The 144179-nt window shown below is 45.3% G+C and overlaps 2 protein-coding genes across 3 annotated transcripts in view; both read left to right on the top strand.

The window, feature by feature from the left end:
- Window positions 1–39852, top strand: part of LOC123990298 (serine/threonine-protein kinase 17A-like) — a 50955-nt gene extending 11103 nt beyond the window's left edge. The window contains exons 2-7 of the mRNA XM_046290891.1: window positions 8444–8656; window positions 26910–27054; window positions 33949–34075; window positions 34194–34242; window positions 36698–36877; window positions 38617–39852. Coding sequence (XP_046146847.1) covers window positions 8444–8656; window positions 26910–27054; window positions 33949–34075; window positions 34194–34242; window positions 36698–36877; window positions 38617–38950 — 1048 coding nt within the window. The 3' untranslated portion in view covers window positions 38951–39852. The remainder of the gene's footprint in view (window positions 1–8443; window positions 8657–26909; window positions 27055–33948; window positions 34076–34193; window positions 34243–36697; window positions 36878–38616) is intronic.
- Window positions 39853–57540: 17688 nt separating this feature from the next.
- LOC123990297 (vesicular, overexpressed in cancer, prosurvival protein 1-like) lies at window positions 57541–122985 on the top strand. Of its 2 annotated transcripts, none has more exons than XM_046290890.1 (5): window positions 57541–57591; window positions 75597–75655; window positions 114377–114454; window positions 119358–119491; window positions 121537–122985. In XM_046290890.1, exons 1-5 carry the CDS (start codon window positions 57568–57570, stop codon window positions 121722–121724), a joined length of 483 nt encoding a protein of 160 aa, XP_046146846.1. In that variant the 5' UTR covers window positions 57541–57567; the 3' UTR covers window positions 121725–122985. The 2 variants fall into 2 exon arrangements, with proteins under 2 accessions (XP_046146846.1, XP_046146845.1); XM_046290889.1 differs by lacking the exon at window positions 57541–57591 and adding an exon at window positions 60201–60616.
- Window positions 122986–144179: the final 21194 nt, after the last annotated feature.

The raw sequence follows: 144179 nt of genomic DNA, 5'->3' as shown, positions 1-144179 counted from the left end.
CAGTCTAACATAGCAACAACTTTAATGCCATGATTATACAGGTGGTAAGAGTCCTAAGAGTACTGGCCTCACTTTTCTTAAGCATCGGTCAGTCAGAGCCATATTTACAGACACCTGATGACCTCTTATCACTCTACCCATACCCACTGTGTGTAACTCTTAAATATGGGACCAATCATCGATGTAGAGGACATTTCTAAGGGGACGATCCTGCCGAGTCTAATTCAATAAAGCTCTGTCAACGACTTTGTCTCTGGCTGCAGAAAAGGCTGTGGTCTTGTTTTAAAAAGTTTCTCCATGTACACAAGCCTTAAATCGAAGGCTGATGTGTGCCTGCTGAACTTGGAACATTTTGGTATAGTGTGCACTACTTGCATTGAGGGTACAGTCTTGAGTTTTCTCCTCAGTAGCATGCAGATAGTGGCCCAGCTATACGCAATATAAATAGGCTAGTTGTCTCTCCCCTGGAGTGAGCCTTAGAGCATTCCAGGTCTAGACCCCGTGTCCAGCACCCCGTGTCCAGCACCCCGTGTCCAGTACTGTAAACATAGCACAGATTAACACCAAACAGCATTGGATCGGAATCATCTGAAACGTTTTGGTATCAATGCCTCATAACCACCCAGTGGGTGAGAGTCCGGACGGGACGAGGATACAGTGGTGGGCTGGCCGTTGGATAGGCTAGGGCCACTGCCACCACGCAAACCTCATCTAGGGCAGGGTTTATTTCTTTACATAAGACAATTGTAAAGGTGATACCTGCCTCTATACTAGGACCCTGCCTCTATAATAGGACTGGGAATTACCAGGGACCTCACCATATCATATCATCACCATACCATATTATCACCATACTGAGAGACCTCAACATACCATATTATCACCATACCATATCATCACCATACTGAGAGACCTCACCATACCATATCATCACCATACCATATTATCACCATACTGAGAGACCTCAACATACCATATTATCACCATACTGAGGGACCTCACCATACCATATCATCCCCATACTGAGAGACCATACCATATTATCACCATACCATATTATCACCATACTGAGAGACCTCAACATACCATATTATCACCATACCATATTATCACCATACTGAGGGACCTCACCATACCATATTATCACCATACCATATTATCACAATACTGAGGGACCTCACCATACCATGTTATCCCCATACTGAGAGACCTCACCATACCATATTATCCCCATACTGAGACACCTCACCATATTATCACCATACCATATTATCACCATACAATATTAACACCATACCATATTATCCCCATACTGAGAGACCTCAACATACCATATTAACACCATACCATATTAGCACCATACTAAGAGACCTCACCATACCATAACTTCACAATACTGAGAGACCTCACCATACCATATTACCACCATACCATATTATCACCATACCATATCATCACCATACCATATTATCACCATACTAAGAGACCTCACCATACCATAACTTCACAATACTGAGAGACCTCACCATACCATATTACCACCATACCATATTATCACCATACTGAGAGACCTCACCATACCATATTATCACCATACCATATTATCACCATACTGAGAGACCTCACCATACCATATTATCACCATACTGAGGGACCTCATCATATTACCACCAAACCATATTACCACCATACTGAGGAGCCTCACCATACCATATTATCACCATACTGAGGGACCTCATCATATTACCACCAAACCATATTATCACCATACTGAGGAGCCTCACCATACCATATAATCACCATACTGAGAGACCTCACCATACCATATTATAACCATACTGAGAGACCTCACCATACCATATTATAACCATACTGAGAGACCTCACCATACCATATTATAACCATACCATATTACCACCAAACCATATTATCACCACACTGAGGAGCCTCACCATACCATATTATCACCACACTGAGAAGCCTCACCATACCATATTATCATTATACTGAGAGACCTCACCATAGGATAAGTAATCCTTCTCACCCCCCCCCCCCTTTAATATTTAGATGCACTATTGTAAAGTGACTGTTCCACTGGATGTCATAAGGTGAATGCAACAATTTGTAAGTCGCTCTGGATAAGAGCGTCTGCTAAATGACTTAAATGTAAATGTAAATGTAAACCATATTATCACTATACTGAGAAGCCTCACCATACCATATTATCACCACACTGAGAAGCCTCACCATACCATATTATCACTATACTGAGAGACCTCACCATACCATATTATCACCATACCATATTACCACCAAACCATATTAGCACCACACTGAGGAGCCTCACCATACCATATTATCACTATACTGAGAGACCTCACCATACCATATTATCACCATACCATATTGAGGGATCTCACCATACCATATTATTACCATCCTGAGGGACTATATTTAGGTGCGGATAAGTATTGCGATTCGATGCTGAGGTTTTATTGTGATTTGCTGTTCCAAGCATAATGCTCACAATATGTCTGCTACAGAGAGACAAGAGAGAGAGCCATGATAACTCGTTTTGATCATTCATAGACAAGTGCTGAAAACCAATTGCAATATTGTCAAAACGATGCGATACAATATGTCACTGTATTATTCAGGTTTTAAGAAGCCTTGCGGCAGCAGGGACTTGGTTAGTGTATCAGTCGTGGAGGTACGAAGGATTGGCTCATCAGAAAGCCTGTAAGACTCAGCCATGCCTTCAGGTGAAAGCCTGTAAGACTCAGCCATGCCATCAGGTGAAAGCCTGTAAGACTCAGCCATGCTATCAGGTGAAAGCCTGTAATACTCAGCCATGCCATCAGGTGAAAGCCTGTTAGACTCAGCCATGCCATCAGGTGAAAGCCTGTAAGACTCAGCCATGCCTTCAGGTGAAAGCCTGTAAGACTCAGCCATGCCTTCAGGTGAAAGCCTGTAAGACTCAGCCATGCCATCAGGTGAAAGCCTGTAAGACTCAGCCATGCAGCCATCAGGTGAAAGCCTGTTAGACTCAGCCATGCAGTCGTCAGGTGAAACTCTCTTCAGCTAGGTTCTCTATAGCACCAAAACTATTTATTCTGAACTTGAATGATTAGATGCTGCCCGCCAAGATGTTGTAAATGCAAAAGATTACATCTGCTCTCCACATTCCTTTTTGGCTTTCATTGGATGCTGTGACTGAGGAGGAGTGTTTAGTGTCCAAGTCACTGACCTTGTCACCTTGCTCACTGACCTTGTCACTGAGTCACAGCTGTCAGACTGACTTCAGACAATAACAAACGCCTTTTGTTAGCCACATCCTCAAGAGTATGATTTACGCAACCATCTGAAAACCAGCCTTTTACTGGCTTCTTTCCATAGAAACCCAACCTAGAGAATTCCACCCTCAAATATTTCGCCTAACTAAAGGCATTTAGTCCTCTGTGGACAAGCCGAAGAGGTTAGTTTTTTAAAAATCCTCCAGTCTTTATATTTTTCAAAGGGAAGTGTTTTCAAAAGTAAAGGTGGACCCAGCTGTATGTAGTACATCTGAGCTGGACAGAGCCTCAGCCCAGTCCTGGCTAAATTCCCAATCTGGCCTTCATACCATCATGGCCACTTAATCATCCCTAGTTTACAATTGGCTCATTCACCCCCCCACCCTCCTCTCCCCTGTAACTATTCCCCAGGTCATTGCTGTAAATGAGAACGTGTTCTCAGTCAACTTACCTGGTAAAATAAATACAAAATAAAGTCTAGGGCTGTGACGGTAATGAATCTAGGGCCGTGACTGTAATGAATCTAGGGCTGTGACGGTAATGAATCTAGGGCCGTGACTGTAATAATGAATCTAGGGCCGTGACTGTAATGAATCTAGGGCTGTGACGGTAATGAATCTAGGGCCGTGACTGTAATAATGAATCTAGGGCCGTGACTGTAATGAATCTAGGGCCGTGACTGTAATAATGAATCTAGGGCCGTGACTGTAATGAATCTAGGGCTGTGACGGTAATGAATCTAGGGCCGTGACTGTAATAATGAATCTAGGGCCGTGACTGTAATGAATCTAGGGCCGTGACTGTAATGAATCTAGGGCCGTGACGGTAATGAATCTAGGGCCGTGACGGTAATGAATCTAGGGCCGTGACGGTAATGAATCTAGGGCCGTGACTGTAATGAATCTAGGGCCGTGACGGTAATAATGAATCTAGGGCCGTGACGGTAATAATTTAATCTAGGGCCGTGACGGTAATGAATCTAGGGCTGTGACTGTAATAATGAGTCTAGGGCCGTGACTGTAATAATGAGTCTAGGGCCGTGACGGTAATGAATCTAGGGCTGTGACGGTAATGAATCTAGGGCCGTGACGGTAATGAATCTAGGGCTGTGACGGTAATAATGAATCTAGGGCCGTGACGGTAATGAATCTAGGGCTGTGACGGTAATAATGAATCTAGGGCCGTGACGGTAATAATTTAATCTAGGGCCGTGACTGTACTAATGAATCTAGGGCCGTGATGGTAATGAATCTAGGGCTGTGACTGTAATAATGAATCTAGGGCCGTGACGGTAATAATTAATCTAGGGCCGTGACTGTAATGATGAATCTAGGGCCGTGACTGCAATTAATCTAGGGCCGTGACTGTAATAATGAATCTAGGGCCGTGACTGTAATGATGAATCTAGGGCCGTGACTGCAATTAATCTAGGGCCGTGACTGTAATAATGAATCTAGGGCTGTGACGGTAATAATGAATCTAGGGCCGTGACTGTAATAATGAATCTAGGGCCGTGACGGTAATGAATCTAGGGCCGGGACGGTATTGTACATGTATTGTACACAGTATTGTACATGATGCAGGCTGGTGACACTGCTCTCAGGAGAGGAAAGGGAGGATGCCCCTATCCATCCATCCATCCATATCAACATACAGTAAAGACAGCCTGAGACATAAGACTGCTGTTCAATGAGAGCAGTAAACTCAACCTTCAAGACCATTGTGTTTCACTGTGTTTGTGGTTGAATCCCATTTAAATTCCAGTCAATTCTGGAAGTGGAGTGAAATTCCAATTTCTCTTCAATGCTTTTCAATGAGGAAAATTAGAAATTGGAATTGGACTTTGGTTTACTTTCTAAATTGACCCCAATCCTGCTGTTTTCTTTCCTTGACAGACTCAGGTGTTGACTGAGGACAGTCTTATACCATTTAACTTCATCTGCGTGTGCAATGAGGATACAAAAGGGAGCATGTGATATGTGGTTGAGGTTCCCGAGTTTCAAGCTCTAAGGCTTGTATGAGGGGAGCGAAGGTCAGGGAAGGATTTTTAGGTGGGTGTTTACTCAAAGTCCGCCCGTGGCAACTTGGCCCACTTCCAGAGGTCAGCCACGCTCCGACTTTTCTCGACGGCCACTCTGTTTTGACGTGATCTGTAAAAATCCTTGTGTGTGTTTGTGGGCACTCATGGCTATCGCTCACAAAACACTGTGTTAATCAGCCTCCTGAAGTCACCCCAGCCTCGCAAAGTCACCCCAGCCTCGCAAAGTCACCCCAGCCTCGCAAAGTCACCCCAGCCTCCCAAAGTCGCCTCCCAAAGTCACCCCAGCCTCCCAAAGTCACCCCCTCCCAGCCTCCCAAAAGTCACCCCAGTCAAAGTCACCCCAGCCTCGCAAAGTCACCCCAGTCACCCCAGCCTCGCAAAGTCACCCCAGCCTCGCAACCCCAGTCACCCCCAGCCTCGCAAAGTCACCCCAGCCTCGCAAAGTCACCCCAGCCTCGCAAAGTCACCCCAGCCTCCCAAAGTCACCCCAGCCTCGCACCCCAGCCTCGCAAGTCACCCCAGCCTCCCAAAGTCACGCAAAGTCACCCCAGCCTCGCAAAGTCACCCCAGCCTCCCAAAGTCACCCCAGCCTCCCAAAGTCACCCCAGCCTCCCAAAGTCACCCCAGCCTCCCAAAGTCACCCCAGCCTCCCAAAGTCACCCCAGCCTCCCAAAGTCACCCCAGCCTCCCAAAGTCACCCCAGCCTCCCAAAGTCACCCCCTCCCAGCCTCGCAAAGTCACCCCAGCCTCGCAACCCCAGCCTCGCAGTCACCCCAGCCTCGCAGTCACCCCAGCCTCGCAAAGTCTCACCCCAGCCTCCCAAAGTCACCCCAGCCTCGCAAAGTCACCCCAGCCTCGCAAAGTCACCCCAGCCTCACACCCAGCCTCGCAAAGTCACCCCAGCCTCGCAAAGTCACCCCAGCCTCGCAAAGTCACCCCAGCCTCGCAAAGTCACCCCAGCCTCCCAAAGTCACCCCAGCCTCGCAAAGTCACCCCAGCCTCGCAAAGTCACCCCAGCCTCGCAAAGTCACCCCAGCCTCGCAAAGTCACCCCAGCCTCGCAAAGTCACCCCAGCCTCCCAAAGTCCTCATTCGTTAGACCTGTTTACCAGAGATCTGGCTCTGGACTTTTCCATTGCAAACCTCTGTTCCAATAACCTTTCCTGGTCCTGGTTATTCCCCTTAGTTAAGTCAATACCATTGTACTTCAATTGTATATAAATGTGAGGTTTGTTGCGTTGCCCTGGAAACAATACAACACAACATTTGTATCACTGTCTACAGTCTACACTGTTTCTACCTAGCAGCAATGCTTCATTTAAGTGTCTCTGCTACACATTTAGAATCTAAAGTTGTATTGTCATATCCTCTTACAGAACGTAACGAAGCCATTGCTCCAGTGTTTTAGTGCGTTGACTGTAAACAAATCAAATCCATTTTAGGTGTAGACCTTACAGTGAAATGCTTACAAGCCCTTAACCATTAATGCTGGAGAAAAAAGTGTTAAGTAAAACACATACAGTGCCTTGCGAAAGTATTCGGCCCCCTTGAACTTTGCGACCTTTTGCCACATTTCAGGCTTCAAACATAAAGATATAAAACTGTATTTTTTTGTGAAGAATCAACAACAAGTGGGACACAATCATGAAGTGGAACGACATTTATTGGATATTTCAAACTTTTTTAACAAATCAAAAACTGAAAAATTGGGCGTGTATAATAAAATAAAATAAATAAAAGTAACAAATAATTCAACAGTAGCAGTAAAATAACAAGGGAGGCTTTATACAGGGTCAAGAGTCCAATGTGGAGGGGCACCGGTAAGTCCAGGTAATTGAGGTAAGATGTACACATAGTTAAGAGTTAGACTGACTATGCATCAATCGTAAACAGAGAGTAGCAGCAGTGTAGAAGGGGGGGTCTGGGTAGCCCTTTGATTAGCTGTTCAGGAGTCTTATGGCTTGGGGTTAGAAGCTGTTAAGAAGCTTCTTGGACCTTGACTGGCCACTGGTACCACTTGCCGTGTGGTAGCAGAGAGAACAGTCTATGACTGGGGTGGCTGGAGTCTGACAGTTGACAGCAGCCAAGAGGGGGGGCTGATGCGGGCGTGTCATCTTGATGCGGGCGTGTCATCTTGATGTGGGCATGTCATCTTGATGTGGGTGTGTCATCTTGATGCGGGCGTGTCATCTTGATGCGGGCGTGTCATCTTGATGTGGGCATGTCATCTTGATGTGGGCGTGTCATCTTCATGCATTCCTTTCTCTCAGAGAGGACCCTCTATTCCCTATGGGTCCTGGTCAAAAGTAGTGCACTACATAGGGAATGGGGCACCATTTGGGACACACCACACTCGCTGTGTGTTCTTCACACCAGACCAGGCCCCTGCACCTGCATCATCCCAGTCCACATTCAAAGTGGGTCAGAGCCACAAAGCAGACGGTTGTAACGGTGAGAAAGGGGCCAGCTCGGGTTCTGGGGACGGGGGATGACTTCATCCTGTAGAAATGCCAAGGAGACAAAGGGATGTTCAGCTCCCAACGATAACAAGTGTGCCGGTTTCAGAATCACTGGAACACCCCTCTCTCTCATCCACGCCATCAGACACACACACACACACACACACACAGCTCAAGTCTCTTCTCTCACTGAGATGAAAGGGTTTCACGGGGGGAGAAAAAAAGGTTTGTGTAAATACGCTGTTTGTACGTTGGTTCCTTTGATTTGTAACGACATTCATCTCTAATGAGATGCACTGGGATTACTTCATTTAGTTTCACAAGACTTGAAATTCAAACATTCATTGCGGCTTTGTGTCGTTCTTGTGAGTTGGTAGAAAGACTGTATCGGCCTACTGGGTCAGCGAAACTAGGTCGTATAGTCAACTTGGCATTCACAAATGAAAGACTGCCTTCTGTTACCATAGTCACAGTTACCATGGTTACAGTTATCACAGTTAAAAAGGCTTTATAATAACTTTGATTATGAATAAATAAACCTACTCTACTGTAAATAGCATGAGGCTTTTCCAGTCTACCTTATTCTCTGAAACCAGAATTACAATCTCTCAGTGAAGCATTACTGTTAACGCAACATCCTCTTCTCCTCAGGGGGAAGTTTGCCGTGGTGAGGAAGTGTGTGGAGAAGTGCACTGGGCAGGAGTACGCCGCCAAGTTCATGAGGAAGAGGAGGAAGGGCCAGGACTGCAGGCTGGAGATCATCCACGAGGTGGGCGTTCTAGAGCTCGCCACGGCCAGCCAACGGGTGGTCAACCTGCACCAGGTCTACGAGATGGCCTCCGAGATGGTGCTCGTCCTCCAGTTGTGAGTATAGCACTATGCCAATATGTCGTGGAAACAATGCCACGTCCTCAGCGTTACGGTGCAGAGATGATGCAGACACGTAAAGAGGTCTGCCCCTCTTTCAGTTGTTTTAATCCTCTTCAGACATGGACAGCATCTGGTTATGTACGTACGGTACATTCACACAGCCTTGAGTATCTCAGTAGTCTCAATATGACTCCATCTCCTTCATCTACACTGATCTGAAGAAGCTGGATAGGTGATGGGATCTCATACCCAGTGTAATTCAGGTCATGGAAAAGGAAGCTCAACTCCTACGTATCACTTTTGACCCACAGGCTCGCGGGCACAGCAGACTGATCTCCTAGCACAGCAGACTGATCTCCTAGCACAGCAGACTGATCTCCTAGCACAGCAGACTGATCTCCTAGCACAGCAGACTGATCTCCTAGCACAGCAGACTGATCTCCTAGCACAGCAGACTGATCTCCTAGCACAGCAGACTGATCTCCTAGCACAGCAGACTGATCTCCTAGCACAGCAGACTGATCTCCTAGCACAGCAGACTGATCTCCCAGCACAGCAGACTGATCTCCTAGCACAGCAGACTGATCTCCTAGCACAGCAGACTGATCTCCCAGCACAGCAGACTGATCTCCCAGCACAGCAGACTGATCTCCTAGCACAGCAGACAGATCTCCCAGCACAGCAGACTGATCTCCTAGCTTCCTGCCTCCTCACCGGGCTGGTGAATAATAAAAAGCTCATGACCCAGATGGTTCATTGAAAGGCAGCAGGTCCACGGCAAGTCATTAAATATTGAGACTGCAGTGAAACCCTGTCCTCCATGACTATCCCTCTGTCCTGTACACAGAGACACAGAGAGAGAGAGGACTGAGAGAAGGAGAATGACAGTATAGGAGAGGGGGGTTACTGTACATAGTCAAATAAAAAATTAACGATTGTGTCAGTGACTTTTGTGAGGTAGAGACATAGAGCTAGAATGAAACCAGGGAGGGAGGGAGGGAGGGAGGGAGGGAGAGGCCTCCCTGGATAGAGGGAGGGAGGGAGGGAGGGACAGAGAGGCCTCCCTGGATAGAGGGAGGGAGGGAGGGACAAAGCCTCCCTGGATAGAGAGGGAGGGACAGAGAGGCCTCCCTAGATAGAGGGAGGGACAGAGAGGCCTCCCTAGATAGAGGGAGGGAGGGACAGAGAGGCCTCCCTGGATAGAGGGAGGGACGGAGGCATCCCTGGATAGAGGGAGGGAGGGAGAGAGAGTGAGACCTCCCTGGATAGAGAGAGGGAGGGAGAGGGAGACCTCCCTGGATAGAGAGAGGGAGGGACAGAGAGACCTCCCTGGATAGAGCGAGTGAGGGATGGAGAGCGGGAGAGACAGAGCGAGTAAAAATCGTTGGCCATAGAGAGCAGTAATCCAGTCCCAAAGACCAGGGCAATACTCCCCATGCCTCAGTGAGCACTGGCTATTTCAACAACGTGCCATCCCCCCTCCTCTCTTCCTCTCTGCTCATCTCTGCTCCACTGGATGGGGCACACAGACACAGACACACAGACACGGACACACACAGGCATTGTGTTGGGGACTGGGTTTCTCCTGTGTCACATGCTGACATTGAACTTTGGGTTTGTTAGGGTGAGAGATTTGTCAGGGATCCATCACACTGATTGGCTGATTGGTTTCCCAGACAGGATCCATACTGGTCACCAGGCTCTTTGGGTTCAAACTCACTGCAGAATAAAAACTCTTAGCCTGCTGTACCGAACCAATAATAACATCTGAGTCATCAAGTCAAACTACTTGGCTTTTTTCTATTACGATATTGGAATATATGAACACACTTTAATTAAGAGCATATCATTCTAAACAGTCCTTTCAATGTATCAAAAAGATACCAGTGTTGTTGACCAATGAGACCGGACCTGGTTCTCATGTGACCCCTGTGTGTGTGTGAAAGACTTCCCTGTGGTGTGGAGAGATAGAGGGAGAGGTCACAGCATCTAGCCCGACAGAACTTCCCTCTCTTCTCCCTGCCTGCCTGCCCGTGGAAACTACCCCTCCACTGCTGTTTCTCAGGACGCGTGTGCCTACATGTGCATGCACTTTTCCCTTCTTCCCTCCTTCCCTACATGGCACCTTGAGTCTATTCTCTCCTCCCACAGGGCAATTTGACTGACTGCAGCTCTCTCTCTCTCCTCCCTCTCTCTTTCTCTCTCCTCTCTCCTCTCTCTCTCATTGGATGGTGTATCAATACACAGTTGATTACCAAGAAGACAATGAATGTTCCTGAGTGGCCGAGATACAGTTTTGACAAAAATGTGCTTAAAAATCTATGGCAAGACCTGAAACTGATTGTCTAGCAATGATCAACAACCAATTTGACAGTTTTTTTTTAAAGAAATTTGAAAATAATAATTGGCAAATGTTGCACAATCTAGGTGTGGAAAACTCTTAGAAAATTACCCCAAAAGACTCACAGCTGTAATAGCTGCCCAAAGGTGATTCTAACATGTTTTGACTCAAGGTTGAATACTTGAATAGTTAAGATATATTAGTGTTTTATTTTTCAAAAATTCTAACATTTATAAAAATAAAAAAATCTTCCACTTTGACATAAAAAAATGTGAGAGAAGAGTGATTTATTCTCAGGATGGAACATTTTGTAAAAATACGAGGAAAATATTCAACCCTCGTGGTGTGTGTCTGTTTCAGAACAGCAGAAACACATGTTATTCCACTTGACCATTACTGCAGAGCAGACTCCATCTCCACACCATCTCCCTCTCTGCCCTAAAGGATGCAGAGCAGACTCTATCTCCACACCATCTCCCGCCCTCTCACTCTCTGCCCTAAAGGATACCCTAACTCTGCCCTAAAGGATGCAGAGCAGACTCCATCTCCACACCATCTCACTCTCTGCCCTAAAGGATGCAGAGCAGACTCCATCTCCACACCATCTCCCTCTCTGCCCTAAAGGATACCCTAGCTCTGCCCTAAAGGATGCAGAGCAGACTCCATCTCCCTCTCTGCCCTAAAGGATACCCTAACTCTGCACTAAAGGATGCAGAGCAGACTCAATCTCCACACCATCTCCCTCTCTGCCCTAAAGGATGCAGAGCAGACTCCATCTCCACACCATCTCACTCTCTGCCCTAAAGGATGCAGAGCAGACTCCATCTCCACACCATCTCACTCTCTGCCCTAAAGGATACCCTAACTCTGCCCTAAAGGATGCAGAGCAGACTCCATCTCCACACCATCTCACTCTCTGCCCTAAAGGATGCAGAGCAGACTCCATCTCCACACCATCTCACTCTCTGCCCTAAAGGATGCAGAGCAGACTCCATCTCCACACCATCTCCCTCTCTGCCCTAAAGGATACCCTAGCTCTGCCCTAAAGGATGCAGAGCAGACTCCATCTCACTCTCTGCCCTAAAGGATGCAGAGCAGACTCCATCTCCACACCATCTCCCTCTCTGCCCTAAAGGATGCAGAGCAGACTCCATCTCCACACCATCTCCCGCCCTCTCACTCTCTGCCTTTCTTAGGTTAAACTACTTCATTGGGCCATCGTGTTTGAGCTGTGTTTGAAATTTCAGACCCCCCCAGCAGAATCTCGTGCCTCTAGAGCAAGTGGCACTTGTTGCCCTCACGTTTCAATGCCCCCACCTACACGCGCAAACACACACACACCTACTAGGCTTTAAAACAGCCCAATTTGACATCCATCATAAGGACATTTCAGTGTGAGGGTGGGTGACTGTTCTGTGGTCAACCAGTCAAATGGTCCTATATCCAGTCACAGAGGGGAGGGAGGGCCTGTCTGATGGAAAACACCAGGCCATACAAATACCATGGGAATGCCCTAACTCTGCCCTAAAGAATGCTCTAACTCAGCCCTAACTCTGCCCTAAAGGATGCCCTAACTCTGCCCTAAAGGATGCCCTAACTCTGCCCTAAAGGATGCCCTAACTCTGCCCTAAAGGATGCCCTAACTCTGCCCTAAAGGATGCCTTAACTCTGCCCTAACTCTGCCCTAAAGGATGCACTAACTCTGCCCTAACTCTGCCCTAACTCAGCCCTAACTCTGCCCTAAAGAATGCTCTAACTCAGCCCTAACTCTGCCCTAAAGAATGCCTTAACTCTGCCCTAACTCTGCCCTAAAGGATGCCCTAACTCTGCCCTAGAGAATGCCATAAAGGATGCCCTAACTCTGCCCTAAAGGATGCCCTAACTCTGCCCTAAAGGATGCCCTAACTCTGCCCTAAAGGATGCCCTAACTCTGCCCCAAAGGATGCCCTAACTCTGCCCTAAAGGATGCCCCCTAAAGGATGCCCTAACTCTGCCCTAAAGGATGCCCTAACAAATCCCTAAAGGATGCCCTAACTCTGCCCCAAAGGATTCCCTAACTCTGCCCTAAAGGATGCCCTAACTCTGCCCTAAAGAATGCCCTAACAAATCAATTGATGTATTGGCATGGGAAACATATGTTAGCATTGCCAAAGCAAAACTAAAGAATGCCCTAACTCTGCCCTAAAGGATGCCCTAACTCTGCCCTAAAGGATGCCCTAACTCTGCCCTAAAGGATGCCCTAACTCTGCCCTAAAGGATGCCCTAACTCTGCCCTAAAGGATGCCCTAACTCTGACCTAAAGGATGCCCTAACTCTGCCCTAAAGGATGCCCTAACTCTGCCCGAAAGGATGCCCTAACTCTGCCCTAAAGGATGCCCCAACTCTGCCCTAAAGAATGCCATAAAGGATGCCCTAACTCTGCCCTAAAGAATGCCCAAACTCTGCCCTAAAGGATGCCCTACAGAATGCCCTAACTCTGCCCTAGAGAATGCCCTAAAGGATGCCGTAACTCTGCCATAGAGAATGCCATAAAGGATGCCCTAAAGAATGCCCTAACTCTGCCCTAAAGGATGCCCTAACTCTGCCCTAACTCTGCCCTAAAGGATGCCCTAACTCTGCCCTAAAGGATGCCCTAACTCTGCCCTAACTCTGCCCTAAAGGATGCCCTAACTCTGCCCTAGAGAATGCCATAAAGGATGACCTAACTCTGCCCTAAAGGATGCCCTAACTCTGCCCTAAAGGATGCCCTAACTCTGCCCTAAAGAATGTCCTAACTCTGCCCTAACTCTGCCCTAAAGGATGCCCTAACTCTGCCCTAGAGAATGCCCTAAAGGATGCCCTAACTCTGCCATAGAGAATGCCATAAAAGATGTCCTAAAGAATGCCCTAACTCTGCCCTAAAGGATGCCCTAACTCTGCCCTAAAGAATGCCCTAAAGGATGCCCTAACTCTGCCCTAAAGGATGCCCTAACTCTGCCCTAACTCTGCCCTAAAGAATGCCATAAAGAATGTCCTAACTCTGCCCTAGAGAATGCCATAAAGTATGCCCTAACTCTGCCCTAAAGAATGCCCTAAAGAATGCCCTAACTGCCCTAGAGAATGCCCTGAAGTATGCCCTAACTCTGCCCTAACGAATGCCATAAAGGATGCCCTAACTCTGCCCTAAAGAATGCCCTAACTCTGCCCTAACTCTGCCCTAAAGGATGCCCTAAAGGATGCCCTAACTCTGCCCTACAGGATGCCCTAACTCTGCCATAGAGAATGCCCTAAAGGATGCCCTAACTCTGCCATAGAGAATGCCATAAAGGGTGCCCTAAAGAATGCCCTAACTCTGCCCTAAAGAATGCCCTAAAGGATGCCCTAACTCTGCCCTAAAGGATGCCCTACCTCTGCCCTAACTCTGCCCTAAATGATGCCCTAACTCCGCCCTAAAGGATGCCCTAACTCTGCCATAAAGAATGCCCTAACTCTGCCCTAAAGGATGCCCTAACTCTGCCCTAAAGGATGACCTAACTCTGCCCTAAAGGATGACCTAACTCTGCCCTAAAGGATGACCTAACTCTGCCCTAAAGGATGCCCTAACTCTGCCCTAGAGAATGCCATAAAGGATGCCCTAACTCTGCCCTAAAGTATGCCCTAAATGATGCCCTAACTCTGCCCTAAAGAATGCCCTAACTCTGCCCTAAAGGATGCCCTAAAGGATGCCCTAAAGAATGCCCTAAAGAATGCCCTAAAGAATGCCCTAACTCTGCCCTAGAGAATGCCCTAAAGTATCCCCTAACTCTGCCCTAAAGAATGCCATAAAGGATGCCCTAACTCTGCCCTAAAGGATGCCCTAAAGGATGCCCTAACTCTGCCCTACAGGATGCCCTAACTCTGCCCTAGAGAATGCCATAAAGGATGCCCTAACTCTGCCCTAAAGAATGCCCTAACTCTGCCCTAACTCTGCCCTAAAGGATGCCCTAAAGGATGCCCTAACTCTGCCCTACAGGATGCCCTAACTCTGCCCTAGAGAATGCCCTAAAGGATGCCCTAACTCTGCCATAGAGAATGCCATAAAGGATGCCCTAAAGAATGCCCTAACTCTGCCCTAAAGGATGCCCTAACTCTGCCCTAAAGGATGCCCTAACTCTGCCCTAAAGGATGCCCTAACTCTGCCCTAAAGGATGCCCTAACTCTGCCCTAGAGAACGCCATAAAGCATGCCCTAACTCTGCCCTAAAGTATGCCCTAACTCTGCCCTAAAGAATGACCTAAAGGATGCCCTAACAAATCAATTCAATGTGATGTTTTGGCATGGGAAACATATGTTAGCATTGCCAAAGCAAAACTAAAGAATGCCCTAACTCTGCCCTAGAGAACGCCATAAAGGATGCCCTAACTCTGCCCTAAAGGATGCCCTAACTCTGCCCTAAAGGATGCCCTAACTCTGCCCTAAAGGATGCCCTAACTGCCCTAACTCTGCCCTAACTCTGCCCTAAAGGATGCCCTAACTCTGCCCTAAAGGATGCCCTAACTCTGCCCTAAAGGATGTCCTAACAAATTCCCTGCTAATTCCCTGCTAGACCTCTGCTAACAGTCACTCCAGTCCATATGGAGCCCCTCTGTGACTTGACCGCTCACCTGAACAAGACTAGAACATTCCATGTGTGGGGGATGCTACTCCCTCAATGGGCCGCTACTGGAATGACCCCTCTTTAGGACATTAGATTACTCTAGTTAACATTTGTTAATGTTTCTCAATGTTCTTTGACCTTTTATTTAACTAGGCAAGTCCGTTAAGAACAAATTCTTATTTTCACTGACGGCCTAGGAGACTCATACTTCAGCCTTACAGTGTTGTCACCATACCAGAATTTTGACTTCGATCCTGATACCAGGTTCAATATTACGATAGTCGATACTCGATACCAAAATTATACCATGGTAAAAATTAAAGGTGTATTAGCTAAAGTCCCAGAATGCCACTTGATCCAGACAAATGAACTCATCTACTGCTCTGTTCAGTAGTTGGCCGTCTTTTGAGTTCAATATGATTTATTTTTAAGTTGATAAGACAGTCATGCAAATGTAATGAATCAATTATACAATCATACAATTCATTTGACTTTGGTAAAAAAAACAATCTAACTACATAACATAAGGGTAATCATTTATTTGAATGGTAATTATCTATTGATAAACTGGGTGAATCAAGATTATAGCCTAAGCTTATCCACTATACAGCAGAATGCATATTCAATAGCAGTGTGTGCATGCATTGAGTTATTGAGGATGTTTTGCTGCTGATTTCATGGAGCTACAGATGACACCGTTATTTTATTGTACTGATCAAAAACATTTGGATAGAAGTAGAAATCTCTTCTTTTATAAAAGTGTGCCTTATCTCCTTAAACCCAGTAATTAGGTTGTTCATGACAAGGCACACGCCCAGCCCCACAGTCAGTTGAGTTTGTTGAGGAAGAGACGGGACTACCGTAAGTCTTTTTGGACATGATGGAGAGACAATTAAGTGAATGAATCAAGTTTGTGGTGACAATAAGCTTTGATTTGTTTTATGGTTTGCATTGTTATGCACTTGAGTGAGGACCCAAAAGCGGTATTCAAAAACAGAGTCCTTTAATGTAAACACGGGGAAGACATAGATCCTCTTCAGATGTAGATAATGGCAAAATAGACAACCCGCAGAGAGGGCGACAAATGAAACAAAAAGTCCTTCTGATAATTACAAAAGAGCCCCCTTCTTAGCAGCAGAGGAGAATAGCTGGGTTAGCGGCGACAGGCTGCAGGTCTCTCTGGGTAGGCGCGGGTCGTAGAGGAACAGTGGTACCTGATCTCACGTAGCATCAGATGAACTGGACACAGTACAAACGATAAGACAGTTAGCTGAGTACAGGAAGCACTTGCCAGGCAGATTCCGACAGGACAAGGATGAAGCAAACGAGACGATAGTTTGTTTCTGGCATGAGAAACTCAAACGAGAATCTGACAAAGAAAGAAGCAGGAACAGAGAGAGAAATAGAGACCTAATCAGAGGGAAAAAGGGAACAGGTGGGAAAAGGGTGAACGAGGTAGTTAGAGGAGATGAGGAACAGCTGGAGGAGGAGAGAAAGAGAAGGTAACCTAATACGACCAGCAGAGGGAGACAGAGTGAAGAGAAAGAACAGGAACAAGACATAATATGATAAGACATGACATGCATATTATCACAAAGAAAGAGTAGTGAATTGATGATATCTTTAGCTGAAATGTTAGCCTGCAAAGCTGGAAGCTACCAGTATCTTCTTCCATTGTAAAGTGTTGTAACCTGTATGGACATTCTTTTGCGAACAGTAATGAAAAGTTTCAACATTTCTACATACCGTGTTGCATTATTGAAGTGTTTTAACTCCTGTGCATCAGAGATCTAACATGATACAGTCCAGACTCCCAGATCATCATGAGTAGAGAGGTAACATGATACAGTCCAGACTCCCAGTTCATCATTAATAGAGAGGTAACATGATACAGTCCAGACTCCCCAGTTCATCATGAGTAGAGGTCTAACATGATACAGTCCAGACTCCCAGTTCATTATGAGTAGAGAGGTAACATGATACAGTCCAGACTCCCAGTTCATCATGAGTAGAGATCTAACATGATACAGTCCAGACTCCCAGTTCATTATGAGTAGAGAGGTAACATGATACATTCCAGACTCCCAGTTCATCAGAGTAGAGGTAACATGATACAGTCCAGACTCCCAGTTCAACATGATACAGTCCAGACTCCCAGTTCATCATGAGTAGAGATCTAACATGATACAGTCCAGACTCCAGACAGTTCATTATGAGTAGAGAGGTAACATGATACAGTCCAGACTCCCAGTTCATCAGGAGTAGGGAGGTAACATGATACAGTCCAGACTCCCAGTGCAGGCTATGTGGAACAGTCAAGTGTCAACGAAAGGTGCGCTCAAGCTGTATGGGGCTGTGGTTATAGAATTGATCCTCTCATTTGCTTATACGACGTGAGACACATTATGTGGTATCAAAGTTGCAGGTATACCGTGCAACAATATAGCTTCATCTATTTCAGTTTGTGAAGAGTGGGATTGGTCAGTTGCATAGCTATAATGGAGCACAGCATTTGCAGGATTCCATTTTGTTTGTTGTTTGTATTAGAATGTAATCTTTTAGAATAGAATATCCCTTAATTGCTGCTGCACTCCCCCAGTCTTAGTTCCATTGTTAACCTGCTGTTCATTCCTCAGTTTACTCTACCCATCCCCTGCCACAAGACAGACCATCTCTCTACTGTACCACAAGGAAGACACCCAGGAAATCAATAATATTGTCAAAGGAGGAGAGAGAGAGAGAGAGAGACGGCGGGAGAGGGAGGGAGGGAGACAGAGAGATACAGAAGAGGGAGAGAGATGGAGGGAGGGAGGGAGGGAGACAGAGAGACTGAGCAAGAAACATGGGGGGAAACAGTTGAGACGGAGAGAGTTGAGACAGAGGAAGATGAGAGATGAGATTTTGTTTTGTTTTCTTGTTGTTGTTTTTTTACAGCTGATTGGTATTTTGGGGCACTAGAGCAAACCCGGAGACATGAGGAGAGGGACCTGGAGTGGCATGGGCTACAGATGAGGGACCTGGAGTGGCATGGGCTACAGATGAGGGACCGGGAGTGGCATGGGCTACAGATGAGGGACCGGGAGTGGCATGGGCTACAGATGAGGGACCGGGAGATGGGCTACAGATGAGGGACCGGGAGGCAGGGCTACAGATGAGGGACCGGGAGATGGCATGGGCTACAGATGAGGGACCGGGAGATACAGATGAGGGACCGGGAGATGGGCTACAGATGAGGGACCGGGAGTGGCATGGGCTACAGATGAGGGACCGGGAGAGGGCTAGATGAGGGAGGGAGTGGCATGGGCTAACAGATGAGGGACGGGAGTGGCAGACAGATGAGGGACCGGGAGATGGGCTACAGATGAGGGACCGGGAGTGGCATGGGCTAGATGAGGGAGTTTGTTTTGTTTTCTTGTTGAGGGAGTGTTTTTTTACAGCTGATTGGTATTTTGGGGCACTAGAGAAACCCGGAGACATGGGCTAGGAGAGGGACCTGGAGTGGCATGGGCTACAGATGAGGGACCGGGAGTGGCATGGGCTACAGATGAGGGACCGGGAGTGGCATGGGCTACAGATGAGGGACCGGGAGTGGCATGGGCTACAGATGAGGGACCGGGAGTGGCATGGGCTACAGATGAGGGACCGGGAGTGGCATGGGCTACAGATGAGGGACGGCCTGAAAGTATAGAGTGCTAATCATGCAATTACAGTATGAGGCGGAAGTGGGGAGGGAAGTCGAATGGGGGGGATTAGCGAGCCAGGGGAAGTGGGGAGGGAAGTCAAATGGGGGGGATTAGCGAGCCAGGGGAAGTGGGGAGGGAAGTCGAATGGGGGGGATTAGCGAGCCAGGGTCCAAAGTGCGCTTTTCCAAGCAGGATGGCGAGGGTAGGGGCTGGATGAGGGAGTGTGGCCTCATTGGGCTCTCCTCTCTGGGCCCCAGCTGGGAGTTCATTATCTCCGTAGTGCTCTACGGTGGCACGCGAGGTTCCGGGCCGTGGCTTCCAGCCCAGAGAAAGAGAGGGAGGATATGAACCATGAGGGAGGGTTAATCTCATCTCCGGGCTGGAGCAAGGGGGATAGCCCCTCCCCAGTGAAGCTACACTGAGCTCTTTCTCTCCATCCTCCATTGATAAAGTGGCTTGTTTTTGTGTTGCTAGTTCGAGTGGCGAAACAAAACAGGTTACCAGAAATAGACCAGACAGATCCTGTGTTCAGTTTGGCTGAAATGGGTTGGTGATAAATGTTGGATCGATCTTTCCCGACAGTGCATCATTGATTTAATTAATCCATGGCACAGGGAAACATCCTCTCAGGGTTCTTGGCAAGGGGCCAATACAAATATACAGTAGAGCACGAGAGCACATAGCCTTTGACATAAAGATTTCCAGGCCTTGTCTAACAAGTGGGGTTCCTTTAAGCAGGCAACATAATGAACATGAACGCTTGTAGAAACACAACTCATACCACTGACTGGGAGAAATGTTTCCATCCAGGAGGAAGAGAAGGATGGAGGGATGACTTGTTCTCGAGATTTCTCTCTCACTCAGCCTCTCAGAGGAGCTTAAAGCTGTGACTTACCCACAGGTCACCTACTGACTGTCACCTACTGACTGTCACCTAGTCACCTACTGATTGTCACCAGGTCACTTATTGATTGTCACCTGTCACCTATTGACTACCACCTGGTCACCTACTGACTGCACCTAGTCACCTACTGACTGTCCACCTAGTCACCTACTGACACCTGCCACCTACTGACTGTCACCTAGTCACCTACTGACTGTCACCTGGTCACCCACTGACTGCCACCTAGTCACCTACTGACTGTCACCTACTGACTGCCACCTAGTCACCTACTGACTGCCACCTAGTCACCTACTGACTGCCACCTAGTCACCTACTGACTGTCACCTAGTGACTGTCACCCACTGACTGCCACCTAGTCACCTACTGACTGCCACCAGGTCACCTACTGACTGTCACCTGGTGACCTACTGACTGTCACCTACTGACTGTCACCTAGTCACCTACTGACTGTCACCAGGTCACCTACTGACTGTCACCCAGTCACCTACTGACTGTCACCAGGTCACCTACTGACTGTCACCAGGTCACCTACACCTACTGACTGTCACCTAGTCACCTACTGACTGTCACCTGGTCACCTACTGACTGTCACCTAGTCACCTACTGACATTGACTGCAACTGGTCACCTACTGACTGTCACCTAGTCACCTACTGACTGTCACCTGGTCACCTACTGACTGTCACCTGGTCACCTGACTGCCACCTAGTCACCTACTGACTGTCACCTACTGACTGCCACCTAGTCACCTACTGACTGTCACCCACTGACTGTCACCCACTGACTGTCACCTAGTCACCTACTGACTGTCACCTAGTCACCTACTGACCTACTGACTGTCACCTACTGACTGCCACCTGTCACCTACTGACTGTCACCAGGTCACCCACTGACTGTCACCCAGTCACCTACTGACTGTCACCAGGTCACCTACTGACTGTCACCACCTACTGACTGTTACCCAGTCACCTACTGACTGTCACCTGGTGACCTACTGACTCACCTACTGACTGTCACCCAGTCACCTACTGACTGTCACCCAGTCACCTACTGACTGTCACCAGGTCACCTACTGACTGTCACCTACTGACTGTCACCAGGTCACTTACTGACTGTCACCAGGTCACCTACTGACTGTCACCTAGTCACCTACTGACTGTCACCAGGTCACCTACTGGCTGTCACCAGGTCACCTACTGGCTGTCACCAGGTCACCTACTGGCTGCCACCTGGTCACCTACTGACTGTCACCCAGTCACCTACTGACTGTCACCAGGTCACCTACTGACTGTCACCTACTGACTGTCACCAGGTCACCTACTGACTGTCACCAGGTCACCTACTGACTGTCACCTACTGACTGTCACCAGGTCACCTACTGACTGTCACCTAGTCACCTACTGATTGTCACCTAGTCTGTCACCTACTGACTGTCTCCTACTGACTACCACCTTGTCACCTACTGACTGCCACCTAGTCACCTACTGACTGCCACCTAGTCACCTACTAACTGTCACTGAGTCACCTACTGACTGTCACCTACTGACTGTCACCTAGTCACCTGACTGACCAGTCACCCAGTGACTGTCACCTACTGACTGTCACCTAGTCACCTACTGACTGTCACCTGGTCACCTACTGACTGTCACCTGGTCACCTACTGACTGTCACCTGGTCACCTACTGACTGCCACCTACTGATTGTCACCCACTGACTGTCACCTGTCACCTAGTCACCTGACTGTCACCAGGTCACCTACTGACTGTCACCTAGTCACCTACTGACTGTCACCCAGTGAGTCACCTACCGACTGACCTGTCACCTACTGTCACCAGGTCACCTACTGACTGTCACCTAGTCACCTACTGACTGTCACCCACTGACTGTCACCCACACCTGACTGTCACCTGGGTCACCTACTGACTGTCACCTAGTCACCTACTGACTGTCACCTGGTCACCTACTGACTGTCACCTGGTCACCTACTGACTGTCACCAGGTCACCTACTGACTGTCACCTGGTCACCTACTGACTGTCACCTGGTCACCTACTGACTGTCACCTAGTCACCTACTGACTGTCACCTACTGACTGTCACCTAGTCACCTACTGACTGCCACCTAGTCACCTACTGACTGTCACCCACTGACTGTCACCCACTGACTGCCACCTAGTCACCTACTGACTGCCACCTAGTCACCTACTGACCTACTGACTGTCACCTACTGACTGCCACCTCGTCACCTACTGACTGTCACCAGGTCACCCACTGACTGTCACCCAGTCACCACCTACTCACCCAGTCACCTACTGACTGTCACCTCAGACTGTCACCTGACTGTTGCCTCACCTACTGACTGTCACCTGGTGACCTACTGAGTCACCTACTGACTGCCACCTAGTCACCTACTGACTGTCACCTAGTCACCTACTGACTGTCACCCAGTCACCTACTGACTGTCACCAGTCACCTACTGACTGTCACCTCACCTGACTGTCACCTACTGACTGTCACCTAGTCACCTACTGACTGTCACTGTCACCTACTGACTGTCACCTACTGACTGTCACCAGGTCACCTACTGACTGTCACCAGGTCACCTACTGACTGTCACCAGGTCACCTACTGACTGTCACCTACTGACTAGTCACCTACTGACTGCCACCTAGTCACCTACTGACTGACCTAGTCACCTACTGACTGCCACCTAGTCACCTACCTAGTCACCTACTGACTGTCACCCAGTGACTGTCACCCACTGACTGCCACCTAGTCACCTACTGACTGCCACCCAGTGACTCACCTACTGACTGTCACCTAGTCACCTAGTGACTGTCACCCGGTCACCTACTGACTGTCACCCAGTCACCTACTGACTGTCACCAGGTCACCTACTGACTGTCACCAGGTCACCTACTGACTGTCACCCGGTCACCTACTGACTGCCACCTACTGACTGTCACCTAGTCACCTACTGATTGTCACCCAGTGACTGTCACCTACCGACTGCCACCTAGTCACCTAGAGACTGTCACCAGGTCACTTACTGACTGTCACCAGGTCACCTACTGACTGTCACCTAGTCACCTACTGACTGTCACCAGGTCACCTACTGGCTGTCACCAGGTCACCTACTGACTGTCGCCAGGTCACCCACTGACTGTCGCCCGGTCATAAAAGATAGGACAGATAAAAGTGGATCTCTGATACACTGTTAGACAAGGCAGAGCATCCTGTTCTCTGGACCCAGTTATTGAGTCCAACCTGCTGCACTGAGAGCTATTTCTAAATCGTAGAATTTCCAAGAACATTTTTTTTGCTCATGTGATGTTTGTGTGTGTGACATCTTGGCATGAACAGTTCATGAGTGTGGCGCGTGTACGTGCCCTCAGATTAGATGGGCGTTGGACACTCGGCCCTACAGTACCACACCACAGTGGTATACCGACTGACCAGACGTGCTCTCATCATCCAAAACAGCAAGGACCTAGTAATGAATCTGCCAGATTTCTATTCCCTCTTGACCCTGGTGGACTCGGTGGTTAGAGGCCCAACTGGAAGCACTAGGCTATAATTACTGGCCCTGATAACAGAGGAACCGTTTTAAGCCCTTAGTGTCTGTGGATAATACAGAGAGACAGCGAAATCTGAGAAACTGTATAAGGTGGGACACCAGGAAGCGTTTTGGTTCTGTGTCGTATTGTCTAATGACTTTTTTTCTGCCAGTTGAACTTGTCTGCTGTCCCACCTTATACTGGTCTTCAGTTTAATCAGCTCTGTTGTTTTGGTACCAAGCGGGTAACATTCAGATTTGTTTATTTTTTTAAGCTTTAAAGTAGCTGGGGCAGTTTCTTTGCCCAAATGGTGGGTCAGGATTTTCAGGTCTCTCCAGAGATGTTCAATCAGGTTCAAGTCCCGGCTCTGGCTGGGCCACTCAAGGACATTCAGAGACTTGTCCCGAAGCCACCGCTGCGTTGCCTTGGCTGTGTGCTTAGGGTCATTGTCCTGTTGGAAGGTGAACCTTCGCCCCAGTATGATGTCCTGAGCGCTCTGGAGCAGGTTTTTATCACGGATCTCTCTGTACTTTGCTCCATTCAACTTTGCCTCGATCCTGACTAGTCTCCCAGTTCCTTCTGCTGAAAAACATCCACCCAACTTGATGCTGCCACCATGCTTCACCGTAGGGATGGTGCCAGGTTTCCTCCAGACTTGATTCTTGGCATTCAGGCCAAAGAGTTCAATCTTGGTTTCATCAGACCAGAGAATCTTGTTTCTCATGGTCTGAGAGTCTTTAGGTGCATTTTGTCAAACTCCAAGCAGGCTGTCATGTGCCTTTTACTGAGGAGTGGCTTCCGTCTGGTCACTCTACCATAAAGGCCTGATTGGTGGAGAGCTGCAGAGATGGTTGTCCTTCTGGACGGTTCTCCCATCTCCACAGAATAACTCTGGAGCTCTGTCAGAGTGACCATTGAGTTCTTGGTCACCTCCCCTGACCAAAGGCCTTCTCCCCCAATTGCTTAGTTTTGCCAGGCAGACAGTTGTAGGACGAGTCTTGGTGGTTCCTAACTTCTCCCATTTAAGAAGGATGAAGAAGGAAACTGTGTTCTTGGGGACCTTAAATGCTGCAGACATTTTTTTTGGACCCTTACCCAGATATGTGCCTGGACACAATCCTGTCTCAGAGCTCTACGGACAATTCCTTCGACCTTCAGGAAACAGCAGAGGGAACACCCCCCTATCCACATCGATGGAACAGTAGTGGAGAGGGTAGCTAGTTTTAAGTTCCTCGGCATACACATCACAGACAAACTGAATTGGTCCACTCACACTGACAGCGTCGTGAAGAAGGCGCAGCAGCGCCTATTCAACCTCAGGAGGCTGAAGAAATTCGGCTTGTCACCAAAAGCACTCACAAACTTCTACAGATGCACAATCGAGAGCATCCTGGCGGGCTGTATCACCGCCTGGTACGGCAACTGCTCCGCCCTCAACCGTAAGGCTCTCCAGAGGGTAGTGAGGACTGCACAACGCATCACCGGGGGCAAACTACCTGCCCTCCAGGACACCTACACCACCCGTTGTTACAGGAAGGCCATAAAGATCATCAAGGACATCAACCACCCGAACCACTGCCTGTTCACCCCGCTATCATCCAGAAGGCGAGGTCAGTACAGGTGCATCAAAGCTGGGACCGAGAGACTGAAAAACAGCTTCTATCTCAAGGCCATCAGACTGTTAAACAGCCACCACTAACACTGAGTGGCTGCTGCCAACACACTGTCATTGACACTGACCCAACTCCAGCCATTTTAATATGGGAATTGATGGGAAATGATGTAAATATATCACTAGCCACTTTAAACAATGCTACCTTATATAATGTTACTTACCCTACATTATTCATCTCATATGCATATGTATATACTGTACTCTACATCATCGACTGCATCCTTATGTAACACATGTATCACTAGCCACTTTAACTATGCCACTTTGTTTACTTTGTCTACACACTCATCTCATATGTATATACTGTACTCGATACCATCTACTGTATGCTGCTCTGTACCATCACTCATTCATATATCCTTATGTACATGTTCCTTATCCCCTTACACTTTGTATAAGACAGTAGTTTTGGAATTGTTAGTTAGATTACTTGTTGGTTATCACTGCATTGTCGGAACTAGAAGCACAAGCATTTCGCTACACTCGCATTAACATCTGCTAACCATGTGTATGTGACAAATAAAATTTGATTTGATTTGATTTGACCTCATGGCTTGGTTTTTGCTCTGACATGCACTGTCAACTGTGGGACCTTATATAGAGAGCTGTGTCCCGTTCCAAATCATGTCCAATCAATTGAATTTACCACAGGTTTACTCCAAGTTGTAGAAACATCTCAAGGATGATCAATGGAAACAAGATGCACCTGAATTTAATTTAGAGTTTCATAGCAAAGGGTCTTAATACTTATGTAAAAAAGGTATTTTTGTTTCTATTTTTAATATTATTATTTTTTTCTAAAAACATGTTTTTGCCTTGTCATTATGGGGTATTGTGTGGAGACTGATGAGGAAAACATTTATTTAATCCATTTTAGAATAAAGTTGTAAAGTAACAAAAAGTGAAGGCGTCTGAATACTTTCTGAATGCACAATATATCATACATCATGGTATACCTAAAGCTACAGTCCAGACCTAGTTTAACAGTAATGCTTCCATCCCTCTCCTTGCCCCATCCTGGGCTCCAACCAGGGAACCTCTGAACACATCAACAACGGCCTCCCACCTAGCACCGTTACCTATCGCTCCAGAGCAAGGGAAACTAGGTCTCAGAGCGAGTGACGTCACCGATTGAAACGCTACTAGCGCACACCGGTTACGCTAGCTGTAAGGCAGCATTAACCCACCAGTCAGGAGAAACAAAGTCATCAATCAGGTTATCCAAGACTCCCACACAACACAGCAAACCACTGGTCAAGGTCCAGACACTATAGACCGAGACAGAGTAGTGAAATGCAAAATGAAAGGTTTGACTGTTTGTACATGTAAGATGTGTGTTTTGTCCTTAAGGTCTATGTGACTTCAATACAGAGATGTGTTTTGTACTTGAGGTCTTCCAATGCACACCAGCAGATAGCAAGCCTGACAAATCAGACAAGATGAGATCTTTCACCGGTCTGTATGTGTGTCCACAGTGCAGCCGGAGGGGAGATCTTTAACCAGTGTGTAGCGGAGAGGGACGAGGCCTTCAAAGAGGAGGACGTTAAGAGGCTGTTGAGACAGATCCTAGAGGGAGTCTCCTTCCTCCACAGGAACAACGTGGTCCACCTGGACATCAAGGTCAGTCCCCGACCCCTGTTAGACGCTTTACCTTATTTTATTAGGATCCCCATTAGCTGTTACAAAGGCAGCAGCTGCTCTTCCTGGGGTCCAACCATTCATCAACGTTCACCACGTCGCGATTAAAACAGTCAGAGGAAGGCTGAATGGGAGGGGGGGGGTCGATTTCTTTGTCAAAAGAAATCTGTGTAGCAGAAAAAAAGCAATTTATCTGAACATATATACTGTACTTTCTATCTAGTTTTAGATGTTCAAGAGGTCCATGTAGTTAGTCCCCACTAGACCTCCTCTCTAATGCTGCTGTCCAGTTAGTCCCCACTAGACCTCCTCTCTAATGCTGCTGTCCAGTTAGTCCCCACTAGACCTCCTCTCTAATGCTGCTGTCCAGTTAGTCCCCACTAGACCTCCTCTCTAATGCTGCTGTACAGTTAGTCCCCACTAGACCTCCTCTCTAATGCTGCTGTCCAGTTAGTCCCCACTAGACCTCCTCTCTAATGCTGCTGTCCAGTTAGTCCCCACTAGACCTACTCTCTAATGCTGCTGTACAGTTAGTCCCCACTAGACCTCCTCTCTAATGCTGGTGTGCAGTTAGTCCCCACTAGACCTCCTCTCTAATGCTGCTGCCCAGTTAGTCCCCACTAGACCTCCTCTCTAATGCTGCTGTACAGTTAGTCCCCACTAGACCTCCTCTCTAATTTGTAAGTCGCTCTGGATAAGAGCGTCTGCTAAATGACTTAAATGTAAATGTAAATGTAATGCTGCTGTCCAGTTAGTCCCCACTAGACCTACTCTCTAATGCTGCTGTACAGTTAGTCCCCACTAGACATCCTCTCTAATGCTGCTGTGCAGTTAGTCCCCACTAGACCTCCTCTCTAATGCTGCTGTCCAGTTAGTCCCCCACTAGACCTCCTCTCTAATGCTGCTGTCCAGTTAGTCCCCACTAGACCTCCTCTCTAATGCTGCTGTACAGTTAGTCACCACTAGACCTCCTCTCTAATGCTGCTGTACAGTTAGTCCCCACTAGACCTCCTCTCTAATGCTGCTGTACAGTTAGTCCCCACTAGACCTCCTCTCTAATGCTGCTGTTCAGTTAGTCCCCACTAGACCTCCTCTCTATAGTCCCCACTAGACCTCCTCTCTAATGCTGCTGTTCAGTTAGTCCCCACTAGACCTCCTCTCTAATGCTGCTGTTCAGTTATTCCCCACTAGACCTCCTCTCTAATGATGCTGTTCAGTTAGTCCCCACTAGACCTCCTCTCTATAGTCCCCACTAGACCTCCTCTCTAATGCTGCTGTTCAGTTAGTCCCCACTAGACCTCCTCTCTAATGCTGCTGTACAGTTAGTCCCCACTAGACCTCCTCTCTAATGCTGCTGTCCAGTTAGTCCCCACTAGACCTCCTCTCTAATGCTGCTGTTCAGTTAGTCCCCACTTGATCTCCTCTCTATAGTCCCCACTAGACCTCCTCTCTAATGCTGCTGTTCAGTTAGTCCCCACTTGACCTCCTCTCTAATGCTGCTGTCCAGTTAGTCCCCACTAGACCTCCTTTCTAATGCTGCTGTCCAGTTAGTCCCCACTAGACCTCCTCTCTAATGCTGCTGTCCAGTTAGTCCCCACTAGACCTCCTCTAATGCTGCTGTTCAGTTAGTCCTCACTTGACCTCCTCTCTATAGTCCCCACTAGACCTCCTCTCTAATGCTGCTGTTCAAATCAAATCAAATCAAATCAAATTTTATTTGTCACATACACATGGTTAGCAGATGTTAATGCGAGTGTAGCCCCAATGCTTGTGCTTCTAGTTCCGACAATGCAGTGATAACCAACAAGTAATCTAACTAACAATTCCAAAACTACTGTCTTATACACAGTGTAAGGGGATAAGGAACATGTACATAAGGATATATGAATGAGTGATGGTACAGAGCAGCATACAGTAGATGGTATCGAGTACAGTATATACATATGAGATGAGTATGTAGACAAAGTAAACAAAGTGGCATAGTTAAAGTGGCTAGTGATACATGTGTTACATAAGGATGCAGTCGATGTTGTAGAGTACAGTATATACATATGTATATGAGATGAATAATGTAGGGTAAGTAACATTATATAAGGTAGCATTGTTTAAAGTGGCTATTGATATATTTACATCATTTCCCATCAATTCCCATTATTAAAATGGCTGGAGTTGGGTCAGTGTCAATGACAGTGTGTTGGCAGCAGCCACTCAATGTTAGTGGTGGCTATTTAACAGTCTGATGGCCTTGAGATAGAAGCTGTTTTTCAGTCTCTCGGTCCCAGCTTTGATGCACCTGTACTGACCTCGCCTTCTGGATGATAGCTGAACAGGCAGTGGTTCGGTGGTTGATGTCCTTGATGATCTTTATGGCCTTCCTGTAACAACGGGTGGTGTAGGTGTCCTGGAGGGCAGGTAGTTTGCCCCTCTGATGCGTTGTGCAGTCCTCACTACCCTCTGGAGAGCCTTACGGTTGAGGGCGGAGCAGTTGCCGTACCAGGCGGTGATACAGCCCCACAGGATGCTCTCTAATGTGCATCTGTAGAAGTTTGTGAGTGCTTTTGGTGACAAGCCGAATTTCTTCAGCCTCCTGAGGTTGAATAGGCGCTGCTGCCTCTTCACTAATGCTGTCAGTGTGAGTGGACCAATTCAGTTTGTCTGTGATGTGTATGCCGAGGAACTTAAAACTAGCTACCCTCTCCACTACTGTTCCATCGATGTGGATAGGGGGTGTTCCCCACTGCTGTTTCCTGAAGTCCACAATCATCTCCTTAGTTTTGTTGACGTTGAGTGTGAGGTTATTTTCCTGACACCACACTCCAAGGGCCCTCACCTCCTCCCTGTAGGCCGTCTCGTCGTTGTTGGTAATCAAGCCTACCACTGTTGTGTCGTCCGCAAACTTGATGATTGAGTTGGAGGCGTGCGTGGCCACGCTCGTGGGTGAACAGGGAGTACAGGAGAGGGCTCAGAACGCACTTGTGGGGCCCCCTGTTGAGGATCAGCGGGGAGGAGATGTTGTTGCCCCCTCACCACCTGGGGCGGCCCGTCAGGAAGTCCAGTACCCAGTTGCACAGGGCGGGGTCGAGACCCAGGGTCTCGAATGCTTGGAGGGTTACTATGGTGTTGAATGCCGAGCTGTAGTCGATGAACAGCATTCTCACATAGGTATTCCTCTTGTCCAGGTGGGTTAGGGCAGTGTGCAGTGTGGTTGAGATTGCATCGTCTGTGGACCTATTTGGGCGGTAAGCAAATTGGAGTGGGTCTAGGGTGTCAGGTAGGGTGGAGGTGATATGGTCCTTGACTAGTCTCTCAAAGCACTTCATGATGACGGAAGTGAGTGCTACGGGGCGGTAGTCGTTTAGCTCAGTTACCTTAGCTTTCTTGGGAACAGGAACAATGGTGGCCCTCTTGAAGCATGTGGGAACAGCAGACTGGTATAGGGATTGATTGAATATGTCCGTAAACACACCGGCCAGCTGGTCTGCGCATGCTCGGAGGGCGCGGCTGGGGATGCCGTCTGGGCCTGCAGCCTTGCGAGGGTTAACACGTTTAAATGTCTTAATCACCTCGGCTGCAGTGAAGGAGAGACTGCATGTTTCCGTTGCAGGCCGTGTCAGTGGCACTGTATTGTCCTCAAAGCGGGCAAAAAAGTTATTTAGTCTGCCTGGGAGCAAGACATCCTGGTCCGTGACTGGGCTGGATTTCATCTTGTAGTCCGTGATTGACTGTAGACCCTGCCACATGCCTCTTGTGTCTGAGCCATTGAATTGAGATTCCACTTTGTCTCTGTACTGACGCTTAGCTTGTTTGATAGCCTTACGGAGGGAATAGCTGCACTGTTTGTATTCAGTCATGTTGCCAGACACCTTGCCCTGATTAAAAGCAGTGGTTCGCGTTTCAGTTTCCGCGAATGCTGCCATCAATCCACGGTTTCTGGTTAGGGAATGTTTTTATCGTTGCTATGGGAACGACATCTTCGACGCACGTTCTAATGAACTGCACACCGAATCAGCGTATTCCCAATATTCCCATCTGACTAATGCTGCATGTCCCAGTCCACGTGATGGAAGCAGTCTTGGAGTGTAGAGTCAGCTTGGTCTGACCAGCGTTGGACAGACCTCAGCGTGGGAACCTCTTGTTTTAATTTCTGCCTGTAGGCAGGGATCAGCAAAATGGAGTCGTGGTCAGCTTTTCCGAATGGGGCGGGGCAGGGCCTTATATGCGTCCGGAAGTTAGAGTAACAGTGATCCAAGGTTTTACCACCCCTGGTTGCTCAATCGATATGCTGATAAAATTTAGGGAGTCTTGTTTTCAGATTGGCTTTGTTAAAATCCCCAGCTACAATGAATGCAGCCTCCGGATAAATGTTTTCCAGTTTGCAAAGAGTTAAATAAAGTTCGTTCAGAGCCATCGATGTGTCTGCTTGGGGGGGGATATATACGGCTGTGATTATAATCGAAGAGAATTCTCTTGGAAGATAATGCGGTCTACATTTGATTGTGAGGAATTCTAAATCAGGTGAACAGAAGGATTTGAGTTCCTGTATGTTTCCTTCAGTTCCTGTATGTTCAGTTAGTCCCCACTAGACCTCCTCTCTATAGTCCCCACTAGACCTCCTCTCTAATGCTGCTGTTCAGTTAGTCCCCACTTGACCTCGTCTCTAATGCTGCTGTCCAGTTAGTCCCCACTAGACCTCCTCTCTATAGTCCCCACTAGACCTCCTCTCTATAGTCCCCACTAGACCTCCTCTCTATAGTCCCCACTAGACCTCCTCTCTAATGCTGCTGTCCAGTTAGTCCCCACTAGACCTCCTCTCTATAGTCCCCACTAGACCTCCTCTCTATAGTCCCCACTAGACCTCCTCTCTATAGTCCCCACTAGACCTCCTCTCTATAGTCCACACTAGACCTCCTCTCTATAGTCCCCACTAGACCTCCTCTCTATAGTCCCCACTAGACCTCCTCTCTATAGTCCCCACTAGACCTCCTCTCTATAGTCCCCACTAGACCTCCTCTCTAATGCTGCTGTCCAGTTAGTCCCCACTAGACCTCCTCTCTAATGCTGCTGTACAGTTAGTCCCCACTAGACCTCCTCTCTAATGCTGCTGTACAGTTAGTCCCCACTAGACCTCCTCTCTAATGCTGCTGTCCAGTTAGTCCCCACTAGACCTACTCTCTAATGCTGCTGTACAGTTAGTCCCCACTAGACCTCCTCTCTAATGCTGCTGTGCAGTTAGTCCCCACTAGACCTCCTCTCTAATGCTGCTGTCCAGTTAGTCCCCCACTAGACCTCCTCTCTAATGCTGCTGTCCAGTTAGTCCCCACTAGTCTCTATAGTCCCCACTAGACCTCCTCTCTAATGCTGCTGTCCAGTTAGTCCCCCCACTAGACCTCCTCTCTAATGCTGCTGTTCAGTTATTCCCCACTAGACCTCCTCTCTAATGCTGCTGTACAGTTAGTCCCCACTAGACCTCATCTCTAATGCTGCTGTACAGTTAGTCCCCACTAGACCTCATCTCTAATGCTGCTGTACAGTTAGTCCCCACTAGACCTACTCTCTAATGCTGCTGTACAGTTAGTCCCCACTAGACCTCCTCTCTAATGCTGCTGTCCAGTTAGTCCCCACTAGACCTCCTCTCTAATGCTGCTGTCCAGTTAGTCCCCACTAGACCTCCTCTCTAATGCTGCTGTCAGTTAGTCCCCACTAGACCTCCTCTCTAATGCTGCTGTCCAGTTAGTCCCCACTAGACCTCCTCTCTAATGCTGCTGTACAGTTAGTCCCCACTAGACCTCCTCTCTAATGCTGCTGTTCAGTTAGTCCCCACTAGACCTCCTCTCTATAGTCCCCACTAGACCTCCTCTCTAATGCTGCTGTTCAGTTATTCCCCACTAGACCTCCTCTCTAATGCTGCTGTTCAGTTAGTCCCCACTAGACCTCCTCTCTATAGTCCCCACTAGACCTCCTCTCTAATGCTGCTGTTCAGTTAGTCCCCACTAGACCTCCTCTCTAAGTGCTGTACCCCCACTAGACCTCCTCTCTAATGCTGCTGTTCAGTTATTCCCCACTAGACCTCCTCTCTAATGCTGCTGTTCAGTTAGTCCCCACTTGACCTCCTCTCTATAGTCCCCACTAGACCTCCTCTCTAATGCTGCTGTTCAGTTAGTCCCCACTTGACCTCCTCTCTAATGCTGCTGTCCAGTTAGTCCCCACTAGACCTCCTTTGTAATGCTGCTGTTCAGTTAGTCCCCACTTGACCTCCTCTCTATAGTCCCCACTAGACCTCCTCTCTAATGCTGCTGTTCAGTTAGTCCCCACTAGACCTCCTCTCTATAGTCCCCACTAGACCTCCTCTCTAATGCTGCTGTTCAGTTAGTCCCCACTTGACCTCGTCTCTAATGCTGCTGTCCAGTTAGTCCCCACTAGACCTCCTCTCTATAGTCCCCACTAGACCTCCTCTCTGCTGTTCAGTTAGTCCCAACTAGACCTCCTCTCTATAGTCCCCACTAGACCTCTCTAATGCTGCTGTTCAGTTAGTCCCCATTCTCTAATGCTGCTCCAGTTAGTCCCCACTAGACCTCCTCTCTATAGTCCCCACTAGACCTCCTCTCTATAGTCCCCACTAGACCTCCTCTCTATGCTGCTGTCCAGTTAGTCCCCACTAGACCTCCTCTCTATAGTCCCCACTAGACCTCCTCTCTATAGTCCCCACTAGACCTCCTCTCTATAGTCCCTACTAGACCTCCTCTCTATAGTCCCCACTAGACCTCCTCTCTATAGTCCCCACTAGACCTCCTCTCTATAGTCCCCACTAGACCTCCTGTCTATAGTCCCCACTAGACCTCCTCTCTAATGCTGCTGTCACGTTGCTCTTCTCTCCAGCCCCAGAACATTCTGTTGACCTGCGATGCTCCTCTGGGGGACATCAAGATTGTGGACTTTGGTCTGTCCAGGATGGTGAGCAGCAGTCAGGAGCTCAGAGAGATCATGGGGACCCCGGAGTATGTGGGTGAGTAGAGCAGCGAACACACAACCCCTGACCTGACCGGCAGCCATGTTGTTATTACCATCATGGTCACTCCAAGTCTTCAGAGGGGATAGTTAAAAAGTCATTTTTTCTTTTGCAGCTCCAGAAATCCTTAATTACGAACCAATTAGCACAGCAACAGACATGTGGTAAGTGACCTTTCACAGTATCTTAGTGCAGTTGTTCTTAAACCTCTCCTCGGGACCCCCAGACATTCCATGTGCTTTATATATTCCAGAGCTAGCACACCTGATTCAACGGGTCAAATTGACTAGATCAAACAGGCGAGGTAGTTCAAAGCTACATCAAAATTGTGAAACATTGAAGAGAGGTTTGAGAACCATTGTCTTTGTTCAACAGTATGTGGTATGGCTTGTGATTGATTGTTTTATCCAATAGCTTCTTTGAGACAGAGAGAGATACAATGTAAAACTTCACGTGTAAGAAAACAGATCCATTCCCTAGATGGGCTTTTAAAATCATGAGTTTATCTTAGAGAGAAAATCTTCAGCTCATTTCTAGTGGCTGTATATGCACTATATATACAAAACTGTGTGGACAACGCTACAAATGCGTGGATTTGGCTATTATAGTATAAAATCAAGCACACATCCATGCAATCTCCATTGACAAACATTGACCGTAGAATGGCCGGTACTGAAGAGATCAGTGACTCTCAACGTGGCACCGTTATAGGATGCCACCTTTCCAACAGTTTGTCAAATTTCTGCCCCGCTAGAGCTGCCCCAGTCAACTGTAAGTGATGTTATAGTGAAGTGGAAATGTCTAGGAGCAACAACGGCTCAGCCATGAAGTGGTAGGCCACACAAGCTCACAGAACGGGACCACCGAGTGTTGAAGTGCGTAGTAGAGGTCGACCGATTAATCGGAATAGCATGGTTGGTTGAGAGCCGATAAGACGGCAGCCCTCCCCTCCGGCGCCATCGTAATCAAGTTCTGTCTCTCTCTCTGGAGTAGAGGTCGACCGATTAATTAGGGCCGATTTCAAGTTTTCATAACAATCGATAATCGGCATTTTTGGACACCGTTCATGGCCGATTACATTGCACTCCACGAGGAGACTGCGTGGCAGGCTGACTACCTGTTATGCGAGTGCAGCAAGGAGCCAAGCTAATATGCTAGCCAGCATTAAACGTACCTTATAAAAAACTATTTTCACATAATCACTAGTTAACTACACATGGTTGATGATATTACTAGGTTAACTAGCTTGCCCTGCGTTGCATATAATCGATGTGGTGTCTGTTAATTTATCATCAAATCACAGACTACTTCACCTAACGGGGGATGATTTAACAAAAGCACATTCGCGAAAAAAAGCACCACTCTCCAAACGGTTATTTAACAAGCGCATTCGCACTGTCCTTGGAGGTTAGGATTTTATTTTTTACATTTTCCATAATTATGACATTACATTGAAGGTTGTGCAATGTAACAGGAATATTTAGACTTATGGATGCCACCCGTTAGATAAAATACGGAACGGTTCGGTTTTTCACTAAAAGAATAAACGTTTTGTTTTCAAAATGATAGTTCCCGGATTTTACCATGTTATTAATGACCTAAAATTTCTGAATAATTAAGTCTATGATTTGATATTTGATTTGACTGAGCAAAAGGCTGTGCATTTGCACATTTGCCAGCAGCTCTTTCTGATAGGCTTGAAGCTGTTTATGACTTCAAGCCTATCAACTCCCGAGATTAGGCAGGTGTAACCGATGTGAAATGGCTAGCTAGTTAGCGGGGTGCGTGTTAATAGCGTTTCAGTCAGTGACGTAACTCGCTCTGAGACCTTGATATAGTTGTCTAGGTTCCGTGGCTTTTGTGGAGCGATGGATGAAGCCTTCCCAGAAGAGTGGAGGCTGTTATAGCAACAATGTTCCAACATCTAGTGGAAAGCCTTCCCAGAAGAGTGGAGGCTGTTATAGCAACAATGTTCCAACATCTAGTGGAAAGCCTTCCCAGAAGAGTGGAGGCTGTTATAGCAACAATGTTCCAACATCTAGTGGAAAGCCTTCCCAGAAGAGTGGAGGCTGTTATAGCAACAATGTTCCAACATCTAGTGGAAAGCCTTCCCAGAAGAGTGGAGGCTGTTATAGCAACAATGTTCCAACATCTAGTGGAAAGCCTTCCTAGAAGAGTGGAGGCTGTTATAGCAACAATGTTCCAACATCTAGTGGAAAGCCTTCCTAGAAGAGTGGAGGCTGTTATAGCAGCAATGTTCCAACATCTAGTGGAAAGCCTTCCTAGAAGAGTGGAGGCTGTTATAGCAGCAATGTTCCAACATCTAGTGGAAAGCCTTCCTAGAAGAGTGGAGGCTGTTATAGCAGCAATGTTCCAACCTCTAGTGGAAAGCCTTCCCAGAAGAGTGGAGTCTGTTATAGCAGCAATGTTCCAACATCTAGTGGAAAGCCTTCCCAGAAGAGTGGAGGCTGTTATAGCAGCAAAGGGGAGGACCAACTCCATATTAATGCCCATGATTCTGGAATGAGATGTTGTACGACCATTGGAGTGTCCATATACTTTTGGTCATATAGTGTATATATATCTGTCTAACTGTTTGCCACTGTATGTATCTACCAGGAGTATTGGGGTGCTGACCTACGTGATGCTGACAGGTACCTCTCCCTTCCTGGGGGAGGACAAGCAGGAGACCTTCCTCAACATCTCCCAGATCAACGTCAGTTACCAGGAGGACGAGCTGGAGCATGTAGACCAGGCCGCCATCGCCTTCATCAAGCTCCTGCTCGTCAAAGAACCCCAGTGAGTAATGTGGTCATTGGGGGGGGGGGGGGGGGGGTTCTAAGCTGACATATGGAATTGCTTTAAGAAGGTCATACAATGGTTCATTTAGCTATTTGATTTAGAATTCAGAATTGTAGGTATAAAAAAATCTATATTTAACAAGTATTTGATAAAATATTGAATTTGGCATTTACTACTGTAACCCAAAGAAACACATTAAATAGCACATTCATGAATGCAAAACAAAGAACAGTCTTGAAGGATTTCCCACATATGCTTTGTTGGCTGCTATTCCTTCACTCTGCGGTCCAACTCATCCCAAACCATCTCAATTGAGCTATGGTCGGGTGATTGTGGAGGCCAGGTCATTTGATGCAGCACTCCATCACTCTTCTTCTTGGTCAAATAGCCCTTACACAGCCTGGAGGTGTGTTCGGTCATTGTCCTGTTGAAAAACAAATTATAGTCCCACTAAGCTCAAATCAGATGGGATGGTGTATCGCTGTTGTAGCTATGCCGGTTAAGTGTGCCTTGAATTCTAAATAATTCACTGACAGTGTCACCAGCAAAGCACCATCACACCTCCTCCTCCATGCTTCAACATCACACCTCCTCCTCCATGCTTCGCGGTGAGAACAACACATGCGGAGAGCATCCGTTCATCTAATATGCGTCTCACCAAGACATGGCGGTTCGAACCAAAAATCTCAAATCTGGACTCATCAGACCAAAGGACAGATTTCCACCTGTCTTCTTCTTGTTGGTGTCCTTTAGTAGTGGTTTCTTTGCAGCAATTCATCCATGAAGGCCTGATTCACGCAGCCTCCTCTGAACAGATGATGTTGAGATGTCGGAAATTGAACTCCATGAACCATTTATTTGGGCTGCAATCTGAGGTGCAGTTAATTGCCGATATCTGAGACTGGTCATTCGAATGAACTTATTCTCTGCAGCAGAGGTAACTCTGGGTCGTCCTTTCCTGTGGCGGTCCTCGTGAGAGCCAGTTTCATCATAGCGCTTGATGGTTTTTGTGACTGCACATGAAGAAATGTTCAAGTCCTTGAAATGTTCCGGATTGACTGACCTTCATGTCTTAAAGTAATGATGGACTGACCTTCATGTCTTAAAGTAATGATGGACTGACCTTCATGTCTTAAAGTAATGATGGACTGACCTTCATGTCTTAAAGTAATGACGGACTGTAATTTCTCTTTGCGAGTGGTTCTTGACATAATATGGACTAGGTATTTTACCAAATAGGGCTATATTCTGTATACCATTCCTCCCTTGTAACAACACAGCTGATTGGCCCAAACACATTAAGGAACGAAATTCCACAAATTAACTTTTAACAAGGCACTGTTCATTGAAATGCATTCCAGGGGACTACCTCATGAGGGTGGTTGAGAGAATGCCAAGAGTGTGCAAAGCTGTAATCAAGGCGAAGGGTGGCTACTTTGAATAATCTCAAATATAAAATATATTTGATTTGTTTAACACTTTTTTGGTTATTACATTATTCCATATTTGTTATTTCATAGTTTTGATGTCTTCACTATTATTCTACAATGTACACCTCCAGACCACAAACATCTATTCTATATACAGTAGGATAAGCCCCTTGGGGAATCAAATCCACATAATTTGTATTGAAAGTGCCATACTCGGTCAAACCAACCAAGCCAGTGGAGAAGGTGAATATGGGGGTAAAGGTTTCCAATGATTCCATGGCCTCACACAGTCCTTTCTCCCAACAGGAACCGTGCCACGGCAGAAGAGTGCCTGCAGCACCAGTGGCTCCAGCCAAAAGAGAAAAGGGAAGCCAAGGCGACAGTAGAGGTGAAAGAGACTATAAGCCCCACCAAGTGCACCTCTGAGCCAGCCAGCCCCGAGAACCCCATCAGGGGGGAGGAGGAGGAAGGCACCGAAACTGAGGAGTTGATCGTGATGGCAGCCTACACACTGGGCCAGTGCCGCCAGTCAACAGACAAGGAGGTCATGACCCCCGACCAGAAGGCCATCTCCAAACGCTTCAAGTTCGAGGAGCCCTTCAGCGCCCTCCAAGAGGTTCCTGGAGAATTCATCTACTGAAGGACTCGCACACACACATCTCATCCTCTACACTAGGTGGTCCTGGAGAGCTAGTGGTGGTGTTGGGTCTCCCTTCTGCCCTTCACTGACACACCAGATAATTCAGATCGTCACGGCCCTGATTAGTTGCTTAGTAGAATCAGGTGCATTAGTGATGGGTTGGAGCCAAAGCCTGCACCAACCAGTAGCTCGCAAAGAACCTGGGTGGAAAAACTCCTGCTCTTACATCTAGGGAAAAGCAGTTAAAAACATTGCACTTACAAACCACAAGAAACATCTCACACTTTTCTAACCCACCTCACGGTCTGAATTCGTAAACCAAACTGTTTTTTTTTGTCCCTTTTTCATATACATCCTGGCGTTTCTCTAGACTAAGCCTTGTTGTGACGTAACTCCAGAATGAGCCTTGTTGTGACGTTATTCCAGACTGAGCCTTGTTGTGACGTTATTCCAGACTAAGCCTTGTTGTGACATTACTCCAGACTAAGGCTTGTTGTGGCGTTACTCCAGACTGAGCCTTCTGTGACGTTATTCCAGACTAAGCCTTGTTGTGAAGTTATTCCAGACTAATCCTTGTTGTGACGTTACTCCAGACTAAGCCTTGTTGTGAAGTTATTCCAGACTAATCCTTGTTCTGATGTTACTCCAGACTGTGCCTTGTTGTGACGTTATTCCAGACTGAGCCTTGTTGTAATGTTACTCCAGACTAAGCCTTGTTGTGATGCTTTACTTTCTTTTTCTTTGGTGCCTTGCTGGGAGAATTAGAGATGGAATTGCATCTTTTTTGTCCATGTTTTGTCTGCCTTGTATTTTCTTTATGTTTAAGGTTATAGATATCGTCTGTATGGGGAAAGGGGGTTAATTTTATATATATATATATATAAATATATATATATAAATACATATAAAACGTTATGTTGATTTAAGAATATGTATATATGTATATTAATATGTATATATATATATTAATATGTATATATATATATTAATATATATATATTTATATTAATATGTATATATATATATTAATATTAATATTAATTTATATATATATATTAATATTAATATTAATATATATTAATATTAATATTAATATATATTAATATTAATATATATATATATAAATATATATATATAAATACATATAAAACGTTATGTTGATTTAAGAGTACGTCTCAAAATAATTCTGTTGAAAAAGCCATTGCACACGTTTGCCCCAGAACTGAAAACATCCCATGCATCTCAAATATGCATCTCAAATAATTGACACTTGTATATGCAGAGAGCGCTTGGTTTTCTTTCCTAAATCCCAAATAATAGGCATAGTCTCCATCAAACAAGAAGCTTCTTATTATGGGATGTTCTACTGTAAATAAAGATATATCTCTTAAACCTTTTTCTGAGTACCATTTGTTGTTTTTTATACTGAACTATGGCCTAGAATGAAGATGTATTTATTTCAGAGGAGATGATGCATGAACACACTGGCAGCTGTGCTCGCTGGGTGCTCCGCTCCCCTGGGTGTCTGCTCCCCTGGGTGTCTGCTCCCCTGGGTGTCTGCTCCCCTGGGTGTCTGCTCCCCTGGGTGTCTGCTCCCCTGGGTGCCCCGCTCCCCGCCCCGCTCCCCTGGGTGCCCCGCTCCCCTGGGTGCCCCGCCCCGCTCCCCTGGGTGTCTGCTCCCCTGGGTGTCTGCTCCCCTGAGTTCCCCGCTCCCCTGGGTGTCTGCTCCCCTGGGTCTCCGCTCCCCTGGGTGTCTGCTCCCCTGGGTGTCCCCCCTGGGTGCCCCGCCCCCTGGGTGTCTGCTCCCCTGGGTGCCCCGCTCCCCTGGGTGCCCCGCTCCCCTGGGGTCTCCGCCCCCTGGGTGTCTGCCCCTGGGTCTCCGCTCCCCTGGGTCTGCTCCCTGGGTGTCTGCTCCCCTGGGTCTCCGCTCCCCTGGGTCTCCGCTCCCCTGGGTCTCCGCTCCCCTGGGTCTCCGCTCCCCTGTGTGTCTGCTCCCCTGTGTGTCTGCTCCCCTGGGTGTCTGCTCCCCTGTGTGTCTGCTCCCCTGGGTGTCTGCTCCCCTGGGTCTCCGCTCCCCTGTGTGTCTGCTCCCCTGGGTGTCTGCTCCCCTGGGTCTCCGCTCCCCTGGGTCTCCGCTCCCCTGGGTCTCCCTGGGTCTCCGTCTGCTGCCCCTGGGTGTCTGCTCCCCTGGGTCTCCCTCCCCTGGGTGTCCCCTGCTCCCTGGGTGTCTGCTCCCCTGGGTCTCCGCTCCCCTGTGTGTCTGCTCCCCTGGGTGTCTGCTCCCCTGGGTCTCCGCTCCCCTGGGTCTCCGCTCCCCTGGGTTCCGCTCCCCTGGGTCTCCCCTGGGTGTCTGCTCCCCTGGGTCTCCGCTCCCCTGGGTGTCTGCTCCCCTGGGTCTCCGCTCCCCTGGGTCTCCGTCCCCTGGGTCTCCCCTGGGTCCCGCTCCCTGGGTCTCCGCTCCCCTGTGTGTCTGCTCCCCTGGGTGTCTGCTCCCCTGGGTGTCTGCTCCCCTGGGTGTCTGCTCCCCTGGGTGTCTGCTCCCCTGGGTGTCTGCTCCTCTGGGTGTCTGCTCCCTCTGGGTGTCTGCTCCTCTGGGTGTCTGCTCCCCTGGGTGTCTGCTCCCCTGGGTGTCTGCTCCCCTGGGTGTCTGCTCCCCTGGGTGACTGCTCCCCTGGGTGAGGTGAAGCAAAGCATCAGTGATGCCCCATTAGCCATTCATATACAGCTGTTAGTTAAGACGACTACTCTAGCCTTGCAGGTCCTCTCCTCCTCTGTCTCCTTGTCCATCTCTCACCTTCCACTTCTGATGTTAAGGCTTCTTTTGATAACACCCAATTATCTTTAGGAAGAAGTTATTGAGTCAGCAATTTAGATTTAAAACATTTTCCAATAGTCCATTGAGTAAGTCATATCTTTGGTGCACCTAAAATAACACACATAATTGTGACTTCCTTTACAATATATGGGTCTGGGTAGAGAATTATAAATTATATTTGTCGGGAACACAATAAGGATGTGGTCTACACATTGTTTTCTCCCAAATGACCACTAGATGGCAATGTTGGCTCTATTCTGGGACCTACACTTGAGTCATTAACGTTCCTTAAAAGTGCATTCCTCCCGTCCTTGACGTAATCACTGATTAGACGTGATCTAACAGGTGAGTGCAAGGCCTCCATCACATGGCTTTCACCTGGCAGGGTAATTTCTTATCAGTGATTACTTCAAGGAAGGTTGTAAATAAATAATGCTTGTTTGACACAATTATAAACCTTGATTCATACAGACCTGTTTCTATATTCACCTCCAACTTGATGTTACCAGTTTGGGAGAGGTGAGGACAGCTATGGAACAGGGCTTTGTGGTAAGTGCAATGGAAGAATATATCAATATTTTATGAGTCATCTTATTTTGTCTGGCAGTAGTGTGGTATGTCATCTTAAAAGATACATTTATTATATGTACAGTGGGGCAAAAAAAGTATTTAGTCAGCCACCAATTGTGCAAGTTCTCCCACTTAAAAAGATGAGGCCTGTAATTTTCATCATAGGTACACTTCAACTATGACAGACAATGAGAAAAAAATACAGAAAATCACTGTAGGATTTTTAATGAATGTATTTGCAAATTATGGTAGAAAATAAGTATTTGATCAATAACAAAAATTTATCTCAATACTTTGTTATATACCCTGTTTTTCTGCAAAAGGACCAGGACGACTGATCCGTGTAAAGGAAAGAATGAATGGGGCCATGTATCGTGAGATTTTGAGTGAAAACCTCCTTCCATCAGCAATGGCATTGAAGATGAAACATGGCTGTGTCTTTCAGCATGACAATGATCCCAAACACACCGCCCGGGCAACGAAGGAGTGGCTTCGTAAGAAGCATTTCAAGGTCCTGGAGTGGCCTAGCCAGTCTCCAGATCTCAACCCCATAGAAAATCTTTGGAAGGAGTTGAAAGTCCGTGTTGCCCAGCAACAGCCCCAAAACATCACTGCTCTAGAGGAGATCTGCATGGAGGAATGGGCCAGCAGATCAGCAGCAGTGTGTGAAAACCTTGTGAAGACTTACAGAAAACGTTTGACCTCTGTCATTGCCAACAAAGGGTATATAACAAAGTATTGAGATAAACTTTTGTTATTGACCAAATACTTATTTTCCACCATCATTTGCAAATAAATTCATTAAAAATCCTACAATGTGATTTTCTGAAATTTTTTCCCTCATTTTGTCTGTCATAGTTGAAGTGTACCTATGATGAAAATTACAGGTCTCTCTCATCTTTTTAAGTGGAAGAACTTGCACAATTGGTGGTTGACTAAATACTTTTTGCCCCACTGTATATATGATTGACATATCCAAAGGGACCCATTGAGACAACCTTAACATCAGATAAATATTGCAATTGATTTCCTGCTGTGGCTTTTAATTTACAATCTGAAATATCTGATATCTTATCTAAATTCACCCATTTGTTGAGCATTTTAGGAAATTAATTGTTTACAAATAGGTAACGTGCGTTGAATCATGTTGTTTTTGTTTTAAACATGAGCTGGCGCACACCCAGAATGATGGTTTGTGTGGAGGTGCTGACTAACAGCGAATAAACTATCACAAATAAAGTCACACACACTCCATGTATAAACTCCCAGCAATTTATTGGGTATTTACCAACGCTTTGGGCATCCCTGTGACAGCTTCCTCCGACCCTGTGACAGCTTCCTCCGACCCTGTGGAAGTCACAGTGATGCCCAAAGCGTTGGTAAATACCCATTCAATTGCTGGGAGTTTATACATGGAGTGTGTGTGACTATAGTTTTAATATTTCAGTCGGGCGGTGCTGACTTAATTTAACCCACTCATTTTTTAACAATGCCTGGTGGCGGTAATTTGTATCAAGGATACTTCTCAACTGTGAAGACAAGGAAAGATGCCATTAGCCTGCAGTGTAGGTTTACTGTGTATTGTTGCGAAATGCTTACCATCTTTTAATGTTCAATTCAAGGATCTGTTAAGTCTTTGTTGGAATTCAGTCTGGATTTTTTGTTTCCCCTCATCACTACAGAGGAGTCTTTGTTATTGATGAAATGAATAAGCATCTCCCCCGGTCCCATTAAAACTAACAGAGAGAGAACTGGAGAGAGGAAATGCATACAGATACACCTCTCAGAACGCTGTCATAAATGAAGCATGGCACCAATTACAGGGTGAACATGGAACTCCAGAATAATGAATTGTTGTGACAGACTGTTTGACAAGGGGACATTTGTCATCTGTTCCCCCCCCCTCCCCGACAGCTATAGTTTATATTAGAATACCCGCACACTCATATTAACTCCCCCGACAGCTATAGTCTACATTAAAAGACACCCACCTTCATATTTACTGTGTCTCTGGCAAACCATTCCAGTTTATTTTGAGTAACCGATGCATGTTGATAGGATGAATTGCAGGGCCGTCAAGTCTTTCATATTCAGGGAAAGGGGTTGGGCGCTACATTCTGTCACTGATGTGGAAACCTATGGAAGAAAGCCTATTTGTAGCAGAGGTAGTTCACTGAGCTTGAACCTTTAGCTCAGTGGGCTAACACTGTCTTGTGTTGCAGACAGCCTCGGGTTCGAGTCCAGTCGGTCATAGTTCCACAGCTCTTTCACACTAGCGTGGATGAAGGGAAGGAAACAAGGAGAGGAATCCTAGTCAGGCTACTGACGTTTCTCTGTTGCTGAATGACAGTGATAATCGTGTCCTGTAGAGGGCAGCATGGCCTATTTTAATTTAATTTGACCTTTATTTAACCAGGCAAGTCAGTTAAGAACACATTCTTATTTTCAATGACGGCCTGGGAACAGTGGGTTAACTGCCTTGTTCAGGGGGCAGAACAACAGATTTGTACCTTGTCAGCTCAGGGGTTTGAACTTGCAACCTTCCGGTTACTAGTCGAACGCTCTAACCACTAGGCTGCCGCCCCTATCACAATGTTCAGACTGTCCTTTGTTTGCGATGTCTGTGGATGTTTGGCAGAGGCCAATAGCACAGACTTACAGAAGGATATTGGCAGTGAAATACAGTAACTTTCATTGGAAACTGATGGGAAAGGGATTCATCACAAGGGTAAAGTCTGATGTGATTGCTGTGGAAAGAACTGACGAAGACACAGATTCTACTAAATTGAATCCCATCTGTCCTTGTCCTTGGGCCTGAGAATGACTAGAAAATCCTATAGTTATTACTATAGAAAATCCTAGAGGACTACTATAGCAAGAAACTCTATAGGATTACTTCTAGGTTAAAATAATCCATTTTCATCCACCATGTCACACCTTGGTCATTGTATTTTGTGTTTTCGTTATATATTTAGTCAGGCCAGGGTGTGACATGGGTTTATTGTGTTGTCGTATTGGGTTTTTTGTAGGCATTGGGATTGTGGTTGATTAGGGGTGTGTCTAGTTTAGGCTTGGATGCCTGAGGCGGTTCTCAATCAGAGTCAGGTGATTCTTGTTGTCTCTGATAGGGAACCGTATTTAGGTAACCGGGGTTTCACTGTGTATTTCATGGGTGATTGTTCCTGTCTCTGTGTAGTTTCACCAGACAGGCTGTATTAGGTTTTCACGTTCCGTTTGTTGTTTTTGTATTTATTAAGTTATTTCATGTATCGTCATTTGTTTTCATTAAAGGTATGAGTAACCACCACGCTGCATTTCGGTCCGACTCTCTTTCGACGAAGGAACGCCGTTACACACCACTTCTTTTGGTGTTGATGCGTCATAACTTGACTATCATCAATTAGTGCCTGGTATGTGTTCCCCTGCTTTTCATTTGAATCAGAATCTGACATTTGTCTATGTGTCTGTGCCAGCTCTTTGTAGATTGTAGTAGAGTGGATTGCAGTACTTTACAGTACAGTGGTAACAACTTAAAGGGGAGCCAATGAAAGATCTCTCTCGTTATGGTTTACAAATGCAGCATAATTCTCCCATCACCAATACAACACCGTGGCAGAGCCCTCTTAGTTAATTTTAATTAATTCCCTATCAATAACACAATTAAATGTGTCCCTGGCTGGTCCCTATGGCTGGTCCCTATGGCTGGTCCCTCTGGCTGGTCCCTATGGCTGGTCCCTCTAGCTGGTCCCTGTAGCTGGTCCCTATGGCTGGTCCCTCTGGCTGGTCCCTCTAGCTGGTCCCTCTGGCTGGTCCCTCTAGCTGGTCCCTCTGGCTGGTCCCTCTAGCTGGTCCCTCTGGCTGGTCCCTCTAGCTGGTCCCTATGGCTGGTCCCTGTAGCTGGTCCCTCTAGCTGGTCCCTATGGCTGGTCCCTCTAGCTGGTCCCTCTAGCTGGTCCCTCTAGCTGGTCCCTCTAGCTGGTCCCTCTAGCTGGTCCCTCTGGCTGGTCCCTGTAGCTGGTCCCTATGGCTGGTCCCTCTAGCTGGTCCCTCTGGCTGGTCCCTGTAGCTGGTCCCTCTGGCTGGTCCCTATGGCTGGTCCCTGTAGCTGGTCCCTATGGCTGGTCCCTCTAGCTGGTCCCTCTAGCTGGTCCCTCTAGCTGGTCCCTCTAGCTGGTCCCTCTAGCTGGTCCCTCTAGCTGGTCCCTCTAGCTGGTCCCTCTGGCTGGTCCCTGTAGCTGGTCCCTGTAGCTGGTCCCTGTAGCTGGTCCCTGTAGCTGGTCCCTCTAGCTGGTCCCTGTAGCTGGTCCCTGTGGCTGGTCCCTCTGGCTGGTCCCTCTGGCTGGTCCCTCTGGCTGGTCCCTCTGGCTGGTCCCTCTGGCTGGTCCCTCTAGCTGGTCCTTCCAGCTGGTCCCTATGGCTGGTCCCTATGGCTGGTCCCTGTAGCTGGTCCCTGTAGCTGGTCCCTGGTCCCTGTAGCTGGTCCCTGTAGCTGGTCCCTGTAGCTGGTCCCTGTAGCTGGTCCCTGTAGCTGGTCCCTGTAGCTGGGCTCCAATTCCACTTTCATCGCCTCTTGATTGCAACAACAAATTACATGCCTGTATGCTTTCCTCTCACTTTCTCACTTCTTACCCATTGCCATGACAACTAGAGTTATTAATCTGAATCTTATTTCACTGGCTAGTCTACTCGCTTCCTCCCCTAAGGAGTGAATTTTTGCCTCGTGCTCAAGTGCTAAATTCTGTTTAGTGTTGCGGTGGCTAACTCCACAGTCTGGAGAGTAACTGGTGTTGTACAATGGCGTGACTGCGGGAGGTCCCTGGTTGTACCCCACAGAGTTGACTACACAACTCAGCCTGTCGCTTTTGATAAAATCAGTGGGGGCCTCGACACTTGCTCAATAGGAGGCTTATTGTAGCCTTTGAAGCTGACTGTCGGCAGTCAATACTGTAGCAAAGAGAACCAGAAGGCCACTGTGGCACAGGCTATCCCATACCCTCACCACGGCTGGTGTACTCACAATTTGCAACTCGGGTCACTAGCTGAGGCCAATGTGCACTGTACCGTACCACAGTCCAGAAGACACACTAGAGATGTAATATGATAAAGGAACATCGCCTACGGTAGGATTTGGTGCGACACAGAGAATGTAGCGAACTGTACAAAGAGATGAGTGAGGCAAAGGACGTCTCCCCCAATTCTAGTGTGGAACTCGAGGTTCCTCACTGCTCCCTTTCTGAATGGATATCACTTGGAGGAAATGTAGACTGTAATTGAATTAGTAGATTGTCGCTGCTGACTCCTTGGTGAGCTTGACCTATTGTTGCAAGCTCAGTTCAAAGGTCACCTGGAGCTGTCCCATGGTTTCCTGATACTCACACCCACAACCTCCCCACAACAAATATGACCACACTGCTAAAAGTCTCTTACCTCTACTAAGGAAGAGATAGAACCACTCCTAGCTGGGCTAATCAACTGACCGGGCAAGGCCTTTACCCATGATGCATTTCTGGAAGGATGGATGTTGGACTCCTTTAGAAATGTCTTTCTTACTCGTGAGGAGCATAGGAGCATTAACAAGGATCTAACTGCTCCAGTGAACTGAATTTTTGGGCCGTCATTTGTACATCATTCCAGGAGAAGAAATGTATCTTTCTGCATGTAGGCAATGTTTACTTGGTACATTTGGCCAATGTAGTGGAACAGCACGTGACGATCAACTGTACAGGGATAGTGTCTCCAGGTGGATCCAGGGCTAGGAGTGAGGAGATGGGTTTCTGCTTGGATTTCTATTCTAACTAATAGGTTTAGGGTCAATGTACACAAGCAAGGCCCACCTCCAAGCAATGTCCTGGATCCCTGGTGTTAATCAGCGCTGAGTTTGGTGGTCGTTGTGTCCTGTTAAGCTTAGCCTCTATTAGTGTCTGACACTAACTTACTTGTCATACCTGCGTTAATCTCTTGTGAAATACATGACCTATTTGTTTATGGATTCTGAGATTATACCCGTGCAAAAGCCCTGAAACCTTTTACATAAAAACCATGCATGTGCCGATGTCAGTAGGAGATCTGTGAAGGTTTGAGCTATGACATCACGTTAGAACACTTCCTTTTGTGAGGTTTTCTAGGGCGAGTTGGAGGTCTCGATGCCTATAATTGGTTGTATGACCGCAGGAGGACATCGTAGGAAGGCTGCTATCGCTCATCTACACCCCAATTGCCATCCCTGCAGGTAGTCCCCTGTTGCCTGGCAATATTGGAGAGAACAGCACACGCCTGCTGTGGATGGATACACTGATACTAATCTAATGTGATGGGGCCACGTACATGGAATTGTGCGTCAAACAGGATGATGAGAGGGTAACACGGTGAGTGGATATCTAATCACTCCGCTACGCATTCCTCCCAGCGAAAGCACATCTTCTATATGCCCTGTATATTCCATTCTGATCCGATGCCACGCTCGTCAGCGCTATCGTAATGATGGCAGTAGCCTTGGTGTGGTTGTTTCATGTTGAGAGCAGGACAGTGACACTGTAACCCCATTATGTATCTCCATGGATCTGTAGGATTGTTTTGGCTACTTTTCTGCTTGCTAATGTCCTCATACTTTCTGACCCTGCACCTCCACTGACCGTTCCTGGTCGACAACACAACTCCATCAACAAATCTGATTTGGCCACGTTGTACAGAGCAGGTTTTGCTTTGTGTATCTCGTGGGATTTATTGAGAGCGTACGTCCAACCGTGTTTTTTTTATTGATTCTGATGGATCATCCTTATTAGTGCGGTTCAAACGCTTCTGTACAACAAGCCTTTAAGGAAACGCTTTCATCAAAGGGAAACATGTACAGCAGATGTCTCGCTCTTTACCTATTGTCCTCCCTGGCAACACAGCATCCCCCCCCCAACCACGTATAAATACCAACTCTTTCATTATGGAACGAGACTTGAGGCCAAAACACTCTCTCCTTTGAACCATCTCTCCATGGCAATGGTTGATAGGCAAATAAACTTTTCTCCTTCGCTGTGATTTCATCCAGCTGAAGGGATGAGGCTCAGATCACAGGGAGGCAGCAGGAGTGCTGGATATGAGCACGGTTTACTCTCCCCGCCTGCAGGGAGAGAAAGGACTGTCTCCTCCTGTAGATCAGCCCAGATGCATGGAGATAAATGACTGTCTCCTCTTGTAGATCAGCTCCGATGCAGGGAAAGAGAAAGGACTTTTCTCCTCCTGTAGATCAGCGCCGATGCATGGAGATAAATGACTGTCTCCTCTTGTAGATCAGCGCCGATGCATGGAGATAAATGACTGTCTCCTCTTGTAGATCAGCTCCGATGCATGGAGTGCTGAATATGACAAAAGCTCTGGTGGACATTCCTGCATTCAGCATGCCAATTGCACACTTCCTCAACTTGAGACATCTGTGGCATTGTGTTGTCACAAAACTGCACATTTTAGTGGCTTTTGGTTGCCCCCAGCACAAGGTGCACCTGTGTAATGATCATGCTGTTTAAACCGCTTCTTGATATGCCACACCTGTCAGGTGGATGGGACTATGTTGACAAAGGAGAAATGTTATTGTGTACAACATTGGAGAGAAATAAGCTTTGTGCATATAGAAAATGTCTATATTTTATTTTAGCTCATGAAACATGGGACGAACACTTTACATGTTGTGTTTATATATTTGTTCAGTATAGTTCGATGTATTTAATTTCATAATTCAAAGGTTATAGAATTTTCAAGCCCTGGATTTAAGTACATTTTATTCTGACCTTCGTCTGGCTTTGAACTGGTATTGAACCACAATTGGATGTGGTGATGCCGACAGTAGGTGTAGCATGTGTAATTCAGTGAGCATTGGATGTGGTGATGCTGACAGTAGGTGTAGCATGTGTAATTCAGTGAGCATTGGATGCGGTGATGCCGACAGTAGGTGTAGCATGTATAATTCAGTGAGCATTGGATGTGGTGATGCCGACAGTAGGTGTAGCATGTGTAATTCAGTGAGCATTGGATGCGGCATCACAGGAGAAAACTTGGAAAACATTTGCACGAAAGCAGCATCTGTAATAACTGACAGTAGGTGTAGCATCTACAATTCTGTAAGACCAGACCGACACTAGTGTTCTCAAAATAGCTCAACTGAAGAAAAAAAAAAAGCTCATTATGAGGCTAAATCGCTCTCTTGTATTGGAGGTCACCACCACTTTCCACTTAAGATCCCAACTAAGTTGATACCGATGGGTTGTTCGGCTAGTTTAGCTAATATGCGTTACCGTGTTTTTTTAGGTTAAGTTGATGGAGGATTCTTTCTGAAATGCTTCTTGAATAGATCCCAGGAGCATGGGAGTCGCTCACTACCCAACGTAGATGGGTCATTCAATTTGTAGAACAACTTAACCCATTTTTTGAGAAGACCTTAAATCTATTCATTGTGAATTGCAGATATTAGTGTCTACATATTATGTGAAAACACATCTACTAACGTAACGGATTATCCTGTATTTGGCCAAATCTCTCCATAGTCCTGGCAGCAAATATGATACAAGACCTCATTCATGATATCCACTCAGACATGAACACAATTTATAATATTGTCTATTTAGGGTGGAGAAACCCTCCATAATGTGTCCATGCTAAGGAAGGCACCTTACTCCCCCTCAGGAATATAGCAGCATTCTATGCTGCAAATGGCTGCAGAGAGATGCCACTTACTCAAATCATTGTATTTGACATGATTTGTTAAACAGGTGTAAAATAATAATGATACAATGAGTAACGATAACTTTTCTATATACACAGGGTAACCGTACTGAATTACTGTGCAGGGTTACGAGGTAATTGAGGTAGATATGTACATATAACTAGGACTAAAGTGACAGCAAATGAACAGTAGCTTCAGCATATATGATGAGTCAGTTAGTGTAGAAACAGGTAATGCAGACATTCCGGATAGGTAATGCAGTCATTCCGGATAGATAATGCAGTCATTCCAGATAGATAATGCAGTTATTCCAGATAGGCAATGCCGATATTCCGGATAGGTAATGCAGACATTCTGGATAGGTAATGCAGCCATTCCGGATTGCTATTTGGTTAACTACAGTATTTTACTAACTACACAGAACAATTATAAACTCAACATGTAAAGTGTTTGTTTCATGAGCTGAAATAAAACATCCCAGACTTGATTTATCTCATTCCGTGTACAAATTTGTTTACATCCCTGTTAGTGAGCATTTCTCCTTTGCCAAGATAATCCATCCACCTGACAACTGTGGCATATCAAGAAGCTGATTAAACAGCAAGATCATTACACAGGTGCCCCATGTCTTGGAGACATAAAAAAGGACATCAAAAAATGAGGGAGTGTGCAATTGGCATCCTGACTGCAGGAATGTCCACCAGAGAACGTGACAGAGAATTTAAAGTTAAGTTCTCTACCATAAGCCACCTCTGTTGTTTTAGAGCATTTGGCAGTACGTCAAACTGTCCTCAACCACAGACCGTGTATGGCGTTGTGTAGGCAGGCAGTTTGCCGATGCCCCATGGTGGGGTTAAGGTATAGGCAGGCAGTTTGCTGATGCCCCATGGTGGGGTTAAGGTATGGGCAGGCAGTTTGCTGATGCCCCATGGTGGGGTTAAGGTATGGGCAGGCAGTTTGCTGATGCCCCATGGTGGGGTTAAGGTATGGGCAGGCAGTTTGCTGATGCCCCATGGTGGGGTTAAGGTATGGGCAGGCAGTTTGCTGATGCCCCATGGTGGGGTTAAGGTATGGGCAGGCAGTTTGCTGATGCCCCATGGTGGGGTTAAGGTATGGGCAGGCAGTTTGCTGATGCCCCATGGTGGGGTTAAGGTGGGCAGGCAGTTTGCTGATGCCCCATGGTGGGGTTAAGGTATAGGCAGGCAGTTTGCTGATGCCCCATGGTGGGGTTAAGGTGTAGGCAGGCAGTTTGCTGATGCCCCATGGTGGGGTTAAGGTATAGGCAGGCAGTTTGCTGATGCCCCATGGTGGGGTTAAGGTGTAGGCAGGCAGTTTGCTGATGCCCCATGGTGGGGTTAAGGTGTGGGCAGGCAGTTTGCTGATGCCCCATGGTGGGGTTAAGGTATAGGCAGGCAGTTTGCTGATGCCCCATGGTGGGGTTAAGGTATGGGCAGGCAGTTTGCTGATGCCCCATGGTGGGGTTAAGGTATAGGCAGGCAGTTTGCTGATGCCCCATGGTGGGGTTAAGGTATAGGCAGGCAGTTTGCTGATGCCCCATGGTGGGGTTAAGGTATAGGCAGGCAGTTTGCTGATGCCCCATGGTGGGGTTAAGGTATGGGCAGGCAGTTTGCTGATGCCCCATGGTGGGGTTAAGGTATGGGCAGGCATAAGCTACGGACAACGAACACAATTGCATTTTATTGATTGTAATATGAATCCACAGATATACCATGAAGAAATTCTGTGGCTCATTGTCGTGCCATTCATCCGTCCCTGTGACCAGCAGATGCCTATCTGTATTCCCAGACATGTGAAATCCATAGATTAGGGCCTAATAAAATCATTTCAATTGACTGATTTCATTATATGAACTGTAACACAGTAAAAGCTTTGAAATTGCATCGTTTTAATAAGATTTGTAATTATCTTCGCAAGCTCATTAGCATAAACGCAACGTTAACTATTCATGAAAATCGCAAATGAAATGAAATAAATATATTAGCTCTCAAGCTTAGCCTTTTGTTAAAAATACTGTCATCTCAGATTTTCAAAATATGCTTTTGAACCATAGCTAAACAAGCATTTGTGTAAGAGTATTGATAGCCTAGCATAGCATTAAGCCTGGCATTCAGCATGCAACATTTTCACAAAAACAAGAAAAGCATTCAAATAAAATCTTTTACCTTTGAAGAACTTCAGATGTTTTCAATGAGGAGACTCAGTTAGATAGCAAATGTTCAGTTTTTCAAAAAATATTATTTGTGTTGACAAATCGCTCCATTTTGTTCATCATGTTTGGGTAAGAAAAAAAACAAAAATTAAGTCATTACAACGCAAACTTTTTTCCAAATTAACTCCATAATATCGACAGTAACATGGCAAACGTTGTTTAGAATCAATCCTCAATGTGTTTTTCACATATCTATCGATGATAAATCATTCGTGGCAGTTTGGTTTCTCCTCTGAAGAAATGGAACGCGCATGGACCTGGAGACGCAATAATTTCAACGCAGGACACCGGGAGGACATCTGGTAAATGTACAGTGCCTTGCGAAAGTATTCGGCCCCCTTGAACTTTGCGACCTTTTGCCACATTTCAGGCTTCAGACATAAAGATATAAAACTGTATTTTTTTGTGAAGAATCAACAAGTGGGACACAATCATGAAGTGGAACGACATTTATTGGATATTTCAAACTTGTTTAACAAATCAAAAACTGAAAAATTGGGCATGCAAAATTATTCAGCCCCTTTACTTTCAGTGCAGCAAACTCTCTCCAGAAGTTTAGTGAGGATCTCTGAATGATCCAATGTTGACCTAAATTACTAATGATGATAAATACAATCCACCTGTGTGTAATCAAGTCTCCGTATAAATGCACCTGCACTGTGATAGTCTCAGAGGTCCGTTAAAAGCGCAGAGAGCATCATGAAGAACAAGGAACACACCAGGCAGGTCCGAGATACTGTTGTGAAGAAGTTCAAAGCCGGATTTGGATACAAAAAGATTTCCCAAGCTTTAAACATCCCAATGAGCACTGTGCAAGCGATAATATTGAAATGGAAGGAGTATCAGACCACTGCAAATCTACCAAGACCTGGCTGTCCCTCTAAACTTTCAGCTCATACAAGGAGAAGACTGATCAGAGATGCAGCCAAGAGGCCCATGATCACTCTGGATGAACTGCAGAGATCTACAGCTGAGGTGGGAGACTCTGTCCATAGGACAACAATCAGTCGTATATTGCACAAATCTAGCCTTTATGGAAGAGTGGCAAGAAGAAAGCCATTTCTTAAAGATATCCATAAAAAGTGTTGTTTAAAGTTTGCCACAAGCCACCTGGGAGACACACCAAACATGTGGAAGAAGGTGCTCTGGTCAGATGAAACCAAAATTGAACTTTTTGGCAACAATGCAAAAAACAAAACAATGCACTGTCAAACATGGTGGTGGCAGCATCATGGTTTGGGCCTGCTTTTCTTCAGCAGGACAGCAGGGACAGGGAAGATGGTTAAAATTGATGGGAAGATGGTTAAAATTGATGGGAGATGGATGGAGCCAAATACAGGACCAGACTGATGTAGTCTGCAAAATACCTGAGACTGGGACGGAGATTTGTCTTCCAACAAGACAATGATCCAAAACATAAAGCAAAATCTACAATGGAATGGTTCAAAAATAAACATATCCAGGTGTTAGAATGGCCAAGTCAGTCCAGACCTGAATCCAATCGAGAATCTGTGGAAAGAACTGAAAACTGCTGTTCACAAATGCTCTCCATCCAACCTCACTGAGCTCGAGCTGTTTTGCAAGGGGGAATGGGGAAAAAATTCAGGCTTTCGATGTGCAAAACTGATAGAGACATACCCCAAGCGACTTACAGCTGTAATCGCAGCAAAAGTTGGCGCTACAAAGTATTATCTTAAGGGGGCTGAATAAGTTTGCACGCCCAATTTTTCCGTTTTTGATTTGTTAAAAAAGTTTGAAATATCCAATAAATGTCGTTCCACTTCATGATTGTGTCCCACTTGTTGTTGATTCTTCACAAAAACATTCAGTTTTATATCTTTATGTTTGAAGCCTGAAATGTGGCAAAAGGTCGCAAAGTTCAAGGGGGCCGAATACTTTCGCAAGGCACTGTAGTCTCTTATGGTCAATCTTACAATGATATGCCTACAAATACGTCACAATGCTGCAGACACCTTGGGGAATAGACAGAAAGCGCAGGCTCATTTCTGGCGCGTTCACAGCCATATAAGGAGACATTGAACACAGCGCCTTCAGAATCTGGGGCATTTCCTGTATGAAATTTCATCTTGGTTTCGCCTGTAGCATTAGTTCTGGGGCACTCACAGATAATATATTTGCAGTTTTGGAAACGTCAGAGTTTTTTCTTTACAAAGCTGTCAATTACATGCATAGTCGAGCATCTTTTCGTGACAAAATATCTTGTTTAAAACGGGAATGTTTTTTATCCAAAAATTAAAAGAGCGCCCCCTATCTTGAAGAAGTTAACATCAACAGGGCTGAATTGGAGCGGGTCGAGAGTTTCCCAGTGTCCATATCACCAACAAACTATCGTCCAAACACACCAAGAAAGGCATGAGGGCACGACAATGCTTTTTCCCCTTCAGAAGACTGAAAAGATTTGGCATGGGTCCCCAGATCCTCAAAGTTCTACAGCTGCACCATCCTGACCAGTTGCATCCCCGCCTGGTATGGCAACAGCTCGACATCCGACCGTAAGGCGCTACAGAGGGTAGTGCGTATAGCTCATTACATCACTGGGGCCAAGCTTAATGCCATCCAGGACCTATATACCAGGTGATGTCATTGGAAGGCCAAAAAAGTCTCTAGTCGAAGTCTCTAGTCACCCAATTCATAGTCTGTTCTCTGTTACCGCACGGCAAGCGGTACCGGAGAGCCAAGTATTGGTCCAAAAGGCTCCTTAACAGCTTCTACCCTCAAGCCATAAGACTGCTGAACAATTATTCAAATGGCCACCTGGACTATTTACACCCCCCCTTGATTTTACACTGCTGCTACACGCTGTTTATCTATGCACTGTCACTTTACCCCTACCAACATGTACAAATTACCTCGACTAATCTGTACCCCCGGAACATTGACTCTGTACCAGTACCCCGTATATAGCCTCGTTATTGTTATTTCTTACTTTAGTTTATTTAGTAAATATTTTCTTAACCAACCGTGCATTTAAAGAAATAGAGTTAAGCGCTTGTCAGTAAGCATTTCATTGTTGGTTAGGGGCCTGTAAGTAAGCATTTCATTGTTGGTTAGGGGCCTGTAAGTAAGCATTTCATTGTTGGTTAGGGGCCTGTAAGTAAGCATTTCATTGTTGGTTAGGGGCCTGTAAGTAAGCATTTCATTGTTGGTTAGGGGCCTGTAAGTAAGCATTTCACGGTAAGGTTGTACAATTATTTGGATACGTTTTTCACACTGCGGATGAGCAATAGCCTTGTCCTAAAAAAGTTAGCACACCACACGTAGTCAGGTTTCTTCCTTGCACTGAATGGGTTACCTCAAGTCATCCCAATTACAAAGGCATTGTCAAGATGACTAAGTGGTTGAAGGTAAGTTGGGATCCATTTATCACAGCCAGTCATCCTCCGTTATGACAAAGACAGGCCAGTTAAACACAAGAGGTGTGTGTTGACAATAGGCATTGTCGCCACACCTCTTCTCTTTGTTAAGATGATAACACTGCTACCATGACAACAGACACTGGTGGATACACCTGTGTGACAGAAACCTCTGCTTTCACCGGTTTGTTTTTATACTTTTAGGTTGCTAGATTTTCCCTGCTTATGTTAGGGACAATAAAATACTTGTTATGTTCTGTGGTTCTATTGTTGTAGAATGTTCTGTGGAATGTTCTATGAATGTTCTATGTTCTGTGGTTCTATTGTTGTAGAATGTTCTGTGGAATGTTCTATGAGTGTTCTATGTTCTGTGGTTCTATTGTTGTAGAATGTTCTGTGGAATGTTCTATGAATGTTCTATGTTCTGTGGTTCTATTGTTGTAGAATGTTATATGAATGTTCTATGTTCTGTGGTTCTATTGTTGTAGAATATAAGGGTCCTTTGTATAAAGTGGCACTAAAACCAACAGTAGGTAGTCTACTTACAATGTTTACACTAGGTTAAATTATAACTGTTCAATGTTTTCAGGGGCAGGGACTGGGAGACTTGCCAGGATTCAGGGAAAGATGAACGGAGCAAAGTCCAGAGAGATCCTTGATGAAAACTTACTCCAGGGCGCTTAGGAAGTCAGACTGGGTCGATGGTTCACCTTTCAACAGGACAACGACCCTAAGCACGCAGCCAAGACAATGCAGGACAGGCTACGGTACAAGTGTCTGAACGTCCTTGAGTGGCCCAGCCAGAGGGTGGCCCACCCGGACTTAAAACCCGATCGAACATCTCTGGAGAGAGCTGAAAATAGCTGTGCAGCGACGCTCCCCATCCAACCTGAAAGAGCTTCAGAGGATCTGCAGAGAAGAATGGGAGAAACTCCCCAAATACAGGTGTGCCAGGCTTGTAGTGTCATACCCAAGAAGACTCACGGCTGTATTCCCTGCCAAAAGTGTCTGAATACTTATGTGTATATATATATGCCATTTAGCAGACGCTTTTATCCAAAGCGACTTACAGTCATGTGTGCATACATTCTACGTATGGGTGGTCCCGGGGATCGAACCCACTACCCTGGCGTTACAAGCGCCATGCTCTACCAACTGAGCTACAGAGTAAATGTGATATTTCAGTTACAGTTGAAGTCAGAAGTGTATTTACACTTAGGTTGGAGTTATTAAAACTCGTTTTTCAACCACTCCATAAATTTCTTGTTAAACAAACTATAGTTTTGGCAAGTCGGTTAGGACATCCACTTCGTGCATGACACAAGTCATTTTTCCAACAATTGTTTACAGAAAGATTATTTAACTTATAATTCACTGTATCACAATTCCAGTGGTTCAGAAGTTTACATACACTATGTTGACTGTGCCTTTGAACAGCCTTGAAAATTCCAGAAAATTATGTCAATGGCTTTAGAAGCTTCTGATAGGCTAATTGACATCAATTGAGTCAATTGGAGGTGTCCCTGTGGATGTATTTCAAGGCCTACCTTCAAACTTAGTGCCTCTTTGCCTGGCATCATGGGAAAATCAAAAGAAATCAGCCAAGACTGACGAGACAAAAATAATTGTAGACTTCCACAAGTCTGGTTCATCCTTGGGAGCAATTTCCATATGCCTGAATCTACCACATTCATCTGTACAAACAATAGTATGCAAGTATAAACACCATGGGACCACGCAGCCGTCCTACCTCTCAGTAAGGAGTTGCGTTCTGTCTCCTAGAGATGAATGTACTTTGGTGTGAAAAGTGCAAATTAATCCCAGAACAACAGCAAAGGACCTGACGAAGATGCTGGAGGAAACGGGTACAAAAGTATCTATATCCACAGTAAAACGAGTCCTATATCGACATAACCTGAAAGGCCGCTCGGCAAGGAAGAAGCCACTGCTCCAATACCGCCATTAAAAAAGCCAGACTACGGTTTGCAACTGCACAACCAATCTGTAAATAGCACACCCAACTTCCTCATCCCCATATTATTACTTACCCTCTTGCTCTTTTGCACCCCAGTATCTCTACTTGCACATCATCATCTGCACATCTATCTCTCCAGTAATAATGCTAAATTGTCATTATTTTGCCTCTGTGGCCTATTTATGGCCTATGTATTGCCTACCTCCATACTCTTCTACATTTGCACACACTGTACATATGTTTTTTATTTCTTTCTATTGTGTTATTGACTGTACGTTTGTTTGTGTAACTCTGTGTTTGTTGTTTGTGTCGCACTGCTTTGTTTTATCTTGGCCAGGTCGTAGTTGTAAATGAGAACTTGTTCTCAACTGGCCAGCTGGTTATTAAATAAAGGTGAAATAAAAAATAAATAAAACATGAGGGAGGATGTCTTCCCTGTAACCCACAGCGTTGAGATTGCCAGGCAGTGACAACAAGCTCAGTCCGATGATGCTGTGACACACCGCCCCAGACCATGACGGACCCTTCACCTCCAAATCGAGTACAGGCCTCGGTGTAACGCTCATTCCTTCGACGATAAACGCAAATCCGAACATCACAGCTGGTGAGACAAAACCGCGACTCGTCAGTGATGAGCACTAATTGCCAGCCCTGTCTGGTTCAGCGACGGTGGGTTTGTGCCCATAGGCGATGTTGTTGCCGGTGATTTCTGGTGACGACCTGCCTTACAACAGGCCTACAAGCCCTCAGTCCAGCCTCTTTCAGTGTATTGCGGACTAACTGAGCACTGTTGGAGGGATTGTGCATTTCTGGTGTAACTCTGGCTGTTGTTGTTGCCATTCTGTACCTGTTCCGCAGGTGTGATGTTTGGATGTACCGATCTTGTGCAGGTGTTGTTACACACGGTCTGCCACTGCGGGGATGATCAGCTGTCCGTCCTGTCTACCTGTAGCGCTGTCTTAGGAGTCTCACAGTACGGACATTGCAATTTATTCATTGCCCTGGCCACATCTGCAGTCCTCATGCCTCCTTGCAGCATGCCCAAGGTACGTTCACGCAGATGAGCAGGGACCCTGGGCATCTTTCTTTTGGTGTTTTTCAAAGTCAGTAGAAAGGCCTCTTTAGTGTCCTAAGTTTTCATAACTGTGACCTTAATTGCCTACCTTCTGTAAGGTGTTAGTGTCTTAACGACCGTTTCACGGGTGCACGTTCATTCATTGTTTATGGTTCATTAAACAAGCATGGGAAACAGTGTTTAAACCCTTTACAATGAAGATCTGTGAAGTTATTTTGATTTTTACGAATTATCTTTGAAAGACAGGGTCCTGAAAAAGGGACATTTTTTGTTGTTGTTGCCGAGTTTATAATAGGCTACTGCACCTAGATGAAATGTCAGAGAATCTCATTGCATATAAGATCATGAGGTGTCTTCACCACCTCTGTGATTATACATATTCCAGTTATCATATTTCACATTTTCAGAACCAATAATTCCTCAATTGCATTATGGGGAGGGACAGGAGTAGACAACCTTTTGATTCACCTTATTTGATTTACCTAAACAGGAGTATCTTCCGGGCTGTTTTGTTAGCGAAAAGGGGCGTCAATTACCGTAAATCCTAATGTAATACAGTTAGGATAGCCTGCATAATGCCATTGACTACCTTATTTTTTTTATCTTTCTTTGGAGCAGTTTTGCTTCAAAATGATATGATCTAATCGCGGAAACAATGCCACTAGACCAACAGGAACTGGAGCTTACATTGGCGCTGTCACTGCTCCTATCCCGCATTGACAGCTGGGTTACGCGGAGGCTCGTCGGTCGTATGCTTTGTGTGATGCGGGAAGCTGCTGAACGTTTTGTTGTGGAATGAAATCGACATTGTGAAAAAGTCTTTGTTCATCTTTTCATTCAAAACGGAGTTTGAAATTCGGCAAGGAGAGATGAAGAATCTACTCCCTGGGATAGTCCTGACGTTTTTGATATTTTTAGAGGTGAGCAGCCCTTAGACAACATCGGCTATTGCCAACTATATAACGGGCGTTTATGGGATTACGCTGTACCTTTTTGATCAAATTAGAAATGTAATTATGTTGGTAAAGAAAATATTATGACGTGAATGATGCTTTACTGTTAATTTGTCATGGTGGATATATTTAACAATATCTTCAAAGAACGAAGCATCTGCCCCCATCAGATGATAGACAGTGTAGGCTACAGTATGATGCAATTTGGCGAACCCTTTGTCTTTCTGACCATTCCTCCGTAACAAGACGGAACTCTTCATGGGAGGTAATATTGACCAAATCGAGTGCGAAAATGGTTACAAGGAAATTATTTATTTATTTCTGTACAACCGTAAGTGATACTGTCTGGGTTCCTAACTTTATCATGGCCCTTTCAATATCTCTCTTCTTTATTAACATTTGGAGACGGTACAGACTTACTAACTCATTCACGAGCCACACATTTGTATGAGAAACATACATGTGGAATTGCCCCCTTGAAACACTGAACATCACAATCTAAAAAATTGTTTTGACTTTTTTGACAATTTCACTACTTTAAAATATATATATTTTTCAAAAATGAACAATTCTAAATGGTTTCTGATCTGCCATGCCCTATGAAAACCTCTGTGCTTGGACTATCATAACACTGCAACAAGACTGTTTTGGTTTCTGTCAAGTCCATTTTCACTACACTAGATCTTTTATCTTTTCAATTATGCTAAATCAGTTGAACCTTACTCTGTGCAGGATATCATGCTGTCCAATGTGCTTGGCTCCTATTTCTTATTTAGCCTTTTATTTAACTAGCCAAGTCGGTTAAGTACAAATTCTTATTTACAATGACGGCCTACCTTGGCCAAAGCCTCCCCTAACCCGGACGATGCTGGGCCGATTGTGTGCCGATCACGAGGGATCGAACCAGGGTCTGTAGTGAGGCCTCTAGCAATGAGGTGCAGTGCCTTAGACCGCTGAACCAGGGTCTGTAGTGAGGCCTCTAGCGATGAGGTGCAGTGCCTTAGACCGCTGAACCAGGGTCTGTAGTGAGGCCTCTAGCTAAGAGGTGCAGTGCCTTAGACCGCTGAACCAGGGTCTGTAGTGAGGCCTCTAGCTAAGAGGTGCAGTGCCTTAGACCGCTGAACCAGGGTCTGTAGTGAGGCCTCTAGCGATGAGGTGCAGTGCCTTAGACCGCTGAACCAGGGTCTGTAGTGAGGCCTCTAGCGATGAGGTGCAGTGCCTTAGACCGCTGAACCAGGGTCTGTAGTGAGGCCTCTAGCGATGAGGTGCAGTGCCTTAGACCGCTGAACCAGGGTCTGTAGTGAGGCCTCTAGCGATGAGGTGCAGTGCCTTAGACCGTGAACCAGGGTCTGCCTAGCGATGAGGTGCAGGGCCTTAGACCGCTGAACCAGGGTCTGTAGTGAGGCCTCTAGCGATGAGGTGCAGTGCCTTAGACCGCTGCGCCACTCAGGAGCAACATCCTATGGATGCTCATGCCCTGTAATATTTAATTTCACTTATGTTATTAAAGTAACTAATGTACAAGGTTAATCCATGCTTAGTCAATAACAGACCGTTTAGCACGCATGCAAATTGACACTAACGTTCACTCTGCAAACACACGCTGAAGTTCAAGCAATATCTAAGTTATACCATGTCTGCCAATCTACTTTCACCAACCACCAACCTACTTCACAAGAAGTGTAAAATCGCAGCATAAGAAATGTATGATTACCACTGAAATTGAAATACTGTCTTTTTTTTTCTTGAATAAAGTGAGTAAGTCAAGTAGGGAAACAGTCTAGGTGCAGGCTGTAGGGAAACAGTCTAGGTGCAGGCTGTAGGGAAACAGTCTAGGTGCAGGCTGTAGGGGAAACAGTCTAGGTGCAGGCTGTAGGGGAAACAGTCTAGGTGCAGGCTGTAGGGAAACAGTCTAGGTGCAGGTTGTAGGGAAACAGTCTAGGTGCAGGCTGTAGGGGAAACAGTCTAGGTGCAGGCTGTAGGGGAACAGTCTAGGTGCAGGCTGTAGGGGAAACAGTCTAGGTGCAGGCTGTAGGGGAAACAGTCTAGGTGCAGGCTGTAGGGGAAACAGTCTAGGTGCAGGCTGTGGGGAAACAGTCTAGGTGCAGGCTGTAGGGAAACAGTCTAGGTGCAGGCTGTAGGGGAAACAGTCTAGGTGCAGGCTGTAGGGGAAACAGTCTAGGTGCAGGCTGTAGGGAAACAGTCTAGGTGCAGGCTGTAGGGAAACAGTCTAGGTGCAGGCTGTAGGGGAAACAGTCTAGGTGCAGGCTGTAGGGGAAACAGTCTAGGTGCAGGCTGTAGGGAAACAGTCTAGGTGCAGGCTGTAGGGGAAACAGTCTAGGTGCAGGCTGTAGGGAAACAGTCTAGGTGCAGGCTGTGGGGAAACAGTCTAGGTGCAGGCTGTGCAGGGGGGGAAACAGTCTAGGGGCAGGCTGCTAGTAGGGTGCGCTGTAGGGAAACAGGCTGTAGGGGAAACAGTCTAGGTGCAGGCTGTAGGGGAAACAGTCTAGGGGCAGGCTGTAGGGGAAACAGTCTAGGGGCAGGCTGTAGGGGTGCAGGCTGTAGGGGAAACAGTCTAGGTGCAGGCTGTAGGGGAAACAGTCTAGGGGCAGGCTGTAGGGGAAACAGTCTAGGGGCAGGCTGTAGGGGTGCAGGCTGTAGGGGAAACAGTCTAGGTGCAGGCTGTAGGGGAAACAGTCTAGGGGCAGGCTGTAGGGGTGCAGGCTGTAGGGGAAACAGTCTAGGTGCAGGCTGTAGGGAAACAGTCTAGGGGCAGGCTGTAGGGGTCTAGGGGCAGGCTGTAGGGGTGCAGGCTGTAGGGGAAACAGTCTAGGTGCAGGCTGTAGGGAAACAGTCTAGGTGCAGGCTGTAGGGGAAACAGTCTAGGTGCAGGCTGTAGAGAAACAGTGTGGGTGCAGGCTGTAGGGAAACAGTCTAGGTGCAGGTTGTAGGGAAACAGTCTAGGTGCAGGCTGTAGGGAAACAGTCTAGGTGCAGGCTGTAGGGAAACAGTCTAGGTGCAGGCTGTAGGGGAAACAGTCTAGGTGCAGGCTGTAGGGGAAACAGTCTAGGTGCAGGCTGTAGGGGAAACAGTCTAGGTGCAGGTTGTAGGGAAACAGTCTAGGTGCAGGCTTGTCTAGGGAAACAGTCTAGGTGCAGGCTGTAGGGAAACAGTGGGAACAGTCTAGGTGCAGGCTGGTGCAGGCTGGAAACAGTCTAGGTGCAGGCTGTAGGGTCTAGGTGCAAACAGTCTAGGTGCAGGCTGTAGGGGAAACAGTCTAGGTGCAGGCTGTAGGGGAAACAGTCTGGGTGCAGGCTGTAGTCTAGGTGCAAACAGTCTAGGTGCAGGCTGTAGGGAAACAGTCTAGGTGCAGGTTGTAGGGAAACAGTCTAGGTGCAGGCTGTGGGGAAACAGTCTAGGTGCAGGCTGTAGGGGAAACAGTCTAGGTGCAGGCTGTAGGGAAACAGTCTAGGTGCAGGCTGTAGGGAAACAGTCTAGGTGCAGGCTGTAGGGAAACAGTCTAGGTGCAGGCTGTAGGGAAACAGTCTAGGTGCAGGCTGTGGGGGAAACAGTCTAGGTGCAGGCTGTGGGGGAAACAGTCTAGGTGCAGGCTGTGGGGGAAACAGTCTAGGGGCAGGCTGTAGGGGAAACAGTCTAGGGGCAGGCTGTAGGGGTGCAGGCTGTAGGGGAAACAGTCTAGGTGCAGGCTGTAGGGAAACAGTCTGGATACAGGCTGCAGGGTAAACAGTCTAGGTGCAGGCTGTAGAGAAACAGTGTGGGTGCAGGCTGTAGGGGAAACAGTCTAGGTGCAGGTTGTAGGGAAACAGTCTAGGTGCAGGCTGTAGGGGAAACAGTCTAGGTGCAGGCTGTATGGAAACAGTCTAGGTGCAGGCTGTAGGGAAACAGTCTAGGTGCAGGGAAACAGTCTAGGTGCAGGCTGTAGGGAAACAGTCTAGGTGCAGGCTGTGGGGGAAACAGTCTAGGTGCAGGCTGTGGGGGAAACAGTCTAGGGGCAGGCTGTAGGGGAAACAGTCTAGGGGCAGGCTGTAGGGGGTGCAGGCTGTAGGGTCTAGAAACAGTCTAGGTGCAGGCTGTAGGGAAACAGTCTGGGGGAAACAGTCTAGATACAGGTGCAGGGTAAACAGTCTACAGGCTGCAGGGGCTAAAACAGTCTAGGTGCAGGCTGTAGAGAAACAGTGTGGGTGCAGGCTGTAGGGGAAACAGTCTAGGTGCAGGTTGTAGGGAAACAGTCTAGGTGCAGGCTGTAGGGGAAACAGTCTAGGTGCAGGGCTGTATGGAAACAGTCTAGGTGCAGGCTGTAGGGAAACAGTCTAGGTGCAGGGCAACAGTCTAGGTGCAGGCTGTAGGGGAAACAGTCTAGGTGCAGGCTGTAGGGGAAACAGTCTAGGTGCAGGCTGCAGGGAAACAGTGTAGGTGCAGGCTGTAGGGGAAACAGTCTAGATGCAGGGAAACAGTCTAGGTGCAGGCTGTAGGGGAAACAGTCAAGGTGCAGGGAAACAGTCTAGGTGCAGGCTGTAGGGGAAACAGTCTAGGTGCAGGGAAACAGTCTAGGTGCAGGCTGTAGGGGAAACAGTCTAGGTGCAGGCTGTAGGGAAACATTCAAGGTGCAGGCTGTAGGGAGTCTAGTGCAGGTGCAGTCTAGGTGCAGACTGTAGGGGAAACTGTAGGGGAAACAGTCTAGGTGCAGGTTGTAGGGAAACAGTCTAGGTGCAGGTTGTAGGGAAACAGTCTAGGTGCAGGCTGTAGGGGAAACAGTCTAGGTGCAGGCTATAACGGTGCAGGCTGTAGGGGAAACAGTCTAGGTGCAGGCTGTAGGGGAAACAGTCTAGGTGCAGGCTGTAGGGAAACAGTCTAGGTGCAGGCTGGGGTGCAGGCTGTAGGGGAAACAGTCTGGGTGCAGGCTGTAGGGGAAACAGTCTAGGTGCAGGCTGTAGGGAAACAGTCTAGGTGCAGGCTGTAGGGAAACAGTCTAGGTGCAGGCTGTAGGGGAAACAGTCTAGGTGCAGGCTGTAGGGGAAACAGTCTAGGTGCAGGCTGTAGGGGAAACAGTCTAGGTGCGGGCTATAGGGGTGCAGGCTGTAGGGGAAACATTCTAGGTGCAGGCTGTAGGGAAACAGTCTAGGTGCAGGCTGTAGGGGAAACAGTCTAGGTGCAGGCTGTAGGGGAAACAGTCTAGGTGCAGGCTGTAGGGAAACAGTCTAGGTGCAGGGCAACAGTCTAGGTGCAGGCTGTGTGGGAAACAGTCTAGGTGCAGGCTGTAGGGGAACAGTCTAGGTGCAGGCTGTAATAACTAAGCTTTGCATGGTCGTGAATCCAGAATTGGTGTGCTCAACTCAATTGTCAAATGTCTTTGGGTGCTTAGTTGGAAAGGCATATCAGTTGATGTGCTTGGTCATGGACACTTTATCGAGAGGGGGGGGGGAGAGACTGGCTGTACATTTTTAAAGTGGCAGGTTAGTTTTGAGATGAACCTCGCCTGGCCAGCTCACTATGACAGTTATGGCAGTGGAACGCTCCCCGGTAGGAATGAGACCAGAAGCTTCTGTGGTGCTGGAGGTGTCAGGTTCTGTGGAGATGGGAGGGTTTGCGGTTCAGCGACCCTATGAGACGAGTCAGCCTCTCCATGCAGGAAGGTCACTGCCCACCCCCCCACCCCCACACCCTGCCAGGGTGGGGCTGCATTAACTTCCCTAACACTCTCTGGCACTAAGATAGCAGCTCTGTGACTGGGAGGAAGCTGGATATAAGCTTTAGTGTGGACTGTCTTTTTCACAGGCTCCTCTTTGTAGAAGGCGCTATTATGGTTTTGTGAGCTTTTGACTCGGCAGAAATCGAGTGTACATGTTTTGATGTGTCCAGTATGACGTTTGTATCTTATAGCCAAAAAAGCATAGCCTACAGTATTGGGCTCTTTGTTACTTTGGATTCCAATAGATAGGCGCTACTCTATATCTTCACAACTCGACTACCAGAATGGCATTAGAGGGAGGAGACCCCACCAGATCTTATTTCAACAATGGGTGTTCCTTGAGGGGATTGTACCTCATCTTGTACTATAGTTCTATACTGACTAAAGGTATTGGGATACATTCTGGGTTATCACCACCGCTTCAGCTAGCTTCCACTGTCACATTACCAAACTATCTTCTGCTCTTTGAATAGTCTGTCAATCACATGAGGACTCTACTATCCATAGGGGAAAACCTCAATGGTGGAATGCATTAGAGATGTCTCGGCTTGGTCAATGTCTTGAAACGTGGAGGGAGAGTTTTGTTATATGTTTACTTACCGATTTGGTTGACGAGTTGTTTTGTTGGCAGTATGACAGCAAAGAGGGGTTCGGTCTGGGCAAGGTCGGTCTGGGCGAGGTCGGTCTGGGCGAGGTCGGTCTGGGCGAGGTCGGTCTGGGCGAGGTCGGTCTGGGCGAGGTCGGTCTGGGCGAGGTCATGCCACATTTTAAAATGTGTATTATCACAAACTAAGCACAACCATGAGGTTTGGTTGTAGTGAGCCAAACAGTATCTCATCAACTTGACCATTTTTATAATCTAGTAAATGTAATAGTAGTCTTCACATTATGACTCTCCCTCCATTGTCTATGATTTATGACCCAGGTTACAGTACAGAGACATGATACGACTAATGAATGACTGGTTCGGATTAATGCAGTAGTTTTAAAATAATGTAGTAATCCTATATCCTTTTGGATGTAAATTAGCTTTGTGATCTTCTTTTTGATGGATTTCTCCACCTGACTTTACATTAAACCAGCCGTAAAACTGTCCAATGGCCTGCGTCAACTGTGAGTTAATAAAATCTCTGGAGTAGTTTCATCACTTTATCAAGGCTTCAAATGGCTGAGGCTGAATAAAAAAATAGCCAGTTCTACTCCTAAACCAATAACACGTGTCCTCCCAAAATCCATCTGGGATGTTGAACCAAGCAGGATGCCGCAGTTTGCTGTTGTTTAAACGGTCACTCGCTCGTCTTGTCTCTGTAGCCGAAAGGGGACAACCAACAGCCGACCAAGCAACTGGCAGGTCTTCAGATACTACATTAGAGGGATAATTTAACATACTTGCAAACTCCCCTACTATAACTAAGCGTGTGCAGTGGGAGTGTTGTGGTCTTTGTGGTTGGCCTGGGTATCTGGGGGGGGGGTCTCAGCTCCCGAGCTACTACATAGCTGTGGACCCTGCTGTTTGGCAGTGCCACAGTGGGGAGTTTGGTCCCACAAACAGGCAGTTTGTTCCAACCATGGCGGCCCTCTTCCTGCCAGGGCTTCGCTGCCAGGGTGTCCCCGTATTGTCCATTCTTCCCAACAGCCAACCCCGTCCAAATGCTCAATTGTATGGCCCTAGTCCCAACCTTCATTGACTGTCCCCCTTCTCTGGTGGTGAGAGCTAGGAAACATCCTAGAGTCGTTAAGCGGTAGAACCAGTGATCTACGCAACACGTAAAGTGTTTGTCCCATGTTTTATGAGATGAAATAAAAGATCCTGAAAATGTTCCTTACGCACAAAAGGCAGGATTGATTCGCCATTTGCATTTTAGGTATCGAATTGACATTTGGCGGCGCCTAATCAGTCAGTTCTGTACCCGCCTGGCTAGGGCTGGGCAATATGGCCAACCAAAATTAAATGTAATTGTTCAAATGTACTTAAGTATGAAGAGTGTAAATAATTTCAAATTCCTTATTAATCAAACCAGATGGCACCATTTTCTTGTTTATTTTTATTTACGGATAACCACGGGAACACTCCAACGCTCAAGACAATTTACAAACAAAGCGTGTGTGTTTAGTGAGTATTCCAGATCAGAGGCGGTAGATGACCAGGGATGTTCTATTGGTGAATTGGAACATTTTCCTGCCCTGCTAAGCATTCAAAATGTAACGACTACTTTTAGGTGTCAGGGAAAATCTATGGAGTAAAAAGTATTTTATTTTGGAATGTAGTGAAGTAATAGTTGTCAAAAATAAAATAGTAAAGTACAGATACCAAAAAAATATGACTTAAGTAAAAATACTTTCAATACTTTTGTAGTACTTGAAAGTATTTTTACTTAAGTACTTTACACCACTGCTCAGTAGAGAGAATTTCCACACTGCCACGTAGGGCTGCACGATATGGGCACATAATATAGGACTTATTTTGAACCAAATGTTACAAATGTGATTTGACGCTCAAATTAGAGCAAAACTGTTGGAATCATGGAAATATAATGACTATTCTAATTCTATAGGTAGAATATAATAGTGGGCACTTTGAATACAGTGTTTGAGAATACAATGAATTAAAATGCCAGGGGAGGAGTTATTGTGACAGGGTAGGAACTAAAGTGTTGATAAGTGTTTCCTAGGGGACCCTATAAGCTTAACTACATTGCACGTTTTCTCATTTTCATGTAGCTAACATATTCTTGCTTTGCATATTCCTCTTTGATTTAGAAGATACTGTTGCACAACCAACATGCTGATTTTAGGTCGAAGCCATCACTGCTTTATCAGGTTGTATCAGCTAGCTACATTTGCTCTTACTCAGTACATTAGCGGCTAACAATTAGCATCTCACAAGATTTAGGGCAACATGCTAAGAAAAGACAAACCTAGCTGATGTAAGAAACACAAACTAATAGTGTCATTATAGAACGCTAGTAGATTTATATTAAGAAGCAAAGTGAAAACAGCATTGTTGTCATCAGTATTGTTGCATGTGCTGCATTGACCATGCAGACTGAACGCAAGTGTAACAGGGGGTGTGGCTAGGTCTTTGTGGAAAGTGTCACGGAGAAAAAGAGTGGAGAGCGATGACTCAAGTAGCGAAGTAAACAATAAATATTGACATTACACATGGTGTATCACATTTGACAAACCAAACATTCAAATACAGGTATAAATGTAAAGTAAAACCAAAACCGGTCACCTGCATCATCAAATACGGTATACCGCCCAGCCCTATGCCTGGCTGAGTGGGAGTGTGGGTGGAATGAGCGAGCTCGCCTGGCAAGCAGAGCGCGAAACTCGTGGGAAAATGGAACTTGGTTGTCTGCCTGGAAATTAATTTTCTAATATTTTTCATAAACATATTTGAGAGAGCCAAATTCAAGTACTGTAAGCACCTTAAGCTTGGGTTAGTTAGGATGTGTAGTGTGGTTGTGTGGGTTAGTGTAGTGTTCGCTCAAGTTTTGAGCACGATTTTGTTTATATCAAATTAAATTTCAAATCAAATGTATTTATATAGCCCTTCGTACATCAGCTGATATCTCAAAGTGCTGTACAGAAACCCAGCCTAAAACCCCAAACAGCAAGAAATGCAGGTGTAGAAGCACGGTGGCTAGGAAAAACTCCCTAGAAAGGCCAAAACCTAGGAAGAAACCTAGAGAGGAACCAGGCTATGAGGGGTGGCCAGTCCTCTTCTGGCTGTGCCGGGTGGAGATTATAACAGAACATGGCCAAGATGTTCAAATGTTTATAAATGACCAGCAGGGTCAAATAATAATAATCACAGTAGTTATCGAGGGTGCAGCAAGTCAGCACCTCAGGAGTAAATGTCAGTATGCTTTTCATAGCCGATCATTAAGAGTATCTCTACCGTTCCTGCTGTCTCTAGAGAGTTGAAAACAGCAGGTCTGGGACAGGTAGCACGTCCGGTGAACAGGTCAGGGTTCCATAGCAGCAAGGAGTCATCATTCCAGGTAATCCTGAGGCAAAGTACTAGGGCTCAGGTCCTCTGAGAGAGAGAAAGAGAGAATTAGAGAGAGCATACTTAAATTCACAAAGGACACCGGATAAGACAGGAGGAGTACTCCAGATATAACAAACTGACCCTAGCCCTCCGACACAAAATACTGCAGCATAAATACTGGAGGTTGAGACAGGAGGGGTCAGGAGACACTGTGGCCCCATCCGATGATACCCCCGGACAGGGCCAAACAGGAAGGATATAACCCCACCCACTTTGCCAAAGCACAGCCCCCACACCACTAGAGGGATATCTTCAACCACCAACGTACCATCCTGAGACAAGGCCGAGTATAGCCCACAAAGATCTCCGCCACGGCACAACCCAGGGGGGGGCGCCAACCCAGACAGGAAGATCACGTCAGTGACACAACCCACTCAAATGACGCATCCCTCCCAGGGTCGGCATGGAAGAGCACCAGTAATCCAGTGACTCAGCCCCTGTAATAGGGTTAGAGGCAGAGAATCCCAGTGGAGAGGGGAACCGGCCAGGCAGAGACAGCAAGGGGGGTTCGTTGCTCCAAAGCCTTTCCGTTCACCTTCACTCCTGGGACAGACAACACTCAATCATATGACCGACCCACTGAAGAGATGAGTCTTCAGTAAAGACTTAAAGGTTGAGACCGAGTCTGCATCTCTCACATGGGTAGGCAGACCATTCCATAAAAACGGAGCTCTATAGGAGAAAGCCCTGCCTCCAGCTGTTTACTTCTAAATAATATCCCTGTTAGTGAGCATTTTTCCTTTGCCAAGATAATCCATCCGCCTGACAGGTGTGGCAGATCAAGAAGATGATTAAACAGCATGATCATTACACAGGTGCACCTTGTGCCGAGGACAATAAAATGCCACTAAAATGTCTAGTTCTGTCACTCAAAACAATGCTATAGATGTTTTGAGGGAGCGTGCAATTGGCATGCTGACTGCAGGAATGTCCACTGGAGCTGTTTCCAGATAATTTAATGTTAATTTATCTACCATAAGCCGCATCCAATGTCGTTTTAGAGAATTTGGTATGTATGTCCAACCCGGCCTTGCAACCGAAGACCACGTATGAATAACCAGCCCAGGACCTCCACGTCCACCTTCTTCACCTGTGGGATCATCTGATGATACCAGCTGCCCGTACAAACTGATGAAACTGTGGGATAATCTGATGATACCAGCTGCCCGTACAAACTGATGAAACTGTGGGATAATCTGATGATACCAGCTGCCCATACAAACTGATGAAACTGTGGGATAATCTGATGATACCAGCTGATGAAACTGTGGGATCATCTGATGATACCAGCAGCCCATACAAACTGATGAAACTGTGGGATAATCTGATGATACCAGCTGCCCGTACAAACTGATGAAACTGTGGGATAATCTGATGATACCAGCTGCCCGTACAAACTGATGAAACTGTGGGATAATCTGATGATACCAGCTGCCCGTACAAACTGATGAAACTGTGGGATAATCTGATGATACCAGCTGCCCGTACAAACTGATGAAACTGTGGGATAATCTGATGATACCAGCTGCCCATACAAACTGATGAAACTGTGGGATAATCTGATGATACCAGCAGCCCATACAAACTGATGAAACTGTGGGATAATCTGATGATACCAGCTGCCCGTACAAACTGATGAAACTGTGGGATAATCTGATGATACCAGCTGCCCGTACAAACTGATGAAACTGTGGGATAATCTGATGATACCAGCTGCCCGTACAAACTGATGAAACTGTGGGATAATCTGATGATACCAGCTGCCCGTACAAACTGATGAAACTGTGGGATCATCAGATGATACCAGCTGCCCATACAAACTGATGAAACTGTGGGATCATCTGATGATACCAGCTGATGAAACTGTGGGATCATCTGATGATACCAGCTGCCCGTACAAACTGATGAAACTGTGGGATAATCTGATGATACCAGCTGCCCATACAAACTGATGAAACTGTGGGATCATCTGATGATACCAGCTGCCCATACAAACTGATGAAACTGTGGGATCATCTGATGATACCAGCTGATGAAACTGTGGGATCATCTGATGATACCAGCTGCCCATACAAACTGATGAAACTGTGGGATCATCTGATGATACCAGCTGCCCATACAAACTGATGAAACTGTGGGATCATCTGATGATACCAGCTGATGAAACTGTGGGATCATCTGATGATACCAGCTGCCCGTACAAACTGATGAAACTGTGGGATCATCTGATGATACCAGCTGCCCGTACAATCTGATGAAACTGTGGGATCATCTGATGATACCAGCTGCCCGTACAAACTGATGAAACTGTGGGATCATCTGATGATACCAGCTGCCCATACAATCTGATGAAACTGTGGGATAATCTGATGATACCAGCTGCCCGTACAAACTGATGAAACTGTGGGATCATCTGATGATACCAGCTGCCCGTACAAACTGATGAAACTGTGGGATCATCTGATGATACCAGCTGCCCGTACAATCTGATGAAACTGTGGGATCATCTGATCATCAGCACAACCAAATCATTTCTGAACAAATTGTCAAACCGTCTTAAGGAAGCTCATGGGCGTGTTCGTCGTCATCACCAGGGTCTTGACCTGACTGCAGTTCAGTGGACAAATACTCACCTTCGATGGCCACTGGCACGCTGGAGCAGTGTGCTATTCACAGATAAGTCCTGGTTTCAACCTGTACCGGGCAGTTGGCAGACTGTGTATGGCGTAGTGTGGGCAAGCGGTTTGCTGATGGCAACGTTTTGAACAGTGACAAGTGGTGAGGTGATGGTATGGACAGGCATAAGCTATGGACAACGAACACAATTTCATTTTATTGACGGCAATTTGAATGCATAGAGGTACCGTGACGAGATCCTGAGGGCCATTGTTGTGCCATTCATCCACTGCCTTCAAATCATGTTTCAGCATGATAATGCAAGGCCCCATGTCGCAAGGATCTTTACACAATTCCTGGAAGCTGAAAATGTCCCAGTTCTTCCATGGCCTGCATACACGCCAGACATGTCTCCCATTGAGCATGTTTGGGATGCTCTGGATCAATGTGTTCCAGTTCCCGCCTATATCCGGGAGCTTCGCACAGCCATTGAAGAGGAGTGGGACAACATTCCACATGTCACAATCAACAGATGTCATGCTGCATGAGGCAAATGGTGGTCACACCAGATACTGACTAGTATTCTGATCCACACCCTTACCTTTTTTAAGGTATCTGTGACCAACAGATGCATATCTGTATTCCCAGTCATGTGAAATCCATAGTTTTGGGCCTATTTAATTCATTTAAATTGACTGATTTTCTTATGAGCTGTAACTCAGTAAAATTGTTGAAATTGCGTTTGTATTTTTTTGGTGTGTGTGTGTGTGTGTGTGTGTGTGTGTGTGTGTGTGTGTATAAACCCTGTATTGCCGACACTATGTTTTGGCCAATGAGAGGCTTTGAAGCCACCACTCCTCAGAAGAAGCAGTCTTCCATAGGAATGAATGGAATCCTACAGTATTTAACATTTAAGAAATGTAAATTAAATGTTTCAAGGACTATATTGGCTCATAATAAAACATATATGCATTAAGGTGTCTAATAGAATAAACACGGCAAAAACAAATGTGTGGTGGGGTGTACCAAAAGGGAGGCACGGTGGCTCCAAAACAGAGCCCCTTGTCACTCATCATGTGTGTGGGTATAACTCATTGGGTAGAACCCACATCCGTTGTGCGCTCAGTGGCCACACATTGTGGGGGAAAACACATGGCACAAACCAGAAAGGGGATTCCTGGATGCTCCTGGGATGAAATGTCACTTCAGCCTGCCATCCATCCAGCCAGTCCTTTGGCGGCCATTTTCTCTTCTCTATAAAAGCCTCTCCACCCACATCTCTCCAAAGATGAGCCAGGCTTCAATGTCTTCTATAGTTAATCTCTCACCTCGTTGAGAGATGTATGTGGGTGCACCTCAATAGTCTGACTTTTTTCCACAACTGGGCAGGTGAGTAAGGCATCATAGTCACCTATTCTGAGCCAGCCACAGACTACTAAGATGCAGCCCGTGTCTGACTTTATAGCCTTTATGTTGGAGGCCAGTGGATTTCAGTTACATTGAAGAGCAACGGGGCATCCTTTTGTTTTTATCTAGACAACACCGTATGATCCACTATGCCGTTTACACTACATCTGTCATATCACTGAGTCGGCAGTGAGGCTTTGGCGGAGGACTGTATTGTGTGTTGCATAAAGCCAGGGCTGCCAGAGAGAAGCTGTATGTATGATTTAAAACGGCAAGAATATTTGCATGGGTTAACAGACCCATAAAGGGTGTTCATTCGCAAACGGATCATCTTGACACTGCAAAGCATACCAGTTTCAGTGCTGTATTATAACCAACGTGTTTTTTATATGTGAACAGAGCGGTTTCATTTATCTTTCAAAGCTTCAACATGGTGCCTCATTTTTTTAATGAAAAGCATTATTTGCGCATAAAGCCCTGGAGGTTATGCCTGGCCTTGTGCATAACACTCCCAGGACAGATCCTCCTTTTCCTCATCTTGCCTATTTTTTTTTAATCGCTCCTTGCTTTGTGTAGAAAGGATGGAGAGCGCACTACTAAGCTACAAAGCACATCTTATGAGGGCTATAAAACTGAAATATGCCTTACGCTTTACAGAGACTGCCTCAGTCAGCATTTTGATAGAGGGCGGTTGGAGGCAGCTGCGTAGTGTTGCCGCAAGGCGTATTGATTAAGAAACAACTCCTGCCCGGGATGTACGAATCCTGGCGTAATGGGATGCAGGCAGATGGCATGCCGCTCTGAAATGGTTTGTTGGTACGCTCTTTATCGCAAGACTGTCTCAAATTCTTATCCAATTCTCTGTAGGTGGAGAAAATCATCTCTTCCACAGTGAAGCCCAGAGCATATGCCGATTCGTCTAGCGCTAACTTGACGGAGAATGGAGGTTATTAAACAACCTGGTTGAAGCCTGAAATAACGAGACTTGGTAAATGTAGGCCTGAAACTGATGTCAGGTCACACAGTCTGCACTGTGGGAGAGCTGGTCTGTCCAATGTCAGGTCATAGTATTCACTGTGGGTGGGGCAGGAGGGACTATTTGTTTTATTTCGTTATGTGAAGAGCATGGACTTACTTTCTTCCTCTCCCTCTTGCAGTGCATAGAGGCCAAAAAGTACTGCTGGTATTTTGAAGGCGGATACCCCATCTACTTTATGTAAGTATCATCTGCCACAGTATGTACTGTACATGGTCCTTCTGTAGCTCAGTTGGTAGAGCATGGCGCTTGTATCGCCAGGGTAGTGGGTTCGATCCCCGGGACCACCCATACGTAGAATGTATGCACACATGACTGTAAGTCGCTTTGGATAAAAGCGTCTGCTAAATGGCATATATTATATTATTATATTATTATTATATTATATTATTACTGTACATGGCCGATTATATCACATTGTGATCGGGAACAAGCTACATACCGCCAAATGGTGGGGTCTTATGAATAACAGTCATTTTGTTCGATTTAACATTTCTATTCAGAGGAACCATAGTGTCTGAGGCAATCCATCTCATCTGAGTCAACACAAATGTCTTTTTTGTCAAGGCTTTCCATACATGTGTGTGAGACTGTGGCCATTTCACCTGTTAATGTCACAGTCCAGCATTCTAAGCAATCTTGCGTTTCCCTTCCCTCTGACCGGGGGCCTTTAATTCAGACCCCATCTCCTCCGGTTAAAGCTGTACTATGCAGAAATCGCTCTGCCATTTTTTCCTGGTTGTTAAAACTCTTAATAGTTCGCCTAGTTTCAGTTTATGTGACAAAACAAGCACAAGTATTGGTTTTGATTTATTAGGATTCCCGTTAGCCGACGCCAATGGAGACCGCTAGTCTTACTGGGGTCCGACACACGAACTGTAACGACCACGACGTTACAGACAAAACATTTTACAATTTAGTGTGTGTGTGTGTGTGTGTGTGTGTGTGTGTGTGTGTGTGTGTGTGTGTGTGTGTGTGTGTGTGTGTGTGTGTGTGTGTGTGTGTGTGTGTGTGTGTGTGTGTGTGTGTGCGTGCATGCGTGTGTGTGTGCACGCGTGTGTACGTGTGCGTGTGTGTGTGCACGCGTGTGCGTGTGTGAAAATCATTGTACCATCTAAACCTCTGAAATATATATTCCATAAGCAAAAAATATTGTATTTTCAGCTGTTAGAAGCTGGTGTACAAAACGAAATAAAAGACCCAAAAAACTAAACTTTTAAAAATGGGAAATATAGAAATTACGGAACATAGAACAGATCTAATGCTCTTAGAATTGCTTTCAATTAGAATGACAGATCTATAACGCAGTGGTGTGTATTCAAGGATGCCAAGGGAAGCCAGCCCCCCCCCTCAAAAAAAACAAAACATGTAATTATGTATCTTTCAGCTGTTTAATAATTTTCCTTCATGTCTCAAGAGGCTGAATGTAGCTCACAGGAGAAAGCATCCGAGCGAACGGAATAGCGCCCCCCTCTTTCTACATGTAGCCCATCTGTCTGGTCTGAACGAGTGATGTTTTCCTGCCTGTAGCATTGAAGGCAAGTGTAGCCAGCAAGAATCTGGACTTTAAAAAAATAATAAATGTGCCATTCAGTGTTGAGCTAAACTGAGCGAGCTCAACTGTAAAATGGTCCTGGAGCAAAAAAAACGGTGTTGGATTTGGCGTCACTTGAATTGTTCCATCTCGTTGTGTTGTCCTCTGGTGGGTAGCTAAAATGGCCCTTTTTTTCTTAAATTAGCCATGATGGAGATAGGGATTTGGACTTTTTAAAAAAAAAAAATCTTCTTAATTCTCCATACTGGCTAATGATTATAACGGAGATTCTGATCCAACCATTAATTCATACATTGTTGGGCCCCTGGTCTGAGAGGATGTTAGTTCTATATGTAGCTAAGTGTAAAAGGCTAATGTTGCCTATGAATACGCTCGCGCGCACACAGAAATCAGAACCATGGACAGACACATGTTTAGCTTATGTTGATTTGAACTACATATGTTTTTGGCCCTCTTTTAGTTGTCACTGTATTAGAATAAGCAGAGGTGATTTAGATGTTAATTAAAATAGTGGAGGCAGCTCCTGTTTTCTTTTACGACTTGGCGGTAAAACTCTCCGTGGTTCTAAATCAATAGCGGTTTAGTCGTCTGAAAATGTCGGAAACATTAACTTGCTTTTCCATGCTGTAATTCATGTAACTTGTCTGTTAATGTACATGCAATATGCTTTGTGGACTTGACTGGACAGAGGTTTGCTATCCGGTTTTGTGATAAAAACAGGTGTGCTTCAATGTATTCTGCCACAGTCGTTTTGTCACGGTCGCAAGGCATATGAATTAACAGGTTAGTGAGCAAACAATGTGATTGTCACAACACATAAATTGTAATGTGGCTTTTGGGGAGGGGGGGGTGGAAACTTGGCTTCCCCAATGATTTTTCCCACACACCTCTACTGTTATAACTGTATATATTTTCTACATGAATTTGATCGCCCCAAAAAAGTTACATGTTGCAGCTTTAAGCTACCCATCCATTCTCCCTCGCTGGTAACTACCGGTGTCGGCCATTGTTCAATAAAATTAGAGTGTGCGCCTCTGAAGAGATATGACATGTAGGTAATGGAATGAGTGTGATCCTCTGAAGAGAGATGACATGGAATGGAATGTGTGATCCTCTGAAGAGAGATGACATGTAGGTAATGGAATGAGTGTGATCCTCTGAAGAGAGATGACATGTAGGTAATGGAATGAGTGTGATCCTCTGAAGAGAGATGTCATGGAATGAGTGTGATCCTCTGAAGAGAGATGACATGTAGGGAATAGAAGAAATTAAAATTTGTCCTCTTCCTCTTGCCTTTAAGCTCCTGACTGTGGACCACATATGCCACCCTCTGTCTATGCCCCTACTGTCTCCCTCTCTGTTTCCAGCTGTACTGTCAAAAATGATAGTAGTATAGTATGTAGCTGCTGTGCTATCAGAGTGAAACTACACAACCCATCATATACAGACCAGAGTACTATGTCTACTGGCAGCACCAGTGTTCAGTCTTTACATGAGGACACAGTGGGTGAATCAGATCATACCTCCAAGTTGTTTCCTGTCCAATGGCGTCTGTGGGTAAAGGGGGAGGGTCTTAAAGTCTTAAAGTCCCAGCCCTGGTTAGAGGGCAGATCATCAGGGGCTCCTGGTTAATGCACAGGCCTCTGACTGTATGCTCCAGAAGGGATTCCCCTCACCCACAGCCAAACGCCAGAGCTTTGTGCTTGGGGGGTTTAAAAAGATTCAGGTTCTCCCTAAGGGGCCAGGCAAGAGTTCACTGAGCAGGAACCAATTATAGATAGCGCAGCGCATTTCTGAGGCCTGGAATAAGTGTTGGATTTGCATTTGCATCCACCCCGCCGTAGCGCTAATCATTCTACCCATCTGGATTTAATGCCTCCAGCCACGCCGAGTGTGATGTTCGGGGACGTACCGCGCCATAGCGAATGATGAAGTGGCGGATAGAATGCGGCTGGGTTATGTACAGTGGTAACGCAATGAAGGGCTTTTTTGAGGCATTTGAGGAAAACGTGGCCATCAGTTGGAGAGGATCAAAGGCAGAAGTGTTGGTCTGACACTGATCCCATTCCCGTTCACTCTCACACCTTCATATACACACACGTGCCTGGTCCATTGCTCAGCCCTACTGCAGCCTAACCTTTTGTTGTGAACGTTCAGAGGATGATATGGCGGCTCCCTGTTGCTCCCTGATATCAACCCTAATGTCCCGATCACTGTCCTTTCTCTCCCACTGTCGGGGAAATTGCTCGTCGCCAAATTTTGTGTGTGTGTGTGTGACTTTTGCAGATACCCAAATCACTGCTTCTTCTCTCAAGCCATCAGTGTTTTTATAGTAGGTGTGTTGCCATGTCTCTCACATGTTTACTGGAGACATTATTACAACATACGGCCACCGTCCGCTGTCAACTGGCACACCAGTGTGATTCTGGTCTCTGATTCAACATTAGTTCTTCTTTCCCCTCCCTTCCTCTTGCTCTTCTGTCTCCTTTTCTCCCCCTCTGTCGCTCTCGCTCGCTCTTCTTCCTTCTCTCCTTCCTGCCTTCCCTCATTCAGATTAAACATTTGTGTTAGGGTAAAAATCCAGGGTTTCACGATTAGAGGACCTTGGCTCGGGCCGCACCAGCTCGTAAATCACTTCATCTCCGTCTCTCGTTTCTCTTATCAATGTACTGAAGAGTCTATTCTGAATAATATCTGTCCAAAGGCAGCAGCGGGAGGCAACAAAGTGAACCTAGTTTTTGTTTACACAGCAGGTGTGCCTCAGAGAGGGGCATGAAGAATACAGGTGAGGCTGAGTTTTTTTTTTCAGAATGCGAGTCTGCTGGAGCGGCTATATGGGTCCAGAATTGGAGTCTGCTGGAGCGGCTATATGGGTCCAGAATGGGAGTCTGTTAGACAGCTAACTCTTTATCCTCAATATAGCAGGGTGTATAAAGTCATAACTCAGCTCACACATATGTAGAGCTGGTTGGGGTATTCATTATTTTCATTTATATAATTATACTTAGGTATTCACAGCCACATCCACTTCATGTGCATCTATGCACAGTGTGTATCTTCAACAGTTCTAGCCTCCCAGAGACAGTGGTCCCAGACCACATAGACAATTCAAAAATGCCTATAAACTGCTACTTCCTATATATGTGTTTATATATATATAAAAAACACCCTGTATTCAATAACACTCATATTATTAGTAGTTCTCCCAGACTAAGATGGGTGGTGGTGGACAGAACCCCTGGATAACATTATAGATGGGGGGGGGGGCTCTGCTTGTACAGAACTGGACAACTCAACTCACATTAACACTGGAGATAGTCCCCTGATAGTCCTCATTCACTCAGTACCTCATATCAAATTTGAATCGGCTTAATATGTCATATCACACAACTTTCACATCCACATTCACTTAGTACTATTCCCACATATACTTGGTAATCTCCCCCATTACCCCATGTGCATCTTCAACGATTCTCATGTCGTTACTTCCTATGCACATTATGGATCTTCACGATACATATAGAATCTTTGAATAACACCTTTGCTATTATCAATGGCTACAGACCACATAGACATTTCTCTTATAAATGCCTACAAACAGCTGTCAGCGGGGCATGGCAACGTTTCTTGTCTCTAATAATGTATTTATTTTATTTAACTAAGACTAGCTGTAGCCCTTTTTCTGTCATATGTATCAACGCCGCGATTCCTCTACAGTCTCTACAGCCGTCATAGTCTCTACAGTGTCTATAGCCCCTGAGCATCACAGTCCCTATAGCAACTATGGTCCCTATAGCGACAGTCCCTACAGCATCCATAGTATCAATAGCGTACATAGCCATAAATGCAATAGACTCTATAACACACACACTTTCACACAGTCACTCAGTAAGTCCACACTCACACAACTTTCACATTCACTACACTCACATTCACTTCGTGCTATTACTTGATTTGGTACTAGTATTTTAATGTTAATAGCATTTTAATGTTTTATTGGGTAATTATTTTTTCAATTTTTATACTTTTTATTTAATTTGACTTACTGAAATTAGTTGCCGTCCCTCAGTTGTTTGCGGATGTCTCCTCCTAGGCAGCTCACAGTAAGGGCCTGGTATGGGCGTGTCCCGTCAATTTAGGTCAGATGGGAAATGATCCTTTATAACCTGGTTACTGACACGTTACATAGGGTTGGTTCCGGCATGTCTGGCACCATTTCCTATCTTATAGAACATATTCTGGGCGTTCTGCCAGATGGTCCTAAGGAGGAGGTCATGTCCCCCCCCCCTTCCATGCCTTTACCAAGCACAGGCAGGAACCAAAGATAATTTTTGACACTAAGACAAGATTAACATTTTCAAGGCTGCCTCTTCACATGATAAAAATGTCCATCACAACTCAGTCTATGGTTTTGCATAAGGAAAAGTGAAGATATTCTTCTGTTATTTATTACAGTGTTTTATTTTGGAAATGCTGATGACTGTAGTATGCTAAAGTCTCGACGAACCATTTCTGTATGGACCACCGCATACAATGTGTAACCATGCATACTTTTGAGTGTAGATGTAGTGTACCAACTCAGTGCCCTTGTGGTCATTGTCTGCACACATGAGAGAGCCCTTTCGGTGCACTCCTCTGCCAGAGATGATCATTACACAGTTGCATCTTATGCTGGGAATAATAAAAGGCCACTTTCAAATGTGCAGTTTTGTCACACAACACAATGCCACAGATGTCTCAAGTTTTGCAATTGGCATGCTGACTGCAGGAAAGTCCAGCAGAGCTGTTGCCATATGATTGAATGTTAATTTCTCTACCATAAGCCGCCTCCAATGTTTCGGCCTCACAACCGCATACCACGTGTAACCATGCCAGCCCCGGACCTCCACATCCGTCTTCTTCACCTGTGGGATTATCTGAGACCAGCCACCCGGACATCTGATGAAACTGTGGGTTTGCACATCCGAAGAATTTCTGCACAAACTGTCTCAGGGAAAACTCAGCTGCCTGCACTTCGATCTCACCAGGGTTTGACCTGACTGCAGTTCAGCGTCGAAAACAGACTTCAGTGGTCAAATGTTTACCTTCGATGGCCACTGGCACGCTTGCACGTGTGCTCTTCGCGGATGAATCCAGGTTTTCAACAGTACCGGACAGATGGCATGCAGCGTTTATGGCGTCGTGTGGGCGAGCAGTTTGCTGATGTCAACGTTGGGAACAGCGTTGACCCGTGGTGGCAGTGGGGTTATGGTTTGAGGCGGGCATACTCTACGGACAACGAACACAATTGCATTTTATCTATAGCAATTTGAATATACAGAGATACCAGGGAAAACAACTGTTCAGGTGGTGGGAGGTTTTGGTCACGCTTGACCTGAACAGTTTGCGAGAGGGGAATCTTTTTGGAAGAGGGTGTGGAAGGGGTCGGCCACTGTCTTTCCAGCAGGCGTCCTTGCCCTGGAGTCGTGCAGGACCCTCTAAGCAGCCCAGACAATCTGTTGCAGTGATGGAGGAGGTGAGGATGGACTCTGATGGTTGTTTTAGAACTTAATCAGTACACACAGCATTCAAAAGGAGGACTGAGGATCAAAACACCATGCAATCACCAAACATTGCACGTACATTCACCAAACATTGCACTGCGGGAAAACAGATTTAACTAAATATTATAGTGATTATATAGTTATTATTATTATAGTTTGATTGGGAGCTACCATAGTCTACATTTTCTTGTTTATCATTTTACATGGGAAGTTTTATTAAATAGATTCAGTAATAGAGGAGTCAAATCACGCACAGAGTCTCATCTGATCAGATGTTATCAGCAAGCCAGAGCCATCTGTGGAAAGAGCACAAGAGTAAAAATAGAAGTGCCAACAGAATAAATGTATCATTCAACATCCGATTCCACCTAAAACAATGACATGAGCCCTGTCCCAATTCATCTCTGCTCAACTCCTCACTTCCTCTCGCATACTTCTTAAAACCCATTTGGAGGTCTTCGGCGAGGAACCTTGGGTTGTCTCCTCCCAATGGGGTTTTAGGAGGCACGATGGTCAGTCCTTGCATCTATAGCTCTGTCTATGTATTTGACATTTTCTCCAGTCCCGTCCCTCAGATTTTTACGAAACGAGCTAGGAGAACGCTTTTGTTTCAACTGCTGATTGGCGCTTTAAGAGAAACCTAAATGAGCATACATGTATGTTTTAATCCCTTTACAATGAAGATCTGTGAAGTTATTTGGATTCTTACAAATTATCTGTGAAAAACAGGTCCTGAGAAAGGGATGTTTTTTTGCTGAGTTTATATCTGTGAGAATATCCAAAAGTGCTTTTATATAATTCTAAATTAAAAAATAATCGCTTTGTTTAAAAAATATAAATATTTTGGAGATTATTTTGTTTTCAAATAATGTAAAATTTGCCATTCTTGAACATGGGGTGAGACATTGTTACTCATTTGTAAATAAAGCCTGTTTGTTATTTATTTATGTTTTTAGAGGGAGAGAAACCAAAAAACCTACAGTCATCTCATGGGTCTCCCAGTCGAGGCCGGCACTGTTATTGAACCAGCATCTGTAGCAACACAGCTTGACACTGTTTTAGACCGTTGCGCCACCCATGCTCTGTACAGCTTGACCGGTTGGGAGTGGGCTACAGTAGAGCTTGACCGGTTGGGAGTGGGCTACAGTAGAGCTTGACCGGTTGGGAGTGGGCTACAGTAGAGCTTGACCGGTTGGGAGTGGGCTACAGTAGAGCTTGACCGGTTGGGAGTGGGCTACAGTAGAGCTTGACCGGTTGGGAGTGGGCTACAGTAGAGCTTGACCGGTTGGGAGTGGGCTACAGTAGAGCTTGACCGGTTGGGAGTGGGCTACAGTACTACAGTGAGAGAAAAATAATCCTAATAAAATAATAAAAGCCTTGGTGTAACAACAGTTTTAGTAAGTATTACTGAAGTCGTGCACAATTATCAGTTTCTATGTCGCCCGTTCATTGTCAGTTAGAGACACAGTAGGACCCAAAAGCATAATCAGTGCTCTAACTCCCCATTGCGCTGGTCTGGAGCATTGAAGTGGTGATGCAGGGTACCGTACTAAAACACAAAGTTTCTCTAAGTCCCGCAGCATAATCACACAACTTTTAGTGGAGCGACCACTGTATGTCCACTTCATCCCTATTGTTTAGCAATGACTATCACATTCAGTATAGAACCATCTTTCTAACCAATAATAGAAACAGCTTTGGATAAACTACATAGATAAACAATAGTTAGCTAGCATTAGCTTCCTAGCTCACCTAGCTTGCCTCATCAATATCCTGCTTTAATAACAGAAGACCAAATAACTACGTACTTCATGAAATCATAGTTGATTAGCTAGCTAGTTGGTTAGCTAGTTTCTCTACTGAAACTATCGAACATACCTCTTTTCTTTCAGCCATCGTTCACCTTTCACAGTCCCTTTTTCATTTCCACGGTCAAAAATCCAGTTAGAGAGCATTCAAGTCGTGATTGGTCCAAAAACCTGACCTATTGCGTTTCAGTAGACCGCTTCAGGCTATGTTCATTGGCTAGAATTTCCCCGTTATGCAATTATAGTAAGCAGTTGTGAGAGCAAAATGGCTTTTGGTGTGGGGGGGGACAAAAGACACCCGGAAGTGGCATACTTGTGAGTGCAGTGATTTGAGACTTGACATGTCGTAAGGATTTCTTCAGGCGAACAAAAATGTCTGCCCTCAAATTTATTTACTGCTGAAATGCAGTTCTGCTCGCTCAGTCACAAGTTTAATTTGCGCTCGGACACATTTCTTCTCTGTCTAAACGAGTGTTAGCTCACGGACTGATGTTTCATCATGCTCGCTCACACCATCTAGTGCTCGTTCGACTTTACCCACATGCTTCAAGAGGGCCACCATTGTTCCTGTTCCCAAGAGAGCTATGGTAACTGAGCTAAACAACTATCGCCCCGTAGCACTCACTTCTGTCATCATGAAGTGCTTTGAGAGACTAGTCAAGCACCATATCACCTCCACCTTACCTGACACACTAGATCCACTCCAATTTGTTAACCTCTCCAATAGGTCCATAGACGACGCAATCACAATCACACTGTACACTGCCCGAACCCATCTGGACAAGAGGAATACCTATGTAAGAATGCTGATCATCGACTACAGCTCAGCATTTAACACCATAGTACCCTCCAAACTCGTCATAAAGCTCGAGACCCTGGGTCTCGACCCCACCCTGTGCAACTGGGTGCTGGACTTCCTGACGGGCCGCCCCCAGGTGGTGAGGGTAGGCAACAACATCTCCACCCCGCCGATCCTTAACACTGGGGCCCCACAAGGGTGCGTTCTCAGCCCTCTCCTGTACTCCCTGTTGACCCATGACTGCGTGGCCATGCACGCCTCCAACTCAATCATCAAGTTTGCAGACAACACTACAGTGGTAGGCATGATTACCAACAACGACAAGACTGCCTACAGGGAGGTGGTGAGGGCCCTCATCTCCTTTGTTTTGTTGACATTGAGTGTGAGGAAAATAACCTCACACTCAATGTCAACAAAACAAAGGAGATGATCGTGGACTTCAGGAAACAGCAGAGGGAGCAGCCCACTATCCACATCAACGGGACAGTAGTGGAAAGTTTTAAGTTCCTCGGCGTACACATCACGGACAAACTGAAATGGTCCACCCACACAGACGGCGTGGTGAAGAAGGCGCAGCAACGGCTCTTCAACCTCAGGAGGCTGAAGAAATTCGGCTTGTCACCAAAAACACTCACAAACTTTTACAGATGCACAATCGAGAGCATCCTGTTTGGCTGTATCACCGCCTGGTACGGCAACTGCTCCACCCACAACCGTAAGGCTCTCCAGAGGGTAGTGAGGTCTGCCCAACGCATCACCGGGGGCAAACTACCTGCCCTCCATGACACCTACACCACCCGATGTCACAGGAAGGCCATAAAGCTAATCAAGGACGACAACCACCCGAGCCACTGCCTGTTCACCCCGCTGTCATCCAGAAGACCAGGTCATTACAGGTGCATCAAAGCTGGGACCGAGAGACTGAAAAACAGCTTCTATCTCAAGGACATCAGACTGTTAAACAGCCATCACTAACATTGAGTGGCTGCTGCCAACATACTGACTCATCTCTAGCCACTTTAATAATGAAAAATGTATGGAATTAAATGTATCACTAGCCACTTTAAACAATGCCACTTTATATAATTTTTTACATACCCTACATTAGTCATCTCATCTCTGTATATACTGTACTCTACTATCTACTGCATCTTGCCTATGCCGTTCGGCCATCCCTCATTCATTTATTTTTATGTACATATTCTTATTCAATTCTTTACACTTGTGTGTGTATAAGGTAGTTGTTGTGACATTGTTACGTTAGATTACTTGTTAGATATTACTGCATGGTCGGAACTTGAAGCACAAGGATTTCACTACACTCTCATTAACATCTGCTAACCGTGTGTATGTGACCAATAACATCTGCTAACCATGTGTATGTGACCAATAACATCTGCTAACCATGTGTATGTGACCAATAACATCTGCTAACCATGTGTATGTGACCAATAACATCTGCTAACCATGTGTATGTGACCAATAACATCTGCTAACCATGTGACCAATAACATCTGCTAACCATGTGACCAATAACATCTGCTAACCATGTGACCAATAACATCTGCTAACCATGTGACCAATAACATCTGCTAACCATGTGACCAATAACATCTGCTAACCATGTGACCAATAACATCTGCTAACCATGTGACCAATAACATCTGCTAACCATGTGACCAATAACATCTGCTAACCATGTGACCAATAACATCTGCTAACCATGTGACCAATAACATCTGCTAACCATGTGTATGTGAACAATAACATCTGCTAACCATGTGACCAATAACATCTGCTAACCATGTGACCAATAACATCTGCTAACCATGTGTATGTGACCAATAACATCTGCTAACCATGTGTATGTGACCAATAACATCTGCTAACCATGTGTATGTGACCAATAACATCTGCTAACCATGTGACCAATAACATCTGCTAACCATGTGACCAATAACATCTGCTAACCATGTGACCAATAACATCTGCTAACCATGTGACCAATAACATCTGCTAACCATGTGACCAATAACATCTGCTAACCATGTGACCAATAACATCTGCTAACCATGTGACCAATAACATCTGCTAACCATGTGACCAATAACATCTGCTAACCATGTGTATGTGAACAATAACATCTGCTAACCGTGTGTATGTGACCAATAACATCTGCTAACCATGTGACCAATAACATCTGCTAACCATGTGACCAATAACATCTGCTAACCGTGTGTATGTGACCAATAAAACCTCTTTCTTTCACTTACTTACTGTTTCGTTCCGTTGTTTCGTTCTCAACCAGGATTTCTATGGAACGCCGTTTGGGTCGTTGCGTGTCAAAGAAAGATACGTCAAATACCACTATTGGACATGTCAGATAAGCTTGTTGACCAATCAGAACCTGAATATGATTGCATGTCACATAATGGACATGTCAGATAAGCTTGTTGACCAATCAGAACCTGAATATGACTGCATGTCACATATTGGACATGTCAGATAAGCTTGTTGACCAATCAGAACCTGAATATGACTGCATGTTACATATTGGACATGTCAGATAAGCTTGTTGACCAATCAGAACCTGAATATGACTGCATGTCACATAATTTAACTCATTCATACATTTTTACACGTTGATTAAACTGTCACTAGTATTTTATATGTCACAACGATTCGTCAATACATATGCTATGTTACCGGTAAAGTTGTCTCGAGCACCTACAGTGCTGGACATTAAAAACATGTTTTTTTTTAAACCTAGGAAGCTCATGGATGCAAACAATGTTCTTCCCCATAAACATAGCAAAACGATATAACTATATAGCTAGGTGTCATCATCTAAAATAACACAAATTTATAAGACCGTTCTTATTTGATTAATGGTGGTCGGACCCATCTATGTGAAGCTAGCCACAATAGTGGACTTTGCAGTTAGCCTTCAAAATAAAAGTATGGCATAATTCTATTTGTATTCATTTGCATCAGTCAATGACACTTTTATTTTGAAGGCAAACAGCAAATTACACTATTATTCCTAATCCTTATTGTGGCAACACACAACCCGGTCCGGTCGAGAGTCACAAAACAGATAAAGCTAGCTGGCTGCCTATAACTTTAGCTTTGGGCAACAGGGTTAAGTAGCTGGCTAGCTATTTGTTTTCGTGAACTAAAGCTCCATTTCAATAGGCTAACAACAAGTGGCAACCTAGCTAATACTTAATCACAAGGATTACTAAATCATTGCTAAGAACTATGAAAATGACTGCAGTTTCTTCTGGTCATTGTTTTCAGGCTGGTTGTATTGGTGCTAGCTCGGTACCAAGCTAATGCTAGCTAGCTCAGAAGTTGCGGTCGAACAAATAATGCTTCATTACCAACGCGGTATTGTAAACACATCGTAAATCTTTGGCAAGAATTAGAAATTGGTGTCTCGCATTGATCAACAACCAACTTGACAGAGCTTGAAGAGTTAAAAAAATGTACATAATATTGTACAATCCTGGTGTGCAAAGCTCTTAGACTTGCCCAGAAAAACTCACAGCTCTAATCGTTGCCAAATGTGAATACATACAGTTAAAGTCGGAAGTTTGCATACACCTTAGCCAAATAGATTAAACTCAGTTTTTCACAATTCCTGACATTTAATCATAGTACGAATTCCCTGTCTTAGGTCAGTTAGGATCACCACTTTACTTTAAGAATGTGAAATGGCAGAATAATAGTAGAATGATTTATTTCAGCCTTTATTTCTTTCATTACATTCCCAGTGGCTCAGAAGTTTACATATACTCAATTAGTATTTTGTAGCATTGTTTATCTTGGGTCAAATGCTTCAGGTAGCCTTCCACAAGCTTTCCACAATAAGTTAGGTGAATTTTGACCCATTCCTCCTGACAGAGCTGGTGTAACTGAATCAGGTTTGTAGGCCTCCTTGCTCGCCTTTTCAGTACACGTCTTTTCAGTTCTGCCCACAAGTTTTCTATAGGATTGAGGTCAGGGCTTTGTGATGGCCACTCCAATACCTTGACTTTGTTGTCCTTAAGCCATTTTGCCACAACTTTGGATGTATGCTTGGGGTCATTGTCCATTTGGAAGACCCATTTGTGACCAAGCTTTAACTTCCTGACTGATGTCTGGAGATGTTGCTTCAATATATCCACATAATTGTCCTGCCTCATGAAGCCATCTATTTTGTGAAGTGCACCAGTCCTTCCTGCAGCAAAGCACCCCCACAACATGATGCTGCCACCCCCGTGCTTCACGGTTGGGATGGTGTTCTTCGGCTTGCAAGCATCCCCCCCTTTTCCTCCAAACATAACGATGCTCGTTATGGCCAAACAGTTCTATTTTTGTTTCATCAGACCAGAAGACATTTCTCCAAAAAGTACACATTTTGTCCCCATGTGCAGTTGCAAACCGTGGTCTGGCTTTTTTTTGTTGGTTTTGGAGCAGTGGCTTCTTCCTTGCTGAGTGGTCTTTCAGGTAAAGATTATAGGACTCATTTTACTGTGAATATAGATACTTTTGTAGCTGTTTCCTCCAGCATCTTCACAAGGTCCTTTGCTGTTGTTCTAGGATTGATTTGCACTTTTCGCACCAAAGTATGTTCATCTCTGGGAGACAGAACACGTCTCCTTCCTGAGTGGTATGACGGCTGCGTGGTCCCATGGTGTTTATACTTGTGTACTGTTGTGGAGGTGGAGTCTACAATTGTTTTCTGAAGTCTTGGCTGATTTCTTTTGATTTTCCCATGATGTCAAGAAAATAGGCACTGAGTGTGAAGGTTGGCCTTGAAATACAGCCACAGGTACACCTCCTCCAATAGGCTAATTGACATCATTTGAGTCTATCAGAAGCTTCTAAAGCCATGACATAATTTTCTGAAATTTTCCAAGCTGTTTAAAGGCATAGTGTATGTAAACTTCTGAACCACTGAAATAACTTGCCAAAACTATGGTTTGTTAACAAGAAATTTGTGGAGTGGTTGAAAAAGGAGTTTTAATAACTCCAGACTAAGTGAGTGTAAACTTCCGACTTCAAATGTATTTTAAATGAGATTTCAAGCTGTATCACAACACCAAAATGTGGAATAAGTGGGTAATGAATACTTTCTGAATGCACTGTCGGCCTATCTGTGAATATGTCAAGTGAGCATGGGCAGCTAATGGCCATCAATGCATAGACAATTTAGTGGAAGATGCTGTGCTCGGGCCTGCAGTATACTCGGATGAAGTACCAGTATTTTAACAAGCTCTAAAATGTTACCCACAGGAGTTTTGCACAAATCAATTTAGGACAAGAAGGATATCATACATTATTCATGCGTTCCCTCCATCTCCGCAAATTAGTTTATTTTTGATCCTGTGTAACTGAGGCTTAACAAACAAACCCAGTTTCCCCACAGAGGGAGCGAGGTGACATCTCCGTAAACATGTCATGGGCCTGCGTCGCATCAATTACAAGGCCACTCGTCTGTCATGATAGAGACAAGACCATACAGTGTCTCACTCAAATCCAAGGACACAATTTTAACATGTTAAATCTCCACTGGACTACATCATTCCTATAACCTATTCTTATAGATTTGATTCTTAAACAAATACACTGTAAGCAAACATTTAAATTCTTAATTCTTAAAATGTCTGTACTTTGATACTGTATTGAAACTGATTTTCGTATAAGTGCACTGTTCACTATCCAGAGCCTATCCTGTAAATGGAACGGAGTACGCAGCATCTTTGGGGAAAAAAGGTTTGATGGGGACAAGGCCAGTTTGAAGAATTCCTCCAGAGGTTTCCCAAACAAAAAGCCTTTGACATCTCGACACTTTGCTCAAAGTACCAAGCTGTTGTTACAGATCAAGACTCGCCATGCCCTGGGCCTTTTTAAAAAGGCTTCCAGTCAAAACAGAAATCACTCTTGCTGAGTAAGAACATTGGCCTGTTCTATTCAGACTTTTCAGGCTTTGTTTGAAACCCCCAAAGGGTGTTCATTGCCTTAGGTTGGTCAGAAATGTGTGTATGGTGCTTGTTGAGTATAAAAAATAGGGTTGACAGTATAGTATGTGCCACAGCTCTTTTCAGAGAAGGCTGGAAACGTTGTTTGACTGTTCAAATCAAACAGGTCCTCAAACGTATTTAAATTTCAACCACCCAACACACTTGACACATCCTACTAAAATAACCATGGCAGAACTTCATTTTGCCTGAGGAGCTCCTTCGAATATCAATTTTGACAGTTAGGGAGGGTACATTGACGAAAGCGTGAAGGGTTCAGTGCTGCTCTGGTAGATGCTATTGGCGCTATCTCTGAGTGGACAGCAGAGGAAGCTAACTGCTTATGGACTCACCCAGCCTAAGCTTGCCACACTGCAGGTTGATTGAGTCTTACTCAGTGGATGGTTACTTGAGTGGATGGTGTGCCTGTTTAAAAAGCTGAGATCCGTGATTTGAGGAATTTAGCAACCAGCCAACAGCAGAGTATTTACTATCGTATGTGCAGTGATGTCCATGTGAAAAATTGCATTTGTTGTTTGAAGTAAAAATCTTTGTTGTAATATAGCAAACGGAAGTGGCAGTTTCACTATGTGAATTGCAGCCTGTAAAGAGACATTACACTTCAAAAATAAGCTGTGTCTCAGGCCATCGGTTGTGTAGATCCAGCTGAATGGCTCAACCCCAAATTAAATAAAAAGATGAGCACTGCAAATTTGGAAATAACATGGTGCTCAGAATTGCGGTATAGGCCTTTAACTGGAGCTGTATACTGATGCCTGGGACGTGGATTCATTTTGACATTTAAACTAGTCTTGCTGTGGTCTTGTTGAAAGCTTCCATCTCTGTGCAAAATCATTCCATTTGGCTCCGGTAATGTCCTTGTCAGTGGCTCTCATTGACTATGTTAGTGTCCTTGTCAGTGGCTCTCATTGACTATGTTAGTGTCCTTGTCAGTGGCTCTCATTGACTATGTTAGTGTCCTTGTCAGTGGCTCTCATTGACTATGTTAGTGTCCTTGTCAGTGGTTCTCATTGACTATGTTAGTGTCCTTGTCAGTGGCTCTCATTGACTATGTTAGTGTCCTTGTCAGTGGCTCTCATTGACTATGTTAGTGTCCTTGTCAGTGGCTCTCATTGACTATGTTAGTGTCCTTGTCAGTGGCTCTCATTGACTATGTTAGTGTCCTTGTCAGTGGCTCTCATTGACTATGTTAGTGTCCTTGTCAGTGGCTCTCATTGACTATGTTAGTGTCCTTGTCAGTGGCTCTCATTGACTATGTTAGTGTCCTTGTCAGTGGCTCTCATTGACTATGTTAGTGTCCTTGTCAGTGGCTCTCATTGACTATGTTAGTGTCCTTGTCAGTGGCTCTCATTGACTATGTTAGTGTCCTTGTCAGTGGCTCTCATTGACTATGTTAGTGTCCTTGTCAGTGGTTCTCATTGACTATGTTAGTGTCCTTGTCAGTGGCTCTCATTGACTATGTTAGTGTCCTTGTCAGTGGCTCTCATTGACTATGTTAGTGTCCTTGTCAGTGGCTCTCATTGACTATGTTAGTGTCCTTGTCAGTGGCTCTCATTGACTATGTTAGTGTCCTTGTCAGTGACTCTCATTGACTATGTTAGTGTCCTTGTCAGTGGCTCTCATTGACTATGTTAGTGTCCTTGTCAGTGGCTCTCATTGACTATGTTAGTGTCCTTGTCAGTGGCTCTCATTGACTATGTTAGTGTCCTTGTCAGTGGCTCTCATTGACTATGTTAGTGTCCTTGTCAGTGGCTCTCATTGACTATGTTAGTGTCCTTGTCAGTGGCTCTCATTGACTATGTTAGTGTCCTTGTCAGTGGATTTTTTTTTTAAAGTCGCTTGAAACGAATGAGCTCTGCTTTGTGTTTTTGCGCAGGCTGTACACACCAATAGTCTCTCTCATTCACAATTTTGACAAGCACTCGAATTTCGCAGCGCAATCCCCTTTGTGGCCGTAATGCACCCTAAACACAATCCATGCTTTTTGCGGCTCGGAGTGCTGCACTCACGTGGCTCTCCGTCACGTGATCTAGTCTTTCTCACTGGCTACAAGGGAAGACGGACACGTCGGGACGCAACTGCGCGCATCCTTATCCAATTCCGAGGTGCATATTGAAGATATTTGAAGAATTGTCCACATTTACTTTTCGTCAGCCAACAAAATGAGTTTTCAAACCGAACAAAAGCACTAGCCTATGTCCATAGTACAAAAGTTGACCTGTTCTGTGCGATAAATAAATATTACAAACGTAGTCTGGGACAGTTGTGGGGTACAGTAAATCCCAAATTAATACAACCACTAGCATCCAAAAACTTTTTTAAGCAATGTGGCTGACGCAACAGATCAGATTGTTTAGCTTAAAATGTTGATAAACTATTAGTCTATTTCTTTACATTATCAGAGCAGCAAAGAGCACATGGTAGTAGGCTATAAGCACCAATATTCCATTAGCTGGAAAACAACCATTATCAAAAGTGACCACAAATGTGATTTTGAATGTAATGCTTAGGAAGATGCATTTTTTCATGGTGAAAATTATCTTCCCCAAACTTGAAACTCACACGCTGCTTTTGTATGTAGTTAGGCTCTACACCCCTTTTGTATGTAGTTAGGCTCTACACCCCTTTTGTATGTAGTTAGGATCTGCACCCCTTTTGTATGTAGTTAGGATCTACACCCCTTTTGTATGTAGTTAGGATCTACACCCCTTTTGTATGTCTGCACCCCTTTTGTTAGTTAGATCTGCACCCCTTTTGTATGTAGTTACCCCTTTTGTATGTAGTTAGGATCTGCACCCCTTTTGTATGTAGTTAGGATCTGCACCCCTTTTGTATGTAGTTAGGATCTGCACCCCTTTTGTATGTAGTTAGGATCTGCACCCCTTTTGTATGTAGTTAGGATCTGCACCCCTTTTGTATGTAGTTAGGATCTGCACCCCTTTTGTATGTAGTTAGGATCTGCACCCCTTTTGTATGTAGTTAGGATCTGCACCCCTTTTGTATGTAGTTAGGATCTACACCCCTTTTGTATGTAGTTAGGATCTGCACCCCTTTTGTATGTAGTTAGGATCTGCACCCCCCTTTTGTATGTAGTTAGGATCTGCACCCCTTTTGTATGTAGTTAGGATCTGCACCCCTTTTGTATGTAGTTAGGATCTGCACCCTGCACCCCTTTTGTATGTAGTTAGGATCTGCACCCCTTTTGTATGTAGTTAGGATCTGCACCCCTTTTGTATGTAGTTAGGATCTGCACCCCTTTTGTATGTAGTTAGGATCTGCACCCCTTTTGTATGTAGTTAGGATCTGCACCCCTTTTGTATGTAGTTAGGATCTGCACCCCTTTTGTATGTAGTTAGGATCTGCACCCTGCTTTTGTATGTAGTTAGGATCTACACCCTACACCCCTTTGTATGTAGTTAGGATCTACACCCCTTTTGTATGTAGTTAGGATCTGCACCCCTTTTGTATGTAGTTAGGATCTGCACCCCTTTTGTATGTAGTTAGGATCTGCACCCCTTTTGTATGTAGTTAGGATCTACACCCCTTTTGTATGTAGTTAGGATCTACACCCTTTTGTATGTAGTTAGGATCTGCACCCCTTTTGTATGTAGTTAGGATCTGCACCCCTTTTGTATGTAGTTAGGATCTGCACCCCTTTTGTATGTAGTTAGGATCTACACCCCTTTTGTATGTAGTTAGGATCTGCACCCCTTTTGTATGTAGTTAGGATCTGCACCCCTTTTGTATGTAGTTAGGATCTGCACCCCTTTTGTATGTAGTTAGGATCTGCACCCCTTTTGTATGTAGTTAGGATCTTTTTGTATGTAGTTAGGATCTGCACCCCTTTTGTATGTAGTTAGGATCTGCACCCCTTTTGTATGTAGTTAGGTTAGGATCTGCACCCCTTTTGTATGTAGTTAGGATCTGCACCCCTTTTGTATGTAGTTAGGATCTGCACACCCCTTTTGTATGTAGTTAGGATCTGCACCCCTTTTGTATGTAGTTAGGATCTGCACCCCTTTTGTATGTAGTTAGGATCTGCACCCCTTTTGTATGTAGTTAGGATCTGCACCCCTTTTGTATGTAGTTAGGATCTGCACCCCTTTTGTATGTAGTTAGGATCTGCACCCCTTTTGTATGTAGTTAGGATCTGCACCCCTTTTGTATGTAGTTAGGATCTGCACCCCTTTTGTATGTAGTTAGGATCTGCACCCCTTTTGTATGTAGTTAGGATCTGCACCCCTTTTGTATGTAGTTAGGATCTGCACCCCTTTTGTATGTAGTTAGGATCTGCACCCCTTTTGTATGTAGTTAGGATCTTTTTGTATGTAGTTAGGATCTGCACCCCTTTTGTATGTAGTTAGGATCTGCACCCCTTTTTTTGTATGTAGTTAGGATCTGCACCCCTTTTGTATGTAGTTAGGATCTGCACCCCTTTTTGTATGTAGTTAGGATCTGCACCCCTTTTGTATGTAGTTAGGATCTGCACCCCTTTTGTATGTAGTTAGGATCTGCACCCTTTTGTATGTAGTTAGGATCTGCACCCCTTTTGTATGTAGTTAGGATCTGCACCCCTTTTGTATGTAGTTAGGATCTGCACCCCTTTTGTATGTAGTTAGGATCTGCACCCCTTTTGTATGTAGTTAGGATCTGCACCCCTTTTGTATGTAGTTAGGATCTGCACCCCTTTTGTATGTAGTTAGGCTCTGCACACCCCTTTTGTATGTAGTTAGGCTCTATTTTGTATGTAGTTAGGATCTACACCCCTTTTTTGTATGTAGTTAGGATCTGCACCCCTTTTGTATGTAGTTAGGCTCTGCACCCCTTTTGTATGTAGTTAGGATCTACACCCCTTTTGTATGTAGTTAGGATCTGCACCCCTTTTGTATGTAGTTAGGATCTAGTATGTAGTTAGGATCTGCACCCCTTTTGTATGTAGTTAGGATCTGCACCCCTTTTGTATGTAGTTAGGATCTGCAGTTAGGATCTGCACCCCTTTTGTATGTAGTTAGGATCTGCACCCCTTTTGTATGTAGTTAGGATCTGCACCCCTTTTGTATGTAGTTTAGGATCTGCACACCCCTTTTGTATGTAGTTAGGATCTACACCCCTTTTGTATGTAGTTAGGATCTGCACCCCTTTTGTATGTAGTTAGGATCTGCACCCCTCTGCACCCCTTTTGTATGTAGTTAGGCTCTACACCCCTTTTGTATGTAGTTAGGATCTGCACCCCTTTTGTATGTAGTTAGGCTCTACACCCCTTTTGTATGTAGTTAGGATCTGCACCCCTTTTGTATGTAGTTAGGCTCTACACCCCTTTTGTATGTAGTTAGGCTCTTTTGTATGTAGTTAGGCTCTACACCCCTTTTGTATGTAGTTAGGATCTGCACCCCTTTTGTATGTAGTTAGGATCTGCACCCCTTTTGTATGTAGTTAGGCTCTGCACCCCTTTTGTATGTAGTTAGGATCTGCACCCCTTTTGTATGTAGTTAGGATCTGCACCCCTTTTGTATGTAGTTAGGATCTGCACCCCTTTTGTATGTAGTTAGGATCTGCACCCTTTTTGTATGTAGTTAGGATCTGCACCCCTTTTTGTATGTAGTTAGGATCTGCACCCCTTTTGTATGTAGTTAGGATCTGCACCCCTTTTGTATGTAGTTAGGATCTGCACCCCTTTTGTATGTAGTTAGGATCTGCACCCCTTTTTTGTATGTAGTTAGGATCTGCACCCCTTTTGTATGTTAGTTAGGATCTGTTAGGCTCTACACCCCTTTTGTATGTAGTTAGGCTCTACACCCCTTTTGTATGTAGTTAGGATCTGCACCCCTTTTGTATGTAGTTAGGATCTACACCCCTTTTGTATGTAGTTAGGATCTGCACCCCTTTTGTATGTAGTTAGGATCTGCACCCCTTTTGTATGTAGTTAGGATCTGCACCCCTTTTGTATGTAGTTAGGATCTACACCCCTTTTGTATGTAGTTAGGATCTACACCCCTTTTGTATGTAGTTAGGATCTACACCCCTTTTGTATGTAGTTAGGATCTACACCCCTTTTGTATGTAGTTAGGATCTACACCCCTTTTGTATGTAGTTAGGATCTGCACCCCTTTTGTATGTAGTTAGGATCTACACCCCTTTTGTATGTAGTTAGGATCTACACCCCTTTTGTATGTAGTTAGGATCTACACCCCTTTTGTATGTAGTTAGGATCTGCACCCCTTTTTGTATGTAGTTAGGATCTGCACCCCTTTTGTATGTAGTTAGGCTGCTTTTGTATGTAGTTAGGATCTGCCCCCTTTTGTATGTAGTTAGGATCTGCACCCCTTTTGTATGTAGTTAGGATCTACACCCCTTTTGTATGTAGTTAGGATCTGCACCCCTTTTGTATGTAGTTAGGATCTGCACCCCTTTTTTGTATGTAGTTAGGATCTGCACCCCTTTTGTATGTAGTTAGGATCTACACCCCTTTTGTATGTAGTTAGGATCTACACCCCTTTTGTATGTAGTTAGGATCTACACCCCTTTTGTATGTAGTTAGGATCTACACCCCTTTTGTATGTAGTTAGGATCTACACCCCTTTTGTATGTAGTTAGGCTCTACACCCCTTTTGTATGTAGTTAGGATCTGCACCCCTTTTGTATGTAGTTAGGATCTACACCCCTTTTGTATGTAGTTAGGATCTACACCCCTTTTGTATGTAGTTAGGATCTACACCCCTTTTGTATGTAGTTAGGATCTTTTGCACCCCTTTTGTATGTAGTTAGGATCTGCACCCCTTTTGTATGTAGTTAGGCTCTACACCCCTTTTGTATGTAGTTAGGATCTTTTGTATGTAGTTAGGCACCCCTTTTGTATGTAGTTAGGATCTGCACCCCTTTTGTATGTAGTTAGGATCTGCACCCCTTTTGTATGTAGTTAGGATCTACACCCCACCCCTTTTGTATGTAGTTAGGCTCTACACCCCTTTTGTATGTAGTTAGGCTCTACACCCCTTTTGTATGTAGTTAGGCTCTACACCCCTTTTGTATGTAGTTAGGATCTACACCCCTTTTGTATGTAGTTAGGATCTACACCCCTTTTGTATGTAGTTAGGATCTACACCCCTTTTGTATGTAGTTAGGATCTACACCCCTTTTGTATGTAGTTAGGATCTTTTGTATGTAGTTAGGATCTACCCCTTTTGTATGTAGTTAGGATCTTTTTGTATGTAGTTAGGATCTACACCCCTTTTGTATGTAGTTAGGATCTACACCCCTTTTGTATGTAGTTAGGATCTACACCCCTTTTGTATGTAGTTAGGATCTACACCCCTTTTGTATGTAGTTAGGATCTACACCCCTTTTGTATGTAGTTAGGATCTACACCCCTTTTGTAGTTAGGCTCTACACCCCTTTTGTATGTAGTTAGGCTCTACACCCCTTTTGTATGTAGTTAGGCTCTACACCCCTTTTGTATGTAGTTAGGATTTTGTATGTAGTTAGGCTCTACACCCCTTTTGTATGTAGTTAGGCTACACCCCTTTTGTATGTAGTTAGGATCTACACCCCTTTTGTATGTATCTACACCCCTTTTGTATGTAGTTAGGCTAGTATGTAGTTAGGCTCTACACCCCTTTTGTATGTAGTTAGGCTCTGCACCCCTTTTGTATGTAGTTAGGATCTACACCCCTTTTGTATGTAGTTAGGATCTACACCCCTTTTGTATGTAGTTAGGATCTACACCCCTTTTGTATGTAGTTAGGATCTACACCCCTTTTGTATGTAGTTAGGATCTACACCCCTTTTGTATGTAGTTAGGCTCTACACCCCTTTTGTATGTAGTTAGGATCTACACCCCTTTTGTATGTAGTTAGGCTCTACACCCCTTTTGTATGTAGTTGTAGTTAGGCTCTACACCCCTTTTGTATGTAGTTAGGATCTACACCCCTTTTGTATGTAGTTAGGATCTACACCCCTTTTGTATGTAGTTAGGATCTACACCCCTTTTGTATGTAGTTAGGATCTACACCCCTTTTGTATGTAGTTAGGCTCTATTTTGTATGTAGTTAGGCTCTACACCCCTTTTGTATGTAGTTAGGATCTCACACCCCTTTTGTATGTAGTTAGGTATGTAGTTAGGCTCTACACCCCTTTTGTATTTTGTATGTTAGGATCTACACCCCTTTTGTATGTAGTTAGGCTCTACACCCCTTTTGTATGTAGTTAGGCTCTACACCCCTTTTGTATGTAGTTAGGTAGTTAGGCTCTACACCCCTTTTGTATGTAGTTAGGCTCTACACCCCTTTTGTATGTAGTTAGGATCTGCACCCCTTTTGTATGTAGTTAGGCTCTACACCCCTTTTGTATGTAGTTAGGATCTACACCCCTTTTGTAGTTAGTATGTCTACACCCCTTTTGTATGTAGTTAGGCTCTACACCCCTTTTGTATGTAGTTAGGCTCTACACCCCTTTTGTATGTAGTTAGGATCTGCACCCCTTGTAAAGCAGATTCATGTGCTTCATTTTAAGATTTTAAGACCTTATTTGGCCATATAAACCTTATCAAAACATATAGGCCTATGGGCAAGACTACATGAGGTGTGAGACTGATTCGAACAAGTCACAAAAAAAAAGGCTGTTTCTTATGCTGGGCATCATTCTCAGGCAATAATATAATTCACAAGTGATAGGTTACTATTTACATTTACATTTACATTTAAGTCATTTAGCAGATGCTCTTATCCAGAGCGACTTACAAATTGGTGCATTCACCTTATGACATCCAGTGGAACAACCACTTTACAATAGTGCATCTAAGTATTTTAAGGGGGGGTGAGAAGGACTACTTTATCCTATCCTAGGTATTCCTTAAAGAGGTGGGGTTTCAGGTGTCTCCGGAAGGTGGTGATTGACTCCGCTGTCCTGGCGTCGTGAGGGAGTTTGTTCCACCATTGGGGAGCCAGAGCAGCGAACAGTTTTGACTGAGCTGAGCGGGAACTGTACTTCCTCAGTGGTAGGGAGGCGAGCAGGCCAGAGGTGGATGAACGCAGTGCCCTTATTTGGGTGTAGGGCCTGATCAGAGCCTGGAGGTCCCAGCTCCGTAATAAGCACCATGGTCTTGTACAGTGAACTGGAAGCCAGACTATTGACACCCATCAGACTATTCTTGATTCAATCTTTACATATAATAAATAATGCAATTGGTTTTGATTTAGAATGGACCTTAATCATGCACCTGTGGTGAATGCACCAATTTGTAAGTCGCTCTGGATAAGAGCGTCTGCTAAATGACTTAAATGTAAATGTTAAATGTCTTAAAACGGGCAGCGGGGGAAAATGTGTGTCATCTATGCGCTTAAACAGTGAATGGAGGCCGCTTTTGCCCTTTTGTTGATTTTCATGCCAGCCAGATAGGCTATACTCATGTTGTAAATATTAGTAATGTGCTTAATATTAGGAAAGTTGAGAAATAAATATAGTAGGTCTAGCCTATAGAAAGCTGATGGGATCCTCCTCTTTTTATTAGCGGCCATCACTCCATTCTCCCGCAATTTTAAAAACGTATAGAAATGTTGCGCAATATGGGCTCTCATAAAGTTTGATAACATTTTCCATCACATTTGCATTGATGTCAGAGTGATTAGAGGAACAATAGAGTGCTGAGTACCAGGCAGTTAGAAAGTTCAGTAGGCTACTAATGACCATCAGCAGCATCAGAGCTTGGAGAAGCCTAATTACCGTGACTAAACGGTCACGTGGAATTTGACTGCCTTCATGACTCCTGTGCCAGTAATATGGTCACCCCAACAGCCCTATATAAGTGCACTACTTTTGGTCAAGGCTCTATTCAAAACCAGTGCACTATATAGGGAATAGGGTGCCATTTCAGACACAGGCAATGTCACCAGCATTATATACCTACTGGTGGAGTAAACCTTTTTAAACCAAATTGGCCTTTTGATAGAAGCGGCTTGTCATTTTGTCAAATTCATGAACGCACCTGGAGGGAAGCAACTGTTGATCCCTGCTTCATCACAGGGTACTGAGCTTCATTGGTGATAAATCATCTCTCCAAACCAAAACAGATTGAGTTGGGATTGTGTGTTGTTGCCATGGGAACCCACAGCCGTGGAGCAACAAGAACACACATACACATTCTGCTTGGGTTAGACATCACATTGCTTGCTTAGCCAGTACCACTTCCACCTGATACCTGGCTGGAACTCAGGAAGGACCTTTGTTAACACACGTGACCGCCCTGCTTGACAACGTTCCAACAAATAATTTGACTAATAAATAGACAATTAAACACTGGGGTGATAGATGTGCAGAAGATGAGTGCGCAGGTAGAGATACTGGGGTGCAAAGAAGCAAAATAAATAACAGTATGGGGGATGAGGTAGTTGAATGGGCTATTTAAAGATGGGCTATGTACATGTGCAGTGATCTGAGAGCTGCTCTGACAGCTGTGCTTAAAATTAGTGAGGGAGATATGAGTCTCCAGCTTCAGTGTTTTTTGCAGTTCGTTCCAGTCATTGGCACCAGAGTACTGGAAGGAAAGGCGGCCAAAGCAGAAATTGGCTTTGGGGGTGACCAGTGAGATATACCTGCTGGAGCGTGTGCTATGGGTGGGTGTTGCTATGGTGACCAGTGCACTGAGATAAGGCGGGGCTTTGCCTAGCAAAGACTTATAGATGACCTGGAGCCAGTGGGTTTGGCGACGAATATAAAGCAGGTCCAGCCAACGAGAGCATACAGGTCACAGTGGTGGGTACTATATTGGGCTTAACAAAACGGATGGCATTGTGATAGACTCCATACAATTTGCATAGTAGTGTGTTGGAGGCTATTTTGTAAATGACATCGCCGAAGTCAAGGATCGGTAGGATGGTCAGTTTTATGAGGGTATGTTTGGCAGCATGAGTGAAGGATGCCCTGTTGCAAAATAGGAAACTGATTCTAGATTTCATTTTGGATTGGAGATGCTTAATGTGAGTCTGGAATGAGAGTTTACAGTCTAACCAGACACCTAGGTATTTATAGTTGTCCACATATTCTAAGTCAGAACCGTCCAGAGTAGTGATGCTGGATGGGCGGGCAGGTGCGGGCAGCGATCGGTTGAAGAGCATGCATTTAGTTTTACTTACATTTAAGAGCAGTTGGAGGCCACGGATGGAGTGTTGCATGGCATTGAAGCTCGTCTGGAGGTTAGTTAACACAGTGTCCAAACAAGGGCCAGAAGTATACAGAATGGTGTTGTCTGCATAGAGGTGGATCAGAGAATCACCAGCAGCAAGAGCGACATCATTGATGTATACAGAAAAGAGAGTCGGCCTGAGAATTGAACCCTGTGGCACCCCCATGGAGACTGCCAGAAGTCCGGACAACAGGCCCTCCGATTTGACACACTGAACTCTGTCTGAGAAGTAGTTGGTGAACCAGGCGAGGCAGTCATTAGAGAAACCAAGGTTGTTGAGTCTGTCGATAAGAATGTGGTGATTGACAGAGTCGAAAGCCTTGGACAGGTCGATGAAAACAGCTGCACAGTGTTGTCTCTTATCGATGGCGGTTACGATATCGTTTAGGACCTTGAGCGTGGCTGAGGTGCACCCATGACCAGCTCGGAAACCAGACATTCCCTTGATAAATGCTGGAATTTGGACCAACTTTTGGTATTTTCTCTGGAGAAGTAAAAGTTGTCAAAAACATAAATAGTAAAGTACAGATACCCTCCAAAAATACTTTAAAACTTATTTTTACACCGTTGCCAAAAGGTACCAATTGGATGCCTCCGTCCACGACATTTCAAGTTAGCTGTGGCGTGAGCTTACGTTACATTCTTGACTCTGTTACATACCAGTGTGTGTGCTACAGTGAGCAGCAATAGTATTGGGACAATGACCATTTTTGGGGGGGCTCTGTACTCCAACACTTTGGAGTTGAAATGATACAATGACTGAGGTTAAAGTTCAGACATTCTGTTCTTTATTTACAACCAAAGTGACTCCAATGACAATACATTATTTACCATTCATTTGTGTTGGGCACAAAATAATCTGAAAACACAACCAAAACAAACCGCACAAATGCATCCAATTTTGTACAGTCAAAAGCTTGAAGTAATCATTGCGTGCGAGGAATATGGAGCCAAATACAAAACTTTTGACTAAATTAATACAAGTAAATTTGTCCCAATACTTTCAGGCCCCTAAAAGTGCTGTAATTTCTAAACGGTTCACCCGATATGATTGAAAATACCCTCAAATTAAAGCGGACAGGCTGAACTTTAACCCCCTAGTCATTGTATCATTTCAAATCCAAAGCACTGGAGTACAGAGCTGAAACCACAACAAATGGGTTACGGTCCCAATACTTTGGAGCTCAATGAATTATCACTTGATTATCTTAATGACTGTCTTATCTGGTTAAGGGCTTTAGATAAGTATGTAGAGCTGTAGTTAGTGTTCTGGTGACGAGGATGGCAGGGAAAGAGAGCAGGATCTTCCAATCAGATCCAAGCTGTATCTCCTGACCTTGCCCTGGGGAGGTGTGTTTTTGTCCTGTCTAGGGTTTTTGTAATTCCATGGGGGTTTGGTATGTCTAGGTATATGTAGGTCTATGGTGGCCTGAATTGGTTCCCAATCAGATCCAGGCTGTATCTCCTGACCTTGCCCTGGGGAGGTGTGTTTTTGTCCTGTCTAGGGTTTTTGTAATTCCATGGGGTTTTGGTATGTCTAGGTATATGTAGGTCTATGGTGGCCTGAATTGGTTCCCAATCAGAGACAGCTGTTTACCGTTGTCTCTGATTGGGGATCCTATTTAGGTTGCCATTTTCCATTTTTGTTATGTTGTCTATGTGTAGTTGCCAGGCAGCACTCGCGTTATATAGTGTCACGTTAGTTTGTTTAGTGTTCTTTGTTAATTAAAGAAGAATGTATGCTTATCACACTGCGCCTTGGTCTCATCATTAAGACGAACGTGACATAAGTAAAATAATAATAAACATCTTTCCACGGCCATGGCAGAGGGAGATCGGAGGGTGGGGGGTGATGGATGGGTGTTGAATAAAGATTGTGTGCTCTCTCCTGACATATCTATTGATCCGTCCTGCTTCTGACCCTCTCTTCCCCCTGTCAGCGAGAACCAAACCAAGCATGACAGCGGTAAGAGACCGGTCGTAAGGAGTAAAGTAAAAAAAGCACCATTAGCTGACTGTATTGATATAGTTCTGCTTGTTGCCATGACTTATTTGGAAGGCATGTTGCAGGATTCTAGAACAGCTGGAACAGAATCACTGCCCAAATCTTTCATTTTGAGGAACACTGAATAATTCAGACATGCAGTATTGGCAGCTCCCATCTCCTACTTTCAGCCAAGTAGTATCAAAGAATCAGAGGGCAACAGAATGTATAATTGACATTACTTACTAATGAAGAATCCTTTTTTTTCCGGTCCAGCGTCAGAGGTTCAAACGCTGTGTTGTAAAAAAAAAATATATTAAAAATGTTTTAGTTTATTTATGGGAAGCATGGCATTGGCAGACATCCAGGCTCCTCGTGCCGCTGCATAGAGATTTCAGGCTTCTGCATTATCTAAGACCCTGTCTGTGCCTGGTATTGAAACTATGTTTTTAGCTCTAATCACAAATCATTTGGACATTGCTTTTGCAGCCAGGAGGTGTTCAAAAGTGCCTCATGCACCTAATGGACTTTTTGCACACAATGTATATAGACTCTTTTTTTTCTACTGTGTTATTGACTTAATTGTTTACTTGTTTACTCCATGTGTAACTCTGTGTTGTCTGTTCACACTACTTTGCTTTATCTTGGCCGGGTCACAGTTGTAACCGAGAACTTGTTCTCAACTAGCCTATCTGGTTAAATAAAGGTGTTCTCAACTAGCCTATCTGGTTAAATAAAGGTGTTCTCAACTAGCCTACCTGGTTAAATAAAGGTGTTCTCAACTAGCCTATCTGGTTAAATAAAGGTGTTCTCAACTAGCCTACCTGGTTAAATAAAGGTGTTCTCAACTAACCTACCTGGTTAAATAAAGGTGTTCTCAACTAGCCTACCTGGTTAAATAAAGGGGTTCTCAACTAGCCTACCTGGTTAAATAAAGGTGTTCTCAACTAGCCTACCTGGTTAAATAAAGGGGTTCTCAACTAGCCTACCTGGTTAAATAAAGGTGAAATAAAAAATAAATATAAATTAAAACATTATAAAGTGGGCACATTCTCAAAACACAAAACTTCTAAAACACCAAATCAGTAACTTATTCTTTTCGACTTTTCATTACATTAAAACAGAAATCCGATTTGAAATATAACCACACTCAAGAAGCCAGTTGCAAAAGTTATTTTCAAATAATCTGTCACCACATAAAACCCGCAGAGCACCAGACCCACCAGGCTCTGGTTGAATCGATGGTGAAATATGTCCCTGTACTGACCCTTCACATGTGACCTTTTACCTCCTCATCGCCTTTGTTGTCAATCAGCTGGGGGACATTGTGGCATAGTCCATCGCCGCAGTACTTTTGTTGCCAGCTCTTTCCCCAGACAGCCGTGACATTGTAAAACGCCAACCACGGTCAGCAGGGCTAATTGGGTGGAGTGTAGAAGTTTAGCATCAGTAGACTGTGCTGACTGTGCTGCCGCCTCGCTGTCTGACTCCATTACATGCTGCTGTGTGGAGGAATCGACACCGGGCCTGGGGGGTTAGTTAACACAAACGTATCTCAGAATGATAATGCAAAAAAATACAAGATGTTTATGCAGCCCCTGTCTAATGCATTATATGAGCTGTATGCAGAACCTTGTCTGTAATTCTGTGGTGGGACACTGAATATGCCTGGTCAAAATAGAGATGAAATGGAAATAAGAAATGCCAATAATGATTTTGGGAACACCGTACATTGAAGGGCGGTTTTTCACTTGAACTGAAATGGCATTTTCCAGACATGGTTTAATATATATATATATATAATATCAGATTTGCACTAGTCTGGATTATAAATCTGAATTCCAAGAGGCCAATTAGTTAGTCTAGAGCTAAGTGAAGGTTTTAAATTAAATCTGGCCAAAGGTGGGTTTAATTTCAGATGAATGGATGTTTGCCCCCAGGTTGACCTTGACAATGAGAGAAACTGAATTACCTGGACTATTTCAATGATTATCTCAGAGCACCACCGAGACCAGACAGAAGGATGATCTCAGAGCACCACCGAGACCAGACAGAAGGATGATCTCAGAGCACCACCGAGACCAGACAGAAGGATGATCTCAGAGCACCACCGAGACCAGACAGAAGGATGATCTCAGAGCACCACCGAGACCAGACAGAAGGATGATCTCAGAGCACCACCGAGACCAGACAGAAGGATGTTCTCAGAGGACCACCGAGACCAGACAGAAGGATGATCTCAGAGCACCACCGAGACCAGACAGAAGGATGATCTCAGAGCACCACCGAGACCAGACAGAAGGATGATCTCAGAGCACCACCGAGACCAGACAGAAGGATGTTCTCAGAGCACCACCGGATCAGAGCACCACCGAGACCAGACAGAAGGATGTTCTCAGAGGACCACCGAGACCAGAGACTCAGACAGAAGACAGATGATCTCAGAGCACCACAGACCAGACCAGACAGAACCAGGATGATCTCAGAGCACCACCGAGACCAGACAGAAGGATGATCTCAGAGGACCACCGAGACCAGACAGAAGGATGATCTCAGAGGACCACCGAGACCAGACAGAAGGATGATCTCAGAGGACCACCGAGACCAGACAGAAGGACGATCTCAGAGCACCACCGAGACCAGACAGAAGGACGATCTCAGAGGACCACCGAGACCAGACAGAAGGACGATCTCAGAGCACCACCGAGACCAGACAGAAGGACGATCTCAGAGCACCACCGAGACCAGACAGAAGGACGATCTCAGAGCACCACCGAGACCAGACAGAAGGACGATCTCAGAGCACCACCGAGACCAGACAGAAGGACGATCTCAGAGCACCACCGAGACCAGACAGAAGGACGATCTCAGAGGACCACCGAGACCAGACAGAAGGACGATCTCAGAGGACCACCGAGACCAGACAGAAGGATGATCTCAGAGCACCACCGAGACCAGACAGAAGGACGGTTATAGACCGGAGCAACCCACCAAATCATTTTTGATGAAATCAAATTTCCTTGACCGTTTTTTTTCCGTACAAAGAAAATGGAGCTGACGTAATTTGTTTGCTTTTGAGCCAAGGCTTTCGTCTGACTCTGTCTTAGGGGGAAGTCTTCTGTTGAGGAATCATGCTGTTTGTTCTATTTATTTAACCTTTATTTAACATTTTATTTAACTAGGTCAGTTAAGAACAGATTCTTATTTACAATGATGGCCTACCAAAAGTAAAAAGGCCTCCTGCGGGGATAGGGACTGGGATTTACATAAAATCAATATATATATATATATATATATATATATATATATATATATATATATAAAGAACAGACAAGAGAGCCAATAACACTACATAAAGAGCGACCTGAGACAACAACACAGCATGGTAGCAACACAACATGACAACATGGTAGCAAAACACATAACATGGTAGCAGCACAAGACATGGTACAAACATTATTGGGCACAGACAACAGCACAAAGGGCAATAAGGTAGAGACAACAATACATCATGCAAAGCAGCCACAACTGTCAGTAAGAGTGTCCATGATTGGGTCTTTGAATGAAGAGATTGAGAAAAAACTGTCCAGTTTGAGTGTTTGTTGTAGCCCGTTCCAGTCGCCAGCTGCAGAGAACTTGAAAAGAAAAGCGACCCAGGGATGTGTCTGCTTTGAGGACCTTTAACAGAATGTGACTGGCAGAACGCGTGTTGTATGTGGAGGATAAGGGCTGCAGTAGATGTCTCAGATAGGACGTGAGTGAGGCTTAACCTTTCTTGAGCAGGCGTTCCGCTAGCGACCCACCTCGACAACATCCGGTGAAATTGCAGAGCGCCAAATTCAAAATACAGAAATAGTGGTAATAAACATTCATAAAAAAATACAAGTATTATACATCGGCTTAAAGATGAACTTCTTGTGAATCCAGCTGCTTTGTCATATTTCAAAAAGGCCTTATGGCGAAAGCATACCATGCGATTATCTGAGGACAGCGTCCCGCATACAAAAGCATGAAAAACATTTTCCAACCGAACAGATGCATCACGAAAGTCAGAAATAGCGATAAAATAAATTGCTTACCTTTGAAGATCTTCATCTCTTTGCAATCCCAAAGGTCTCAGTTACACAATGAATGGTTGTTTTGATCGATAAAGTCCTTCTTTATATCCCAAAAATGTCTGTTTATTTGGCGCGTTTGATTCAGAAGTACACCGGTTCCAACTCGCCCAACAGAATACGACTACTTCTTCGTTTAAAAAAAACAACAACTACTTCTTAGTTTAAAAAAAAAATCGAACAATTTCAAAAGACTGTTGACATCTAGTGGAAGCCATAGGAACTGCAATCTGGGTCCTAATAATTCGGCTTCCCCATAGAAAAACGTTGGAAAATTCAATGACCTCAAAAAAATGTAATGGAATTAATTTTCCTCTGGGTTTCGCCTGCCAAATCAGTTCTGTTATATTCACAGACATTATTTTAACCGTTTTAGAACATTTAGAGTTTTCTATCCAATGCTAGCATGCATATGCATATCCTAGCTTCTGGGCCTGAGTAACAGGCAGTTTACTTTGGGCACCTCAGTCATCTAAACTTCTGAATACTGTCCCCTAGCCTTAAGAAGTTTTAAGAGAGTTTTATAAAGTAACATCCACCAGTGTGTTTTGCGCCGGGTATACATAGATGAACATTTTACAGAGGAGTAAAGAGTGCAGTGATGTGTCCTATAAGGAGTATTGGTAGCAAATCTGGTGGCAGTGATGTGTCCTTTAAGGAAGTAGCAAATCTGATGGCCAAATGGTAAAGAACATCAGGCCCGCCGAGAGCACCCTTACCTGCCAATCTATAAATGATGTCTCCGTAATCTAGCATGGGTAGGATGGTCATCTGAATCAAGGTTATTTTGGCAGCTGCGGTGAAAGAGGAGTGATTTTGATAGAGGAAACCAAGTCTAGATTTAATTTAACCTGCAGCTCTGATATGTGCTGAGAGAAGGACAGTATGCCGTCGAGCCAGACTCCCAAGCTCTAAATCCACAGGGGTAGTAATCGTGACTGTGTGAAGTGGGGCATTATTCTTACCAAACCACATTACCTTTTGTTTTGGAGGTGTTCAGAATGAGGTTAAGGGCAGAGAAAGCTTTTTGGACACAAAGAAAGCTTTGTTGTAGAGCGTTTAACACAACATCCGTGGAGGGGCCAGCAGGGAATGACTGTATCATCTGCATATACTGAACAGTTGAAGATGGAAGCTTATATACACCACAAATACATTTAATCTCGTTTTTCACAATTCCTGACATTTAATCCTAGTAAAAATTAATCGGCTTAGGTCAGTTAGGATCACCACTTTATTTTAAGAATGTGAAATGTCAGAATAATAGTAGAGATAATGATTACTTTCTTTCATCACATTCCCAGTGGGTCAGACTTTTACATACACTCAATTAGTATTTGGTAGCATTGTCTTTCAATTGTTTAACTTGGGTCAATCGTTTTGGGTAGCCTTCCACAAGTTGGGTGAATTTTGACCCATTCCTCCTGACAGAGCTGGTGTAATTGAGTCAGGTTTTTAGGCCTCCCTGCTCGCACATGCTTTTTCAGTTCTGACCACACATTTTCTATGGGATTGAGGTTTGGGCTTTGTGATGGCCACTCCAATACCTTCACTTTGTTGTCCTTAAGCCATTTTGCCACAACTTGGAAGTATGCTTGGGGTCATTGTCCATTTGGAAGACCCATTTGCGACCAAGCTTTAACTTCCTGACTAATGTCTGGAGATGTTGCTTCAATATATCCGCATAATTGTCCTACCTCATGATGCCATCTATTTTGTGAAGTGCACCAGCCCCTCCTGAGACAAGGCAAAACCCACAACATGATGCTGCCACCCCCGTGCTTCACGGTTGGGATGGTGTTCTTCAGCTTGCTTGCCTCCCCCTTTTTCCTCCAAACATAACGATGGTCATTATGGCCAAACAGTTCTATTTTTGTTTTATCAGACCAGAGGACATTTCTCCAAAAAGTACGATCTTTGTCCCCATGTGCAGTTGCAAACCGTAATCTGGCTTTTTTTATTGCGGTTTTGGAGCAGTTGCTCCTTCCTTGCTCAGTGGCCTTTCAAGTAATGTTGATATCGAACTCTTTTTACTGTGGACATAGATACATTTGTACCTTTTTCCTCCAGCATCTTCACAAGGTCCTTTGCTGTTGTTCTGGGATTGATTTGCACTTTTCACACCAAAGTACGTTCAAATCAATATTTTTGTCACATACACATGGTTAGCAGAAGTTAATGCGAGTGTAGCGAAATGCTTTTGCTTCTAGTTCCTACAATGCAGTAATAACCAACGAGTAATCTAACCTAACAATTCCACAACTACTACCTTATACACACAAGTGTAAAGGGATAAAGAACATGGACATAAAGATATATGAATGAGTGATGGTACAGAACGGCATAGACAAGATGCAGTAGATGGTATAGAGTACAGTACATACATATGAGATGAGTAATGTAGGGTATGTAAACAAAGTGGCATAGTTTAAAGTGGCTAGTGATACATGTATTACATAAAGATGGCAAGATGCAGTAGATTATATAGAGTACAGTATATACAGTGGGGCAAAAAAGTATTTAGTCAGCCACCAATTGTGCAAGTTCTCCCACTTAAAAAGATGAGAGAGGCCTGTAATTTTTATCATAGGTACACTTCAACTATGACAGACAAAATTAGGGAAAAAAATCCAGAAAATCACATTGTAGGAATTTTAATTTATTTATTTGCAAATTATGGTGGAAAATAAGTATGTACATATACATATGAGATGAGTAATGTAGGGTATGTAAACATTATATTAACCTCTTGCGCCGAGCCATCCCGGATCCGGTATCGTGACTACAGCCTCAAGCTCATTACCATAACGCAACGTTAACGATTTCTAAAAATCGCAAATGAAATGAAATAAATATGCCTGCTCTCAAGGTTAGCCTTTTCTTAACAACACTGTCATCTCAGATTTTCAAAATATGCTTTTAAACCATAGAAAATCAATCATTTGTGTAAGAGTGTTGATGGCTAGCTTAGCATTTAGCGTAGCATTTAGCATGCAACATATTCACAAAACCAGCAAAGGAATCAAATAAAATAATTTACCTTTGAAGAACTTCAGATGTTTCAATAAGGAGACTCTCAGTTACATAGCAGATGTCCAGTTTTTCCTGAAAGATTCTTTGTGTAGGACAAATCGCTCCGTTTGTTACTACGCATTTGGCTACCGAAACTAACCGAAAATTCAGTCACCTAAACGTCAAACTTTTTTCCGAATTAACTCCATAATATCGACCAAAACATGGCAAACGTTGTTTGAATCAATCCTCAAGGTGTTTTGTCAAATATCTCTTCATTGATATGCCGTTCGTGGAAGCATGGTTTTTCTCAGAATCCCAGGGAAAAATACCAGCAGCTGAGTTTTACGCACCAATTTCCACGCAGGACACCGTGCGGACACTAGGCAAATGTAGTCTATTATGGTCAATCTTCCAATGATATGCCTGCAAATATGTCACAATGCTCCAGACCCCTTGGGGAAACGATAGAAAGGGTAGGCTCATTCCTGTCGCATTCACAGTCATATAAGGACATAATGAAAAACGTAGCCTCAGAAATCCTGTTCATTTCCTGGTTGCAGAAACATCTTGGTTTTGCCTGAAGCTTTTGTTCTAGGGCACTCACAGTGAAAATCTTTGCAGTTCTGGAAACGTCAGAGTGTTTTCCTTCCAAAGCTATCAATTACATGCATAGTCGAGCATCTTTTCGTGACAAAATATTGCGCTTAAAACGGGCACGTCTTTTTATCCAAAAATGAAATACTGCCCCTAGTCTTAAGAGGTTGTTTAAAGTGGCTAGTGATACATTTTTACATACATTCCCATCAATTCCCATTATTAAAGTGGCTGGAGTTGAGTCAGTGTGTTGGCAGCAGCCACTCAATGTTAGTGGTGGCTGTTTAACAGTCTGATGGCCTTGAGATAGAAGCTGTTTTTCAGTCTCTCGGTCCCTGCTTTGATCCACCTGTACTGACCTCGCCTTCTGGATGATAGCGGCGTGAACAGGCAGTGGCTCGGGTGGTTGTTGTCCTTGATGATCTTTATGCCCTTCCTGTGACATCGGGTGGTGTAGGTGTCCTGGAAGGCAGGTAGTTTGCCCCCGGTGATGCGTTGTGCAGACCTCACTACCCTCTGGAGAGCCTTACGGTTGTGGGCGGAGCAGTTGCCGTACCAGGCTGTGTTACAGCCCGACAGGATGCTCTCGATTGTGCATCTGTAGAAGTTTGTGAGTGCTTTTGGTGACAAGCCAAATTTCTTCAGCCTCCTGAGGTTAGTCAACAAAGCAAGCAGTTGTCAAATAGCAAAATGCACAAGGGAAAAAATATATACATAATGTCCTGGGGCTAGCCATTGTAAGTTCAGAGTCACTTGCCCCAACAGTGCGTGTGTGTGCTGGAGGCGAGAAAAAGCACAGGAGAGGGGTACTTGTACCAGACTGGGAGATGGGCTAGGGCAGACGGTGAACAGATCGCCAGGTGGAATCCAAGCAGCGGGAGAAGGTGTCACACCCACTTGGGAGAAGCTTTTATTTCTGGAGGCAGATTTCTTGTAGGAAATGCCAATGGATGGTCTTTGAACAGCAAAGCGGGAACTTCAAAGACTCTTGCCACTTGTTGGGCCCAAAGGCCTCCACACTTCACACCTCCGTTCTAATTGAAATTGCACCGGATTAAGTAAAGGTTAAAAATAATAATAATAATAATAAAAAAATCTGGTCTGTCCTAGCAAGCCTGGCAGACTTAAGCATTCAGTCCCCATAAAGTACTTTATTATTTTAATTTTATTATTATTTATCAAAATATTTCGATAATTGGATGCTTCGGCACAATTCTCTTTTAGGAGTTTTTTTTTTTTCCAAAGCCACTGACATTTTTTAACGTTTTTATTTTTGGTTTGGGTGATTTCCTCCAATTACACACAATGCATTAGTTTCCCATCCCTGGTTTCTGAAGCATCCTCATGTCTGCACTAAGTGCACAATGCTATTATTAGTTTCCCACCCTGGTTTCTGAAGCATCCTCATGTCTGCACTAAGTGCACAATGCTATTATTAGTTTCCCACCCTGGTTTCTGAAGCATCCTCAGGTCTGCACTAAGTGCATAATGCTATTATTAGTTTCCCACCCTGGTTTCTGAAGCATCCTCAGGTCTGCACTAAGTGCATAATGCTATTATTAGTTTCCCACCCCTGGTTTCTGAAGCATCCTCAGGTCTGCACTAAGTGCACATTACTCTCTAGTTAGGCTTCACAAAGATTAACTGGTTAGTCCTTACATACCTTAGTCTGGGACTCCCTAGTCTAGAACTAATTCATCTAAATAATTAAGTTATTTTTTATTCTGGAATCATTTAAGTAGAATTTAAACTCTGTCCGGGAAACCCATGGGACTCTACAAGGTACTGAAAGCGTTCCACAGGGATGCTGGTCCATGTTGACTCTGATGCTTTCCACAGTTTTGTCAAGTTGCCTGGATGTCCTTTGGGTGGTGGACCATTCTTGATACACACGGGAAACTGTTGAAAGTGAAAAACCCAGCAGCATTGCAATTCTTGACACACTCAAACCGGTGCGCCTGGCACCTACTACCATACCCCGCATACAAAGGCACTTAAATATGTTGTCTTGCCCATTCACCCTTTGAATGGTACACATACACAATGCATGTCTCAAAGATTACAAATCTTTCTTTAACCCGTCTCCTCCCCGTCATCTACACTGATTTTGAATTGGATTCAACAGGTGACATCAATAAGGGATAATAGCTTTCACCTGGTCAGTCTGTCATGGAAAGAGCAGGTGTTCTTAATGTTTGGTCCACTCAGTGTATATAACTCACTCCACTCTGTTTCTAGATGTGACTAGACAAAGTGTTTTTTACCAAGATTGTGTTCTCATTTCAGATGCCGCTCGTACGAGGACTGCTGTGGGACCCGTTGCTGTGTCCGAGCCCTCTCCATCCAGCGGCTATGGTACTTCTGGTGAGTCCATTTTAACTCTGACTATAAATGGACTGGACAAGAGGTTTTTTTTTAAATATTTTTTTCAGTGTTATTTGTTTGGTCCAATCAAAAAGCATGCATGACATTAGTTGAATTGTAAGGCTTTCTCATTGCAATGTTCCAATGCTGTTATTTGGAAAATAAATCCCATGCCCAGGTCATTGACGGGTCACCTCTCTGACTGGCAACCGTTCCTCAATCTGGTGGTGAACAAATCATTGAAATCACTGAAATCATTGAAATCATTGAAATCACTGAAATCATTGAAATCATTGATACAAATAAGGCACTGCTCTCCTGGTGGTACGAGCTCAGCTGAAAGGGCGACGTTTGGTGCCACTTTACTTACTGTCGATTCATACAAGACCGACTGCAACGTTTCCACGGGAGAAGACAGTATTTGCACCGGCAGCGTAGCCTAGTGGTTAGAGCGTTGGACTAGTAACGGGAAGGTTGCGAGTTCAAACCCCCAAGCTGACAAGATACAAATCTGTCGTTCTGCCCCCTGAACAAGGCAGTTAACCCACTGTTCCCAGGCCTTCATTGAAAATAAGAATGTGTTCTTAACTGACTTGCCTGGTTAAATAAAGGTAAAAAAATGTTTTAAAAATTAAGTTGCTGGGGGAAAAATACTACCCAACTTCAAGACATTAAAGCACATCATCCCAATATACACTGTGTACAAAACATTAGGAACACCGTCCTAATATTGAGTTGTACTCCCTTTTGACCTCAGAACAGCCTCAATTTGTTGAGACATGGGACACTACAAGGTGTCGTATTCCACAGGGATGCTGGCCCATGTTGACTCCAATGCTTCCCACAGTTGTGTCAAGTTGGCTGGATGTCCTTTGGACCATTCCTGATACACACAGGGAACCTGAGTGTGAAAAACCCAGCAGCGTGGTACACACACAAACCGGTGCGTCTGGCACCTACCACCGCACCCCATTCAAAGATACTACAATATTTTGTCTTGCCCATACACCCTCTTTAATGGCACACATACACAACCCATGTCTCAATTGTCTCTTGGTTTAACAATTCTTAATCTCCACTGATTTGAAATGGATTTAACAAGTAACATCAATAAGGGATCATAGCTTTCTCCTGTATATGATTAGGACTGGCTGTGTGGTATCACTCTCCTTGGTCAACAACATGATTAGGACTGGCTGTGTGGTATCACTCTCCTTGGTCAACAACATGATTAGGACTGGCTGTGTGGTATCACTCTCCTCGGTCAACAACATGATTAGGACTGGCTGTGTGTTATCACTCTCCTCGGTCAACAAGATGATTAGGACTGGCTGTGTGGTATCACTCTCCTCGGTCAACAACATGATTAGGACTGGTTGTGTGTTATCACTCTCCTCGGTCAACAACATGATTAGGACTGGCTGTGTGGTATCACTCTCCTCGGTCAACAACATGATTAGCACTGGCTGTGTGGTATCACTCTCCTTGGTCAACAACATGATTAGGACTGGCTGTGTGGTATCACTCTCCTCGGTCAACAACATGATTAGCACTGGCTGTGTGGTATCACTCTCCTTGGTCAACAACATGATTCGGACTGGCTGTGTGGTATCACTCTCCTCGGTCAACAACATGATTAGGACTGGCTGTGTGCTATCAGTCAACATGATTAGGACTGGCTGTGTGGTATCACTCTCCTTGGTCAACAACATGATTAGGACTGGCTGTGTGGTATCACTCTCCTCGGTGAACAACATGATTAGGACTGGCTGTGTGGTATCACTCTCCTCGGTCAACAACATGATTAGGACTGGCTGTGTGGTATCACTCTCCTCGGTCAACAACATGATTCGGACTGGCTGTGTGGTATCACTCTCCTCGGTCAACAACATGATTCGGACTGGCTGTGTGGTATCACTCTCCTCGGTCAACAACATGATTCGGACTGGCTGTGTGGTATCACTCTCCTCGGTCAACAACATGATTCGGACTGGCTGTGTGGTATCACTCTCCTCGGTCAACAACATGATTCGGACTGGCTGTGTGGTATCACTCTCCTCGGTCAACAACATGATTCGGACTGGCTGTGTGGTATCACTCTCCTCGGTCAACAACATGATTAGGACTGGCTGATTAGGACTGGCTATCACTCTCCTCGGTCAACAACATGATTAGGACTGGCTGTGTGCTATCAGTCAACATGATTAGGACTGGCTGTGTGGTATCACTCTCCTCGGTCAACAACATGATTAGGACTGGCTGTGTGGTATCACTCTCCTCGGTCAACAACATGATTAGGACTGGCTGTGTGCTATCAGTCAACATGATTAGGACTGGCTGTGTGGTATCACTCTCCTCGGTCAACAACATGATTAGGACTGGCTGTGTGGTATCACTCTCCTCGGTCAACAACATGATTAGGACTGGCTGTGTGGTATCACTCTCCTCGGTCAACAACATGATTAGGACTGGCTGTGTGCTATCAGTCAACATGATTAGGACTGGCTGTGTGGTATCACTCTCCTCGGTCAACAACATGATTAGGACTGGCTGTGTGCTATCAGTCAACATGATTAGGACTGGCTGTGTGGTATCACTCTCCTCGGTCAACAACATGATTAGGACTGGCTGTGTGGTATCACTCTCCTCGGTCAACAACATGATTAGGACTGGCTGTGTGCTATCAGTCAACATGATTAGGACTGGCTGTGTGGTATCACTCTCCTCGGTCAACAACATGATTAGGACTGGCTGTGTGGTATCACTCTCCTTGGTCAACAACATGATTAGGACTGTCTGTGTGCTATCAGTCAACATGATTAGGACTGCCTGTGTAGTTTCAGTCAACATGTGTTCTCATGACATTTTGATTTGGGAAGTGTTAATGTTTTTTCTTGGAAACTATGTAATATAACAAAATACCTGCATCACTAGTCCAGTGCAGTCCGTGGAACGGATCGTTTTAGTCAGATATATATACTACAGTTCAAAAGTTTGAGGTCACTTAGAAATGAAAAGTTTTTTTTTTCATTAAAATTGATCAGAAATACAGTGTAGACATTGTTAATGTTGTAAATGACTATTGTAGCTGGGACCGGCTGATTTATTTTTAGGGAATATCTACATAGGTGTACAGATGCCCATTATCAGCAACCATCACTCCTGTGTTCCAATGACCCTGTTGCAATTATGTTAGCACAGCTGAAAACTGTTCTGATTAAATAAGCAATAAACCTGACCTTCTTTAGACTAGTTGAGTATCTGGAGCATCAGCATTTGTGAGCTCGACTACAGGCTCAAAATGGCCAGAAACAAATAACTTTCTTCTGGAACTCATCAGTCTATTCTTGTTCTGAGAAATTAAGGCTATTCCATGCGAGAAATTGCCAAGAAACTGAAGATCTCGTATAGCGCTGTGTACTACTCCCTTCACAGAACAGCGCAAACGGTCTCTCACCAGAATAGAAAGAGGAGTGGGAGGCCCCGGTGCACAACTGAGCAAGAGGACAAGTACATCAGGGCAGCAGCGTAGCCTAGTGCTTAGAGCGTTGGACTAGTAACTGAATGGTTGCAAGATCGAATCCCCAAGCCGACAAGGTACAAATCTGTCGTTCTGCCCCTGAACAAGGCAGTTAACACATTGTTCCTAGGCCGTCATTGAAAATAAGAATTTGTTCTTAACTGACTTAACTGACTTGCCTTGTTAATTAAAGGTAAACTAAATAAGAAATGAGTGTCTAGTTTGAGAAACAGATGCCTCACAAGTCCTCAACTTGCAGCTTCATTAAATAGTTCCCGCAAAACACCAGTCTCAACGTCAACAGTGAAGAGGCGACACTGGGATGCAGGCCTTCTAGGCAGAGTTGCAAAGAAAAAGCCATATCTCAGACTGGCCAATAAAAAGAAAAGATTAAGATGGGCAAGATAACAGAGGAAGATTGAGAAAGTGTTATGGACAGACAAACATTCGTGAGATGCAGAAAAAATGAAAAGATGCTGGAGGAGTGCTTGACGCCATCTGTCTAGCATGGTGGAGTGAGAGTCTACTCATGATTGAGGGAAAGGTTAACAGAACAAAGTACAGATATCCTTGATGAAAACCTGCTCAGGACCACAGACTGGGGGCGAAGGTTCGTCTTCCAACAGGACAACGCAGGAGTGGCTTCGTAGTAAGTCTCTGAATGTCCTTGAGTGGCCCAGCCAGAGCCCGGACTTGAACCCAGTCTAACAGCTCCAGAGAGACCTGAAAATAGCTGTGCAGCGACGCTCCCCATCCAACCTGACAGAGCTTGAGAGGATCTGCAGAGAAGAATGGGAGAAACTCCCCAAATACAGGTGTGCCAAACTTGTAGTGTTATACCCAATAAGACTCAAGGCTGTAATCAACCAAGTACTGTGTAAAGTGTCTGAATACTTATGTAAATATGATATTTGAAGTTTGTAATTGTTTTTTAATTTTTTTAAAATAAGTTTGCTAAAATTTCAAAATGATGCTTTTGTTCTGTCATTATGGGGTTTTGTGTGTAGATTGTACATTTTAGAATAAGGCTGTAACTTAACAAAATGTGGAAAAGTCAAGGGGTCTGAATGCTTTCCGAATGCACAGTAAAGTATGAAAAAGCTTTTTTTATTTTATTATTATTATACTTTTATTGTGTACTAGATCATATGGGTTGAAAAGTATATTTTTTCTCAGACATAAATAAACAATTTCATGTGAAAGCCAAAGGTCATAGCTTTCTTGAGGTTGGAAACACTACTACTACATTTAATAAAATATTCCCGTCTTACTACATTGACCAAAGCCATAGCAAAACAGTGCAAAATGGCTGCCAGTTTAACTTTATACTTCAATGCATGTCCCACTTTGACTGCTCTCTTTCTCTCCTCCCTCTTTCTCCAGGTTGATGCTGATGATGGGGGTGCTATTCTGCTGCGGAGCGGGCTTCTTCTTCCGCAGGTGCATACACCCCTCGCCCCTCAGCGACGAGCATGCCTTCAACGTTTCCTTCACCAGGCAGCCTGTGTCCACGCCAGGTCAGTGGGAGTATACGGCTTAGACCAGCGTTCCAGGAAGTGGATTCTCAATTCTTTTAACCACGTTAGCGATATAGACATTGCTGAAGGATACCAAATCACAGGTTATTTTGATTCAAAGTGCCAATTTACCCCACTGTGTTATCAGCAGTGACAGCTTTACTGGCCTGCACAGTGTTGCAGGAGATAAGATACCCAGTGGGGGGGGGTGTTTAAATCAATGTTCATTCCAGGTGCAGTGAGATCATTAAAATGGCTGCTGATGATATTCACACGCAGAGCCAGGCAGCCACTCTTAGTCTAAATCATATATTTAGGCAGTGGTGTGAAAATACTTCAAAATAAAGTACTACCAAAGTAGGTTTTTAAAGGGTATCTGTACTTTACTATTTTTGATCACTTCACTACATTCCTAAAGCAAATGAAGTACTTCTTACTCCAAAGGGTATTTGTTGCATTTCGAATGCTTAGCAGGACAGGAAAATTGTTTAATTTACACCCTTATCAAGAGCTCATCTCTACCGCCTCTGATTTGGCAGACTCACTAAACACACATGCTTCATTTATAAATCATGTTGGTGTGCCCCTGGGAATATCCGTAAATTTAAAAAACAAGAAAATGGTGCCGTCTGGTTTGCTTAATATAAGGAATTTGAAATGATGAATACTTTTGATACTTAAGTATATTTTAAAATCTAAATAATTTTACTCAAGTATATTTTTACTGGGTGACTTTTACTTGAGTCATTTTCTTTGAAGATACCTTTTTTACTTTTACTCAAATAACACCACTGCATTAGGGCTTTTTCCCCACCACTGCATTAGGGCTTTTTCCCCACCACTGCATTAGGGCTTTTTCCCCACCACTGCATTAGGGCTTTTCCACACCACTGCATTAGGGCTTTCTCCCCACCACTGCATTAGGGCTTTCTCCCCACCACTGCATTAGGGCTTTCTCCCCACCACTGCATTAGGGCACTTTCTCCCCACCACTGCGTTAGGGCACTTTCTCCCACCACTGCGTTAGGGCACTTTCTCCCACCACTGCATTAGGGCACTTTCTCCCACCACTGCATTAGGGCACTTTCTCCCACCACTGCATTAGGGCACTTTCTCCCCACCACTGCATTAGGGCTTTTTCCCCACCACTGCATTAGGGCTTTTTCCTCACCACTGCATTAGGGCGTTTTCCTCACCACTGCATTAGGGCGTTTTCCTCACCACTGCATTAGGGTGTTTTCCTCACCACTGCATTAGGGCTTTTCCCCACCACTGCATTAGGGCTTTTCCCCACCACTGCATTGGGGCTTTCTCACACCACTGCATTAGGGCGTTTTCCTCGCCACTGCATTGGGGCTTTTCCCCACCACTGCATTAGGGCTTTCTCCCACCACTGCATTAGGGCTTTTTCCCCACACCACTGCATTAGTGCTTTTCCCCACCACTAAATTAGGGGTTTCTCACACCACTGCATTAGGGCTTTTCCCCACCACTGCATTAGGGCTTTTCCCCACCACTGCATTAGGGGTTTCTCCCCACCACTGCATTAGGGCGTTTTCCTCAGCACTGCATTAGGGCTTTTCCCCACCACTGCATTAGGGCTAAAAGAGTATGGGTTTTGGTTTCCAAGGCAGCTGAGACTTTGAAACTGGCACAGTTCAAGGTCTTGTTTTGATTTACATTTTGTTGAGTTGTCAATAATTCAACGTGAAATCAACAAAATGTGACTTTTTATTAAATCCAATCTGTTTTCCATGTTGATTCAACATCGTCACATTGATTTGTTTTGTTGTTGAAATAACATTGGCAACACAGCGTTGACAGCTAAGCATGTTGGTAGTTGTGGGATGTTTGTCATGAATATTTGATGTTGCATCCTGTGTCAGAACACTTAAAGGGGGGGCTTTGAGCTGTTGAGAAGAGGGTGGAAAGAGGAACATTTTTAAAAAAATACTTTATTTGAATCCACAAAATCACATTACTCACACATACCAGAATTTGCACTCTGATTAACAGTGACAATTTCTCTGTCCTCCCCCATGCAGTATCCCAGCAGCCTGGCATGGTAGGCTATGGCGACCCCGGTGGCGTCATGACTTCCCCCCTCACCCCCGTCTACCCCATCCAGCCCGGCCCCGCCCATATGATGAACGACTACCCTCCACCGCCCTCGTACTGCAACCACCCACCCCCGCCGTATGAACAGATTTTCCGGACACCAGAGAAGAAGTAAGTCTCCGCTGCGTTTCCCTCCGTTCCTCCTCCTTCGTTGTGACATCGCCAGCAGAACGGACAAGGACACGAGGGGACAGCCACAGTGTCTGTCCACTGTTACACTGTCAGCCCAAGTGCTCACCCAGGTCACAGGGACAAGAAACTGAGAACCACCTAGAGGAACAAACTGTCCTTCCTGAGGACCTGGATACAGACCGGCTCAATATGTCTCCATGGTTTATATTTTCAAAATCATTCATTCTTTCTAATTTACACAAAAGCATAATTATATATATATATATATACAGTCTTTTTCTGCTGACAGTGCCATCTTGATGAGCATGGTCTGTGACTGATCTGTAGTGAGGCACTCGGACTCCTGTAAATGACACAACTGAGGAATTTCAATGGAGAATGCTGACCCAAGATCAGCACATTGCTTCTAGATGAACAGATTCATGTTAGCATTTAGCTGACCTAGGACCAGGGCATAAGAACAGACACACGAGTGACTGCAAATTGGAGTTGAAAGCCACCTTGGAGAAGTTACTACACAAGGTGTTTTAAATAGCTGAAAGGGGTAAAGACTCTGTTAGGATGCGTCCACACTAATTGGGCTGCTTGTCTCGTCCTGAATCCTGTGACTATAAACACTCCGGGCAGGAAGTGTGATCGCTGTGAAGGAGGGGAAACGGACCTGGATTTATCAGACCTATTATGTGCTGAAAGCTATCGCAACCCTGCCAACGCCAGATTCTCGAAGAATTCAGTTCCACTCAAGGCCAGATATTTTTGGGGGAACTATCACCACAGAGGTTCAGTAATGGTTTTTCAGAGATGTGGACTTCAGTTTGTATAGTAAAGGAGCTCGACCAGAATGAGGATGAACTCAAATCAATGTGTTCGTTCCAGACACGCATGCATTCAGGTTGCAATTGGATCACGTTTCACTGAGGAGCTCAAGGACTTTGTTTACCGTACCTTCGAAGTATTCACATCCCTCGTCTTCTTCCACATGTAGTTGTTACAAAGTGGGATTAAAATGTTTTGTTTTTTTGTCAACGATCTACACAAAATACTTGAATGTCAAAGTGTGGTAAATATCCTACAGCCACTACTAGGCTTGACAATATGAGGAGTGGTCCTCACTAATGCAGTGGATTGGATTTGCCCCAAACATAACACTTTGTATTCAGGACAAAATGTTCATTGCTTTGCCACATTTTTTGCAGTATTATTTTAGTGCCTTGTTGCAAACAGGATGTGTGTTTTGGAATATTTTTTATTCTGTATAAGGTCCTTTAGTCAAGCAGTGAATTTCAACCACAAAGACATTGAATATCCCTTTCAGCATGGTCAAGTTATTAATTAGGCTTTGGATGGTGTATCAATACACCCAGTCACTACAAAGATACAGGCGTCCTTCCTAACTCAGTTGCCGGAGAGGAAGGAAACCTCTCAGGGATTTCACCATGAGGCCAATGGTGACTTTAAAACAGTTACAGAGTTTAATGGCTGTGATAGGAGAAAACTGAATGTAGATCAATAACATTGTAGTAACTCCATAATACTAACCTAAAGGACAGAGTAAAAAGAAGGAAGCCTTTTACAGATAATATTGTGTGGGGTACAGAGATGATTTTAAAAATGACGTTATACACGTACTGCAGAGTGTCCATGCAACTTATGTGACTTAAGCACATTTTGACTCCTGAACTTATTTAGGCTTGCCATAACAAACAAAGGGGTTGAATGGGGTTGAATACTTATTGACTGAAGACATGTCATTTTTCATTTTTAATGAATTTGTAAAATAAATTCTTAACCTAAATTCCACTTTGACATAATGGGATTGTTGTGTGTAGACCATGGACAAATCTCAATTTAAGCCATTTTAAATGCAGGCTGTAACACACAATTTTGAAAAAGTCCAGGGGTGTGAATACTTTTCTGAAGACACTGTATGGGAAGCTTTGACTAATGACATACTCTGGTAGAACTGACCGATTCTTAATTTCTGTGCTGCAATAAATCTCTAGAAAATGTAGTGGTAGTCACAAACGCTAATGGAACTCTTCAAATCATATTTTATGGGTCACATACACATATTTAGCAGATGTTATTGCGGGTGTAGCAAAATGCTTGTCAAAGTTGCTTAGGAGCTAGAAGCAGAGCTGCCCTATCTTACTACTTTCAGTAGCCTAGTTGTTCAAACAAGCAGAATGTTATTGGCCTACTGGTCCTGCATAGGTACAACTCAGTAAATTTGGTTAAAAATGATTTCATTTATACAACACATTTCACAAGACAACCATTCGACATGTGTACAGTAAAGACTCTATGGGACTGACATTTGGTTGAGTAGTTCCTAGACCCTGGTATGGACCCACAATTTGGGGGAAAAGTACCAGTATGTTGACATCTGGTGTGAGACAGGAACCCAACCCTCAAGGAACACAATCATGTGAAAATGTCCTAAGAGAGGTGACTATTGTCTTTGCAGGATATGAGACCTGATCCAACTGCCCAACCATTTACTGTCATAGAGCAACATCCTCGTGGACATTTCAAGTCTATTTGTAGATGTTTTGTGTAGATAGCTGGCAAACTGTGTAGAAGGACACTATTAGAGCAGGACCAAGAAGGGTAATCTACAGTAGGATAAGTGTTTAGTATTGGATGTTGTGCAGACATTTGGCTAATCTGACTTTTATTTATTTGATCATTTTAACTATGCAACAGAGGTTTAAATCGTGGAGGATTTTATTTTACTGTTGTAGCGGTCGGTTGGTTTTTGCCATTTTATGTTACTACAAAAAAAAAAGTAATTATCCATCCATGAGATGTGGATAATAAAGTTTCCTTCTGATCGAAGTTGGTGTTGATTTGATCATTTTGAAGTTGTCCGTGACTGCCGTCTCACTTCAGTCCTGCTTTGAGATGACATTTTATTTACTGGGTCACCTTTGTTTTAAATATTCTCAGCATGGAAAACTGTTTTAAATATTCTCAGCATGGAAAACTGTTTAGTATTTTCATTCATTCCTATTCTGACAAAGAGTGACTCCCTAAACATTTTATAAAATGGTATCCATGTCTTTTGCTTATTTCATTACATTTGCTAGAAGCCACATTTCTCCTCATTAACCTTTTTGGGTTGTGGGGACCTGTGTGGTTCTGGTACCGGTTCTGACTGACAATTTCACTTATAAATTGATCTGTGGACACGGTAGACCGAAATGGCTCGCACTGAGCGATAGCCCTGGTTCCCACGGACACTTCTCTCAGCCTGTCTGACATGTAAACTCTAAAGTGCTGGGATTCCCCTCTTACCATTTTCATTTGCTCTTCAGACTCTCCAACTCCTGGCTGAACAACCTGGTCACAGAGCATTTTGTATTATTCTGTATGTAAATCCTACACACTCCATTTAGTATGCTATGTTTCGTATGGTTACTTAAAGCAAAAACGAAAGTAGGGTGGTTGGTTAGATGTACATGCAGTCAATTAAAATAAATTCATTAGCCCCTATGGATTTCACATGACTGGGCAGGGCCTGGGAGGTGCACCCACTTGGGTGCCAGGCCCAGCCAATCACAATGAGTATGTTTCGTATCTGGTTACTTAAAGCAAAAACGAAAGTAGGGTGGTTGGTTAGATGTACAACGCTAACATCTAGCAACCCAATGGTTGAGATACAGTTCATAGAAGGAGACCAGTCAATTAAAATAAATTCATTAGCCCCTATGGACAAAAGGTGGAAATTATACTAATTGGCAAAAAAATAAAGGGAACACTAAACAATGTTTTAACACCCCAGTTAAGAACAATTCTTATTTTCAAGGACCTAGGAACAGTGGTTCTGTTCAGGTGGTGACCACAGACCACTTCTCACTTAACCACTAGGCTATGTAACTTCCTGGCTGATGTTTTGGTCACAAAAGATTTTGAATGCTGGAGGTTCTGCTTTCACTCTAGTGGTAGCATGAGATGCTGGAGTCTTTCACAACCCACACAAGTGGCTCAGGTAGTGGAGCTCATCCAGGATGGACCATCAATGCGAGCTGTGGCAAGAAGGGTTGCTGTGTCTGTCAGCGTAGTGTCCAGAGCATGGAGGCGCTACCAGGAGACAGGCCAGTACATCAGGAGATGTGGAGGAGGCCTTAGGAGGGCAACAACCCAGCATCAGGACCGCTACCTCTTCCTTTGTGCAAGGAGGAGCAGGAGGAGCACTGCCAGAGCCCTGCAAAATGACCTCCAGCAGGCCACAAATGTGCATGTGTCTGCTCAAACGGTCAGAAACAGACTCCATGAGGGTGGTATGAGGGCCCGACGTCCACAGGTGGGGGTTGGGCTTACAGCCCAACACCGTGCAGGACGTTTGGCATTTGCCAGAGAACACCAAGATTGGAAAATTCGCCACTGGTGCCCTGTGCTCTTCACAGATGAAAGCAGGTTCACACTGAGCACATGTGACAGACGTGACACAGTCTGGAGACACCGTGGAGAACGTTCTGCTGCCTGCAACATCCTCCAGCATGACCGGTTTGGCGGTGGGTCAGTCATGGTGTGGGGTCATTTCTTTGGGGGGCCGCACAGCCCTCCATCTGCTCGCCAGAGGTAGCCTGACTGCCATTAGGTACCGAGATGAGATCCTCAGACCCCTTGTGAGACCATATGCTGGTGCTGTTGGCCCTGGGTTCCTCCTAATGCAAGACAATGCTAGATCTCATCAAATAAAATTTATTTATATAGCCCTTCGTACATCAGCTGATATCTCAAAGTGCTGTACAGAAACCCAGCCTAAAACCCCAAACAGCAAACAATGCAGGTGTCAGCACATTCAACTATGTAAAGAAAAAAGTATTTAATAAGAATATTTCATTCATTCAGATCTAGGATGTGTTATTTTAGTGTTCCCTTTATTTTTTTGAGCAGTGTATATCATATGAAATGGGTGATGGACAACAAATTAATACCATATGAAATGTTACATATAATAATACTAAATGGAGTGTCTCAGATTTACGTACAGAATAATACAAAATGCTCTGACCAGGGTGGGCTGAACCGTTTATTGCAGTCCAATAGGGCGGCGCACAATTGGTCCAGCGTCGTCTGGGTTTGGCCGGGGTAGGCCGTCATTGTAAATAAGAATTTGTTCTTAACCGACTTGCCTAGATAAACAAAGGTTAAAGGTTACATTTCAAATAAATGTAAAATAGACCGCCAAGATTAATGAGATGAAAGGCGAGTTCTTAATGAGTTCAGGAAGTCCAACGAGATCTCTGAGATGTTCACAGTGATGGGACAGACGTTTTAAATCAAGAGACCTTTAGGCACATTTTCTCGAAACAGTAAACATACAGATGTGTATTTTACAGTTATAAAGAAAGTGAAATATTATTAGTTAGATTTGACTATATTTAGAAAGAAATTCAATAAAACTGTGTAAGGCTAGAAATGACTAGGAAATACATCAAAATATTTCATATGAGCTTGTCCTCAAATGTGATAAACCTCAGCAATTTATAACTATTGTTTTCCAGAAAGGTGAGATTTTAACCTTTCTTGGAGAATGCAGCATTAATAATTGTTTCTCTCTCATGATAAATAATTATAGTCGTGGCCAAAGGTTTGAGAATGACACACATTAATTTCCAAAGTTTGCTGCTTCAGTGTCTAGATATTTTTGTCAGATGTTACTATGGAATACTGAAGTATAATTACAAGTATTTCATAAGTGTCAATGGCTTTTGTTGACAAATACATGAAGTTGATGCAAAGAGTCAATATTTGCAGTGTTGACCCTTCTTTTTTAAGACCTCTGCAATCCTCCCTGGCATGCTGTCAATTAACTTCTGGGCCACATCCTGACTGATGGTAGCCCATTCTTGCATAATCAATGCTTGGAGTTTGTCAGAATTTGTGGGGTTTTGTTTGTCCACCCGCCTCTTGAGGATTGACCACAAGTTCTCAATGGGATTAAGGTCTGGGGAGTTTCCTGGCCATGGACCCAAAACATCGATGTTTTGTTCCCCGAGCAACTTAGTTATCACTTTTGCCTTATGGCAAGATGCTCCATCATGCTGGAAAAAAGCATTGTTCATCACCAAACTGTTCCTGGATGGTTGGGAGAAGTTGCGCTCGGAGGATGTGTTGGTACCATTCTTTATTCATGGCTGTGTGAGCCCACTCCCTTGACTGAGAAGCAACCCCACACATGAATGGTCTCAGGATGCTTTACTGTTGACATGACACTGGACTGATGGTAAACAATCGGAATGTGGATTCATCAGAGAAAATGACTTTACCCCAGTCCTCAGCAGTCCAATCCCTGTACCTTTTGCAGAATATCAGTCTGTCCCCGATGCTTTTCCTGGAGAGAGGTGGCTTCTTTGCTGCCCTTCTTGACACCAGGACATCCTCCAAAATTCTTTGCCTCACTGTGCGTGCAGATGCACTCACACCTGCCTGCTGCCATTCCTGAACATGCTCTGTACTGGTGGTGCCCTGATCTTGCAGCTGAATCAACTTTAGGAGACGGTCCTGGCGCTTGCTGGACTTTCTTGGGCACCCTGAAGCCTTCTTCACAACAATTGAACCGCTCTCCTTGAAGTTCTTGATAATCCGATAAATGGTTGATTTAGGTGCAATCTTACTGGCAGAAAAATCCTTGCCTGTGAAGCCCTTTTTGTGCAAAGCAATGATGATGGCACGTGTTTCCTTGCAGGTAGCCATGGTTGACAGAGGAAGAACAATAATTCCAAGCACCACCCTCCTTTTGAAGCTTCCAGTCTGTTATTCGAACTCAATCAGCATGACGGAGTGATCTTCAGCCTTGTCCACACTCACACCTGTGTTAACGAGAGAATCACTGGCATGTCAGATGGTCCTTCTGTGGCATGGCTGAAATGCAGTGGGAATGTTTTTGGGTGGGATTCAGTTCATTAGCATGGCAAAGAGGGACTTTGCAATGAATTGCAATTCATCTGATCACTCTTCATAACATTCTGGAGTATATTCAAATTGCCATCATACAAACTGAGGCAGCAGACTATGAAAATTCTCAACTTTTGGCCACGAATACTTTTAGGAGTTACATAATGATATTTGATTATTTATTTAACCAGTTAAATGTATCACACACGGAGTCCTACAGTGCCATACCGCCATGGATTGTATAACACCAAGTTATAACAGAACGTTAGTTCATTGTACAACATTCATAATGTAACTGTTCGCCTGAGGGAAACGATATCCACTGGAGAAGGTCAACGTGGGTATTTAACACACAGAGGATTCTCTTCAGCACATTAACCAAACGGGAGAATAACACAGTGGCATACAAAAGAGAACCACCACGCCGCTTCACCGTTTAGACATTGACCTGACAGACGCACGCGGGCACATTCCAAGGCTGACGTCCCCATGCAAAGACAACAATGACAGACTCTCTAGGGAAGAGGGGGAAACCCCAGCGTCACACTAAAACATTGTGGATTAGGAATCACATTGATATAAAGGAGGGTCTAGATAGGCATGCAGTGGCAAAGACCCCACAAATGAACAATCGTCTTTCCTTTCACAACGAAACCCAACATTGTATCAGAGACTCCAGGCAAGAACGCATACTGTAAACACGGCATCTACAGAGTTAATGGGCCGTTTCCTCTCTGTCCATGTGTCTACAGAACAGCAATGTCAACATGGTAGTTAACAATCTTCAGCACATTTTTCGATGACCGTCTTCACGTGACACATCTCTCCTCAGGCTGCAGTTTGGAGGTTCTGGGTCTGAAGGTTCCATCTCTGACCCAATCTCCAGACCGCAAGGGCCAGACTGCCCACCCCTACCCCCTCATCTAAGAACCCTGCTCATCTCTCACAATGTTCCACAATATTCAGAATGGGAGGGGGAAGAGGTCACAGTCTATGCTTCCAGAGGCCCAGGTCAAAGTTCAAATGCTGGGAAGCAGGAAGACTCTGGCTGGGCCAGTTCTGACAGGTAGTGAGATAGCCCCGGCCATACCTGGATGGAGCAACAACAACAAAAAACAGGTTGACAATACAAGCAAAAATAACAACAGTATAACCACATATCAGGGGAGAACGACTGTCTCATTGAAGCCATGGAAGTTCAAGGCTGACCGTGACACTGCAGAAAACAGGATCCCTAATTATAGATTGCAATATTGGTGTAGATTTTTTAAAATCAGACGATCGTGGAACGGATAGTTGCTTCTAACACACCAGATGAATTATGATCCTTGAACTGATTCTTTAAAAATCGTACACAGAAGTTTAGTCGTTAATGGCAGCCTGCAGTACCCTGGTCAGCCTTCTAATTAAGTTACTCAATGAGAGGGGGGCAGCACTGAGCTACCCTACGTCATTTCCTGGACTAACTTTAAGTGCGCATGTTACATCTCCACGAGACCGCCGATTTATCAGACTTAATTTGGCTTCAATACGGTATTGCGCTATTCACATAGGAATGAATGGTGTCACGATGGATATGTCCATCCATATACAGTCATAGCCCACATGTACAGGTAAGTGCCAGAATAAAGGAAACACCAACATATAGTGCCTTAATAGGTCGTTGGCCCACCACTAGTCAGAACAGCTTCAATGCACCTTGTCATAGATTCTAAGTGTCTGGATCTCTACAGGAGGGATGTGACACCATTTCTTCCAGGACAAATTCCATCATTTGGTGTTTTGTTGATGGTGGTGGAAAACGCAGTCTCAGCTGCTACAGAATCTCCCATAAGTGTTCAATTGGGTTGAGATCTGGTGACTGAGACAACCATGGCATATGGTTTACATGCTCATCAAACCATTCAGTGACCACTCATGCCCTGTGGATGGGGCCATTGTCATCTTATAGGGGCATAGCCAGGGTAGCCAAAATAATGGCCTGCCCAGCATTTTTATACATGATCCCTAAGCATGATAATTAAGATATCAACTCAGGAACCACACCTGTGTGGAAGCACCTGCAATATACATTGTATTCCTCATTTACTCAAGTGTTTCCATTATTTTGGCAGTTACCTGTACATGAAAGCGTGTCACGCAAATCACTCAACCACTCTGCTTTATACAATGGCTGAAGACATGGTTTTGATCATGCACATTTTACACAGATACATACGTCTCAATCTCTGAAATAGTTCACAGAGCTAAACATTCCCCCACAACACTGTGGGAAGACCTGTAATGTGAAATATTCCAGCATGTATTAGGTAACTTCAAAATGTGAACATTAAAAATTCTAAAAAGTTTAACTGCTACAATATTCTTTACCAGACTGTTTATCAGTGATAGATTAATTGAGACAGGGATGGGAAAAGGGAGCCTGTGTGTGTGTGTGTGTGTGTGTGTGTGTGTGTGTGTGTGTGTGTGTGTGTGTGTGTGTGTGTGTGTGTGTGTGTGTGTGTGTGTGTGTGTGTGTGTGTGTGTGTGTGTGTGTGTGTGTGTGTGTGTGTGTGTGTGTGTGTGAGACTGAGGAAGGGGGTTAAGGCCAACCAATCACATCCCACAAATCTACTCGGACGTGGGCAACAGCTGGTTACCATGGAGATGTGGAGGTAAAGTGCCAGGCGTGTTCTTTCATGTGGCTGCACACAGCAAGTGATGGGGATGGGGGGGACAAAGCTGGCATAGGGAACCCTCACAAGAGCCAAACAGAATGGTATCACTACTACCAAACAGAAGGTATCACCACTACCAAACAGAAGGTATCACCACTACCAAACAGAAGGTATCACCACTACCAAACAGAAGGTATCACCACTACCAAACAGAAGGTATCACCACTACCAAACAGAAGGTATCACCACTACCAAACAGAAGGTATCACTACTACCAAACAGAAGGTATCACCACTACCAAACAGAAGGTAAACAGAGAAGGTATCACCACTACCAAACAGAAGGTATCACCACTACCAAACAGAAGGTATCACCACTACCAAACAGAAGGTATCACCACTACCAAACAGAAGGTATCACCACTACCAAACAGAAGGTATCACCGCTACCAAACAGAAGGTATCACCGCTACCAAACAGAAGGTATCACTACCAAACAGAAGGTATCACCGCTACCAAACAGAAGGTATCACCGCTACCAAACAGAAGGTATCACCGCTACCAAACAGAAGGTATCACCGCTACCAAACAGAAGGTATCACCGCTACCAAACAGAAGGTATCACCGCTACCAAACAGAAGGTATCACCACTACCAAACAGAAGGTATCACCACTACCAAACAGAAGGTATCACCACTACCAAACAGAAGGTATCACCACTACCAAACAGAAGGTATCACCACTACCAAACAGAAGGTATCACCACTACCAAACAGAAGGTATCACCACTACCAAACAGAAGGTATCACCACTACCAAACAGAAGGTATCACCACTACCAAACAGAAGGCATCACCACTACCAAACAGAAGGTATCACCACTACCAAACAGAAGGTATCACCACTACCAAACAGAAGGTATCACCACTACCAAACAGAAGGTATCACCACTACCAAACAGAAGGTATCACCACTACCAAACAGAAGGTATCACCACTACCAAACAGAAGGTATCACCACTACCAAACAGAAGGTATCACCACTACCAAACAGAAGGTATCACCACTACCAAACAGAAGGTATCACCGCTACCAAACAGAAGGTATCACCGCTACCAAACAGAAGGTATCACCGCTACCAAACAGAAGGTATCACCGCTTCCAAACAGAAGGTATCACCGCTACCAAACAGAAGGTATCACCACTACCAAACAGAAGGTATCACCACTACCAAACAGAAGGTATCACTACTACCAAACAGAAGGCAACATCCTTGACAAACAATGTTACACATTGGTAGAGAATGAGGCGAGTTTCTCACCAGACAATGTAAAGAGCTTTGAGCATCTAGAAGATATGCATTAGTTTTAGATCATTCCAATTCTTGATTTGAACACGTTAAAGTATGTTAAGAGTTCTCCACAATAAGAAAATCAGGTGTCTCAGCAGACATTCTCTTTTATCAGAGAAACAGTCTCCTCTACTCCCTCTTATACCAGAGAGACAGGATCCTCTTTTACCAGAGACAAAGTCTCCTCTCCTCTGCCTCCCTCTTTGACCCGAGACAATCTCCCCTCCACTCTCTTTTACCAGAGAGACAGTCTCCTCATCTACCTCCCTCTTTTACCAGAGAGACAGGCTCCTCTTTTACCAGAGACAAAGTCTCCTCTCCTCTGCCTCCCTCTTTGACCCGAGACAATCTCCCCTCACTCTCTTTTAGCAGAGAGACAGTCTCCTCATCTACCTCCCTCTTTTACTACACTGAAAGAGGGATGAGTAGGTCATTAATTCTATTTATTAATGCGCGTCTACTGCCCTCTGATACGTTCTCTCCCTCCCACATTGCACCTCCGTCCTCTCTCCCTCACAAAGAGAACCTATGGTTAGCATAGCTAAACAAGCTTACCACTCCCACTTGTTTTGTTGTTAGCACTGCTTTGATTTTGCCATCATGGCCATTGAACGAGACTGTCATTTTTGAGGGACGGAATTGTGTGGAACGTCGGCGGCGCCCCTTTTCATAATTGGACCTTGTCCAAGAGCGGCCAAACATATTTAAAGCAAATTCGGTGTGCGTTTTTTTCCCCCTAGAAATTACAGAGAGATTATTACATTGATTACATGGGGTGAAGAAAATACGAAAAAATGACACATACTTCAAGGATGTTTTTCAGTGTTGGAATAAAGTTGAACCTTCAAAACAGAGAGTTTTGTCTGTCTGGAATGTTGCAGCCATGGGTTCTGTAGTCTAGACACCACCCAGCAAACTGGCAAAAAATGAGGCCCAAAACACACAGGGATACTGTAGTGAAGTTTACTGTACTTTAGTTTACTGTAGTGTAATGCCGTGTAGTTTACTGTAGTTTACTGTACTATAGTGTAGTCTGCTGTAGTTTACTGTACAGTAGTTTACTGTACTACAGTGTAGTCTGCTGTAGTTTACTGTACTGTAGTTTACTGTAGACTACTGTAGCATAGTTTACTGTAGTGTAGTCTACTGTAGTTTACTGTACTGTAGTGTAGCATACTTTAATGTAGTTTACTGTAGCGTACTGTTGTTTACTGTACTGTAGTTTACTGTAGTGTAGTCTACTGTAGTGTACTGTACTGTAGTCTACTGGAGTGTACTGTACTGTACTGTAGTGTAGTGTACTGTAGCGTACTGTACTGTAGTGTGATTTGTTGTGTAGTCTGCTGTAGTGTACTGTAGTGTAGTGTAGTGTAGTGTAGTGTACTGTAGTGTAATTTGTTGTGTAGTCTGCTGTAGTGTACTGTAGTGTACTGTAGTGTAGTGTAGTGTACTGTAGTTTGTGTAGTCTACTGTAGTGTAGTCTACTGTAGTTTAGTGTAGTTTGTGTGTTGTGTAGTCTACTGTAGTGTAGTGTCCTGTAGTGTAGTGTACTGTAGCGTACTGTACTGTAGTGTAATTTGTTGTGTAGTCTGCTGTAGTGTACTGTAGTGTACTGTAGTGTAGTGTACTGTAGTGTAATTTGTTGTGTAGTCTGCTGTAGTGTATTGTAGTGTACTGTAGTGTACAGTAGTTTGTGTAGTCTACTGTAGTGTAGTGTAGTTTGTGTGTTGTGTAGTCTACTGTAGTGTAGTGTCCTGTAGTGTAGCGTACTGTAGTCTACTGTACTGCAGTGTACTGTAGTGTAGTGTACTGTACGTTAGTGATGCGTACTGTAGTGTACTGTAGTCTACTGTACTGTACTGTAGTGCACTGTAGTGTAGTGTAGTGTACTGTACTGTAGTGTAGTGTACTATAGTGTTGTGTACTGCAGTGTACTGTAGTCTACTGTACTGCAGTGTACTGTAGCCTACTGTACTGTAGTGTAGTGTAGTTTAGTGTAGTGTAGCGTACTGTAGTGTAGTGTTGTCTACTGTAGTGTACTGTTGTCAACTGTAGTGTTGTCTACTGTAGTGTACTATTGTCTACTGTAGTGTAGCGTACTGTAGTGTACTGTAGTGTAGCGTACTGTACTAGTGTACTGTAGTAGTGTACTGTAGTGTGTACTGTAGTGTCGTCTACTGTAGTGTAGTGTAGTGTACTGTAGTGTAGTGTACTGTAGTGTCGTGTACTGTAGTGTACTGTAGTGTAGTGTACTGTAGTGTAGTGTAGTGTTGTGTACTGTAGTGTAGTGTACTGTAGTGTACTGTAGTGTAGTGTAGTGTAGCGTACTGTACTGTAGTGTAATTTGTTGTGTAGTCTGTTGTAGTGTAGTGTACTGTAGTGTAGTGTACTGTAGTGTACTGTAGTTTGTGTAGTCTACTGTAGTGTAGTCTACTGTAGTGTAGTTTGTGTGTTGTGTAGTCTACTGTAGTGTAGTGTCCTGTAGTGTAGCGTACTGTAGTCTAGTGTACTGCAGTGTACTGTAGTGTAGTGTACTGTACGTTAGTGTTGCGTAGTCTACTGTAGTGTAGCGTACTGTAGTCTACTGTACTGCAGTGTACTGTAGTGTAGTGTACTGTACGTTAGTGATGCGTACTGTAGTGTACTGTAGTCTACTGTACTGTACTGTAGTGCACTGTAGTGTAGTGTAGTGTACTGTACTGTAGTGTAGCGTACTATAGTGTTGTGTACTGCAGTGTACTGTAGTCTACTGTACTGCAGTGTACTGTAGCCTACTGTACTGTAGTGTAGTGTAGCGTACTGTAGTGTAGTGTTGTCTACTGTAGTGTACTGTTGTCAACTGTAGTGTTGTCTACTGTAGTGTACTATTGTCTACTGTAGTGTAGCGTACTGTAGTGTACTGTAGTGTAGCGTACTGTACTAGTGTACTGTAGTAGTGTACTGTAGTAGTGTACTGTAGTGTCGTCTACTGTAGTGTTGTGTAGTGTACTGTAGTGTAGTGTACTGTAGTGTAGTGTACTGTAGTGTCATCTACTGTAGTGTACTGTAGTGTAGTGTACTGTAGTGTAGTGTAGTGTTGTGTACTGTAGTGTAGTGTACTGTAGTGTACTGCAGTGTAGTGTACTGTAGTGTAGTGTAGTGTAGCGTACTGTACTGTAGTGTAATTTGTTGTGTAGTCTGTTGTACTGTAGTGTACTGTAGTTTGTGTAGTCTACTGTAGTGTAGTCTACTGTAGTGTAGTTTGTGTGTTGTGTAGTCTACTGTAGTGTAGTGTCCTGTAGTGTAGCGTACTGTAGTCTAGTGTACTGCAGTGTACTGTAGTGTAGTGTACTGTACGTTAGTGTTGCGTAGTCTACTGTAGTGTAGCGTACTGTACTAGTGTACTGTAGTAGTGTACTGTAGTGTCGTCTACTGTAGTGTTGTGTACTGTAGTGTTGTGTACTGTAGTGTAGTGTAGTGTAATTTGTTGTGTAGTCTGCTGTAGTGTACTGTAGTGTACTGTAGTGTAGCGTACTGTAGTGTACTGTAGTGTAGCCTACTGTAGTGTAGTGTACTGTAGTGTAGCGTACTGTAGTGTAGCGTACTGTAGTGTAGCGTACTGTAGTGTAGCGTACTGTACTGTAGTGTAATGTAGTGTACTGTAGTGTAGTGTAGTGTACTGTAGTGTAGTGTAGCGTACTGTAGTGTACTGTAGTGTAGTGTTGTCTACTGTACTGTAGTTTGTGTGGGTGCATCCTTCCCTCATCATTCAAACAGAGGAATCAGATCTGAGCTGCAGCAACTAGGAGCTCATGAGCCCTGCATCTCACACACACACACACACACACACACTGTCACTCTCACACTCACACACGCTGTCACTCACACACGCTGTCACTCACACACACACGCTGTCACTCTCACACACTGTCGCTCACACACACACACGCTGTCACTCACACACACACACGCTGTCACTCACACACACACGCTGTCACTCACACACACACACACGCTGTCACACACACACACACGCTGTCACTCACACACACACACGCTGTCACTCACACACACACACGCTGTCACTCTCGCACACACACACACGCTGTCACTCTCGCACTCACACACACGCTGTCACTCTCGCACTCTCATACTCTCTCTCACACACACCGTCACTCTCTCTCTCTCATACTCCCTCTCACACACACAGTCACTCTCTCTCTCTCTCTCTCTCATACTCTCTCTCACACACACCGTCACTCTCTCTCTCTCACACACCGTCACTCTCTCTCTCTCATACTCTCTCTCACACACACCGTCACTCTCTCATACTCTCTCTCACACACACCGTCACTCTCTCATACTCTCTCTCACACACACCGTCACTCTCTCATACTCTCTCTCACACACACCGTCACTCTCTCTCTCTCACACACTCCGTCACTCTCTCTCTCTCACACACACCGTCACTCTCTCTCTCTCTCTCACACACACCGTCACTCTCTCTCTCTCACACACACCGTCACTCTCTCTCTCTCACACACACTCTCTCATACTCTCACACACCGTCACTCTCTCTCTCACACACCGTCACTCTCTCTCTCTCACACACCGTCCGTCTCTCTCTCATACTCTCTCACACACACCGTCACTCTCTCTCTCTCACACACACCGTCACTCTCTCTCTCTCTCATACTCTCTCTCACACACACCGTCACTCTCTCTCTCTCTCATACTCTCTCTCACACACACCGTCACTCTCTCTCTCTCACACACCACCGTCACTCTCTCTCTCTCATACTCTCTCTCACACACACCGTCACTCTCTCTCACACACACCGTCACTCTCTCTCTCTCTACTCTCTCTCACACACACCGTCACTCTCTCTCTGCTCTCTCTCTCTCCTACCTCTCTCTCTCTGCTCTGCTCTCTCTCTCTCTCTCTCTGCTCCTACCCTCTCTCTCTCTCTCTCTCTCTCTCTGCTCCTACCCCTCTCTCTCTCTCTCTCTCTCTCTCTCTCTCTCTCCCTCTCTCTCTCTCTCTCTCTGCTCCTACCCCTCTCTCTCTCTCTCTCTCTCTCTGCTCCTACTCTCTCTCTCTCTGCTCCTACCCCTCTCTCTCTCTCTCTCTCTGCTCCTACCCCCTCTCTCTCTCTCTCTCTCTCTCTCTCTCTCTCTCTCTCTCTCTCTCTCTCTGCTCCTACCCCTCTCTCTCTCTCTCTCTCTGCTCCTACCTCTCTCTCTCTCTCTCTCTCTCTCTCTCTCTCTCTCTCTCTCTCTCTCAGTCCCCTCTCTCTCTCTCTCTCTCTCTCTCCTACCCTCTCACTCTCTCTCTCTCTCTCTCTCTACCCCTCTCTCTCTCTGCTCCTACCCCTCTCTCTCTCTCTCTCTCTCAAACTCTCTCTCACACACACCGTCACTCTCTCTCTCTCATACTCTCTCTCACACACACCGTCACTCTCTCTCTCTCATACTCTCTCTCACACACAGTCACTCTCTCTCTCTCATACTCTCTCTCACACACACCGTCACTCTCTCTCTCATACTCTCTCTCACACACACCGTCACTCTCTCTCTCTCACACACACCGTCACTCTCTCTCTCATACTCTCTCTCACACACACCGTCACTCTCTCTCTCTCACACACACCGTCACTCTCTCATACTCTCTCTCACACACACCGTCACTCTCTCACACACACTGTCACTCTCTCTTACTCTCTCTCACACACACCGTCACTCTCTCATACTCTCTCTCACACACACCGTCACTCTCTCTCTCTCACACACACCGTCACTCTCTCTCTCTCACACACACCATCACTCTCTCTCTCTCACACACACCGTCACTCTCTCTCTCTCACACACACCGTCACTCTCTCTCTCTCACACACACCGTCACTCTCTCACTCTCTCTCACACACCGTCACTCTCTCTCTCTCACACACACCGTCACTCTCTCTCTCTCATACTCTCTCTCACACACACCGTCACTCTCTCTCTCTCACACACACCGTCACTCTCTCTCTCTCATACTCTCTCACACACACCGTCACTCTCTCTCTCTCTCATACTCTCTCTCTCACACACACCGTCACTCTCTCTCACACACACCGTCACTCTCTCTCACACACACCGTCACTCTCTCTCTGTCTCTCATACTCTCTCTCACACACACCGTCACTCTCTCTCTGTCTCTCTCTCTCTCTGCTCCTACCTCTCTCTCTCTCTCTCTCTCTCTGCTCCTACCTCTCTCTCTCTGTCTCTCTCTGCTCCTACTCTCTCTCTCTGTCTCTCTCTCTCTCTCTGCTCCTACCCCTCTCTCTCTCTGCTCCTACCCCTCTCTCTCTCTGCTCCTACCCCTCTCTCTCTCTGCTCCTACCCCTCTCTCTCTGCTCCTACCCCTCTCTCTCTCTGCTCCTACCCCTCTCTCTCTCTGCTCCTACCCCTCTCTCTCTGCTCCTACCCCTCTCTCTCTCTGCTCCTACCCCTCTCTCTCTCTGCTCTACCCCTCTCTCTCTCTGCTCTCTCTCTGCTCCTACCTCTCTCTGTCTCTCTCTCTGCTCCTACCTCTCTCTGTCTCTCTCTCTCTCTCTCTCTCTGCTCCTACCCCTCTCTCTCTCTGTTCTCTCTCTCTCTCTCTCTGCTCTCTCTCTGCTCCTCCCCCTCTCTCTCTCTCTGCTCCTACCCCTCTCTCTCTCTCTGCTCCTACCCCTCTCTCTCTCTCTGCTCCTACCCCTCTCTCTCTCTCTGCTCCTACCCCTCTCTCTCTCTCTGCTCTCTCTCTCTGCTCCTACCTCTCTCTGCTCTCTCTCTCTGCTCCTACCTCTCTCTCTGTCTCTCCCTCTGTTCCTACCCCTCTCTCTCTCTCTCTCTCTGTCTCTCTCTCTCTCTCTGCTCCTACCCCGCTCTCTCTCTCTGCTCCTACCCCTCTCTCTCTCTCTCTCTCTCTCTGCTCCTACCTCTCTCTCTCTGTCTCTCTCTCTGCTCCTACCTCTCTCTCTCTCTCTGCTCCTACCTCTCTCTCTCTGTCTCTCTCTCTGCTCCTACCTCTCTCTCTCTGTCTCTCTCTCTGCTCCTACCTCTCTCTCTCTGCTCCTACCTCTCTCTCTCTGTCTCCCTCTCTGCTCCTACCTCTCTCTGTCTCCCTCTCTGCTCCTACCTCTCTCTCTCTGTCTCTCTCTCTGCTCCTACCTCTCTCTCTCTGTCTCTCTCTCTCTGCTCCTACCTCTCTCTCTCTGTCTCTGTCTCTGTCTCTCTCTGTCTCTCTCTCTGCTCCTACCCCTCTCTCTCTCTGTCTCTCTCTCTCTGCTCCTACCCCTCTCTCTCTCTCTGCTCCTACCTCTCTCTCTCTGTCTCTGTCTCTGTCTCTCTCTGTCTCTCTCTCTGCTCCTACCCCTCTCTCTCTCTGTCTCTCTCTCTCTGCTCCTACCCCTCTCTCTCTCTCTGCTCCTACCCCTCTCTCTCTCTCTCTCTCTCTCTCTCTCTGCTCCTACCCCTCTCTCTCTCTCTGTCTCTCTCTCTGCTCCTACCCCTCTCTCTCTCTCTCTCTCTGCTCCTACCCCTCTCTGTCTCTGTCTCTCTCTCTGCTCCTGTCTCTCTCTCTCTCTGCTCCTACCCCTCTCTGTCTCTCTCTCTGCTCCTGTCTCTCTCTCTCTGCTCCTACCCCTCTCTGTCTCTCTCTCTGCTCCTGTCTCTCTCTCTGCTCCTACCTCTCTGCTCCTACCCCTCTCTCTCTCTGCTCCTACCTCTCTGCTCTGCTCTCTCTCTGCTCCTACCTCTCTGCTCCTCTCTCTCTCTCTGCTCCTACCTCTCTCTCTCTCTGCTCCTACTCTGCTCCCCTCTCTCTCTCTGTCCTGTCTCTCTGCTCCTACTCTGCTCCTACCCCTCTCTCTCTCTGCTCTGTCTCTCTCTCTCTGCTCCTACCTCTCTGCTCCTACCTCCTCCTCTCTCTCTCTGCTCCTGTCTCTCTCTCTCTGCTCCTACCTCTCTCCTACCCCTCTCTCTCTGCTCCTGTCTCTCTCTCTCTGCTCCTACCTCTCTGCTCCTACCCCTCTCTCTCTCTGCTCCTGTCTCTCTCTCTCTGCTCCTACCTCTCTGCTCCTACCCCTCTCTCTCTCTGCTCCTGTCTCTCTCTCTCTGCTCCTGTCTCTCTCTCTCTGCTCCTACCCCTCTCTCTCTGCTCCTGTCTCTCTCTCTCTGCTCCTACCCCTCTCTCTCTCTGCTCCTGTCTCTCTCTCTCTGCTCCTACCCCTCTCTCTCTCTGCTCCTACCCCTCTCTCTCTCTGCTCCTACCCCTCTCTCTCTCTGCTCCTACCCTTCTCTCTCTCTGCTCCTACCTCTCTGCTCCTACCCCTCTCTCTCTCTGCTCCTACCCCTCTGCTCCTGTCTCTCTCTCTCTGCTCCTACCCCTCTCTCTCTCTGCTCCTACCCCTCTGCTCCTACCCCTCTCTCTCTCTGCTCCTGTCTCTCTCTCTCTGCTCCTGTCTCTCTCTCTCTGCTCCTACCCCTCTCTCTCTCTGCTCCTACCTCTCTCTCTCTCTCTCTCTCTGTCTCTGTCTCTGTCTCTGTCTCTCTCTGCTCCTACCCCTCTCTCTCTCTCTCTGTCTCTCTCTCTGCTCCTACCGCTCTCTCTCTGTCTCTCTCTCTCTCTCTGTCTCTCTCTCTGCTCCTACCCCTCTCTCTCTCTGCTCCTACCCCTCTGCTCCTACCCCTCTCTCTCTGCTCCTGTCTCTCTCTCTCTGCTCCTGTCTCTCTCTCTCTGCTCCTACCCCTCTCTCTCTCTGCTCCTACTCTCTCTCTCTGTCTCTGTCTCTGTCTCTCTCTGCTCCTACCCCTCTCTCTCTCTCTCTCTGTCTCTCTCTCTGCTCCTACCCCTCTCTCTCTCTCTGTCTCCTCTCTGTCTCCCCTCTCTCTATCTGTCTCTCTCTCTGCTCCTACCCCTCTCTCTCTCTGTCTCTCTGCTCCTGTCTCTGTCTCTCTCTCTGCTCCTGTCTCTCTCTCTCTGCTCCTACCCCTCTCTCTCTCTCTCTCTGCTCCTACCCCTCTCTCTCTCTCTCTCTCTCTCTCTCTGCTCCTACCCCTCTCTCTCTCTCTCTCTCTCTCTGCTCCTGTCTCTCTCTCTCTGCTCCTACCCCTCTCTGTCTCTCTCTGCTCCTACCCCTCTCTGTCTCTCTCTCTGCTCCTGTCTCTCTCTCTCTGCTCCTACCCCTCTCTCTGCTCCTACCCCTCTCTCTCTCTGCTCCTACCTCTCTGCTCTTACCCCTCTCTCTCTCTGCTCCTACCTCTCTCTCTCTCTGCTCCTACCTCTCTGCTCCTACCCCTCTCTCTCTCTGCTCCTGTCTCTCTGCTCCTCTCTGCTCCTACCCCTCTGCTCCTGTCTCTCTCTCTCTGCTCCTACCTCTCTGCTCCTACCCCTCTCTCTCTCTGCTCCTGTCTCTCTCTCTCTGCTCCTACCTCTCTGCTCCTACCCCTCTCTCTCTCTGCTCCTGTCTCTCTCTCTCTGCTCCTACCTCTCTCTCTCTGCTCCTACCCCTCTCTCTCTCTGCTCCTGTCTCTCTCTCTCTGCTCCTACCCCTCTCTCTCTCTGCTCCTACCCCTCTCTCTCTCTGCTCCTACCCCTCTCTCTCTCTGCTCCTACCCCTCTCTCTCTCTGCTCCTACCCCTCTCTCTCTCTGCTCTCTCTCTCTGCTCCTACCTCTCTCTGTCTCTCTCTCTGCTCCTACCTCTCTCTGTCTCTCTCTCTCTCTCTCTCTCTGCTCCTACCCCTCTCTCTCTCTGTTCTCTCTCTCTCTCTCTCTGCTCTCTCTCTCTGCTCCTACCCTCTCTCTCTCTCTGCTCCTCCCCTCTCTCTGCTCCTACCCCTCTCTCTCTCTCTGTCTCTCTCTCTGCTCTCTGCTCCTACCTCTCTCTCTCTCTCTCTCTGTCCCTCTCTCTGTCTCTCCCTCTGTCTACCCCTGTCTCTCTCTGCTCCTACCTCTCTCTCTCTCTGCTCTACCCCGCTCTCTCTGCTCCTCCCCTCTCTCTCTCTGCTCCTACCTCTCTCTCTCTGTCTCTCTCTCTCTCTCTCTCTCTCTGCTCCTACCTCTCTCTCTCTGTCTCTCTCTCTCTCTCTCTCTGTCTCTCTCTCTGCTCTCCTCTGCTCTCTCTGCTCCTCCTCTCTCTCTCTGTCTCTCTCTGCTCTCCTCTCTCTGTCTCTCTCTGCTCCTACCTCTCTCTCTCTCTCTCTCTCTGCTCTCCTCTCTCTCTGTCTCTCTCTCTCTGCTCCTACCTCTCTCTCTCTGTCTCTGTCTCTGTCTCTCTCTGTCTCTCTCTCTGCTCCTACCCCTCTCTCTCTCTGTCTCTCTCTCTCTGCTCCCCCTCTCTCTCTCTCTCTCCTACCTCTCTCTCTCTGTCTCTGTCTCTGTCTCTGTCTCTCTCTGCTCCTACCCTCTCTCTGCTCTCTCTCTGCTCCTACCCCTCTCTCTGCTCTCTCTCTCTCTCTGTCTCTCTCTCTCTGCCCTCTCTGCTCTCTCTCTCTGCTCTCTGTCTCTCTCTCTCTGCTCCTACCCCTCTCTGTCTCTCTCTCTGCTCTCTGTCTCCTGCTCTACCCCTCTCTCTCTCTCTCTGCTCCTACCCTCTGCTCTCTGCTCCTCTCCTCTCTGCTCCTCTCTCTCTCTCTCTGCTCTCTGCCCTCCTGCTCCTCCTCTCTCTCTCTGCTCCTGTCTCTCTCTCTCTCCTCTCTCTCTGCTCCTGTCTCTCTCTCTCTGCTCCTACCTCTCTGCTCCTACCCCTCTCTCTCTCTCTCCTGTCTCTCTCTCTACCCTACCTCTCTCTCCCCTCTCTCTCTCTGCTCCTACCCCTCTCTCTCTCTGTGTCTCTCTCTCTCTGCTCCTACCCTCTGCTCTACCCCTCTCTCTCTCTGCTCTCTCTCTCTCTGCTCCTACCTCTCTGCTCCTGTCTCTCTCTCTCTGCTCCTCTCTCTCTGCTCCTACCCTCTCTCTGCTGCTCCTCTCCTCTGTCTCTCTCTCTCTGCTCCTCCCCTCTCTCTCTCTGCTCCTGTCTCTCTCTCTCTGCTCCTACCTCTCTGTCCTACCTCTCTCTCTCTCTCTGCTCCTCTCTCTCTCTGCTCTCTCTGCTCCTCTACCTCTCTGCTGCTCCTACCCCTCTCTCTCTCTGCTCCTGTCTCTCTCTCTCTGCTCTCTCTCTCTCTGCTCCTACCTCTCTGCTCCTACCCCTCTCTCTCTCTGCTCCTGTCTCTCTCTCTCTGCTCCTACCCTCTCTCTCTCTCTCTCTCTGTCTCTCTCTCTCTCTCTGCTCTCTCTCTCTCTCTGTCTCTCTCTCTGCTCCTACCCCTCTCTCTCTCTGCTCTCTGCTCCTGTCTCTCTCTCTCTGCTCCTCTCTCCTCTCTCTCTCTGCTCCTACCCCTCTCTGTCTCTCTCTCTGCTCCTGTCTCTCTCTCTCTCTCCTGCTCTGTCTCTCTCTCTCTCTCTCTCTCTGCTCCTACCCCTCTCTCTGCTCCTACCCCTCTCTCTCTCTGCTCCTGTCTCTCTCTCTCTGCTCCTACCTC

This window comes from Oncorhynchus gorbuscha, linkage group LG12 (genome assembly GCF_021184085.1).
Source record: "Oncorhynchus gorbuscha isolate QuinsamMale2020 ecotype Even-year linkage group LG12, OgorEven_v1.0, whole genome shotgun sequence".
NCBI classification, from domain to species: domain Eukaryota; kingdom Metazoa; phylum Chordata; class Actinopteri; order Salmoniformes; family Salmonidae; genus Oncorhynchus; species Oncorhynchus gorbuscha.
Note: the sequence above shows the minus strand (reverse complement) of the source record. Positions and strands in the feature narration are given on the sequence as shown.

Bases quoted from the DNA above. Each gene is read 5' to 3' on its own strand.
- LOC123990297 (XM_046290889.1), top strand. From the start codon at position 60,566: ATGAAGAATCTACTCCCTGGGATAGTCCTGACGTTTTTGATATTTTTA. The intron at 75,656-114,376 runs GTAAGTATCATC...TTCTCATTTCAG, and splicing joins GGATACCCCATCTACTTTAT to ATGCCGCTCGTACGAGGACT. The intron at 119,492-121,536 runs GTCAGTGGGAGT...TCCCCCATGCAG, and splicing joins GCAGCCTGTGTCCACGCCAG to TATCCCAGCAGCCTGGCATG.